General features: G+C 37.5%; 6 protein-coding genes across 11 annotated transcripts; 4 read left to right on the top strand and 2 right to left on the bottom strand.

Moving 5' to 3' along the window:
* Window positions 1-27,118: 27,118 nt before the first annotated feature.
* chn1 (chimerin 1) lies at window positions 27,119-37,139 on the top strand. Its single transcript, XM_028024403.1, has 7 exons — window positions 27,119-27,370; window positions 29,369-29,453; window positions 32,217-32,390; window positions 33,856-33,933; window positions 34,611-34,748; window positions 36,089-36,194; window positions 36,356-37,139. The coding sequence occupies exons 1-7, from the start codon at window positions 27,119-27,121 to the stop codon at window positions 36,525-36,527; spliced, it is 1,005 nt and encodes a 334-aa protein (XP_027880204.1). The 3' UTR covers window positions 36,528-37,139.
* An 11,292-nt stretch (window positions 37,140-48,431) lies between these two features.
* Window positions 48,432-63,263, top strand: gpr155a (G protein-coupled receptor 155a). Its single transcript, XM_028023055.1, has 16 exons — window positions 48,432-48,656; window positions 48,848-49,333; window positions 51,993-52,392; window positions 52,673-52,838; window positions 52,923-53,078; window positions 54,982-55,065; window positions 55,189-55,309; window positions 55,407-55,491; window positions 56,125-56,215; window positions 56,329-56,527; window positions 57,918-58,007; window positions 58,217-58,347; window positions 59,806-59,901; window positions 59,992-60,053; window positions 60,573-60,710; window positions 60,927-63,263. Exons 2-16 carry the CDS (start codon window positions 48,919-48,921, stop codon window positions 61,126-61,128), a joined length of 2,436 nt encoding a protein of 811 aa, XP_027878856.1. The 5' UTR covers window positions 48,432-48,656; window positions 48,848-48,918; the 3' UTR covers window positions 61,129-63,263.
* On the bottom strand, window positions 62,968-66,485 carry scrn3 (secernin 3). The gene is made up of 8 exons (XM_028023056.1): window positions 66,369-66,485; window positions 66,081-66,248; window positions 65,804-65,985; window positions 65,240-65,439; window positions 64,497-64,709; window positions 64,251-64,413; window positions 63,988-64,168; window positions 62,968-63,902 (listed from the first exon to the last, which is right to left on the bottom strand). Exons 2-8 carry the CDS (start codon window positions 66,234-66,236, stop codon window positions 63,741-63,743), a joined length of 1,257 nt encoding a protein of 418 aa, XP_027878857.1. The 5' UTR covers window positions 66,237-66,248; window positions 66,369-66,485; the 3' UTR covers window positions 62,968-63,740.
* A 322-nt stretch (window positions 66,486-66,807) lies between these two features.
* On the top strand, window positions 66,808-74,399 carry cirsr (corepressor of RBPJ and splicing regulator). The gene is made up of 10 exons (XM_028022980.1): window positions 66,808-67,008; window positions 67,646-67,740; window positions 67,863-67,936; window positions 68,073-68,086; window positions 68,461-68,513; window positions 68,590-68,638; window positions 70,753-70,873; window positions 71,511-71,617; window positions 72,785-72,870; window positions 73,173-74,399. The coding sequence occupies exons 1-10, from the start codon at window positions 66,937-66,939 to the stop codon at window positions 73,879-73,881; spliced, it is 1,380 nt and encodes a 459-aa protein (XP_027878781.1). The 5' UTR covers window positions 66,808-66,936; the 3' UTR covers window positions 73,882-74,399.
* Window positions 74,400-75,733: 1,334 nt separating this feature from the next.
* On the bottom strand, window positions 75,734-78,327 carry sp9 (sp9 transcription factor). The gene is made up of 2 exons (XM_028022981.1): window positions 78,171-78,327; window positions 75,734-77,649 (listed from the first exon to the last, which is right to left on the bottom strand). The coding sequence occupies exons 1-2, from the start codon at window positions 78,189-78,191 to the stop codon at window positions 76,351-76,353; spliced, it is 1,320 nt and encodes a 439-aa protein (XP_027878782.1). The 5' UTR covers window positions 78,192-78,327; the 3' UTR covers window positions 75,734-76,350.
* A 118-nt stretch (window positions 78,328-78,445) lies between these two features.
* Window positions 78,446-135,597, top strand: LOC114148061 (obg-like ATPase 1). 6 transcript variants are annotated; one of them, XM_028022974.1, is made up of 11 exons: window positions 78,446-78,639; window positions 81,567-81,658; window positions 85,542-85,685; window positions 87,119-87,246; window positions 102,606-102,781; window positions 106,943-107,023; window positions 107,316-107,413; window positions 124,093-124,233; window positions 124,790-124,886; window positions 130,865-130,987; window positions 134,091-135,597. In XM_028022974.1, the coding sequence occupies exons 1-11, from the start codon at window positions 78,544-78,546 to the stop codon at window positions 134,319-134,321; spliced, it is 1,407 nt and encodes a 468-aa protein (XP_027878775.1). In that variant the 5' UTR covers window positions 78,446-78,543; the 3' UTR covers window positions 134,322-135,597. The 6 variants fall into 6 exon arrangements, with proteins under 6 accessions (XP_027878775.1, XP_027878777.1, XP_027878780.1 ...); XM_028022976.1 differs by having other exon boundaries at window positions 134,087-134,322; XM_028022975.1 differs by lacking the exon at window positions 78,446-78,639 and adding an exon at window positions 80,761-81,466.
* Window positions 135,598-136,122: the final 525 nt, after the last annotated feature.

Here is a 136,122-nt window from a genome sequence, read left to right as displayed (position 1 = left end):
ATTGGACTAAACCTAATGATATTGATTTGTACTGATATAGAGGATAGCTTTCTAAATACTAGCAGATTTGTTTTGTTTTCTTGGCTTTCTGTGACTTTTTTCAACTTTTTCTGCTTAATGATTATTCGCTCCCACTGCACCTTATTACACATGTCTGAATTTATGTATCTATTCGTTTTGATTTCTTTCTATATTTGCATTATTTTGGTTCTCACTAACCTATGGTGTGAATTTCATGCAAATATTCCCATTTGAAAACTACTTACTGAGAAAAACGTTAAGGTGTTTAACACTTGTATTACCTGCTGTATCTTATTCTTTTTCAATTGAAGGCAGTCATTTACTCCATTAAGTTTACCAAAGTGCTTAGAGGATCATTTTGTCTTAATTGATTTATAAGCACTCTCTTTGATTAAGTTTTTTTTTTTTTGTATTTTGTATTTTTTGACCATTTTGCACATATTTAAGAGATGACGGGTTTTACTTTTCAAGAGTTTGTTGAGCACTGGCAGCTTTTTAGAAGTAGATTTTTGAATGCTGACACAAACATTACATAGCTGAATTTGGCTGAGCTCAGCCGTAGTGTTGTAGTGCAAGTCTGAATGTTTGAGCTCACCTCTGCATGTAAAATAGTCTGAGGGAGGTGAGCTGCTTAGATCTGTGTGTTTTCTCATTAACATTCCAGCTGTAGCCTGATTGTCCCTGAAGCAGTGATTGTAGGATTGCAGTACCTTTTTCTTTCTATTTTTCAGTCTGTGGTGATGTTGACCTTATTCAGTGCCATTAATGTATTTTGCATAAATACCTTCTGTAAATTTTTTTAAATGCCAATTAAGCTTGGGTTGATTGTTATTTTCCCAGATTTAAAGGGGCCCATGAACATGTTTGTTCTGCAGAGATTTTCCTGCTTCGTAAACTGTTTGCTTTGCAAGTGACTCTTTATGGCTTTAGCATATAATGCAAAACTCTTCAGAACATTAAGCTTTCCGTGAACAACAACATTTTTAGGAAACATTGTAAAAAAAGCCATCAATGTATCATATGTGGTCCTTCTTAATATTTGATTTGATAGGGCTTTAGGATCGCAGCTCCATTAGCTGTTAAACTGACTCTTCAGGATGCACCTCTTATTGATTCAATAGGGTTATCATGTAAAATGCCACCATTCAGATGTGAACTGGAATTACATCAATTACATTAGTTACACTACAGCTAAAGCTCCTGAGTCATTATGACTATTGAAGTAACCGTAAGAAACAAATTTCAACTTTAAAAGTCAGTTTGCCTTTTCCTTCTTAGTCTGTACTGGCTTACTACTGTGTAGTTTTATAAACAGCTAACACATTGTTTTCTTAAGATGTGATTTTTAAGGTTTTATTGTTATGTGCTATCTGCATGAGATAACAATTCTCTGCGAGAATTTTACTGTTTATTTATGTCTGAATCAAGAAAACAATATGAAACAAGTTATTACAACTTGACTTGTAGAAGTTTCTGTGATTTTTGATTTTTGTTTATTTCACCCTAGCTGTATGGCTACAAACGGGTTGTGATACTGTGTTGACAGTGTAATTGTAATGTGAAAGTTCTGTAAAAAAAAAAAAAATTAACTGATAAGTTGTTGTAATAAACCTTTTAATAACTCTTTAAATAGGTATCTGTCTTACATTATGATGCTGTGCGTGAAAAACATCAGATTTCTTTATTTGATTTCATAAAGAACGTAAACAGTCATTGTGGGACTGGTATTGAAACAATAACCTCCACAGCAGTTTGATTGTTGCTCAGACCAAAATCCTAATGAATATTTACTTTGGTGTAGACTGCCACCTGGTGGAGAATCATAGCCCTGATTTATTGTCTGCACTGTCAACCTATATTACGTAGATTTTGAGACGGCTTGCTTTATAAGGATTTGAGGAATACAGAAATGCAGGTTTGGTTGTCCTAATGGCAAAAAAATTCGACATAGCCGCTAGTTAAATATCTATGTTCCATTATGGACTTAAAAAAACAGGCGTTGGATCAATGAAAAAGTGGAGCCATGTGGTTCTAATTGATCAAAACAGTGTTTGAATCTTGTGTGGAATAGGAACATATTTTCTGAGTTTTGCTGTGTAACTTGTAGATATGAGGTTAAAAGTGTAGAAGAAACAACCAAACATTTGCTGAAATTATTAATTGGATCAAAATACTAAAGCTGCATCTGTAGTATTTGGCCACAAACTCGAAAAAGCTTAAGCTGTGATTATATATATATATATATTTTTAAAGACATTAAATAAATAAAACATCTGTTCATGTTAAATTCAATTTGACCTATTTTTGAATTATATTTCCAGGGCAGTTCAAAGTGCTGTACATCGTAAAGACATAATATAATAACCAATTATGAAACAGCTATAAACATTACATTTTGTCAAAAAAGATATGCCGGACTCCTAGGGACTGTTCTCAAATGTGTGAATAGTTTATATAATTCATGTGTGTACAACTGTGTTTGCAAAACTAACCTATTATATGTGATGTACGTAAATTTAGCATTCAGCAATGCACCTCTGGCTTTCAGTGCATTTTATATCTGGTTTTGTTTGCTTCTGGGCCAACTGTATTTTGTTAAAAAATACAGTTGACCCGGTTAAAATTTTAATGCAATATTTAATGCATTAAAATTTAAAATATTTATAGTACTTTCAAAGATTTGAAGTCTATTTAAGACTCTGAGATTTAGCGCCTGTGTACTTGCAACTATAGTTTATAGAATGTCATTGAATGCATCACTATGATGGCGGAATATGAGAGGAAACAGTATTTTCTGCTAATCATCTCTCGCTACGGATAAAATGAGCTGAGGGCTAATTGTATTTGCTCAAGTTGCGTTGTAGCATATTTTATGTTTCTTGCTGTAACCATTTTTAATGCTTTTATACGGTATTTTTCAGCTCTTTGGTCAGTTGTGCTGTTTTTAAAATGCTTATACAATACAATAAGCAATACAGTTGGCTTGGTATCTAAATATATTCAACGAGGTAGTTGAAAGTGTCTGTTTGTCCACAGCATTATCACAGTGATCATGAGAATTTTCTACCCATTTATCTTGTGTTTCTTGCCAAAATCTGGTAAACTCAATTTCTGTTAATCTCCCCAAGGAACAAGAATATTTTTTACTCACAATTTAAAGCTTCTCTTGCTATTTCACATGCACCAGGCTAGAGTGCCCGCCAGGTGGCATCCTTTTCTAACTCAACGGAAGTGACTTGACTGCCATGGCAGCAGTATGCTGTGACTATCCATCCATCCATCCATCTTCTGTTCACCCCTGTCCCTAATGGGGTCGGGAGGGTTGCTGGTGCCCATCTCCAGCTACGTTCCGGGCGAGAGGCGGGGTACACCCCGGACAGGTCGCCAGTCTGTCGCAGGGCAACACAGAGACATACAGGACAAACAACCATGCACACACACACTCACACCTAGGGAGAATTTAGAGAAACCAATTGACCTGACAGTCATGTTTTTGGACTGTGGGAGGAAGCCGGAGAACCCGGAGAGAACCCACGCATGCACAGGGAGAACATGCAAACTCCATGCAGAAAGACCCCGGCCGGGAATCGAACCCAGGACCTTCTTGCCGCAAGGCAACAGTGCTATGCTGTGACTAGTTACCAGTAAAACGTAGCACTTTCTCACTTTTCTCTCAAGGAAAACAAATGTTTAAATTTTACTCGAACTTCAGCCACCTTTCAGAACATGTTTTCATCCATGCACTGAAGGAGTTCAGTCCATGTGTATTTTTACAGTGACACTGTTTTATAACTTTTGTTCTACTCCCACAGTGGAACTGAAATAAAACAACTCAAATGCAGTTGAAACAAGTTGATCAAAATATAGCATAGAAATGTTAGGAACTACTGTCGGCCTTATGCATAAACAGATGTATTTGAATAAATAAAAATGACTGAAAATGAATTAACAATGTTGTATAAATGTTAAAAATAATTTGCAAGCATTACCTAAAGTCTTGAACAAAACGCAGGGTTTCATTCTGCTTTTCTTAGCATTCCTGTTTGATTGTGGGTCTTTCTTTCTGAAGTTTAGTCTTCAGTAAGGAAACCATGTTCTTTATTTGGCAGGGTGACTGACGGAACATGACTGAATCTGAGCTGACAAATGGACCAACACTTTTCTCTCCTCTGTGTAATGTCCTCCATTATAATCCACAGAATTTGTGGATTATGTCCGTGTTCCAAATGCGAAATATAATTTCTACAACTGCAGTCTGAGTATGTTTCAGTAAACAACAAAGCTTGCTGCTGTATCCAAGTACAAGATGTGCTAACTGTGTGTGTTTCCTGTGTAACCACCATGGTGTGTTTTCCCTGCCAAAGCTCCAGTTGGTGGCACTCTGACTCTGTGATGTTGCCTAACTAGGGCAGACGTGATTAGCTGCTGATCACAGAGCAGAGAATCATTAATGGTGCTATGTAGGTCACAACATTGGCCAATAACAACACGTTTTACTTCATGGATATTTAGAAAGCCTGACATCACGTGATGTCATGGTTAAAAAAAAAAAATCTGTACCTTTGATGCTGAATCAAAACACTAGACAAAGATTTACTGACTTCATTCCTGTGACATGCAAACTATTAATTCTGATTGTTTGATTAATTAAATCCCCCTGGCAAACAGCTCCTTGGTGTTAATTATTCATTCCATAATGATTTTAATGTAAATTTCATGATGGTTTTCATTAATGGATGCAAAGTGTTTAAACTTAACCCCATTTTCTTGTTGCAGCTGCACCATGAAACCCATCTTTAAGACAGATCTGTTGTCTTTGTTAAAGAGAAACTTGGTTTTGGGAATAAAAAAATGCTAGTACATTTTTACAAAGCTATAGAGAAGTCTGAGCGGTCACCAGAAGGGATTTAGAGTAGACGTATTCAACTGTATTTGGTGGTTTTGCAGTTATGGTCCTTGATAAATAAGCTGGATAATAATGTGGAGCTGATCTGCTGACAGCCGGGCTGCTCCAGCTGTTCCCATAAATCGACAGGTAGTGGAGTCCAGCCCTTAGCATTCCATGGAGGCAGACCGGCACTTAATTAGGCAAGGATTAGGGGCCAAACGGCCTCATTTACGCGAATTGTATCCTAAAGACAAACTGACTGCTCCGTCTCCTTCAGGGAGCATCTGGGGTAAATTTGAAAAACGCAGAGGTTGCTGAAATGAAGCCGCTCCAGGCCTACGAGTCCAGATTTCTCGACAATGAAGAGCCCCTTTCCCCCTGCTGGGGGGGGGGGGTGCTGTTTTTGAGCGCTCACTTTAACCCCTCAAATCTGGGGAGAGCCGAGATGAAACAGCTTGATTTACATTTAATTCAGATTATGTAAATACTCTGGTTGTGTCCCAAATCTAACAGGGGACACAATGCAAGCTGCCTGCGGAAGATGGCCTCCATTGTCATTGAAATTAGGGGCATCAAATATATATCTTTTATACATGGGGAGGATATTTAATTGAGCTCTTTGTGAGATATAGTATGTTCCATGTACAAATACTGATAACTTGTCATTATTCTCGGTCTGCAGCCTCCACACACACTACCAGGCAAACTGAGTCTGTTTGCTCTTGTTCTTGGATGAAGGGCAGCAGGGCATCTGCCTCTGCCACCAGGGATGTGCATTTATTTAATAGCATCAAGGTGGTGTATCAGCTCAGCTATCGCTCAGTCGCCGAGTGGATGCAAATCCTCAGTGGTTATGCGCACGTGCATGCAATGATTTGGACTGTGCCAATCCCTCCCCTGGGCATCAGCTCTCCACAGTGTGTTTGGAGACAGTAAGGCGCCTCTGCTGACATTAGTATGCTCTGAAGGTCTTTTCACACTGAAGGGGCTGTTACACTACCGGCAGGTCCTACTCCCCCTCTTAGCCTTGTTTCCCATGTGATTTAGCTTATTTTGTTATCAATATTTAATGTTGGTCCAGTGCACTCTGAATGATGATGATACAAGGCTGCACAGTCTGCTGGAACTAAGAGGTTGTAGTTGTTTAGTCAGCACTTCATTGTTTGCCACAAGAAATATTCAGAGCAACAAAGTAAGCATTGCTTTAGGTGTTCCCTCAAAGTAGTTCTGTTTCAGACAGAGAGGTGCCCGTCATTGTGCACCCAGTTTAGGTATCTCTGTCTTGTAGTCATTTTCATTCGCTACTCTTTATCAGAAGTATATTTCCCTTTAAAAGTAACTTTGATAAAATACCTCACCAGTGCATTTGTCATATATGTTGATTGTCCGATTTCTTTCTGGACTCTGTTCTTCCTGTCACTCTGACTGAGACTTCTCAGGTCTTTCCACAATTCAGATTCATCCGAGCCTCAAGAACTTCTTTTGGATTTGCAATTTATCACAAACATACCAACAGAAATCATGTTAACCTCTTTCTACCATCCTAACCACAGCCTTTGGCAGGATAACTCGATTTAGGAATGATGGATGACTTCCTGAGCATAACATCTCCAGACCCTTGCAGACATTTCAGAGCTGTTAATGTCTCCTCCATATCAGATCCATGTCTGCAGCTGCCCTGTAATTCCTCTGAGGTTGGTGTTTGGAGAAAATGTTTCTTTTTGGCATTTATTGAAATACATAACTGGATAACTTTAGGAATGATTATCTTGTCATGGCTTGAAATTTTTTTGTTGCATAGCAAATAGCCCAAGAAAGTATTAGAAATGTGTCAGAGAGGATATATGTAAAGTAGAAGATTTATGTAGAAATGTTTTGGGTTGATGAATATTTAATGCTTTTCACAGCTTTAATTGACTTTGCACAAGAAAGACCCCAATAAGAAACAATTATCTTATTGATTCCTGCTGTGATTATTTTCAATCAGTTGTTCTGTTTGCCTGTTTTTGCATCCAGTCAGAATATCAGTGAATCTGATATTTTCAGAGTTTTCATGCACTCAACTTTGTTGTGAATGTTAAATTTAGTTTTAATTTAATTTTGATTAATTAAATGTTTGTTTGAATTGCACTGATTATGCAATGTACAACATAAACAATAAAAAAAACAAGAATTTAGTTCACAATGTGGAATCACAAACTGGAACCTTTCAACAATATGACGACCCTAACCACTAGAGCTGTTAGTCAGCTGTAATGGAAAATCACCTAAACTGGTGGCTTGGTGGTTCCTGGATTGTTCTTGAACATCCTAAGCAGTTCCCTTTACATCACAGATGTGCTCCAACAGGATGTAAATCCTTAAGAAACTATGCAAGAACAGCCTCCAACCTCAACCCCGAAGAAAAATGTATGTTTTGATTAATAGCCAGGTTTATTGTGCATACAAATGTTACTAATTCCTGATAGGAGAGTGGTCAAGGATCTAACCAAAGTTATGCCTGAAGCTTATTGATTGACTATAAAATGTTCAGACCATTCCCTCCCCAGAGAGAAGCCAACCAAAGTCTCCTTAACCCTCCCCGGCCAGATGTAGTCTTTAGTCATTGAGTAACATTTCTGCACTGAGCTAATGCTGCAGATTCAGACAGGACAATGAGGTAGAAAAATGCCAGACCAAAATGATTTATCTGTATATTGTCTGTTTCACTTCTTCTTATATTGAACTGAATAATTATGTCTTTTATCTGTTTTTTTTCTTTTTCTTTTTTGTGTCATCTGTATAAGTGTCATCTGTTTGGTATGCCCATGTAATTAATCTGCGAGCTTTAGCAGAGGTCAGCCTGTTTTCTGATGACGACCGATGTGGGCTGGTACCTGGAAGATGTGTTTGAACCGGAGTGTTGTTTGACCTTTGGCTCCACAAAGCTTACGCAGGAGAATCCTCCCCAGGACATGCTGATCAGTGCAAAGTCTCATCGACCCTCAGAAAGGATTGATCGTACCTGCAGGGTGGTTTCAATAGAAGTCCCTATTAACAGATACAGTCGTCATTAAATTATATTCAACTTTTACCACAAAAGCTCAGATTTCCCAATGACATTGCTGTTTTAAAACCAGAAAAAGGATGATTGGTCTGACATTGACTTTCATTACAGAATCAACCCCTTTCCCTCGTCTCCTCTGTCCCCGGTTACCCTCCCCCTCCTCTGCTCCCTGAACACTGACCAGCATTACTGATTGCTCCTGTATCACTTTAGGCACCGTTGTGTTGATTTATTGGCCCTGCAGCAATCTTGATCCCCCTCATTAGCTCCTTCATTACACCGTCGATCATTTTGTGGCGGCCATATTGTACTCCCACTTTTATTCAGCTTCATTGCCTGTGGTTATTGTGCTAGACTTCGTAAAATCTTCCTTTTTGTTAAACCTGTAGCCCAAATGACTCAAAGTCATATTCCAGGCTGTAAAGAACCACCAGACTGGAAGGCAAACATAATGTTCAGCTACTAACTATATTGTGACCCAGGTATGCACACCATTTGTTCTTGCTCATCCTGCATCAAAAATCATAAACATTAAAGAAGCCCAAATTGAGCTTAATGTGTTTTATCACAGCAACACAAATACAAACAAAAGAAAAGTTTCTAAAGAAAGTAAATGTGTTAGTTATATTGGTATTGCACCATCACAACTGGTAAAAGTTCATAAATAGTTTGTATTTCAGGAATATAATGTTTTGTTTCTCATTTAGCTGTTTCTTTAAGCACCTCATGCAGTCATGTGAAATTTTGAGATGCCCTACAACAGCCTGTCTGTTTTTTTTGTTTGTTTTTTCTCCCTCCAGGGGTCTTTTGTGGGCTTTAGTGTTCTTTATGTGAAAGTAGGCTGACAGGAAAGGGGGAAGGAGAAGGAGACCCGGCGACATGCGGTAAATGTCGCCGGGTCCTGGAATCGAACCCGTGACAGCCGCGTCGAGGACTCAAGGCCTCTAAACGCGGGTTGCGCTATCCCCTAAGCCACCACAGCACGCCCAGCCTGTCTGTTTTTCTAACATATTTGGAGATAGTTATTGTCATTTGAGCAAAACTGATAAATTTAAATAATATCAAACAATAATGTCCAAAGAAAATACTTAACTTTTCTTTAAAATAATTTGTTTTTAAGAAAATACACAATTTCTGATGAGGCACAAATTAGGCTATGCACACAGTTATTATTACTTAAAATGGCAAATGGGATTTGAAAAACAAGTACACATTATGAGAACATTGGTACTCAGCATCTTGAAGGATGTTTGCCGGATATATAATTTTCTACTCTTCTGATTGGTAAAATGTGAATGAACGTCATACGGAGAATGAAAGAGCTGTCTGAGTCCTTGAGAGAGTTGATTGTTGCAGCTTATGAGTCTCATAAAAGACTCATAGAGGTTTCAAAACAAGTTGAAATGAGCCACTCCACTGTATGAACAATAGCCTTTAGGTGGAGGATTTTTGAAACAACAACATGTGCTAATCTGGCCGTGCAAGCAAGTTTACCTTAAGGACAGACCACAACATGCTAAAGCAAATCTCCAAAAACCATAAAGTCCGTTAGAATAGGATGTACAGCAGACTCTTGGTACAATACTGATTTAATAGTAACATTCTCACCCTGATGATGAGCTGATGTGGTAAAGTGAAGCCCTTTAAGAGTCACATTCCTAGTATTAATAAGATCTTTTCAAGTGAACTCAAGTTTAACTTATTGTTATTTTGAGTTTGTGCTGGAGTTGCTTATACCTCGTACATTGTGCTATGTAATCAATGTTATAGAAAGAATCATTATTATTAACATTAAATTGTAAATTTTTATTTTTTATATTGTAGACATTAATTCTAGATTATTTTCTATGTACTTTTTATAACAGTAATAAGGATGTGAAATTCTTCTTTGTGGCAAAAATAACAAATATTCTACAGTAACAGATTTTCAATACCTTTTAATTATCTTCTGTTTTACATCAAGGGGTATCATCATATTGATATAATTTTAAAGAAGGTTTTAAAGTAACTAAATTAACTTCTAATGACTACTATTCACTAAGCAAGTATTGCTAAACATTAACTATAACTTTGTGTAATCAGCTTCTGAAAATAATAATAGTAGATTTTATACACAGTGAGATGCTAACAATTTCTGTTGACTTTAAAATGTATTATTCAAAAAGACAGGGCGTTTAAATATAGAAAACTTTGAAAAACATTATAGCATTTGGTCATAATGACTCTTGACATTTTGCCATTTAATAAAAAGTGCAGCTCTAATGGAAATGCTTAAACTGTAAGATCCACCAAAATGATTTTTAAGAACTAATAAACCAAATAAATTTATGGTGTTTCATCTGTATAGGCTACCACAGCGATCTATGTTTTCTTTCCCCTCTCTTCCAACATCTTTATAATCGTCAAAATCCATAAAAAATCGTCCATCTTTGTCGGTTGTGTCTTCTTGCATCAGCTGCACCAAGTCAGTCAGTCACCCTTTAATGGGATTTCCATAAATCTTCTGAATGGTGTTAAAAACAGATTTGCCTTCACATGAATTCCCAAAAACCTCATGTGGACTTTGGAGATATTTTCCAGATGCACATGATTTGATAGAATTAGCTTTCTTTCAGTAAGCTCCTCCACCGTCTCAGCCCCATTTTTTCCAGCGACTAAGTCTGGGCTGAGCTTGATGAAGTTAATGGGATTACAGTCGAGGCTGCTAACCTAGGATCTGACTGTCAAATGTTTAAAAGCAGCACTGAGCTAATGAGGATCCTTCTCATTACACACGAGAGGGAGCGTGATTATTTTTGTTCAGCATTTCACCTCAGGGAATGCGGGGTTGCTGCTTTCATTGTCCGTATTTAAAAAATCAACAATTTTTCATTCTCATCAATACAACTTGAGGCAAAACACCAATTTAGTCGGTCTCAGAAAAAACAAAGGCAACAATACGATGCTGTCTCAGGTGGTGGCAAAAAAGTGAATCCTAAAGCAACTTAATATCTACACTGAACAATCTACATTTATTAAAAAGTAATTTTAAAGGGTACATATGATTGTTCAATAAAATCTCTGCAACCTAGAAAACAAAACATAAAAAATGCAACTTAACATCATTAAGCAGTACTTCTTCAAGTACTGTTATATAAAACTGTTGGGTGACACTGAAGTCGTGGTGTTTCTAATTTATTTAATTGCACATGTTGAACAGATTTACAACTAAATAAACTGTTGAAATATTTATCGCTATAATGTGCTTCATTGGATTTATCAAAAGAATATTGTTTGACCTGGGTATTGGTAATTTGCCATTTTTCTAACACCGATTTGTGTTTAGTGGTTCATTTGATTGTTCATGACATGTTTCATTGATATCCTGTTACCTTAAATGTACATATAATGATGAGGAATGTGAAACATGTTCAGGTTTATTTATTCAAGAAAGCTCGGTTTCACTTCACAAACAATTTCCACGTCAAACATGTTTTATACCCATATCTAGGTCATGTTGCGTGAGTGTTTGCTTTTATTTACATGCCTCCATATTCTACAGAGATATCTGCTAGTATAACAGCTTAAGAAATACATTTTACAGAAGCTTACCACATGTAAGAGAGCAGATAGGCTGAACACCAAGATCAATCCACAGATGAATTAATAACACATTTATGTGAAATGTGAAAAACTATTAGTCTTCTTTCTAATTTTTTTTTTGTTGTCATTTTTACATGTTTCAAATTGACCAAACATTTTTACAATGTTTCAAATTTATATTTTTGATAAATTATTATCAAAAATAATTTTAATGTTAGACAAAGAAAACCTGTGTGAAATCAGGTTTTCAAAATGATTTAATCCAATGGGGAAAAGGTTTACAAACATATGATATGAAGCACAATGAGAAAATCTTATTGAAAAAGTAGGAAAAACTAAAGGTCAAATTTTAATCATGTAATCTGGAATTCAACACAATTTTGTTGTTAAAAATAGCTAAACTAAAGTTTCAGTTTGAATGAAGATTTACTTCAGTTATTACACTTTTTCATATGAATTTTACAATTGTTATCTGAATTTCAGTTTTTGCTTTTTCAGTTTTAGATTTTATCATGTCATGTATTGTTTGGTTGTTTTTGTCTTTGTGCTTTTAGTTTCAGACTTTGTCACTTTCTGATATGCTTTTTTACACGTTTAAGTAATATAGTTTCAAATTTTTGACTCTGATGTGGTTAAAGGGTGGGACATCAACTAAGAGGTTGTGGGAATAACAGCCAGCATGTCTGGGTCATACAGATATCACAGTAATCTGACACTGAAATAAATAAATATATGACAGACACACAGCCCAGGGCTGGGGTCTCATATGCTTATCTTACACTCAGTAAAGGGACTGATGGATGCTCCTGTAACTGCCAGAGAATGAGGGACTCATGCAGCACTATTGCCTCACAGCGTGAAGGTTCTGCTTCTTTTTAGAGTATGGATGTTCAACTTACTGTCTTAATATTGCATGCAAAATATTCTAAAATATGTTTTAATCTATTAATTGTAGTATAACAGACAACAAAGTAAACAATAATCATGAACCTTTTTTTAAATAGGCATGAAGTTACAGAAACCCATTTTTTTAATGACTTTTTTATTCTCTGTGACAATTTTATTAAATGAATAAGAAAATGAGAAAGAATTAATATTATGAAGGTTTTCGATATGTAATGGTTTCATGAAAATGTGAGGTATTCGATAATAATTTTTATTGTTTTCAATCGATATCTTTTGATTCATTTTTTTCAGTCATTTATAGTTTGTAATGAGATATCTATTTGTAGCACTAGACTGCTATAATCTATTTATGTGGTGTCTGAAGTGGATACGGACAGGGAGGTGTATTCCTGACAGAAGCGTGACAATTACAAACACAAAAAACAAAGACATTATATTTTACTCTCAGAAAAATCTCCAGGACTGTAAGGGGTTTTGAATTTATTCATGTCCTTAAAATCATGATCGATCTCTGTGCGCTCAATATCACTCACTCACTCCAGATGGTGGCAAAGATTGCAGGGTTTTTCCTGATTGCTGCTGCTGATTACAAAACATGTGCAGCTGGTTGCTTTCATGCCAGCAAATGAATTAATCAAGGCAACAAAGAAAAGCTAATCAGTGTTTTAACATTTGCCTATTAAAATAAAGTGATGTCTAATTATTACTTGTGCTTTCAGGAGGCTTAAATCTCATTTCAAGTCATGTTGGATTTTTTTTTTTTGTAAGAATCTCTCATCTTGACTAGACACTGATATTAATCCATTTTTCTGTTCATGTAGAAAGACATACTGGATTCACGAATTGGAAAGTATGCATGTTTATGTTCATCTTAAAGAGTTACCCTGTTTAATTATTATGACAGTAAAGTTTTTTGACTTTGTTTGTTAATCTACCTCTTTTTTAAATTTTAAATTAATGAGGGAGAACTGCATCTTTCTAGGACATCAGCACTATGTAATCACTTATTTATTTCACTAAGAAATAAAAACTACTATAACTGAAATGTAGCAATTTCCTCAGCTGACATTGTAGATTGGAAAATGTTTTATCATTGCTAGCAATAGGACTCATTTAAGATATGGCATTGAAAGACACTGAATACTAATCCTATACTTCAATAAAGTTAATAAAATCAGTATAATTTCTATGGTATATTTAAATTGACAGCCAAAATATTCTGTTGAAATCATTGCTTTTGCAAGAAATTCCCATGATCTTTTTCCAACATTGGTTAACTCAGTAAAGAAAGTTGATATAATGTTCTGAAAACTCATCACCAACAGTTGCATAGATTTAAAATATATATCAACACGTATGCTTGAAACTCACAACTGTAGCCTTCAGTAAACCCACATCCTCCTTCTGCTACTGCTGCTGCTGCTGTCTTCATGCTGAGCAGTTGGCTGAGATGCTACACAAAAATTTGTATGTTTACATTGTTTGGATATGACTTTTTGATAATCAAGGTTATAACTAAATTAAATGCAGTTTTTCTTAACTGACCATTGTTAGAGGAAAAAGTGTCATAAAATGCTCTGTCTAGTGCTTTGTTTTTCCACACTAAGACACGTATTTGTGGGTATCTGAGCACAGAGCACTGCTGGTCACAAAATCACAGAGAAAGAAGAAAGAAGCAGCCAATACAGTCTTGACACTGTATAAATGCTTATACAACATGATACCTGTGATCATACTGGTGAGGTCTATGCGGTTAAAAGATGGTACTTTGACATTGGTCTCATTAAACGCTATTGATTTACTGCAGCTACTGAAGAATATTGACTAAAGCAAAATAGCAACTCAATATAGTTATGACTCGGAGGGAAGTCAGAAATCCAAATTTTGCACCAATTTTTACAACTAAATCCTGTTTAGAATGACAAAACTGTAAACTGAAAAGTGTAACTTTAAAATAAAAACTGCTTTTCATGCAGCAGATAAAATTTAAGTCTTTCTATTTGATAAGAATGGACAGTATTATTTTTTGGCTTTCTTATATTTATGCTGCATGGTAACTGTGTCGTGATTTTTATGATTATTCCTCTAGATGTTCATGTTTGACATGAATCCATAATCTTTAATAGCGTTTCAGGCTCCTGTCTCTGTAATCCTGACAAAGCAATGCAAACATGCAGCTCTGGTAAACAGAAGCCTGACATTCATTGATCAGTCCAGACACGGTGATATTTTCATGCTTTTATTACATTTATATCCCACAGCAAACAAACCTGGTGCCTCCTTCTGCTGGGTTAAATCTGAAATTACTCTCCGGCGCGATCCCCGAGTCTGAAAAGTAATAAATGGGCATTATGACGATTTAAGGTAAAATCAGTTTATCCACCTAATAAGACAGCCCTTCAGCAGACTGTCAGAAGCGTCTGCCACAGCTGACCGCACAGTCACGTAAGGTTCATACAAAAGCATAGATTTTTTTTGCCTTCCTAACACAATTGTTTGGCGTCTCCGACATGTCTGCATTTTTCATTTGATGCGGCTATAATCAGTTCAGAGCATCCTGGCAGAGCAGGTTGGTAAATAACCTGAGTGGGATTGGCATCAATTGCCTTTACTGAGATGAGAGGCGCGGAATGAGCAGAAAGAGATAGGCCTGATCATCAAAATGAAAAATGCTTTCCACATCAACGCCTCTGTGTTCTTCACCAGAGTGAGCAGAGTCATTTATATTTCAGTTCATATAATACAAAAAAGCTTTTATATTTGGTTTGTGATGCTATGATTCCACAAGAGGTGGACTTGCTGCATTTGAAACCCTCAATGCACCAATTCTCAGAACAAAGTCATTATGTAGAAAAAAGAAACATTAATACTTAAAACATTTTAATATTTCAAATGTATTGCAGAAACATATTTCATCTTAGTAAGTAAACTGAAACCTGCTTTAGTTATATATATAGTTATATTTATGTCATTTAAAGATAATTTTCCTTGAATTTTGTCTGCTTATTTCAGCTTGTAAACAACTGTACGATTTTATTTCATGTTGTAATACAAATAATTTGATTCATAGACAGGTCTGACCAATTTTAGACATTTGTAATCATGCTCAGGAAGTTAAAGACGAGCTGTCTAATACCACGTTTCTAAATTGTGTATCTTTTTGCTTCCAGGGTTAGATCAGATTTTTTTAAGCAGGATTCTTTTTAGAGGTTATGAACTACCAATATCTAATCTGATATAAATAACACTCCAGGGACTTTTATGCTTTGAAACAGATTAGTTTCACAAACATTTTTCTCCTTAATAAGATAAAAACAAATTTATGAAAATGCTTAATTTCAGTTACTGTTAAGTTTGGAAATGAGATCTTGCACAAATGTCACATATGGTGATGTCAATTATGGCGTCAGTATTATGATCAGAAAATATTTTACCTAACATATAGCCTAACATTTGTTTCTGAAGATTTCTGATTCAAACTGTAGAGCTACAGCCTTAAATATTCTCAAATCTTGCTGAGCCACATTGAAATTGGAAATTCAATTTTCCAAGTATCTGCTATGGTGATGTCAACATGATTTTATAAAGCAACGCTTTAAAAAAAAAGGCTCATTCCCTGTCAGTCTGGGGTGGGGTCTGTCATTACAGCTTTTTGTGAACACATTGAAGAGTTTTCACACAAAGTGTGAGTGGCACTCATTAAGCCAGAGCGCTTGTATGGCAGGGTACAAAATGAAAATCAATACGGAAGATTTATTTATTTATATACAGGTTTAAAAAAAGGGGGTTGAAATTAATGCTCACAAGGGAAAATTGTGTAGTTTGTGTTGAATTTGAAAAATGTGGATGTCTAGAATAGGGATGCTTAAGTCCAGTCCTCAAGGCCAACTGTCCTACAAGTTTTGGATCCATCTCTTCTCCAAAACTCCTGAATCAAAAGAACGGTTCTATGCCAGATCTCTGCAGAGGATTATCACAGCTTCATCGTAGACATTTACTTCTATGACCTTTAGGCCATTCAGAAAATTGATGTACTCTTTAAATTTGCAATCATTTTTTTTTTATAATGATGGCCTTTTTGAGACATAATTCTATTGTATAAAAATGGTAAGAGATAATCTTCTGTTTCAACTGAAAGAGTCAGTGATAAGTTTAGAACTGGGTCAAAGTTGTTCCCATGAAAGAAACTGCAGCGCTGCGTAAGCAGACATCATACCAAAGTCAGCATGTCAGCAATAAACACCACTGTCCCTCCTCAGCACCACTGAATGAGATTAACCACACCGAGTTTTTATAGTTTGGGGCAAGCTTTGCAAATAAACAACCTCCCTAGCAAATATCTTACTTGTGTTTTGTATTGCCAACGTAGAGGGAATTCACTAAGTGTTGAATAACATGGTGCTGGTAGCTCGGGGGCAGGGGCCACTTCAATGGAGAAAACAAAGAGGAACTCTGTCTGAAAATCTTGGCAGATTACACCCATTACCTCACTGCTTGTGTAATGTCCTCTACTATGTTATGTAAAGAGGAACTGGATGTTTTGTATACTATATTTTAAGTATTCAAAAAATAAAAAACAAAATCCATCCCCAAAAATATTTTTTTCCTTTGGTAAAGGGTAATTTTCTCTTTCTGCCTGTAAAAAAACACATTCCTGTCTTTGATATGCTAACAAGCAGGCAGCGCAGCAAAGACAGCAGTCGAGCAGATGTCCACCAGTCACTCCGTTCTGTGTAATTTGGAGGGATTTTTTTTTTTTTATTCATGGCCTGCTGATTTGGAAACTGCCTCCAGCCAAATGCCTTGTTTGCAACAGAAATAAATTCATATGCTTTCATTTTTATCATCTGGCGTGTTTGTGTAGCAATCACTGTCAATCACGTTGCCTTTGCTAGCTGCAATAATATCATAACAATGTAGTACAAGAACCAAAATTGCCGGTTTAGCTTTGGCACTATTGTTTCTATTATGTGCTTATTTCTAAGCTTCTTCTTATATATTTAGGGAATTAGAATAATATTGTTTTTCAAGAGTTGACCCAACATAATTAGGCAGACATGATACCTGCAGATGATTGTCATAAATATGTGCGCATGCACTGGTATTAATACTAGCATCTTACACTGGTAAGATAATAAACAACATAAAAGTAAACAATTTAAAAAATGCAGGAAGAGTTTTACAATTCTTCTCATGAAATGAAAATGATACAATTAGGTAAAAATAAAACAAAAATAGTAAATGTTAATATAAATATCTACAGGGAAACTCCCTGACAAAAATATGATACATGCTGGTGTAGCCAAATTTTTATAACTAAAGCTTATTTTTATGCTCACAAGTTGCAAAACTATATCGAATATAAAAATGTACTTTTTTAAAGGGAATTTTTGCTACATTTTCCAGTCTGCACCCACTCATATAAAAGGTTAAGATGATGATGTTGTTAATCACACATTCTGTATTCAATTTACAAGAAACAATTGGTGTTTGTCATCTGGTGTGTGATTATGCCATTGCTGGCCTGGTAAAAAAAAAAAAACAATCCCTTGCTCTACACTGTCTGGACTCTTGACTGTTGAGAAACGATTTCCTCCTGGAGGCTTGGACTCTGTTGAAGTTTTAAATTTGTTTTGTCTACAACAAAATATTAAGTCATTACTGAGAATACTTGTGTCCTTATTATGTTGACATTTCTTTTATAAAATATTTTCAGTATTAATGTTATCTCAGTTAAATTAACACATAACATTAGCCTAAAGTATCTTTGAGGGTTGAACAGCATATCACTGTTAGGAAAAAGTAATTGGACTTACAGAGTTTGACTTTCTGACCAGTGGAGGTGGTACGTCCACAGATGCCTTGCTACTGTGCTGTAAAACCTTCAGGAATAAAACTGAAGGAAGAAAGGTGAGACTTTAAGCTGCTTCCATTCACTCATGATATGTTTTACCCAACTAGTGCATGGCTTATAATGTAAGGTATTCTGATAACATTTGTATTGAAAAATTAGAATTGTAGCAGAAATTATCAAATTTGACCTAATGCTGGAATAATTTTAGTTTCTTGAATTGCAGTTTTTGTCTGAGGTTGTAATTTGTTGCTGTGGAGAAATACTGGCAGAGTGGAAAAAGCCAGAGAGCATTTTTAAATCCAAGCTGCTGCTGCTCTCAGGCAACATTTTCCATGGCCCCATTCATCATCATCATCATCATCATCATCATCATCATCATCATCATCATCATCATAAAAATCCCCATACAAATCTTCACTTTACTATCTTTTCTTTGCCATACCTCCTACAAATTATTATATATTTCCTTCAACCTAAATGAAGTACCATAATCAAGCTAACATTAAATTGACCTTTAAATGCTATTGTGTTAGTGCACAAACATCCAAACAATTGCTTTATGGGTTGCCCAATCTGTTGCACTGAAAACCATTTTCCGTGTTCAGAGCATTAATCAAGTTATTCATACACAAGCACCTATGAAATATCAATTACCACTGTCTGCTCAAGGGACTGGTCTTTGAAATTCAGATGGTGAGAAAACCAGTGGTGGGTGAAAAGGTATTGTTCTCTTGGGAACATGACACTCAAAACAGATGTTGTTTCTACACAGGAAGTGAAATCCGGTAAGACACAATATGGTCCCCTCACCACAGGTTTGTGTCCTCCAGTCAGAGCAGGCAGGGAGCAGGCTACTGATCAGCGAGTCAAAGCCTGCTGCCAAAATGTTAGTCAGGGCCACCTGGCTCCAAACACTAGAAAACAAGATTTTTTTTTTCTTTATTATTCAGTGTAAGAAGAACATGAACTGCCCTCAGAGTGTTCAGGTATGTGAGCACAAACAGCAGGTGAGAAGCAGGTAAGGATTCATGTTTTTGTCTGCTTCAGAGAGGCGACAACGGTCCCTTTCTGTAAAAAACAGTGTAAGATGGGGGTAACAAGAACAACAGAAAGCTTCTGTTTCCTGTCATGAATCTGTCTTCACTTAAACAGTTGCTTATTCTTATTTTTCTGTTTTTATCATTTACCTTTGTGTGACTGCATTCTATGGTTTGTCATTCAATTTTCTGCTCATACACCTGAATTTCCTCACTGAGGGACAATAAAGGATATTTCTTTTCCATTATATTTTAATGTTGTGGTTATTCCTACACTAGCCTGGTTAAAACCAGCTCTTGTCCTACACTATTTGCTTCGTACAGACTGTCTGGGCTATCGAGAAATTATTTCTTCCTGGAGGAGATTTCAGCAATAAAGCAGTTCAAAATACTTTACATGTTAAAAACAAGCAACATACCTTACCTTTGATCCATCATCAAATGTACAACAAGTATATTAATCAATGTTTCAGTTCTTCTTAATCAAAGGAAACTCTAAACATATGGGTTTGATTTAAAGAAACTCAGCATTTCAGATGTTTTGCAGGTTTTCAATATGTAAAATGGCTACATAGCTTCACGACCTGTTCTTTTGGTAAAGTGCGAATATTGAACAGTGTTATCTCTAGCGTTAGCTAACTAGCAGATAGAAGCTAGTGTTATCAAAAATGGTAAAATAGTAAAAACAACAAAAAAGAACTCATTCTTTAGTATGAACTAAATTAACCAACTGACCTGCATATAACATTGATAAAGTTACAATTTTTTGTCATCCTGTTCAGAAAGTCGAGTGAAATCTGGTTTGTAGATCAATATGGCGGCAATGAGACTCCTTCTGATCTCCTATCTAACCCAACAAATTAGCTCACAACTTCTCGTCCAATGTTTGATTAAAAACTAGGGATTTCTGTCCAACAGCAGAAACACATTTGGTTAAAGAATACAAATCCAGCATATTTCCTGTGAGCTTGTGTTGCCCTGTTTTCCGTTCACAGTTATCTTTATGTTCACACAATATGTTGGCACCTTAAAATATTGGTGCCAACATATTGGCACCAATATGTTGGCATGTCTGTATGTTTGACAGAATTGAGGTTGGTGTGTGTAGTAACTTTTATTTTAGATATCTTGTTAACTTACATCTTATTCTTTGGAGAACTGTCTTTAAACTAGTGCAATAAAGGTTTTGCTTTACACTTGTACATTTAGAAGGAATTTTGATTCTTAAAATTGTTTGTGTAATCTTACTGTAATGAAACGCGTTACTAATAGGATCAAAACTGACTGAGCTGATTAAAAAACCTCTTCTTGCAGGAAGCTGCAGGGCCTGTCAGGCTTTGTGTCTTCAACTATGTGGAGGAGTAAAGTATGGTTATGTAAGAGTGAAATATTTAGCCATTCTTTTCATCAGTGGTTATGAGAACACTCTGTGCGCTCAAATGTTCATCAGTGGACATTCATAAAAGTACATTTTCATGCTGACGTTCAACCCATTCAGAGACAACTGAATGAAAAACTGCTCCAAACTCCCATTGTTTTAAAATTATTGTTCTCTGAAGAGCGCAAGCAACTAGCTGTAAATTTATAAAAAGATCAAGCAGAGCTCATGGCTACAAATCTGCCGGTTTTAATTTGAAAAATATGTATCTACTCTGCACAGGTATAAAATCTTTAAATACAATGTAATACTCAATAATACAAAATGTGCTGTCCTGTGCAGCTTTTGTGGTGCAACAGTATCTCTTTATTTTCCACAAATTTGACTTTTTTTCTGCTCAGTAAATATTTAAAGGTGCCAACTAACTCTTTTGGCCCTCATATCACTTCTCCGCCGCACAGTCACCTTCAGCACACTGAGCCATTTATCTTGCTCTGAAAAGAAATTTGCATTGTTATTCAGGGAACAAGTCCTGTGCAGAGCCACACACTGAGTAAGAAAAATTATTAAGCATTTCAATTATTCTTCGCAGTTATTTGTCATTCCATCTAATCCACAGTCATCCTTCATAAATGTAGGCGATTACCTTTAATAATCTCTTGTGGTTAATGAACTGTTTCTCAGCACAGGATTAATTAAAGCATTTGCACTTTATTGATTGTAAATGTGAGGTTGCTTCTAGATATTAGACCCCAGAAAAAACAAAAGCCAAATTAATTCAACCCTATAATTTTGCAACAAACTGGATTGTTTCTGATTAAACTGTAAATTGAGTGAACCCATCACAATTGTCTTGGCAATACAACAAACTCTTATGAACTCTCTCTTGTGATGCTTCAATTAAAAATACAGCCAAAGCTTTTGTCACTCTATATTATGCACATGCATTGTGTTGACTGTGGCCTATGCCTAGATTGACCTTGGAGTGTGAATAGCGAAGTGTGATAGCAGCCTACCATAAATCACTGTCAATGCACAGACGGATCCCATCCCAGGTAATCTATTTGTTCGGGTAAAATGTGGTGTAATTTGTTCTGCGTTTTATGCAGGCGCAGCAGAAAAAGGGAGAATTTGTGCAGAATCTTATGCATATGTGGTATTTCCTGGCAGTTACGCTTTAAGAAAGCAGACTCTGTTTTACACTGTAAAGGCTTCTTTAGTTATGATACACATAGTACAATATTTGCTTCCCAAACGTGCACATATTTGACTATATTCATGGCATATCAATCCTCATGCTGGAAGGCAATAAAACATTGCATCACCACTCTAAAGTCCTCAAAATCTTCTTAGAGATTGTATTTGCATGCTTGGTTATCTCAAAGGTAGTTCTTTCAAAATGTTGCTCTCTTACACATTAGCCCAAGAACCCCCTAGTCACTGTTTTGGTAGCTACAAGACACAATAACATGACATAGTAACAGGTATTCTGGATATGCTTAATGTTGCTACATTTAAGTGTGGAAATAATTGGTCTCATAATTTTTCAGATTAAATTTGTCTCATGAATTAATTCTTCAAAAATCTTTCAAAAAAAATTGGTGAATTGAACTATTCACCAACCAGGGTTTCAAAGACATAGGGATGTTCAAAATGCTTTTCAAAACTGAAGTTTGTTTAGTCAGTTAAATAAACTACTTATCATCACAGCTTATATTAATAATCACAATAAGGTCTAATTTACAGTGACTTAATTGGGTAAAGGCAACACAAAACAAACAAGGTACAACAAACCGACTAGCACTAATTCTGCAATCTACTTTTAAAGAGAACGGGTGGCTAAGACATGAATGTTGATGATGTTATCTAAGCTGATTGAAGGTTTGACTTTTTTCAGAGATTACATGAATTCACAAGAGGTTAGAGGGGGTCATGTAGCTTCATGGCCTAGAGCTCTAAAATGTCACAAAGTTCATGAGAGAATGATTGGGGAAGAAAAAAAGGAATCAAAAACTTTGGAGCCATCTAGACAACTAACCCAATAAACTACAACATCCATAGTACACAAAGAAGAGACAGTTGCTGCTACTGTGGGTAGAAGGTTACCTTCTCTGAATCGTTTGCATTTCTGCTTCAGGTTTCTGCCGCATTAGTGTTTTCACTCTTGATACTAAAAAACACATATTTGCAAATGAGCTAACGAGTGCTCAAACTACAATCTATGTTATTGAATATTGAATATGATGCATTTAAAAGTTGCAAAGGACAGAATTAGCATCAGTCTTTGTTAACATTCAGATTTTGCTGAATGGTTTGTCTCGCATTATAACTATTAAACTACAGTTTGCAGAATTATGTAACTGAATTTCCAGCCACTTTCTGCAGCCACTTTACATTGATTTAAAGCTTTTCGTTGGCTTTACTTCATCATTTGCTCTGGAAGTGAATTAGAATGGATTAGTTTGGCTGTCCTTCTTTAATCACAAACACTGTATGAATGTCTGCACTGGAAATAGCACTCATTGATTCCATGAGAATGAATGAGTCTTTGTGGCATTTTGGGTCAGCATTGCAATCACTTCCTTATGTAACAGTTCCTGAACCCAGCAGAAATGGCCACAGCTTAATGGATTAGAAAAGATTGGAAGAAAAAAAAAAAAGGAAATAAAGTTTTTCAGGTTGTATTTTTGGGTTAAGTCAGAATTAAACTAGATTGTCAGGACTGGATTATTGTGTAAACCCTGAATGCAGAGGAGTCTGTCCAGGCCAGACACAGATGGAAAAATCCCACATCCTGTGCATCTTTCCTCAAGGGTCCCATCTCTGGGCATGTTTGGGAAAACAAGAAAATCAATCAGTGTCAATTAGAGCTGCACTCAAAGTGAGCCACATACTGGGACAGAAGCAGTCAACAGCAGGAAACACAATTACTCTCCAAAACCTGCAGAAACTGCTCCAGGTGTGAGGAGGACGGACCGATGCATATAAAAGGCCCTCACTGTGTTTTATCTTTCGCTCTCAGGTCACCCGCATGAGCGGAGCCTTCAGCTGAGAGAGCTGCTCTGGAAGGAATCTGTATTTCAACTTTCATGTTTCAAACCTGTCGCTGTCAGAAAGCCCAGTTTGGGATGCCATTCTACATAATCACTCTGATCTTCAAAGCCTCTTTTCTCCTCCTCTCTGCTGCTCATAAACTCATGCTGAAATCTCTCCAATGAAATAGGAGCAGCGTGAACTCAAACCATCGACCTCTTGTTCTCCAGTCTGCAGGCAGTCCCTTCCTCAGCTGCAGTAAAAAAAAAAGGTGAGAACTTCAGCGGCCGAGGCTGAATTAACCCTCAAACGTGGGAGTGTAATCACATTTGACTTGAAGTGTGAACAACACAGGCAGGCTGATGTTTCTTTTCTTCCACATTGCAATCACAGTGTTATATTTGAGACTTCATCTGCATGCAGAGAACACAAAGACTTGCGTCAGCATATACCTCAAGGAAATGAACATTCAGACAAAGCCTGCAAAGAAAGAGGACAGCTCAGAGCAAGCAGATTGCACGGCTGGCACAGACAAATGCCGTTTAATTCTTTATTGTATATTTTACCATAATTTAAGGGCTGGAAGGAGATTCTTAAGCTGAATATTTATGTGCAATAAAAACATTTTGGTGTGCTCTTGCAATGATTTGAGAATACATTGACTCGTTCTGGGTTTCCATTGTTATTGTTTACATAACTAGCATTCAGGCACATAGTCATTGAATAGAAAAGAGATTTAATTTAGGTGCCTAAATTAAATTAATGTTTATAAATCAATTGGCATCAAAATCGACCAAAAATCCTGTTACTTAGAACTATTTAGGATATTTCTATATCTCAGATTTAAAAAATTATTCAGAATAAATAAAAAATGAAGCAATTGAAGCCTATAAGAATCATTAACAAGAGCTACAGAATTCAACTGAATCAATAATTTAATTTACAACTAACCTATTTCATTTTCTATTTAAGCAACAAAAAAAGCACAAACAAAGCCAAAAATCACCACTTCTACTTTCCAACTACAGGTTAAATCTGGGTTTTTAAATTCCTGCCCTCAAGAGCCGAGGTCCTTCAACTTTTGTATGTATCTCTGCTTTAGTGCACTTGAATCAAATAATTAGATCATTAGCAGGTCTCTATAGAAGCTGATTGTATTCTGAAGAGCTATTCCAGCCATTTTATTCAGGTATGCAGTACCAGGGTAACGTCTAAAAGCTGCAGGACATTGGTACTCAAAGACTGCAGCCAGAGACCACTAGATTAAAAAATGTTATGACTAGAGAATGAACACTTAAAATAATAATTGAACTGGATAATAAGAGTTATCAGGATCTGATGAATTTCCCCTGAAGAAAGCAGTTTTACATCATTATTTTGTTTCTAATTTCCACTTTAACCTGAACCAGATTTTAGGAGTTTTTATCACCAGAACTTCTAAATGGAACAGGAAATAAGAACCTTACTGAGTCAAATGTGGACTGTGTGACTTTCACAGGACTAATTTTTGCTAAGGCGGTTCCCCTGCAGTTGTCTCTCTTCTGTGCCAACAGCTGCTCTGTCTGCCAAAGGTCATTCTGAAACTGGCTTGCTGTCCATTCTGGCACAGCCTTTGGATGTCTGGAGGATCCTCACTTTGGTTCACCTACTGAACTGGACTAGACACTCAAAGGCCGTTACTGAAGGGACACTGAGCATACATTGAAGTTGTGGAGGAAAAGCAAAACAGAAAATAAAGCAAGAACTTTGCACAAAAATAGATGGATGCTACATCCAGTACGATGCAAATAAAACAATTATCACAGCTGTGACTCAAAAGGTTGATGGGTCCTTTCTGACCCTAGAAAAACCTATTCTCATGTTTTCCTTCAATTTTTTCAAACACAGCACAGTGCTTCTGGGTGAGGAGGCAGCACAAGGGACTGATCAACCAATCAGAATGCACTTGGACTAATACAGTATAAGAGATTGAACTACATACCTGTCCTACATACCTATAAAGTATTAATTTTACCTCTTTTTTTCAAACAAGTTTCGAAGTATCATTACAGTAAAAAAAATTACAGGTACCCCATTACAGAAGCTGTTTTACATCACTGTCTTTCTAAAACTTGTCACTCCTTTTACTGAGTAACAGGTTCACATTCAAGGTTTTAAACATCTGCAAAAAAAAGAAAAAGAAAAATGAATTGTTCAATTAACTGAGGATTGTTTCAAAGCTTTTTAAAAATGTTAAAGTAGCAAACAAAGACCAGTCATTTGTAGATGACTTGGAGATGTATCCATAGGAAATTGGACAAAACATTTGAATCGTAACAACAAAGCAAGGTCCTCTGCCTCTCATATTTTAAAGACCTTGAGGAGTCACCTGCATGGATGAGTTCCTGTATGTGGACATTAAAATCTGGCAGGCCTTGCTACGAATGATTTCAAAAGTAATGATTGTGTAATTTAAAGAAGTTACTTTATATGGACATATACATGTGATGGTAAATTTTAATCTGTATTGTTTGAAATGCGAACTTTTGTTGCATCACTCGGCATGATGGCGCGCATCCATGTATTTCCTGTTTCTGTCTGATGCTTTGGGCTTGTGCGTCTTTGCCCTTGAAGGCTCCAGTCGTCACTGGTTTCTGTGGCAACCCGGTTTTGAAAATAGCTTCGCCTCTAACGGCCCACATGCTGTCGCAAGTTCTCCGGGCTGGAGCCCACTCTGGATGCATGACTCATTCATTGCTCATTATCGTCCCACTCTCATTTCATGTCATCCTGCTCGAACGGCGTGCGTGGTGGGGGGGGGGAGGCGGAATAGCGGCTACTACAAAGCTGGTGTAGCCACGCTGCGATTGGCTGGTAGGATCCATTTAATCTTCTGCCACTACTAGAGGGTCCACCTCCATCCTCCTCCCCCTCTCTTCCTTTCAGCCCGCCCCTGTCAGCATCCACACACAACAGTGTGCTGTCTCTGTTCCAGGGGAGAATATCAGCTCTGCGCAGGGAGGAGAGGATTAGCTCAGCCACTCATCTCATCTGCATTTACGTTCCTAGGGAAGCACATGAGCATCCAAGGCTGCACCCCTTTTGTATAAAACCTGGCACTCCAATCATAGAGGCTGCACTTGATCTGCTGTCTTGACTGTGTGAAGATTCAAAGACTACAGTTTTTGTTTTCTTATTTATAGGTGTTTTGTATACTTTTTCGTCATACTCTAAAAGGACATTTATGTTGGAGATGCACTTATTTAACTGGGAAAATGCAAGTCATATTGTTTGACAGTCACTTCTTTTGAAAAAAATCAAGGAGACTATCCTCATTTTTTGGGACTTTTTTACACTTTTATCTTTTTTCCCTTTAGGGGATTGAAGCTTCAGAATGCCATCTCGAGAGGCCTATGATGTACAAAAGAAAGACAAGCCTCTGGTGCAAAAGGCCAAGAGAGAGGCCAATCAGGAGGACATTCTGGCGGCGGCTCTTGGAATGAGGATGGGGCCACAGAAACCTTCAGCCACTTTTTGGCAACCACTTAAACTGTTAGCCTACTCACAGCTCACCTCACTGGTTCGCAGAGCCTCGCTGAAGGAGGTTGTCCAGTTGCCCAGGTCTGAAAAAGTCCACAACTTTAAGGTAAGATGCCCCCGCAAAACTCTGTCTTCATGTCCTCTTGTGTGGCCGGAGAGCTGCTGCTTGTGGGGGATGAGGGAGCTTTGGGGGTGGGGGGTGAAAAACAGAGCTGTTTTGGTCTGTCCAGAGAGATTTTATCAAAAGAAAATCTGCTGGTAGGGCTGTAGAGCGCTGTTGTCAGTTAGAGCACCAGATGGGGAGATTATGATGCTGGACGAGGGTGAAACAGTGGAGGACAGCATCCCTGTTTGCCTTCAGTTTGGTTTTTAATGGGACAGAGAGCAGCAGCAGATTTTGACAATGTTTTTTTGTGCTGGTCTCTTCCTGCTGCTTTGCCCTTTCAGTTTGCTGATTGCTGCATTTTATCCTTTTGCATGTGTGAAGTTTGTAATTATGCACAGTATTGATGGTGTTTCGCTGCCATAATGGACAAAACATAAAATTGTGCAACAAAGCTGAGTTTTTTTTTTTATTTAAACCTAATTAGGCATCTTGACAGTTAATTAAACTAAAAATCTTTTGGATTTATAGAAAAAAAAAATGTGTCACTGTTAGAAAAATAAAGTAAAATCCTTTTGATTTCATGATTTCTAACACCAACAGTTACATGTAAAACAACAATCATTGCTTAAAGTTCTTATCTTAATTCATTCTTTGTGATTATGATTTCTGCTTGAATTTTATAGGGTGTTTACACATTAGTCTGCAGTTAAATCTGGTACAATGCATCTCTAATTCATCAATTAAATCTCTGTTTGTGGAGTGGGTTTCATGCACATCGAGGGAAACACAAAGTCCTTTGCATCAGCTAGAAAAAGGAAGCAATAGTAAAGAAACAGACAATGGCAAAAAAACCAAATAAACAAACAAAGGTAAAGAATAAGTAGAAACATAATATTAACAATGGAAGAAACACATTGTTGTTGATGCAGTTGTAATGATGAGCAAACACAAGAAGCACAAGATTCCAAGAAACATATAGAGAAAAGAAAACAACAAATCTCTATAAAAGCATGAAATTATTATGTGTTTATGAACGGTATTATTACTTTTTTTTCTCAAAGCCTCTGACAAATACAAAAACACATTTCCGCCTGTGTCTTTTATTAACTTGCTGCCAGAAAACTGGCAGAGCACTGTTTTTTTCTTGTTTGGTTCAGGGAACTCTCTGATTGGCTGGACTGTTGTTACCCACTGGAGTGTGGGAGCAATCTTTGCTCCGTCTCCACTGAAAAGTCTCCCAGCAACTTATTATACGGCCATTGTGTGAACATCTCACAAAGATGCAAGATTGCTCATCCCTTGTCCACAAACGCCTTCACCTTCTTCTTTAAGACATTTACAATCATACTCGTTGTTGCAATGGAACTGAAATACTTTTACTAAATGCTGCCCTGGGAAATGCTGGGTATGCAAAAAATCTTTTTAGCATTATCATTATTAAGGCCAATTCGTGATTCTTGTGCTGGTGATAATAAAAAATGTTCCTGATTCATTGAAAAACATCTTTAAAAAAAAGTTCTAGTTTAGTCAAGTGAAAGAAAAATGCTTAAATAAAGTATGCTTAAAATAATTTCTTTTATTTTTGAATAATCCAGTTTAGGTTTGCTGTATTTACATTTTTTGAACTACAAATGATCAAATTTTATCCAAATTCCTTAAAAAATAATAAAATAGCTTTTAAATCTACAACGTTAGCATCATTATGAAGCTATTTAATTGCCTCATTCTCTTACAATTTCCTGTCCCCAATGACTTGAAATCACAAAAGCAACTGAAAACCCATTTGGACCCAAATGATAGATATAGATTTCCCCCCCCAAATTCACTCCTTCATAGATTGTCGCTCTGGGTGGTGGGCAATGTAAAAAAAAACCAAAAAAAACCCTGGTTCAGGGATGAGAAGAAGGGGAAAGAGGGGAAATAAGTCAAATGTTTTTTTGTGTAAATAAGATAGATTAAATGGCTGGACTCGTCTGACTGTCCTCCTTCCTGCTGCAGGTCCACACCTTCCGGGGGCCTCACTGGTGCGAACACTGTGCCAGATTTATGTGGGGGCTGATGGCTCAGGGGGTCAAATGTGCAGGTATGTTCAATTCATCACAATAAAGCAACATTATATAAACTGCTATGTTTCTTTACCACACTTCTTTGTTACACTGGTGTTGTTCAAAATGAGCATTACTCTATATAGGTTACTTGGTTCATAATACATCTGGAGCTGGATTATTGAATTTTAATCCCAAACTCTCAACTCTTGATTGGGGATTATTGATTGTACAACAAAGCTGTGATGCAACATATATCCAATGGGATCTAAAACCTTATTTTTGACCTACTTTTGTTTGCGCTAAGTAGTATGAGGATCAGTCATGTGGAAAATTTACTTTCTGGGATAAGAATTCACAGCTTTCTGGGGCTGAAGAAACAAAATAAGTCAAATGGAGTTGATGCATTTTACAGCTCTCCCCATCATCTCCGTTGATGGATTATGCTACCCAGGCTGAGCACATTTGAAGAACATTCACTAGAGAGGCACAGATCCGTGACCAGCCAGTTGGAAACTCAAAAATCCCATATTTTTCCTATCAGTGGAGGCACCATACTGAACACTACCAAGTCATGCTGGCAACTGCCTTTGGTGTGGAAGTTGTTGCTGAGAAATAAATATGCTAAACTATTTAATAATTTGATCTTACTTTAAAAACAATTTACAGTCAAATTTGGTTGCTCCAAATGTAAAATTATGAACTTTCAAGCTCCTAAAAAAATCTTTAAACATCCTTTCTTGAAATCTGCAATCCATATGAGCAAGTCAAAGCTTTAAAAGAAAAAAACGTGAATCAGAAAATGGCCACAAAATTCTGAACAACTCGTTTTGCATACTCACCCACTTTGTGCAGTCATTTTCTGTCTTTCTGAATTTGCTCAGTCCTTTAGTTGCGAGTAGAATTCCTTGAGTGCGTTTCATCTCCAACATGTCAAATACTCCAGGTGAGATTTCTATCTCAGCACTACAACCCAGTCTGGTGTGTGTCTTTGATGTTTTATTGATGCAACAAAGTGTGTCACATAAGTCTGCAAGAGATCTGATATTAATTATTAACAACTTGATGCTGAGTGCTGACAGCAATCTATATAAAGCCTCATATGGTGGAAGCTAATCTTTATCAGCCACTCACATACAGACACATCATTCCTTCAGACTCACCCCCAGCTTGCTGAATCTGGGGCAGCAATGTCTCCCATGATTCTCACATTTGCATACCAAAAAAAAAACCTCACTGTTCTTCCAGCCCCCCTTTTTTCTTTTTTGTATGTGTGAACTGTTTTTGGCCCAGTGCCAGAGAGCAAGGCTCTGCATGTGCTTGTTGTGGCACATTTCCTCATCAGAGTAAAACCCCCCACCCGCCGACCCACCCAGCCTCATCCCATCATGCCTGTGAAGGAAAACAAAGCTGGCATATCTCTTTAATGAGGTGCAGAGTTGGGACTGTGTGGAAAGGAGCTTTTTTTCCACTCTCTCTCTCACACACACACATTAAAATGCAGCCCCTTTCAATCATAGAGCTGGGTCAAGCCCTATTTAACCTAAACACTTGAAATAATATATATAAAAACGAGGCCTGCCTTAAACATCTTTCCAGACAGAAAGGCGTCCCATACATTTTCTAGACTGGGATGATAATGTGCTGATAAGAAAATTAACAACCCTTTCTCAAATGGGAGAATAGCAAGAGTCAGCGTCTGGACTCCCTTGGGATCAGCCTCCCCCACCTGAGACCCCGGACCACCACCGTCCTCACACGGACAAGGGTAGCTCAGCAGGCTTGCAGCCGATGACACGCACATCCCTGTTATACGGCCTGTCTCATGTCTTTAAGAGAATCATCTCTTAAGGTAATTACATTTCTGCATCAATGCATATAAAAGCAGGCGGTGCGAATTTCTCCAGGGACCCATATTAATCAAAATATCCTCAAATGCTAAAAGCTTCCAAGGCTTTCACAGCTTTTTTTCTTTACAACACAAAAAATGCAACATTTCTCTCCTGGTTCTCGAATGTATATTTCTTAATAGCTTTTTGTTTAAAGCGGCATGAAACATACCCCCCATTACAACTTGAAGACACAAGCTCATCTAAGATCTGAAGAGCTGAAGAGGTGGCCCATTTTAATCTGGGAAAGTAGGTCTTCTGTAGCCCGCAGCGCCTCGATCGCTGCTTCCACTGACAATGAGCGCAAGCTTAGATTTGGAAAAGAATAGAGCCCTGCACTGACTGGCCTTCCTCTGGGCACCAGCATTTTCACTGAGCTTCTAACTCCCTACATGTGTCCCTGTTAAAGAGCAGAGCTGCAGCCTGTCTCTCTCCCTGCTGATGCTCTGTTCTTAACACAATGAAAGGAGCTGCGCCTCAAGGCCTCTTATGCTGTGACTGAGAGAAAGACACAATATGTTCTGCTTTTCCTGATATTCTCCTCCAATACTAGTGCCAAAGAGTGTATTGTGTCTTGTAGATATTTTTGGGCAACCAGAACGTTGCACTGCACATTCCCGTCTTGTTTTTTTTTTAGCTTATCTTTCTTTAATTGGTTCATCTGAATTCATCTAAGGCCATCTGGAAGGGAATGGATCTGTTCGGTACTCAAGGTTACTCCAATGCTGTGAGGAGATGAAACAAATTCTCCAGAGGTGCTGTGACATTTTAGAAGCTAATATGAAAAAATGAACAGTCACAAATCATCCAGTGAGACTTGGATTATATTTGTTGCCAAGTGCATTCAAGCAAACAAGAACGTCATGTCAAAGCAACTGCTTATTAATGATTCGATTCCTCTTCTTTTCATAGACTGTGGTATGAATGTTCACAAAGAGTGCTCGGCTCAGGTGCCCAACGACTGCAAGCCTGACCTGAGACACGTCCGTAAGGTTTACAGCTGCGACCTCACGACCCTGGTGAAGGCCTACAACACAGCCCGACCCATGGTGGTGGACATGTGCATACGGGAAATCGAGTCCAGAGGTTAGTTTTTATGCATTTTATACACAAGCAAAAACTAGAATGACATTTCACCTTGAAGTTTCTCACAGTTCGTCACATTACATCCATAAGTCATTATTGGGATTTTATGTAATGCGCCAACACAAAGTGTTGATTTAATCATAAGACTAATCAATTAAATGGCTAAAATGATGCGACAGTTTCAACTAAAATACAATAATTGTGACTCAACATGTTTGTCTTGGAGTATCTTTACAAATAATGCTGCTGGAACAAAACAATTGAAAAGGGGTTACTCAAAGGGGCCACCAAACACATTAGGTCTTCTGGTCTAATTTAACCAGAAAATCTTCGTCCTTGTGTTTGAAATGTCCGCTAAATGGGCTCTGGCCAATTTTAAATATGATATGGCTTTCTTTTAACACCAGGTTCAAGTTCATATCTGATAACTGTTAACATTTGGTGTTTTTGTATAGACTCTAAAGGTTGGATTAGATTTTATTTGATGGTGTCAGAGTAACGGTGGCTACAAATGCAAATCAAAACTTGTCAGATTTCTATTTTAAAAAATGAAAATAATGCTTCATTTCCTTCTGTTGCAAGAGTGAGCACAATTTTTTGTGTTTCATAAAATCATAACAAAATCCTTTGAGCCTGTGGTTGCAACATGGCAAAATGTGAAAAAAAGTTAAAGTGATATGAATATCTTTGGAAAGCAGTATAAATGGGTAAAAAAATATACGGTAGTAAAAGGTGGAATAAATAGAAACGTTTAAAATTCTTTCAAACTCTGTTGTTATAACAAAAAACCTCATTTGGAAACTTAATATTTTAATTTGATGAGACTCTTTGTTTCCGTCAAACATTATTCCAAGACAATAAAAACAATTTCATGTTTGACTTGTTTAAATTGATCACTGTACTTGAATACCAATTCTCCCTTTTTGCTAATTTCTTAACAGATAAAAGTCTTTGAGTGGCTTTAAGACTTTTGTTTCTTGTATTTTTAAAACAGTTTTCCTTCAAATCATCTTCAATGTGTACCCTTTTGGTTGTAGTGCTTAAAGTCTGATTCAATTACAGACTAATTTAATGTTTTTGTTTGCCAGCGGAGGCTGAGTGGAGTGATGATATTGCTGGTAATTGTAAATGTGTAATGAGGAAAACATTACTCTGTTTCCTGCTGTCTTAGCTGATTGCATTTCAGTTAAATCATTCAGAGATCTCTCATTGTCTCCCCTCTAATGTCTGTCTGTACCTAAGTTTGATTAATGGCTTTATTATTTTGCCCAGTGATGCAGAAAACTGTTTCCACAGACCCATGTTTCCTTTATTGCATGATACTGAGGATGTTTTGACTTTAATTTCCTCTGAATATTTCAGATTTAATCCTAAATTAGATGTTGCTAAATGCAGGTGAAAATGGTCTAAATCTCTCCTAAGAACTCGTTTGATATTTGAAAGTTTGCATGTTTTTTTATTAAAGGACTGAAGTCAGAGGGCCTCTACAGAATATCCGGATTCAGCGATTCGGTGGAAGAAGTCAAGTCGGGATTTGATAAAGGTTTGTCTTCTTTGTTTTATAGATTGTTATCAAGTCAAGGATGACACTTGAAGCCTGTTTGCATATGTCCACAAGACATTCAGATCGCTTCAGATTAATGGAAAATTGAGAGGATTAGAGTCCATCTGGGAGTGCAGATTCTGACATCTCTGACTCCTGTTGAATTTCACTATGTGGACAGATAAGAAGGGCCCTCCGAGGGCTCACACTGTCTTAAACGTGGCTGTGTTGGGATTCAGTAGTCAACTTAGTGAGAATAAACCTGTCGTGGCCGAGTGCTGTATGAATTTTAACCGTAAGAAGAACCCCACAGCAGTGGACTGAATCCTGAGCCAGATCCGCATGCAGGAGATCATCCATGACAGAGTGTCATTCCAGCTCACAGCGCTGTGATGTTCAGTCTGCCAGCACAAGTAGGCCACGCTCTCCTCTGGAAAGCATGCATAAATGAGCCAAAGTCAGAATTAAACAGGCCAAAGGCATGATAGCTGATACTCCGGGAAAAAAATAAGAGAGAGATCGGAAATTGATTTTTTTTTTTCCCCCAACACCATAACGCACTGTCTTTACTCCTCAGTTCACACTGTGATGTGAAAGTGCTGATGTGAGCCATTTTCAGTACAAGCACTCTCATTTTCCCACTATTGTCTCCCTTATCCTGCCACATATCTCTGCAGATGGCGAGAAGACAGACATCTCAGTGAACGCCTATGAAGACATCAATATCATCACGAGCGCACTGAAGCTGTACCTCAGGGATTTGCCAGTTCCTGTAATCTCCTACGATTCTTACCCCAGGTTCATCGAGGCCACAAGTAGGTTTAAGAAGTCATTTAAAGCACGCAAATATTATTGATGAAGAACATTGCTTTTCATTTCACATTTATTTTGCACAAGATCTCTAGATGGAGCAATTGTTTCAGATCACATCTTTGACGAGTAAAGAAAAAAATACACCATAGAAGTAAACTGTAAACAACGGAAAACCACCTGCAGACAGTGGTAATGTGGTCCTCAGATTTATATAAATTTATGACATCGGATCGCTTTGCTGAAATACTTGATGAAGTTATTTAAAATAAAACAGAATAGAATAGACATTTATAATGCACAAAATGCAGCTGATGTGCTGTACAGAATTGTTATGGCTTTTGCCAATTTTCAGCACTGAAGCCCTGATTATACAAAAGCCCTATTTTGATTTGTACATAATCAGCACAGATGACCAACTAGTTAAAATTACTTTAAGCTACACAATAAAACTCATATGCATGCAGTCCAATAAGTTTTAAATAACAAGCCAACTGCAAAACCCTCAAATACGTAAAAATAAGCTTATGCCAAATGTGATCTGCATCCAGACACAAGGAAACCCATCTGAAGCACATTATAAAGTTCTACTTTTTCCTATTTATGTCCAATAATTTACCTATCATAACTGTATGATGATTGGTGCAGAGTGTGCATTTTACTTAATTATGTTTTCCCAAAAAAACAGTTTTGCCTTGCTTTAAAATTAAAGCACTAATTAAACCACTAATCCCCAACAATATTGTCCATTGCTCTTTGATAAAAATGGCTTTTAGCCAACAACAGGAAGTACTTTTATCCCTCACTGCTTCCTCTGAGGCTAGAGTGATGCCTGACCACTTCTAAAGGGATAAATAATTTAAAATGCCAGATACCTCTGTAGACAGCTTTATCTAGCTTTAGCTTATTTATTCATTCCAAAAGATTTAAACATTTGGAAAACAGTAAGGTATGCTGTTTGTTTTGACAATAACTACTATTATTAGCAAAATAAGCCAGTGACATGATGTTTTTTTGCACAAGACGAATATGACCATTAAATGCATATATTCGCTTTTTTAAAAGTGATATATTTTCTAGATTTGTTCTATATACTACCATTAAATGTAGACCGTGCTGTAGTACAAGTATTTTCCTTCTTTACTTTTTTGGACAGGATTTGCTTTCCCTTCTGGTTGTCTTTCTCTGGGTATTTCCTAGACTTTCCAACAAGATATCTCTTAAATAGAAACTCTTTCATGTAGATGTTTTGAGCCACTTTACCCCTCGGGCCCCCGAGCCTGTGCCCCTCTGTCCCTTTCAGTGATCTTTTCATGCTGATCACGTCATCCTCTCTGTTTGGCAGAGCTAACAGATCCTGAGAAGAAGCTGGAAGCTTTCCGGGAGGCTCTCGCTCTGCTGCCGCCATCACACAAGGAAACTCTCAAGTACCTCATGGCCCATTTAAAAAGGTGAGTAATGCAAACAAGCCCTGTAACAGCTAATGGATAGAATGACATTTAAAACAACTTAAGAGAACGGAAGAGGAATGAACACAACACCAATGTTATTTTTCATTCCTCTCACACTGGCAGGGAGTTGTGTGCATGTCTAATTGTAATAAATATTTCAGGGTAACACAGAACGAGAAATTCAATCTGATGAGTGCGGAGAACCTCGGCATTGTATTTGGGCCCACCCTCATGCGTGCGCCCAACCAGGACGCCATGACAGCACTGAACGACATCCGCTACCAGAGGCAGGTGGTGGAGGTGCTCATCAAAAACGAAGATGTGCTCTTTTAAGCTCTGATCAACACTGTTTTTCTGTTTTCCAGCTGTTCCCTTATGTGAATACTTTTTTGCATTATAATGATGGATACTTTTTTTAATGCCTTCCATATGGACTAACATCTGTTCTCGGTGCACATGATGCACCTTACACTTATTTACTGACTCCCCATTTTTGTCGGGGGGTTTTTAGAAGCTGATTGGCCTGCATGCATGGTGCAAGGCCTCTTTTGATTTGTTGTTGTACCTTAGCTCGTGTTAAGATTGTGATTTTGCATTAGTCTGTCCTGTAGGTAGTAGTTGTCATCCATATTCCTTTCTGCTGGTTCTGCAGTTACTTCTGTGAAACTTTGTACATCAAGATGGAAATAAGCTACTAAATTTTCTTAGGTGATTTTTATGACGCTGTATTTTTTTACCTCTTTGATCATTTGTAAGTGACCCACAGTTTTTGGTTGAATCGACTTTCTGTATGTAAACGCTGGTGCATTTGCCTGATGGTAACATTTTTATTGCGCTATAAAACGGCATTATTTGTGAAATTAATTTTGTACTGTATTGTTTTTTTCTATACAACCTGTGCATGATCACTTTAATTTATTAAACCCTACTTTGACAAACTCTTTATGAATTATTGCCTTAATAAAGAATCAACATCATATTGGTGATTAAAAAAGCATTTCTTGTTTATGCATTTCTGTCTTGTTAGTCCTTTGACTGGGAAACGACAGAAAAAACTGCAAGCTCAGTATTGTGTATTTGGCTTATGTTCATGCGACGACAAAGACACACTGCTTCCAGTAAATAATACTTGACTATTGTTCATACATCTGATGCTGCAGCATCCATGACACCAAACACATTATTTGTATTTTACATAAACGGTACCCAAATGTGGGGGCATTTACCGAGGGATAATGTTACTGAATCTCATTCTCCATCAAAGAGATGCTCTGTCTGTACTAATGAAGATTTGTTTATTGTAGCAAACTAAATAATTTAATTGGTTGACATGGCTAGAGGGTGGGTTCTGTTTTTCAAGCCAGTTAAGTGGATAACTATTTGACCTCTTGGGGGCACTCATAGGCAGTGTTGAAGACACTAACACTTTCGGCACAGAATGATCTGAAGTATGAGAAATACAAAAAACGAGTCTGCGGTGTCCAGGAAAATGTTGCTTGTCCTGACATGATGAAGTTGCAGACTGAACTTTACGCCTGTCTAACCAACAGGATATGTGTAAAACATGCAAGGAAGGAGCATCATAAAATAAATACCTACTCCAATCAAGTGATGGCACACATGACTGAAATATGCACCCTCCCCCCTTGCTTTCTGCTGTGCTACAGCTCCTCCCCCATAGCAGAGTCTGCTTTGAATCCGCAACTTTATGTTGATCCTTCGCCATTTGCACAGCAACAATCTTGAGTTTGTATGCTCAAGATTTTCCATCCCATTTTTTTCCTTGAGGTCATAGTGGCAGTTTTAACAAATATGTTAAAAACATATTTTTATAAACGTTATCTACTGCAGCTTTAATGGTGGTATTTTAAACATGCATACACACAGTGTAACTATAAACTAACCCACAAATCAATAAAGATTTGGCCTCTTTTTCCCTGACTCTATACTGAATCAAATTCTGCTTAGGGCCTTACACATGAATAAATCATTCAGGTGGAAAGCTACCAGTGGATTGTTAGTCCAATATAATAAGAAAATAATATTCCAAGTCTTTTGTTCTGTATCCCCCATTTGGGAAGAAATTTCTATAAAGATGTGCCTCCAGTGTTGCCATGTTTCAAAGCAGAAAGGCTGAAAGAAAATAAGGCTGCAGTCACCTGGAAAATGAGATAAGATGCATGAAAAAGTTCCTGTGTAAGACTAAGACAATAAATGATAAAAAATGTTTACATTTGTGAAAAAAGTGCATCTAAAACCCCCCACACATCAGATGACTTTCCCAAAAGACACCCTCAAAACATCAGTCGTATAGATTCCCTGTGTGATTAAAACCTGATCCTTGTTACCTGAAGCTACACTCCTGTGCTCCGCAGAGGGCTTTGATTACTGGATAAATATGTAAACACTGTCACACAGAATCAATAATGTCTATCCAAACAATTTACAAAAACTTGTCGTGTTCATAATCTGGGCGTCATTGTACAATTTCTATTCTTACTATTGAGATTCAGAACACATATGAAAACTGGTAGAGAGTAATGTTTCTAGTTTATTTGGACATGTGGATATTTAATGTAAATTTAATAACACTGTAAAATTCAAGTAATGTGTAATATGACAAAAATGTGTATGCATACAGTCATTTGAATCAAATCTTATAAACAGTTTGGAAGTCAGCTACACAAATATCAATTTGATACTAATTATAAAACGATGCACTCAGATGGAGTTTATTTAAACAAATGGGTAAAATCTGTTCTTTGAGGTAACCAGATGATTGCATAAAGTCACAAACACTGCAGCAATCTCTCTCTCCTAAGGAGCTGTCTGAAGCCTTTAGGAAGAAGATTATAGCAGCTAATGAACCTGGAAATTGGTTTGCATTGGTCTTACAAGAGTTTGAAAAAAATAACTTTGACTGTATGAGAAATGATCTATAAGTGAAGGACATTCAAAATAAATACCCCCATGCTCTAGCAGTCTAGAACATGGGACTAAAAACAAATGAAAAGTCCAGGGGGAGAGTCAAAGCAAAATCTTTTAATATGAAGATGCCTGTGTCCATTCACTGGTTAATCAGTATTCCTGGTAACCACTGGAGCATGGAGACAAAAGAACACAAATTAGAGAAGAATTTACTGAAAAGGATAACTCAGGAGATTAATACAAGAAAATCTCAAAATCAGTGAATCTGGAGTTCAGTTAAATCCATCATCAAGGAATAGAAGGAATATGTCACATGTGTAAATCTGTCTGGGTCGGATCGACCTCACACACTGAATGACCGTTTCCCAAGGAGACCCATGAGCGAGACCATCAGAACACCACTGACTATGCTGAAGAAATCGGGGAGGCTGCAGACAAAAACTGTTTCATCGATTCTTCACCAGTCAAACTTTATGGGAGTGTGTTAATTTGAAAGCCACCTTTGAACAAAACTTAAATTAAGACTTGACTAGAGTTTGTGGGAAACTGGTCACATGGAAAAAGGTTTATTGATAACAAGAACTTTCTTCAACTATCTTTCTTCCTCCATTTTGATGAGACCAAAATGAAGGTTTTTGGTCAACAAATAAGATTCTTTGTTTGGCAGACATCAAACTCTGCTCATCAACAAAATACGCCACCCCACTGTGAAGCATGGTGGTGTCAGCATCATGCTGTGGGGCGCTTCTTGGTAGCTGACCCTGGAAGACCTGTGAAGGTAGAAGATAAAATGAAAAATGAATGAAAATCCAGCTAAAGCTACACAGAAATGGTCTGAAGACAGCAAGGTGGATGTTATAGAGTGGCCTAGTCAAAGTCACTTTGACATGAAAGAGGTTTCGTTGTTGTTGGTTTTGATAAAAAATAATATGTTGATCATGACTGATTTGTGAAAACATGCATGTGAATAAATGTATGTATATATCTCTAGATAGATAGATAGATAGATAGATAGATAGATAGATAGATAGATAGATAGATAGATAGATAGATAGATAGAATACACACACAAATATCATATAATATATATATAAATATAGAAGGAATATATTCATTAATGTGTACTTTTACACAGGAAATTTGTACTGTTATATATATCCAGTATATATATATATATATATATATACTGCTCAAAAAAATAAAGGGAACACTTTAAGTGTTAAACACCTGTTTAAGTGTTCCCTTTATTTTTTTGAGCAGTGTATATATATATATATATATATATATATATATATATATATATATATATATATATATATATATATATATCTAAAGAGAAAGAGAGAGAAAGAGACGATGAATATATGATGAATATATGATCTGTCATGTCAAATTTTCCTTTTGGCAGCTGTTTCTTTAATTTAATTAAATTTTTTTCTTTTTTTTTTTCTTTTTTTTTTTTACTTCTTTTTGCAGCATTTCAGCAGCAATCAAGACTTGACATTTAATCACTTGGCTGTTGGGACCACATCACATTGAGTTAACATAAGCCAAGCCCAGGCGTGTCTCGATTGTGTGGTAAAATTGGATTTTCATCCAACCGTTTAGCCTGCCCTTTCTATTTTGAGTATATCCTACCTTCATCCATGATCTGCACTGACTGCAAAAGGAAGCAAATCGCAGCAATAAAGCTATCAGGGTCTTTATCTCCCAGGCAGATAATGCCATGCAAGAGTGGTGTCTCTTCAATGTACTGTTCATTGGATGTGCATCATTCAAGGCAACATGTCAATGAAAGTAAATTTAAAAGGCTGTGATCCATGAGAAAACTGACCTTTCTCTTCGAACTTGATGTTAATTTCTCCTCCCTGTAAAATCCTGACTTGAAAATATGCAAATGTTTTTAATTTTACAGATTGCTTTCTTATTCTGTTAAATTATTTTGCCATCATATTAAAATTTTCCATACTTATAAACGAAGCTCATTGGAAATGCATGCAGCGTCGCCTTTATGGTCTGGCAGCTGATTCCACTAGAGCCGTCATATTTTTGTCATAAGTTGTCTTATGTCCTCATCTCATCAGTCTTGAGTCAATCCATCTCTTAAAGCCAAAATTCATTTTATTTATTTATTTATTATATTTTTGTAGTGGGTTAGTAAAAATCCAGTTTCTTTACAAAATTACTTTTAAGAAAGTCATTCGCTTTCTTTAAAGGACCAGATGGCAACATATAAGTGCTCACTATTTTTTTGTGTTAATACAATAAAACAACCATCAAAACACCTACTTGGCATATTCCCTATACAAAGTATATTTCTGTTTACGACAATAGAAACAAACTACAGGTCTGAAGGAGCCTTTAGACACATCCTCATTCTGATCCATGGCAGTGCTTTTCTGTTTTAAGGAGGTGTGGCTCCAAACATGCTGTTTTTGTCAAAGTAGAAAATTTCAAATGATCTATCTGGTTTGAAAAACAATGGAAAGCCCAAGTGTTTATTATTCCTCTTTTCTACGTTGGAGATTTTTAGATTTTCTGGCTCTAAAGCACATAGTCAGTCCTCAGAGGCCAGGTTTCTGCATGTTTCAGATTTTACCCTTTTTTCACACATCTGAATTAAATGAATGGTTCATTCGTTGGACTCTTTAGAATTAAGGTAAATGTTGGTGAGGTAATTCAGTTGTTTGAATGAGCTGAATGCATCTAAACATGCAATGTGTTGACCATTGAGGGCTGGAGTTGGACACCCCTTGCTAAAATATCTATGACATAAGTAATAAAGATGCTGTTTCTTTATTTCTATAAGAACACTGTGTTCTTTACATTGTTTAACGAACATTATTATCTCTCCAACAAAAGCTCTTTAATCCTCTTAATCTCCATCCAGGCCTAAAACTCTAATGTGTGTAGTTTTCATCAACCCCCTTCAGATTGATGCTTCTATTCAGATTCAGTGAACATTTAATCACTTACAGAGCAGATGTAAACACATGAGGTACAGTCCTCCAGAGGGCGGAAACAGAGAGGGAGCTATAATCAGAGCACCAAGCATGTCAAACATCTGAACACAATAAAACGTGAGACATGAGGCGGGCTTGGATAACTGGAGCTTAAATGCTGTGAATTCAGGTGACCCGAGTGGTTGGATGGAGAGGAGGAGGGGGACCGGTTAAGCCAAGTCTTTCTAATTCAAATGTTGCCAAAATGGTCATTTGTCACTAAGTGAGATGAATGAGGCCTGTGGATGAGTGACTGGCTGATTGAACAGATCGAGGATGTGAGGAAATTGAGTTGCTTGACCCATCACAGGCCTGACGGAGCGGGCGGGGCAAAGCAGAGAAGAGACACACAAGCAAACCTCCTGGCCTCTTGGAGACACGGAGATTGATAACTAAATGTATTATATTGTTTATTATACTTATGTATAAATATTTTTAGGTGCTGTAGGAATGCTTATAGAAATAAAAGAAGGTAAACCTTCATCTGTAATTAATAGTTGCAACTTGTACCGTCTGTAGAGATTTTACCCAATATTTGATGTATTTAAAAGTAAAACCCTGCCTATATTTTATTCTAGAAGACACATAGATGAACTTGTGCTGATGTAAAGGTAAATCCTCATGTAGATGCAACGGTCGAGCTTGTCAGATAGTTAATGAAAACATGAACACTACCATGTTTGTTTAAACTACTCATGTTCTGGATGCCTATTAATCATTGACTACATACATTACCATGCAAAAAAAAAAAAGAAATCAAATTTTAAATCTGTATTTTGTTTGACCACTATTCCATTAAACCTTCATCAGTTCTTCTGGTAACGCTCAGATATCTTTTAAAACAATTAGATTTAGGTTGTTTCTACATATATTTGGAAACTAAAGTCTGATTTTCTGCAAATCAGACGTTGCAGAAAAGATTGTAATTTCCTTACAATCTTCTGTTTTTTCTTACAATCTGAGACATGAACAGTGATGCTGGTCATCGTGAGGCTGGGCAGAGGTTCATTACTGGGTATCTGCAGGCAACATCAAACTATGGAGGAGGTTCCTTGGGAATTTCAGAGTGCTTTTCTGTAAACTAAGCTCAAAATTTGGAAGAAAATAGTATTTTTTCCTCAATCGTGAAAACTACAAGGAGTTTGATTGGTCTAAATATTGGATATTGGGTCAACAACCCAAAACATTTCTGTATTTTGTTTTTTGGGGGGAGTAGGAGGGTTCAATGTCATATTTAAATATTAGATGTCATGTTTTCATTGTCTGTAAGTGAAAATGTAACGCTTTATACAGAAATGTCCACTTAAAAACATCAGTCTGTGTGTAATTAATCTACATAATGTGTTTCTCTCAGAGAATTGAGTAGCAGAAATATATTATATTTTCAATAAAATTCTAATATATTTAATATGACTGTTCCTTATACATATTTTTTCACATCAGCCTAAAATCTTTGCACAGAGCTGTGTCTCCACATGCTAAATACTCATCTTTTCTCAAAACGTTTTCACCAGAAAGCAGCTTTCTATGTTGAAGTTTTGAACCAACTACTTCCAAAACTGTGTCCAGCAGAATTCACCTCAAGTCCTTTATTGGAACAATAATAACAAACCTGCAGTGGAGGGAAGAGAATTATGAAGGCATCAAAAGGATCTCAGTCCTATCATTTGACATTTGATGACCAGATTTGGTTCTCCACAAGAAGCATGCTGTCAGGCTACATTTAATCCAGATCATGTCAACTTTTCTCTCAAAGCTTATTGTTTTCATTTTCATCAGCTTCATGTGGCCTGCAGATCGTAACCTTTATAAACAACAAGTATGTATGTGTGTATGTATGTAGCTCAGATTGTTAAATTTGTACTGTCTGTGTTGAAAACCCCCATCGTCACCAGCAACCCACCATATGCTGCCTCTGACGATTTACTGCTTTGCATCAACAACTTGTACTCTCCCTCTGGTCCTCAGGCACTGATGTCTCTTTGCATTAACATTTAGGTTATTGTTGCTCTTGTTGATGAGTTTCTGCCTGGAGTGCCAAATGTGGCTTCAAAATTGTTCTTGAGACCAAATTACTGCTTAATTGCAACCCACCTGTACTTCTGAGGACCTATTAGGAAATAATTGAGATGCTTTTCCTACGCAACTCTAGATTTATTTTTTTTTTTTTTGGTCTGGACTATATAATCTCACCAGTCCTACAAAACAACTTAATCCATATATAATCACTTTCTTGCTCTCAGTCTGAGTCATGCATGTTTGTAAACATTATGCTTAATCCAGCTTTTCATAAATAGGTTAAAACAGAAGAGTGAAAATCTAGTGGCGGTGAAGCTCTTTGGTGTAATAATTACATCTCATTTCATCAACATGAAACTTTTTTTTTACTCAGCTGTGGTCTTTCATTGTCTTTGTTGCTTCATATGAAGAGGTACACTGAACAGGTTCACAGCTCCTGCTGAAAGGAGAACTACTGGCTTGATTTGTATGTCTAATAAATCTGTATAATATGCAGGTCTCACTCATATGTTATATATATTTATAACATGCACCGTGATGTATTTTAAGGATTTCTTTTTGTGAATTTTGATGATTGTAGTTTGAAGTTGATGAAAACCCAAACTTTAGTCTGACTGAAATTTATAATCATAAGCTATAAACTGAACAAGTTAAAAGTGGGGTATGCTTATGAAAAATAGAACTTAAAATGATTTTTGTAAGGTGCTGTAGCCACCTGTGTATATCTGTGCACATCCCTGCTGGTGGTGCTGTAAGTTTTCTGCCAGATGGCAATGACTTAAACAGTGAGTGAAGAGGATGAGAAAAGTCTTTTCAGACCTGAGCATCTTTCCTCTGCATGATCCGTCATATAATTACTGAAATGAGAGCTGTTTTAACTGATTGAAAATATAGAAAACATGAGCCACTTTAAGTGTTTTCATTTATAATGCAAATCTGTCTTTTAGTGTTTTCTCTCGACTTTTGTCAGTAATCATAAAAATGTTCTCCAATGTTGAATACTGCTAGATACAATGAGAACTTACCCTTATTTTCTAGGTTTTGTTTTAATTACCAACTCTGCATTTGGCTGATCCTTGTATTTAATCCTGTTTATCAGACTAACTGCCCCTGCATCTGCTGCTGCAGTAACTTCCCAGCTTATGTGCACATCTGGCAGTGTTCCCATTGTATAAGGCCTGCCTCATTACCCAGTGTCCCTCCGCGCTGTCATGTCTGAAAGCAGGCCTTAGCTTTAATGTATAATACATCACTCGATCCCAGGCTCTGATATGGCTGCTGACAGGAACGTGTGGAGGAGAAACCAGCTCAAGAAGATGATCTCAATGGGATAACAGCAAAACAAAAAACAACATGAACAAAACATTTCTGTGTAATTTGCCAAAATAAGTCAGTCATTTATTATTTTAGAGCTTATAAATTAAAATGGACTATTTACCTTCTAATTATAATTTGCCTATGCGATAAGCAAAGCACTGATTTTGGTGTGTTAATTGTAGAGCGTTTATCTATTTATTTATTTATTTATTTATTATTGGATGCGATAAAAAGAAACAGCTCCCCCTTTTTGGCGATTCAGAGACATCGCCTGCAATATCCTCAGATCTCCACATTTTTCTTAGAAAAAGAAATATGATGTAAAATATTTACAATATTTTTTTACTTTTTAATGTAAATCTGCTATTATCTCCCCATGTGTATTTAAACATTGGAACCTTCTAAAAATTAGATAATAGTATGTCTACAACCTTTGTTTAAACATATCACAAAACGACAATAAATTACTGATAAAGACTGTTGTCAGCTAAAAGGAGGACTTTGAAATCATCTTAGCAATTCCTTTCTGCTTCCTCTTTAATATGAACCTTTCGCTTGGGAACAACCATTTATCTCCTGTTGTGTAACTGAATACAAGTGGAGCTTAATATTCTGAACGTCATAGAAATTATTTTTATTTATTTCAATAATTCAATTCAGAAAAGGGAATCTGTTTATTATATCCATGTATTGCACTTTTCAATATATACATTTAAAAAGTTATTTTATGATCATGTAATAGCCTTACACAATCATGAAATACTGCTGACATGTATACTTTCCATTTTCAAAAAAAAAAACTTGGTCAAATTTTCTATGTTCTGGACCACATGTTCAGTTTGTGACAGAAAAGATTAATGTTAGACGAAAGTAACAAGGAGATAGAAGGAAAGAAGAGGTAAAGGTACAATTTAATGCAATTTTGATTTCTTGAAGCTTTGCAGTCATATTTTCTGTGTTATTCTGCCATCTAGTGGCAGCCTACAGAACAGATGCGTTGCTTTGTTCTGTTTTTATCTTCTATTTGTTCTATAACTTTTGTTATGCTACTCTCGTCACTTGAATGAATAAACAAATAAAATATCTGCGGTTCCTGTCAATTACCCCTGCCTTGTTTTTTTTGTTTTTTTTTTTGTTGTTTTTTTGACATTTTGGTTCTTCTTATATATTGTTGATATTTAATAAGTGTTTTTTTTTTTTTTTAAAGAAAGGGTATATACAGGTATATATTCAAAGATTATAGGGAAGGTCTACACATAGCTATATGCAGCTTTGGAGTCGCAAGTTGCAGGCCCCCATCTACACTATGCATATTGACTAACTCAGCTACACAGCTTTGTAGAAGTTCTTCATTGCTTACATGTTTCTACATATTGCTTACAAGACAGATTTTTTTTCAATCTTTAAAACAGACCTCAATATTGATTGTACTTTTTTTGTTCCGTTTTTGCATGACTTTATTTTTTTTGTTGGTTTGTTTGCTTCTGGGTTAAACCCTTATATTTGACCTAGAGTCATGTAGCAGAAAAATGTTATAAACTCAATGGTGCAAGACAGTGCAGCATATAATAGACCGTTTAGCAAGTAAATAACCAGCTTTTTAAACCTCTTGCCACTTTATTAACCGAAACCTGTCATAAATGCCCTGCGACAGACTGGCGACCTGTCCAGGGTGTACCCCGCCTCTCGCCCGGAACGTAGCTGGAGATGGGCACCAGCAACCCTCCCGACCCCATTAGGGACAAGGGTGAACAGAAAATGGATGGATGGATGGAACCTGTCATAAAAACATTGATTAAGCAAGTTATCTATTAATTTATATTTGGCTTGATCAAAGACCATAAATATGTGATAAGATACTTTGACAGACTTCAAATAGTATTTTAGCATCAACAAGATGGTTCCTTAACAGCTCATAACATTTGACACAGAAGATTAAATGAAGGATGATGTAGCAGTTGCTTTGTCAAGTCGTTGCCACATTTCTTCCCTCTTGTTATGAAATTATTTTCTGACTCTCTTTCAAAATATTTTTTACAGCTTTGACACTTCTTCTTTTGTCTTCTACTTCACCACTTCCTTTTTTAGGCACTGCACCAGCTGCCGGAATTTGACTTAGACCAATGTTTTCCAACCCTGGTCTTCAAGGGTCTTCAGGGACCAGGGTTGACAGTCTGCCATCTTAGAGTTATTTCAGGATTGAGCACACACACACAAAATGGAAAAATGTTTTCCATAATTTTCAACTTTATGGAAAATTGTGGAATTTTGTGTTTCTTCTGCATAAATCACTGATAGTAATCATGATGAAAGTCAAAGAGCTCAATGTGTTTCAGGTTCTCCACATCAGAGTGTCAAAAGTGTTTGATATGCTGAACAGTGTGTGATTAAGAAGATTATTGTTTTAACAAAAGGCAGCATCAATTTTTGCTAAAGTGTTTCAATGTGAAATATAAAATGTACAAGTCTTAAGGTTAGCCAACTGTTTGATTAATGGTAGCAAATTGTTCCAAATCGGAGGCCCGTTAAATGAGAAAGATTGTTGGCCAAAATATGGCATCTGACTGCAATCTCTGTTTCCAGCTCTCCCTATCTTCCTGGTGGATACATTTAAACAGTTGAATCAAAGCTTGTGCTTTAACAAGGCAAACATAGAAAGGTTGTAAAGGCTGTAAAGGCTGCAGTACCATATCTTGTACACATGGTACTGCAAGTAATTCTCAACTAACTAACGCAGTGGTTAGTTGAGAACCTCGTTGACTGCAGGGTTGCATATTCTACTCTGTAAAGTATTTTATTACTAATAAAATGTTTGTCTGTAACTCCATGTTGTTTTTTCAGTTCAGGTTATCACTAGTTTTATAACCAAGTTTGATAACACTTGAGAGGTTGCGCTCGTTAAGCCCCGCCTCTTCTCTCTCTCTGATGAACCTGATTGGTCGGGTTGTGTGACAAATCAGAGATTAAGAAAAGCACAGGCAGTGACGTTAACCAGTGACTCCGAATGTAGCAGGGAACATAAACAAGCGAGATTAATTGTTTCTTAACCACTTTCCCGACTGTTTTTTTTTTTCGGAATTTAGCTCTATTTTATGCTTTTTGTTACTCCAGTTAAAGATCAACTCTCAACGGCTGCTTCTAGGGAACTAAAACCGACACATGGGGCAAACAGGAGGGGAAATCGGCTGTTACAACGGTAAGAGTAGATATTTTTAAAGGCATGGCAGCTTAAATTAGGTTATATATTTCATATGTCGCTTTATTTTGTTAATATTACGGTGTATATTTGAGGAATTATTTAAAATGTGTTTTTTGGTTACCAAATAGCAATCTTAAAATTAAATCAGAAGTTCAAAGTGCCCTCCTCTCTCTGTCTTCCGCCATCAGTGTCAGGTCGGTGAGCTTCTCCACTTAGCATGAAAACGGGTCACTTTTGACAGAAAACACACGGAGACAGGATGGAGACAGCAGGCGGCTACAACGTGGAGGGGAGCCCCAGCCCCCCTGCTGTGCCCTCCACCATGTCCATAGACAGGCTGCTACCTGCTCTCCTGGAGTGCTTTGGGATCATCCTGTGTGGATACATAGCAGGAAGGACCAACATCATCACCACCACTCAGGCCAAAGGTTTGGGCAACTTTGTATCAAAGTTTGCTCTCCCCGCGCTCCTTTTTAAGAACATGGTGTTACTGGACTTTGGAAACGTCATCTGGCCCTTCCTGTGGGGGATCCTCATCGCTAAAGTGGCTGTATTTTGCATCGTTTGCTTCCTCACTCTGATAGTGTCCAGTCCTGACAGCCGCTACAGTAAGGCTGGCATCTTCTCAATATTTGCAACCCAAAGCAATGACTTTGCTTTGGGCTATCCAATAGGTAAGTGTAATTTTGTGTAAACATCTGGATCATATATTATTTGGGACTTTAGATGCATTTTAAAAAAGTATACATTTTGATTCATCAAACATCTTCAGAATGGTATTAATTTCCTATTGGAACATCTAGCTGAAGAGTGCTACTGTCTGGTTGTTGATTTGAGGGGAAGTTGAAAAATATGGAAAAAATACCCTCAGCATGATTTTACCACAATTACTGTGAAAACAGTTGTTATATTTGAAAGCTTCACCATGACTGCTTCTAACATACTTCAGTGTTGCGACCAAATAGCTCAGTCTTTATCTTATATGAGCTTAAATTTCTCTACAGAAGTCCAACTGCTTTAAAGTGTTAATTTTGGAGGAGGGGATTCAAATTGATGTGGATTTCTTTAAAACAATGTTTCCCAACCCTGGTCCTCAAGGCACACTGTCCTACATGTTTTAGAGGTTTCCCTGCTTTAATGTGCCTGATTCAACTGATTGCAGTTCAACAAACGCCTGTTAATCAGTCATCAATTGAAATCAGCTGAACTGAAGTAAGGAAATACCAAAAACATGCAGAGCAGTGTGCCTCGAGGACAGGGTTGGGAAACACTGCTCTAAAACACACAAAATTTTACCTATCAGGTACTATTTGTGCATTACCAATATTTTTTCTACTCTATTTAAAATAGAGTTTAGGACTGCATTATGTCAGAAAAACTTTTAATTCCCATAATATTACGGAATATTGCAATAACAATGTTCTCTCTTTTTGTTCCTTCATCACAATCTTTATTGTGTAACTCTAGCAGCATCATGCTGGGTTTGCTTATCTGCCATTACAGGTGCATTTCGCAAAATGGTGGAACTAATGAAGATGAAAAGCTACTTTTAAAGTCTTCCCCTCAAACCAACATCTACACGTTTGCAACTTTTCAACTAGATATTAAGTAAAGAGAATCAAATAGACTAGACAAATTCTAGTCTTAACCAACATCTGTAGTTTTTTTCATTATCATGTAATCATTCCACCTAGACAAATGAATAGTTCAAATGCATCTTGAAAGCCCATTTATATGAGCCTCTCACCATTTCTACAGATGTAATTTCAACAACAACAATCAAGTACTGGTTATTTTAGTCAGCCCTTGACTGAAATAATCTAAGCAAAGAACAAACTTGGTAACACTTTATTTGACGGGGTGTGAATAAGACTGTCATGACACTGTTATAAACATGACATAACACCTGTCATGAACATGAGTAAGTCTTTATGAATATTTATGACTGTTGTTATAAAGTGTCATTTGGTAAATCATGACACTTTTAATACAAAGTTGACATTATACAAAATGTCTTTGTTATGACAACTTGACATTAACCAATAATCATCATATGTCATAAATATGTCATAAAGTCTTATTACACTGCCAAAAACGTTAACAAAACAGTAATTATTTCTCCCTACCTGAAATAAAGTGGAACAAGTAGGACCAACAATAAAGATTTAATTAAGCTTTAAAAACAGTCATTAAAAAGTGGATAAGTGGAGTCATTAAAAAGTCATCAAGTGGAACAAGTAGCACCAGTTATGACAATGTCATTAAGTGTTATTACAGTGTCAAATGCTATATTAGCAGAGTTATTAATATTAACTCTTGCCTCAAGTAAAGTGAAACAAGTAGCAACAGTTATGATGATGTCATTAAGTGTCATTAATATTATATCTTACCTTCATAATTTTTAAAGCTTAATCGGTAATACTTTTATAACAAATTTATGACAGATCATGATTTCTTGGTTCATGTCAAGTTGGCATAACGAAGACAATTTTATCTAGGTTAATGTCAAGTTATCATAACAAAGGCATTTTGAATAATGTCAACTCTGTGTTTAAAGTGTCATGATTTACCGAATGACACCTTACGACAACAGTCATAAATATTCATAAAGACTCCTTCATGTTCATGACAGGTGTTATGTCATGTTTATAACAGTGTCATGACAGTCTTATTCACACCCCGTCAAATAAAGTGTTACCACAAAGGGTAGTCTAACCTAATAGATGAAACAAGTGAATGCACATGTGATAGAACAACAGAAAATGCCTGGCCCCTTTTCTGTAGGTTGTGACTTAATTTAGCAGTTGGAGCAGGATGAACCTGTTTCAAATTAATTGTCAAAGTAGCAAGATTTTGCATACAGTATCTCTTTGTGTTGCTGCCAGTGAGTACCACTTCAATTTCATTTGCTCAAGTAATTAAATATTTTTGAAATAACTCTGGAGCTTTTGGTCTGACGAAATATTTCATAAAAAATGTATGGAAGTCATCAAATATTTATTGGGGAGATAATTGTATGCCTTTAATGCATTTGACTGGATTAGGTATCCATATCCTCCACTTTAAGAAATACTGCTTTATATATGTATATGTTATTTGCACAATATGGATGTTTTTAAGGATTTCTGTAACGATCTTTTCTTCTACCAGAATAAGTGGGTTTACATTTCTCAACCTGATTTTCATAAAAATATTTATTGTAAATGCTGCTTGCATGTGTCTGGAATAATTTCACTTAAACATTTTAGAGTCAAACTATTGACTAATTAGATCTTACATTTACCTGTCTTTATTGTTTTTCTTTGACCCTATTGCCTTCATCTCTGTCCACAGTTGAAGCCCTCTATCAAAGCACATACCCAGAGTACCTCCAGTACATCTACCTGGTTGCACCCGTGTCCCTGATGCTCCTAAATCCCGTCGGCTTTGCACTGTGCGAGATCCAAAAGTGGAAGAATCAGGGAAACCACCAGCAGAGAAAACTGTTGATTGTGGGACATGTAGTCCTGCAAGTCTTGAAGAACCCCATTGTATTCATGGTTATTGTAGGCATCATCGCCCACTTTGCCCTGCACCAGAGAATTCCTGCTTTCATGGCTGAGTTCATAGACGGCTTGGGCAACTCTTTTGGTGGAGCAGCTTTGTTCTATTTGGGTCTGACCATGGTGGGCCAGTTGAGGAAACTGACCAGATCCACTGTAGTGACACTGATTTTGCTCATTACAGCTAAACTGTGAGTGGAATTTCATTGCACCTTATGGATATTTTTACTAATAAATGCTTTGGTATTGCCATTATAGTGATACATGGTGTTAGAGGATGAGTAAAGTTAAGTGCTCCCAATGTGTTTTGTGCTAATGGTTTAGATGACTCAGATCTTCTCAGACCATAGGTCATTTCAGGATTACATGTCTGCATTTTAACCACAGTTATCTAAGTGTTTCAGTTCCTCCGGTTTGCACTTTTAACTATTTCATATCTTGTTTTTTTTGTTGTTTTTTTTGGACTTCCAGGCTGGTATTGCCGCTTCTCTGTAAGGATATGGTGGATGTTTTGGATAACAGCAGCAATACTACGAACCACTCCAGCCTCTCAGATTATGCTTTTCTTTACGGAGTTTTCCCCACTGCACCAAGCGTGGCCATCTATGCTGTTTACTATAACGCAGAACTAGAAGTTGTGAGTGAACTACAGCTCAACTTTCTTATTTGCTTGGAATGTATCTTTTTAAAACTTTCCTGAACCTGTTTTTCATTGTGACAGGTGACCGCTGGGATGGTGATCAGCACTTTTCTCTCGGCTCCAATAATGTATGTCTCAGCCTGGCTACTTACCATCCACTTAATGGATCCCCAGTGTCTGATGAATTCACTTGAGAGTGTCAGCTTTAATATAAGCATAGTGAGCTTAGTGGCTCTGGTAAGTGACTGTGTAACATGCACAGACTCGTTCATAACTGACTGTACACCAGATTGTTCCTTAGTTTCTTTGTTTAGTTTTTATTCTCCCAAGAAGTGGATTGGCAACTTCTGGAACTACCAGTCAATCGTGGCTTAATAAATCAACCCAGTTTAGTGTTTGGATTACATTTCTCTCTCTCGCCCACAGTAGCTTCTTTTAAAGGAAGTGATACATACTTATAAAATCTTATTTTTTCATGTTTTAAAATTCTAAACCATCTGTCTTTGGGAGGCTCAGCTGTTCAGAGGATGAGTTGCCTCACTGATTCGTCACTCACTCAGGCCCGCTTCCTCATTCTCACTTTCAGTGCCACTTTAAGAAACATGTAGCCCTGTCAGTAACTAACCGCTTCTGGTTCTGCATTCTCATGCCATAAATGGAAAGCAGAGTGAAACCGCTTCACTCTGAAATAGTGAAGCGGCTTCAGAAAACCGCTTCACTGTTTTCTGAAAGACAATGCATCCTTCTTTCAACCCTGTGAAAGAAGGATTGTGGCTTGAGGTTCAAGGTGGATATTTTATTTAGGGGCCCAACATAAAAAAAAATCTATACAAGTAAGAAAGGCAGCACAAGAAACAGATGCTAAAGCCAAAGGAGTGATGTATGTAACACTAAACTTGAGCAAACGTGCATAACAAAATGGCCACCCTAGAGGAACATTATAATAATAAAGCTGCCAGTTAGAATGTGACGACCATTATAATGATTTGTCCAGTGAAGAGGGGGAAGTCAGGAGAAACAGCAGAAAGCAGTAGATTAGAGATCTGATAGACCAGAACCCTACCAAGAATAAAGTACTCTTTGATGGATCCTATGTACCTGTAATTTATCACAGTGGGGAATGCCTGCTTGAAATAAAAATAAAATAATATAAAAATCTGACGGATTTCATTTAGGAAAGTTTTACCTCTGAGGATTTAATTGGACTAAAGCAATAGCTGTCAAAAATAGTGACACCATCAAGTTATCTTTGGTACAGAAGTATGGTATTTGACCCCATAAAATCATTTCCAACCATTTTTATGCATGTGGAGTGTAAATGTGCATTTGTGCTGATGAAATGAAGTCAAAACACTGCTATGTCCTTTGTTGATTTAGCTCAGGCATTGAGGGGAAGCTTAATCTAATTTTTGTAGTTAAGCATTGAAGTGCAATGTACCAAGCCAGTTCACTTTTACATATGGCCATAGGTACTTGCGTCACCTCAAGGTACGTCATCTCAAAATACTTTACAAAAAATGTTATTCATCCCAATCATGCATACATTCCAGCTGATCCAAACAGTTCAATCCATGTTTAAAATGTGCTTTAAAGTTTCTATCTAAGGAAGTATTGCAGATTGCCTTAACAGCAATCTATCATAGTGTAGCACATGCATATGTAAAAATAGTGGAAATGAAAAACTCCCCTTTAACATGAACGGTTATTTGTTTCCTTAGAGACAAAATAGAGGTGTTTCAGACAGAAATGCTGTTTATGTTGGGTGAGCAGAAATCTACCGTCTTCACATAGTAACTCAACCTCCTTCCTGCTTAAAAATCAGTGGGCAAACGGTTTTTTCTTCATTCTCTGGCGTTTACAGCCGACATGACATCATCTATTTATGGCCGTGTCTTTCCATTTTAGAGAGGCATGTCTCTAAAGGATACTGTCGAATCTGTCTTGAAAAACCAATGTCAATTGTGATTCAGCCATGTGTCATATTTTCAGGATTTTTGCTGTAAATTTTAAAATGCTGTCAAATTTTTCCACGTTTTTTTTTTTTATAAAGTGCATTGATGTTTAGTTTCAGCAAACAGAAAAGTTTAATAAGTCATTTTTTTTGTGTAACTAATTTTAAAATGTTTTTATTTCCCAACAGCTGTGGACAGTTGCTGTCATGTTTTTAAGCAAAACGTTTAGGAGACTTCCTCACATGTTTACAGTCAACCTGTTCTTGGCGCAGGTAAGCAGGCAGTCTTAGTTTCAATTGTATTTTCGTCTGGAAAAAAAGAACTGTAGCTCCAACTACCTTTTATCTTCAGCAAAACCTTTAATTGTGTGTTTGGTGATGTGGTTTGTTTTCTAGCTGTTCAGCTGCATTGGGATGATTCTGTGGAACTTTGTGGTGAAGGAAGACAACTTTGTTGCGCAAGTCCTCATTTTCACATTGCTGTCTACTTCACTCTACAGTAGTTTTATGTGGCCAGGTAAGCTGACAACACATTTATCCATATGTAGAGTTAGTGCTACTCCAGAATCTGAATTTGATTGTTATTTTTGTGAATAAAATGTCTTTTGTTTTAGGATTAATAGCACTCTCGATTGTGCTTATGAAAAAGTATGAGGATCTTAGAGGAGCACCAGGTGCGCTGGTCATCGCAGGCTGGGGGTGAGTCACCTCTGATTCACAGAACATTCACAGGTTATATCTCAAAATATAACCTGGATTGATTTAACAAGCATCTGGTTTCTCTAAGAGTATTGTATTAGTTTGTGTTTTCTCAGCCTCTAATCTATGCTTGTATATTTGTTTTAATGGACTTAAAACAAAAAGCTAAAATGCATTTATCACTTTTTGGCTGCTTCAGTGATTATTAACACCATTATCTGTGTATTGTTTTCTCTTCTTTTATTCCTCTGAAACATAGTTTCTAATTTGTATAGGTAACTATACCATACTAAAAACAAATCTAAATACATTTACAGACACACAACAGCCAAAAAAATATGTGGCAAAAATAAAAAAGTTTGAGAAAATTATCTAAGTCATCCAATAAAAAAAAAAAAAGAAATGTAAAGAAAATGCAAAAAAGCAAGATAAAGTAATTCATTTCATGGTTTTATGTATCAGTTTAATGGTGTTGCATTTCTGTGTTTAACTGTTTGTTCTGTTGTTTCAGTTATCTAATCTTCCTGCAGGTTTTTAATCCAGATCAGTGCCACAGCTCCATGTTTTATGGCAGTATTGCTGAGCTGTTTCTGTTTGACATTTTAGTTACGTGAACAAACTCATGTTTTACAGGATCCCTTCTTTGGTAACTTCTATTCTGCTCATCTTCGGCGAAAAAAGGTCTGACGCTATTGATTCTTTGTTCTTCTATGGCAAACTACAGGTATAAAACACACAAAGCAAGAATAATGCTATTGATTTTTGCTATTCATAGTAAAACTTCAAAGCTCCAAATTTTGACAAATTTTTTATTGTATTTTTTTTTTTTTTTTTTAGATCATTTGCACCACAGTAGTGGTCAGCTTCAGTATACTTCTTGGAGGAGGCTCTTTGGTGTGTCTTAGTAGAGGAAGTTGGGAGCAAGATGAAGAATATGAAGACACACAAAGTTCATTTGAACCTTACCAGGATCAGGTGACCGAGGTTGAACCAGAAACTCAGACTCTCATAGAGCCAGGAAACGGAACAGGAGGAGGTACTTTCCACTCTGAAAATGTTTTAGATTTGATTTCTTTTGTCAAATAGCATTATTTGAATGGTTGAATGAATACGTTTATTGCCATTGCACCTGCAGTGAAATTAATTGCTATGACTGGAAAGGTGTAAACAGTTCTCATGCCATAAATGGAAAGCAAATTATCTAACAACCAGGCTGGTCATTTCACCTCACTTCCATTTTATGGTTCTGCAGTCTAGTTCTCTACTTTTATGGATGTTTGCAGCATGTGTATTAATGTTACTTTCGGGTTGAGCTGCACAAGCTATCAAATTGCAGCCACTATCGACTGCTTTTGATGCAATATTTGTTAGTTTGTAACATTTCAGGAATCATGTAGAAAACCCAAGATCAGAAAGCTAAAGGAAACAGTTGAGTACATTATTATGATAGGAAAAGAAGGAGCAGACAGGAAAACATGTTAATCACAATCAATAACATTTAACAATGATGTCTCATTGTCATGTTTTTCTAATATTATGCAGCCTCACTTTTATGTATCAAAAACTATCTTGCCAAAATATCCGCAGTTGGTTATTAAAACACTTGAGTACTAGCAATAAGGGCAAGAATTAGTAATACCAATTAAGATTTATCAGTCAGCTGCAATTTGCAAACAATTACTGACAGTTTTGCATTTTTTCTTTAATATGCACATTCTGTTGCGTGTGTTTGAAACCCTTAAACAGAAAGTAAAATGTGAGTCATTTTTAGCAGAATCATAAGATTATTTCACCACTGAGTGCATGATCATGTTCAACTGCACTTACACTGCCTTGCAAAAATATTAACGTCTTAAATCTGTCACATTTTAGCATAAAACAACCACAACCTTCTATGTATTATATTATTCTTTTCATTATAGATTAGAATACTGATATGGAAGGAATGAAGAGATATTGTGTTCAGCCCTCATTACTCTGAACCTCCTAAATAAAATGTACCAGTATTCTTGTAGTATACTTGTATACGACAAATAGATTTGTCGTATACTTTACGACAAAGATACTTTAGGATACCAACAGACAATATTCTGTTGGTTGAAACGTAGATGAAGTTAAATTAAAGACAATCCTGATAGAAAACCTGCATAAAACATGAGATCAGTTCAGAGGGTCACTTTCCAGAAGGACAGCAAGCATTAACACACAGTTCAGACCTTAAACAAAGAATGTTTGGTGAGTCTTTAAAACTTATGTTCAAATGTAATTTGCAGAAAAATAGGCAGCTACTTCCACTTTATGATTACTTTCTGATATGTTGGTTAATGTAATTAATGTCATTACAAGAAACCCCACTGTAAATAATACAGACTCAAAATGTAATTATATATATTAAGAGAATCATTCTTCATTTTGGTTGCTATCAGAGTGTTTCAGATGTGCCTGTGCTCCAGCCACGCCCATGCCTGACATGATCATCAGCACAAACATGACCAACAGCCTAAGCTCCCTGCCAGGTATTTCCACTGACAGCTGACTGCCACACACTCTATCTTGCACAAATATTTTAAGCTCACTAAAGCCCCACTGCAGATGTTCCAGACCCGAATCAACTTCCTTAGTTTTTTAGCATTTTGCTTTGAGGACTGTAAAGCCACATTTGGTCCATCAGTCCTTTCGCTCATGAGCCGTTTTTTCATTTTCTGTGCGCTGCTGCCCTCTACAGTTCATTGTGAGAATGGCTGCGAGTCGACAGACTGTCTCCTTGCTCAGATGGATGAACACCAGCAGGTGAAAGACAGACAAGTGGTCCGTCATGTGCTCCTGTGTCTGCTTCTGACTGTCTTCCTTCTGGCTGTGAGTAAAAGACCGCAATCATTGGCAAACCATACAAACTAATGGTTCATTTCCAGCTCATCTCAGTGAAATACTCCTGTTTTAAAACCACAATAGAACACCTCATTTTTCTGTATTTATTTCAGCTAACGGTTTTATTAGTTCCTATATATCTGATAATAGAATAACTAAAAAAACATGTTTCAAGAAATTTAATTATGTAATTATTTATACAAGCTTGAGCTAAAGCAGGTCCGACGTATTTTTTAAATATACAGGTGTGGACAAATTTGTTGCCTCTATATTGAAAAATATGTGTAAACTGAGTGAAAAATAAATTATTCTTTTAATTCAATAGCATAATCTGAAACTGTAAATTTTAGAGAAAATCCAGTCTTTAATTCATGTGTTTATATTCAGAAAGAAAAAAGAAAATGTTTCAACCTTAACAAATGATTGTTTTTTGCACAATCTGTAGTGGCACAGTTATAGTTTCTCCCCCTGCTAATACTTTTTAAACCCCTGCCTTGCTATTAGGCCAGCACTTGATCTCGTCCTGTAATATTTCACATGGTTGGACTAGAAAGAAATACTTTTGACCTGTTTACAGGAATGAGATCATCCTAGGTTCTCTCTTACAATCTCTTCCCTTCAGCTTGCAGGTTTTCCCTAGGATTTAGGCCTGGAGAGTAAAATTCCCATTGAAAATGGTGGATTTTATGTCTTTTGTACAATTTCTTTGTCATAAAATTTGCATCATTAATTCGTTGAAACACCCAGTCATGATCCTATTTTCAGTTCAGTTATTTAAAATCTCCTGATATTTTGAAAAGCTCCTGATGCCACAAACACACACGTTAACAAGGATTTAAGTGAATTTAGAAGCTAAACGAGCCCACAATATCATAGATTCTCTACCATGACAACGGTGGCCATAAAGTGATTTTTCATGAGTGTTTGTTACTAAAAAGCACAATCCTTGACTAATTTGAGCAAAGCACACGGTTACAGTTCAAGTCCATGAAGAGTTGAGCAATTTCCACATTTACGTTTGTGACACTAGAACAGAAAAAGTTTTTCCCAGACATGCCATGCAAATGACTACATCTGGACATGGAAATATCTGTTTGTTTTTTTGTTTTGTTTTTGTTTTTTACCTTAGTTGTCATCCTTATCATTAATTAGTTCCTTGTCCAGCCTTGTAGCCACTGGTCCAAAGACATAGATCTCTGTGTCATGACATATTTATGAGTGAAAGACAAAGTAGTGGATTATTAGTTGGAAGTTTTTTTCATCAGTTTAAAAAAAGTAAAATCTAAATTAAGTCAAATGAAAAAATGTTTTCAAATTTAAGGCTTTTGTTTCTAGTCTTCAGCGATACCATGCAACTGAAATTACTTTAAGATTTGATACACATCTTTACCAGAGCCACCAATGAATCAGCAGAGTATAACCTATCTCATGTTCTTCTAACCACAGAACCTTTCCAGTGGTCTGTGGTTGCTTTACAACCACCTCCATGGGAGACTCTACTTGGAGCTTCAGTTCTTCTGTGCTATAGCAAACTACGGACAGGTCAGTCTAATGAATAAAGAAGTCCCAAAATCACGTAAATTTACTCCCACACAGAAGCACCGCAATAATACCCCTTCTTCCTGTTGGCAGGGATTTATCTCCTTTGCTCTTTTCGGGTTGGACAAGCATATTATTTTACTGCCATTGAAGAGGTAATGTAATAAATACACAAATAAATGCAAATTTTTAAAGAAATGTATCTACATTTCCCTGGGGCGATGGTGGTGGCCAACCTGCCGGTAAAGTGCTTCTGCCCTAGAGCAGCTGTGGCTACTATCTAGTAGCTTGCCACCATCAGTGTGTGAATGTGTGCTTGGATGAGTGAATGACTGCTTCTTTTAGCCGTCCACAGTGTACTGGAATCAGTCCAGTTGTTGTTTTGTATCAGAAATGCTAGAACTTATTTAAATATGTTAGTTTAAAATTTTCAGACATCTCTAATGAGGTTCACATCTTGGCCTGTTTTATCTACTCTAAAAGCAGCTCTGATGGATGTTTGAAACCTCAGCATAGCTTAATGTTTGTCTCATTTAACCAAAAACACTTAAGTAATATGACATTCTTCCCAATGATGAATGTATGTAAACTTCTGATCAGAACTGTATTGTACCACATATCTTGTATTAAGAACTTAGATTTATTTATTTTTTATCCTTTCACCTGTTTTTCAGGTTATACAGTCGCTGTTTTGGAAAGAAGAAAAAAGAAGAACCGGATCTGGATTTACCAGATGACATCAGGATGACCTGCCTTCAGTTTACCAAATACCACAAACAGCAGTGTTGTCATGACATTGTTAAAAAGAGAAGGTGAGAGCTGCCCTGGTCTGAAGTTGATTAGAATCCATCTTGAATAAATGTGCTCCTTGGTTTATGTGTGTAAGACATTCTTGGAGGTTATCTAAAAATACCTGTGAAAATATTCCCTAAATATTGACTCTCACACTGTGCCTCGAATGTGTTTGTGTCGCGCAGCTCCTTTTGTGTCTGTTAAAAGCAGCAGCTAAAAGCTTCATTGCCTTACAGGTGTGGTGTGAGGACCATGCTGGACTGTTTCCGCGGCTGTGAGCTGGTGGATTGGCTTCAGCAGGTGGGCTTGGCGCAGGACCGCGGCGAGGCGGTCCTCTACGGGACGCGGCTGCAGCAGGGCGGCGTGCTTCAGCACATCAAGCAGGAGTACAGCTTCGAAGACAGTCAGCTTCATTACTACTTTACTGCACCAAACTAAGGCATCAAAGTTAACCGTTATTTTCTTCTCAAAGGGACACATTTCAGTTTAGACATGAACGACACAGTCGACACACTGTACAGAGCAGCTCTCTGTGAAGGTTTATGCTACGTGACATTAAAGTCTAGTAGAGTAACAGCAAACTCTTACTCTGCAGTTTATTCCTATTAAAAAAGGGAAAACAATATACATATTAGAGTATTTTTAGAACCACCTCAGGCATTTTATCTAACATTTATAAAATATGACATTTTAGCTGCTTTGCTAAACTGTGACTTGGTTCAGATGCATATTCTTTCAGATGATCAGGCATGTTCAGTAAGTCCTTATTAAGCCACACAACCAGAGCCACTTACTTGGAGCTAAAACTGAATGTTTTACACAACCAATTATCCTTGATTGTGTGGGGAAAAATGGCATAAGAGTTTTTACATTACTGAAAGGGATTATTGATTCTGTGAGATTAAAAAAAAAGATTTTTATGCAGTAATTGCTTAAGTTGTATCACTGTATGATTGGTGAAGCACAGAGGCCAAGTTGATATTGCAGGGAAAAAATGCTACCCATCTACTGAATGTATTAGTTTTTTAAATCTGTACAAACATAATTCATCGAGGAGCTGAAGCCAGCCCCCTAAAACAGGGGTCTGCAACCTGCAGCTCTACACTAGAGGGTCATCAGACCCTTTAAAGTGGCTCTTTATGACTTAAAATGCATGAAGTGACATAGAAACAAGCAAAAATGTTGTACATAAATAAAAACCAATAGAAAATGCAAATTTTTTAGCATTTCAAACATTTCCTTTGACTTTATAAAGAATGACACAATATGAAAGCTTATTTTTTCTTCTTCTTAGTCCTGTTATGTCATTCAGCTGCAAAGTGTGATTTATTTTATTTTTAAGGGACCTATCATTTCCAAATATAGTAAAAAAAAAAAAAGCTTTCTTGCAAAAAATCTAATGTTTTTGTTCTAAGACCTAAAATTAGAATTGAATATATGGTGGTTATTTAGTTTAAAAATATTTTTAACAAAATCAATTATTTAAATGTTTATTTCACTTAACACACATTTTGTAAAGGTGAGGTAGGTTTTAAATCTGTTGGAACTAAATATTTAGAAGGAAGAAGGTTGAAAATGTCTGGATTGTAAAGGCTAATAAATCCTGTCCTAAAGTGATAAAGGGAAGACAGGATTATATGTCCAGCATTTATTAAATTAAGCATGGGTATTGTTACTTAAAAGTTTGCATTTTCTGAGCATTGTGAGTGGAAGGGTTAAATTTTACAGGTAAGGCTACCAGTATCTTAAAAAAGCCACAGCAAATGTTTCTCAGGTCATGTTAGCAGTGTTTATAGATAGTGTTTTAATTAAAATAGTAAACTATTAGATGGAGTTAAAAATGGTCATAAACTGGGTCTGCCTGCTTTACTCAATGCACTGAATATCTCTCATGTTGCACAGTTTAGATCAGTGGAACAATATTAAGCGCTTGCTGTGAATTTCACTTTACTCAAATCAATGTTTATAGAACTGCTGTCCCATATTCTATTAACTAAAATGATTTAATTAATAGAGATATTGGAACATATTTTTTATTTACACATTCATGTGTACTATTAGGGCCGTCCGAGGAGTATATTTCTGTCAAAAAATCTCAGAAATTTCAAGATTAATTTCACATATTTACAAGAAAAAAAAGATATTTTCTGATGTTGAATAGGTTTAAATTCATTTAAAAAATGTACTGTTTTCTGTAATTAAAGGCATAAAAGTTTGCCTTTAATCATGGAATCTTTTTTTTTTAAATCTACAACTGTTTGACCTCAGAATATCTACTTTTTTTCTTGTACTTATGCAAAATTAATCTAAAAATTGCTGTTTTTTGGGTAGAAATATACTCCTCCAAGGAGCATAGCTAGATAGACATAATTAAGCTACAATCACCCTAATGCACCGGTACTACTGTATTTCTTTCAGCACATAATCCTGAAATCTTCATATTTGTTCTTGAAGGGAAATGTTCAGCTTCTTGTCCATGTTTGTGGAAGATGCATTTAAAAGACAAATGAAAACCTTGATTGATTTGCAGCTGAAGACCAAGACGATCAATATGTCCAACTAGCCAATCTGATGATTGAATTGTAGAAAATGTTCCGCTGTTGACTTGAAAATGTTCATCTTGACTAACTTCTAACACATAAATCTTGTTAAATAAAGTTTAATGCTGCTATTTTAATTATTTTTAAATAAAGAGATGAATTGTCTGTTTTTTGAGATTGTTTTATTAATTTTGTTGCAAGTTTTTAATAAATCCTTCTTTAATAAACTTCCAATGAAATTTGTAGTGTGTTCTGCCAAATGCTGCACATTTAACTATAATATAAATTAAATATACATAAAGGTTTTTTTCTGTACTTTTACAATCAATGGTTCACTTAATAAAAGTAACAAGTTTATGATGGATTCATGTGTAGTTCTGTGCATTGATTTTATTAAGTTCGGTTATGTTTGTTTACTGGTTCATCCAATATCCATGTGGGTAATTAAATCTGGCTCCAAGCAGCACATTAGGAAACACACTGCTGCACTTTTTTAATCTCACACAGCTCTTAACCTTTGCTGTAAACACTCAGCTCCGTCTGGACACACTCAGAGAACAGGTTCACATAGTCATCAGGCTGTTGCACACCCACTGCGAGAATATTCTCCATCTTTTTCATTGTCTCTTTCTCAAGCTGCCTCAGATTTTCTGTGATTTTCTGTCCTTTTTCCTGAAAATAAAAGAATATATTAACACTAAACCTCTCTACAGTAAATGATCAGGCAAGAGCATTTTGTGACTTTAGAATGACAAACCTTGTAAGATTCAATGATGGCGGCGATAACCTCATGCTTCACAAACAATGGATGTTTGCGGTCTGGTTTGCTCTGGAAGCGGGGTTTCTTCTTTGCGGGATCATCTGGACCAAAACTGGGGGAGGACGTCTCCTTCCACTCACGTGCGTTTTTCACAAACACAAATGGTTTGAAAACAGACCTGTTGAACAAAGAAAGAACGTTATTAATCTTCGGTAGCTGCATTTGTTGCTCGTGAACTGAAAGGCTTGCAATCGACGAACCTCTCTGGATCTGGAGTTGCCGTGAAGTAGTGAACTCCTGGCAGAGTTGGATTCGTGGGTACCACAGACACCATGCTTCCTGTTGTCATGAACATGCCCTCCATATTGATGCCACTGTCTTTATCTCGCAGAATATCCATCATTGCCTCTGCAGTAATGTGGCCTTGAGAAAAAAAAATACAACCATGAAGCCTCTGTCAACGTTTCTAAAATTCTTTCTGCAGAGACTCGTTGGAGAAAACCAACCGTTTCTCTTTTCCAACAAGCTCTTCCCCTCGCAGTACCGAGTCCCAGCAGACTCTATTCTGGCTGTCGTCAGAAAGGAGTAGACCGTGGCAAAGTTGAACTCTGACTTCCCGTCCCACCATCCTTTGCTCAGAGCGTATTCCCTCATTCCTGGATGCTCCTTGTCTATCTTTGTTGTTATTCCATACTGGTTAGAGATGTTCCGATATCCCTCTGGAAACAAGGCGTGAAATTATGAGATTCGTCAGTAACTGAAGCAGCATGTTAAAGCTGGACATAGATAAGGACTCAAGACATTTGAAAGGCTGAAAATACATTTAATATATTACTGGCTTTGGTCAAGTAACAACACTGTACTCCTAGAAAAAATAGTGATTTTTCAGATAAATTCAGGTGTTTTTAAAATTTTTTGCAACACTTTTTATTTAGCTTTCATATAACCTTAACATAATGACTAGCAGGTTTTGTGTTTTCCATTAGGGGTGTACCTTTTTAAACATTTTTCATGTCTCAATCACAAACTTTATTCTAACAAGATTTTATTGAATAAACCAACCCAATAATAAAAAATCTTAACAAAACTACATTGGAATTTGTGATTGTAACATAAAAAATTAGAACATTTTTAAGGGGTCTGTTGACCTTTGCCAGATTTTGCAAATGATTATGACTAGACGTGTGGCACATCCGTTGGGATGCAAATTAAACATTTTCTTTATTTCCAAATGCAGTTTTCTGATTACCTTGCACTCTCTCTGCTGCCCAGTACTTCCCGGATGTTTCCAGTACCCACGCTTCCTTTCGGTCTGAGATGAGGAAGCTGTTGTGGTAGGTGAACTCACTCTGATCTTCCATGCATGAGCCTCCTTGACCGTACATCTCCAACAACGCAGCGATAACATCAACAGCTTTCTCAGCCGTGTCAGCTCGCTCAAGACCAAGTCTGTAAAATTGAAGAATCACATTTTCCTATTATTTCACAAACTTGATCAGAAATAATTAGAAAGCCTGGACTAAGATGCAAATGTTATTGTAGTAGTTGTCAATTTTATTTTCTAGATTTGTCAGATAGCTGTAAATGCCACTACGGATCAATTCATAAAATACTTTATTTATAGGCTAGTACAGTATAAATAGTAGGCTGAATACAAATGGACACCACAGATTTTCTTTTGTAAAAAAAGGAAAAACTAAACTTATAATTCATTTTTCCTTCAACTGCACTATTATGAACAATTATTTCCATAAAATCCATGACAAAAGTGAAAAGGTTCAAGGATTATTAACACGTCTGCGTGGCATATTACCTGACAAGGTCCATTCCAAGCAGAGCCTCCTCTCCATCAGCGCTCTCTCTGCCCCATACTGCCTCATTCCCAATGCACACTTGATGCTCATTTGCACCCATCTCAGCCCCCCACAGCCATGCCGGCTTGCTCAGCACAACTGCATAGGTGTGGGCAGCCTGCTCGATCTGTATGTATGTGCACTTTTTCACAAAAAGAAAGGGAGATTTAAAAAAGTTATGAAGTTTCATACTTAGCAAGGAGCAGTCATGAGCAACTAAATGAATGTGACACCTACCTCAACCTTCTCCTCTGGACCATAGTCTCTGGCGGGAAAATACACGACCTCTTGGACTTCATCGCAGGGTCTGTCCGAGTTTTTCCCAAAAATGATGCGCTGTCCCTCAGAGGAAGGAGGCAGAGCCACAAAGGTGTCACAGGAGGATGGAAACATTTCAAACACAGACTAGTAGGTGGGAGAAAGTAGTAAAGTTGGTCAACCCCTTACTTTGTGACAATCCCAACAAATGCAGCACGACAAAGCAACGATGTACTTTTAAAAGGGTATGTAAGAAAACCATACTACCTGAGGAGTCGTCTGGCAGCTGTCAGTATCGGTTTCTATTCTTGCTTGCCTGCAGGATTTCAGCAGTCAATCCAGCTCTCAGCACTGATACGGAAGCAGGACTGTCACGTGACAAAAAGATGAAGTTAGGCTTAGATTCGTAGTAAAACGAAACTTATCTCCTACCGAAGTAAAATGAAATATTAGAATAAGAATATATAATGATAATATATTAGAATACAATCATAATCATGGTTTTATAATCATCCCTAATAATTATTCACTCAAAAATTGACTCAATAATATTTGACTAAAACAAACGAGAAGGAAAAGTTCCATTAAATAGCAATTATTATGTGAATAATATAATACATTAATATAATATAATATAATATAATATAACATAAAACTTGTAGTGCGTGTTTGATGACGAGTTTTACACGTGACCTTATTAATATCAACATGAAACCAACTTCATCTCTCTCATTGGGTTTTATTTACAAGCGAAGTGAAGCTAAGCTACTAGTGGCTACTTTAGCTCAACGTAACGCAACAACTTACTGTCTCTTGAAAGTGCTTAACAGCCGCCATGGGGAAGTCGTTTGCTAATTTTATGTGTAAAAAGGATTTTCATCCTGCTTCGAAATCGAATATTAAAAAGGTAAGAGTTTATTCGCCGTAAACGTTAGCACAGTTGAGGCTAAAGAGCGTTAGCTTAGCTATTTAGCTGTAGACGTGCTACTTACGATCAGAAACAAAAGCCAACATTTCACTAATCACAAAATATCAGGAAATACACGTCAGCTGTTGAGGTGTGTTTATTGTGGTCTTGGTTTTAGGACTGGTTTAGCAGATTAAATTGAATGTTTTAACTGACGAGTCAATTTTAAGTGATTTGCATCATAATAGCAGTTTGTTCTATTAAAGTGAAAATTGTTCAACCCTAAATGATATAAAGATGTTATCTATTTAAGTTTAATACCTTCAGTTGAACATTTAGATATTTTTTTAAAAAATGTCCAAATGTACACTTTCTGGAATATGAAAAATCTATTCTTTAAAGACTTTACACATTTAATAAATAACAAATATCAGTACCAACAAAACACATTTCATGCTTTAAATGCTTTTCTTAATGCCATGAACTTGTTTATTTTCTTCTTAAAACGTAGTAATTGTAATAACAGATTACTGATGAGTGCATCTTCAATATTTTTAGCACTATTTTGGTCTTGAGAGTAATTTATGTTTTTGAGTTTTTAATCTGCTATGATTACTCTTGTCTTTTTTTCTCGTAGGTATGGATTGCCGAACAGAAACTGACATTCGAGAAGAGGAAGCAGGAAGACCTTATGCAGGCATATTTGAAAGAACAGGACACATACAATAACAGGTTAGTGTTGGCCTTTTGAAACAAATCTTTCTTAAGGACTCCTCCAACTTCATACAGTGTGCACCTTAATTATAAGTTTTAAAAAGAAGTGAAATAAAAAAAAAATTTCTTTTAACCTGCAGGCTGTTGATGGGAGATGATCGTGTTAAAAATGGACTCAATTTTATGTACGAAGCGCCTCCTGGAGCATCCAAAGGTAAATTATCTCTTGCTCAGAGCAGATCTTCAAAATATTATCACTGCATTTCAACTTCTTGTTAAGGTGAAAACTTGGAGGGTTTAATATTTGTTTTTCTTTCTTTAATTCTCCAAAATGTGCTTCTGACCTGAAGAGGAAAAGAAAGAGGTAAATTAAATACAATTTAATTCAAAATTAAGGCTTCAACTTTATATGTTTCTCAAAAAGAAAGTAAATCATTGTTTTTGTATTTTAGTAAATACCCATGTTTTGATACATCTCTTATCTCAATGTTCTTATGACTTACAAACAAGTATTATAAACATGGTGTCACATTTTTGAACAGGATGTAGCTTAAAACGAGCCATGTGCTAAAATTGCTTTATCCCATGTCCTCTGGAATTATAATTGTCTTCTTTGCAGTTTTAGAAAATTCAAATGTCTTGCAGATTAAAATGTTATTTTATAGATTAGGTTATAAAATCATCTGAGTAGTAGCAACTACTGAAGACAAATTAATACTGAAAGAGTTTGCTTCCTAGGAAGGAGAAGAAGAGTGCAAATTTGAATGGCAGAAGCTGGCTCCTCGAGAGAAGTAAGTGGTGGTTTGTAATGTTTGTAGTCAGAATTTCAATCTGTTGTTTTCATCTTGTCTTATTTTTTTCTCGTAGGTATGCGAAAGATGACATGAATATTAGAGATCAGCCATTTGGTATCCAGGTAAGAGATGACTTTTATTTTAAGCAGATTTTCTCATGTCAGAATTAACTAAAAACTTCTGTCATCGGCGAACCGATTATGTCACAACAGAGGTTTGCCAAACACAGCCCACCTAAACATGTGTACACTAAAAGTCCAAGGCCTTGCATCACTGTCTCACTGTGTTTACATCGCTGTCTCCCGACAATGATGTTAGAAATGTTTACACATTAGACTCACGGAGAGCTTAAACTGAAGTCATACCAGCTGCATTTCCATTAGAAATGTGCGCAAAACGTATTTGATATTTTGATAATGTTGAAAACGCACAATTTCGCAATTGTGTTTTTTTTTCCATTAAATAAGAAATGCCATTAAAATCACACATGAAAATCCAGATAATAAGTTCCTTCTTTAACTAGCATGGATGCACTGACACATGATTTCCACTTGCACAAGCAACATGCAAAACCACTTTATAGTATTCAGCAGTTAAAAGTAACAAACCTTGACTTTAAAAGAAAAAAATGTACCTCAGCTTCCTTGATAGAGAGAAAAGTTTTGTCTATACAAGTAAAAACTGCCTAGTAGAAAATTAAAGGATTACACCATTAGCAGACAACAAAAACCTATATCTAATTTCTACTAAACTCAACTGAATATTGTGTTTTGTTATCAATGTACAGATAAAAAAGTAGAAGTTTTCAGTTTGGATATTTTATTTTTGAGTATTTTGTTTTACATCGATAGTCCAAGGCAAACATGGAGAACTCTGGAGCTTTAAAATGTTGCCAGATTGATTTGATCGTCACTGAAATAAACGTAACAGCACAAAGACGCAACTGTTCTAAAGTTGAGAAACTATATATAAATATATCTATAGAAGAGGAGAAAATTCCTGTCAGAACTAAAGCCAAGAAAGACCTGAAGGTAATGAAGTCTAGAAGTTCAGTAGAATTAGAGAGTGGAGAATAAATATTCAAGCTAAAAGGAATGAAGTTCCAAGAATGCTGAAACGGCAATTTATTTTTACAGCCTTTTAGTATAACTAGATATCGGCTAATCCAGTTTTATTTATACATGTAAAACCAGGCTTTTCACCACAGCACTTTGCTTATTTGATAATACTAATAATACAATTTACCCAACACTTAACTTATATTTTTCCAGGAAAAAAAAAATCATTAAGTTTAGTACCAACACTGGACAGGTTACGACACATACACATAATCAGTGTTTTCCTCAAAGTCATGGAAACATCCTTAGAATGTATTCTAAGGAAACCACTGTAAACATTGAATTTGGTCTTTCTTTTCTTTTGTCCATTTACATTTGAGTTTGATTGAGCATTTAAATGCAACATTTCCTTTTATAAGGTTACCCTGGTGACACAGAGTGTTGGAAAAACGCTGAGAGCAAATTTGTTTTTTTTGGTGATGCACCGGTTAACAGGGCAGAGATTGGATTTAGCCAGTTTTCCATTGACTGCTTCTGATCCATGGTGAACATGTCTAATACACAAAAACAAAACATTAAATGCCTCAGAACTCTCCCCAGTCGAAAAACAATGCTTAGTTTCATGCATTTTCTGACTTTAGTAAATATCATGGACTTGTGCTTCAATGCATAAGTTCACAAATTCTTTCATTGTGAGTTGGATTAAAAGATACTACACATCATTAGGGAACCTGCAGCATGTTTTTCTTGTTCAGTATTTTATAGTCCCACAAAAAAAAATAAAATCAGTTAAAGCTGAAATCTGGGAATCAGTATTGGACTGGGAAAGCCTGGTTGTGCATCTCTGCTTGTCTTATTGGAGAGAGTTAAGTAATTTCAACAAACCCTCTGGTTTTAAGAGCATGATTTGAAACAACTGTTGAGCTTGTTCTTGTTTTTAGAGTACATTACCTAAATCTTAAGTATTCAGATAGCTATATTAAACTTCAACAATTTATTTTTGTGCTAAAATTAGAAACTAATTGTATGTACATAATTCTAGCTGTAAGATTTGTCTGTATTTTGATTCAAATTTAGACATTTTTCATATAAGTTGCAAATGTTTGTCTTGTAAAGGGTATTGAAATGATGTTTGTTGCTATGTAAATAAACTAAATAGGATTGCTCTGTTTCTCAAGGTGCGCAACGTGAGATGCATCAAGTGTCACAAGTGGGGCCATGTGAACACGGACAGAGAGTGCCCGCTGTTCGGACTGTCAGGGATCAACGCTAGCTCAGTGGCCACAGATGAAACAGCAGGTAATGCAGTTTTAAATGTCCTTCTACAATATTGTTGTCATTTTTGTCATAATTCTGCCCAGTGCAAGCTTTATTTGGACATCAAACAAGTATAGGTTGGTAGGTTTGAGTTTATGTTGCCGTACAGGTGAGTTATGAATGATGAAACATAATTTCTTCTAACATATTTCTGCAGCATGCCTTGTGTTGGTGAGATTGAGACGCCTGCACATGGCCCTAGCTCTTTCATTCTGCAGGAGCTTTTATCTGTCTGGCTTCTTGCTGCACTTTCCTCCTCAGCTTCAGCTCCAGCTTCCCTGCCTTGAGCTGATTCTGAGTTCTGCAATCAGCGAATTGAGTTGTAAAGTAATAATGTTTACCCTGGGAGAGTCCAGTCAGTGGGGCTGATGGTGGAGTGCCATAATGGTCCCCCTCCTGTGCCAGGAGAAAAAAATGTAATTATTGTGTATTCTGATTCCCTTAACTGCTGCTTTGGCAGAGAATGATATTGTATGATTTGCTCAGCCGGAAGTGGAGTGAGTTGATTTGATGTCCCATTTTGTTAACAAAGCCGCCTCTGAAATTCCCACTGTGGAGATAGCGGACTGTATGCGTTCCCACATCAATGCGACTCTGAGGCTGTGATTTGTGCCAACAGGCCCGTCGATGCACCCCTCCGAGTTAATGGCTGAGATGCGGAACAGTGGCTTTGCCCTGAAGAAATGTGTCCTTGATAGGAGTTCTACTGTTTGTGATCCAGCACAGGTAATTGTCTCACTGTCATCTTGGTGAGCACAAGACAATATACAAACACACACATATATACAGCTCTGGAAAAAGAAATTAAGAGACCACTGCAAAATGATCAGTTTCTCTGATTTTGCTTTTTATAGGTATATGTTTGAGCAAAATTAACATTGTTCTTTTATTCTATGAACTACTGACAACATGTCTCTAAAATTCCAAGCAAAAATTCTGTACTTGTTTGCAGAAAATGAGAAATAGCCAAAATAACAAAAAAACGATGTAGTGCTTTCAGACCTCAAATAATGCAGAAATAGAACAATTTTGCATTCATTTAGAAACAACAATACTAATGTTTTAACTCAGGAAGAGTTTGGAAATCAATATTTGGAGAAATAACCATGAGATTTTCAATGGGGTTCAGTACAGTGGTCTCTTAATTTTTTTTCCAGAGCTGTATAGCTGTATAACACACCCTAAAGATAGTGACCTGCTCAGCTGTTCTGTGAAGCCCTGAGGTGTGTTAGAGAACATTAGTGAACAAACGGCATTATGAAAACCAAGGAACACAGCAGACGGGTCAGGGAGGAAGATGTGAAGAAGTTCAAAGCGTAGTTTTGGTCTAAAACAATTACAGAGTACTGCTCAGTTGTCATTTGAAACCGTATCGACTGGTCATCCTGAACTGATTGGCCGAGTGAAAACAGTGTTAATCAAAGAGGCAGTCTAGAAGTTGATGCTAACACTGGAGGAGCTGCGTGGATCCACAGCTCAGGTGGGGAACTGGGTGCCTCTTAGAGACCAGAAAACATTCATTATTAAAATAAAATAAAACCATAAGTGATACTGTCTCTGCATTGCCACAAACCATATGGAGAGCAGTCTTTCTATATATACACCCAGTAGGAAGATATCTGGACATTTTTTTCTCAACTTAACAATTGTTCACTTAGCGTGTGTTGCTCTAACATTTAAAATACCTACAAATGCATGAAGGTTTGTGGTTTTATCATAAAGTGCAAGATCTGATGATGCCTTCACTTGTTGGTTATTAGTCTCAAATAAAACTGCTAAAATATCTATTTTAAAAAAAATTAATTTAGTCCCTACAGAACATTTTATATACATCTGAATGTGCAAACTAATATTCTCACTGCGGCAATAATTTCAATGTTTATGCTTCATAAGGAATATGTTGCCAGTGACGAAGAAGATGATCCAGAGGTGGAGTTTCTGAAATCATTAACGACCAAGCAGAAACAGAAACTGCTCAGGTAACAACCAATTCAACATTTTCTTTTTTTTTTTGTTAACCTCTTCATTTTAAAGATATTTGAGAAAGTATATCAGAAACTCTCATATTGATAAAATACCCAATCACGTTTTTGCATCACAAAAAATCCAATCATTAATAAGTTTGTGTAATAAAATCTTATTGTTTTTTTTGTAAATAGATTCTGACTTTATTGTGTTTTTCATCTACTGTAAACATTTAGGAAAATGTTGCTGTTATTCATTAAAAGTAGAAAATTTAAAATGAGTGTTCTTTGGGGTTTTTCCCCCCTGCATTTTACAGAAAACTTGACCGGTTGGAAAAAAAGAAGGCCAAGAAGAAGAAGAGCAAAAAACAAAAGAAGAAAAGCAAAAGAAAGCACAAGAAAAAGCAGGATAGCAGCGACAGCTCAAGCGACTCCTCCAACAGCAGCAGCAGTGACAGCGACTCCGATTCAGACGACCACGGCAAGTCCAAGGGCCAAAAGAAGAAGAAGAACAAGAGAGAAGATTCCCGTCGGGATAACAGCTCAGAGAGCGAGCGAAGAGTCAAGAGTCAAAGAAAGGCCTCCTCTCACAGAAGCAGGTCACAGAGCCCCCATGCTGGACAGAGGAGGGCTAAAGAGGACTCTGGAGATTATAGACAAAGAAGGACAGAAAGGGGAAGGAGCAGGAGTCGCAATCGCAGCCCAGAGAACAAGATCAAGCTGGAGGGAGGTCAAGAGAGAAGGAGGCACAACAGCAGGGCCAGGCAGGAAGTCAGCAGCTCTACGGCTGGATTGGACAGAAGTAGAAGCCGAGAGAGAGGCAGGGAGGACCGGGATAAAGACAGACGTCACAGTGGAGACGGTGAGAGGAGCAAAAGATGCACAGACGGAAACAAAGGCAGAACAGCTGATAGGAGGAGCAGAAGCAGAGAGAGGAGAGAAGAAAGAGAAGTTCGAGGAAGAACTAGGAGCAGGAGTAAGGATAGGAGGGAGAGAAGCAGGGAGAGGATAAAAAGAAAATATTAACTTTTTTTTTTTTATCTAAAATTTTCTCTTCATACTTTTAATGCAAGAAAGTGCAAGCATGTTTTTGTTTTAGTTTTTGTGTTGTTTTACATGATTGATAAGATTTGGAAATCCTGTAGGATCTTGGTTGTAATTTGTTGTGCACAAGCTGTGTGTTAGTCTAGTTTATCTCCACTAGGGGGAAGCAGTGAACAGAAAATTTCAACAAGCGCCTCGGTGCGCTCTCAGCCGTGATTTTATTAGAGATGTATAAACTATTTATCATTGGAAACAACTTTGTTCGTAGAATTTAATTGAATTTTTATCAACAGTCTTCATGAAAACAACTTTCTGTGATAGTTTTTTTTCTCTTTTACTCCACAATGCAGTATAGAAGCCTATTAATTCCTTTCAAATAAATACTATACATTTAATGTGGAATGATTCTTATTGTTCTCTTATTTGTGTACAAAGATGTGTGTGTGTGTATGTATATACACGGAAAAGATTAATAAAACAATTTGATAAAAATAGCAAAACAATGCAATATTATTTAATGTAAAACCATTTTTTTATATATATTAAAAAGTCTTTCTTTAGCTACTGAATAGAGGTGAAATTAATCCATGTGACGCTTCTTTGTTTGTTTAAAATTAAATGGACCAATTATTTTTCCTCTCAAACCAAAAGTCAAATTTAGCATTAAAAAAATACATTAAGAAAACCGCTGGTTTTATATATTTTCTGCAGGTCACAAAGTAATTTTATACAGACACTGTGTGCATTATTTTATTTTTTTGCTCCATTTTTTAAATATGTTAAATAATCGAGCTATTAACAAAAAAAATGTTTTTGTGCCAATTGTAAAATAATTTTGATATTTTGCTAAGTCGGCCAATTGAATCAACAAAATCATACAGTTTTCTTTTGTGTTTTTTCTTTTGTTTTTTAATGTATTTTTTGCTAAGAACAAATTGAATGCCTAATGTCATAGTTTTACAATCTGGCCGCTTCCTTTTAAAAAAAAACGCAGTTGCACAAAAGGAAATGAAAATAATTTCCCTCCCTATTGCCTTCTGCTCAATTTAACATCCTACTTATGGGGGGTAAAAATGGAGGCTTGTCTGGGTGAGATGCTCTTCCATGATGTATTCCCAGTCCTGGATTCATGCTGTAATTATTCCCCGTCTCTCTCCCTCTCTCTCTTTTTCTTTGGGAGTCGGACGCTGCACTGAGTAAGCACAAAGAAGTCAGAGAGCATCCTTGAACCTTTTCAGTGCGGGGCCACTGATATTCAAATAACACACAGGGACCATTTGACTGCGGCGCGCAGGAAGCATTTAAAATTCAACATTTGCATTTGACTTTTTGCCCCCTTCTTTCCCTCGCCAGTAAAAGAAATAACGCTCTTCCCGTTATATCCATGTTTTCCTGCGAAAAAAAAAAAAAAAAAAAGATGTCCATAATGTTTTAGTAATATTTGCTATGCAAATTAAAGCAGTTAATTTGGACAATTAGAATAAAAATCCGGGGACTTTTGTCAGCGGAGCCCCCGATAAAGTGAATGTGAACAATAGATGTCTCGGAGATTAATTAGATATTTGATAAGACACGAATCCCCTAACCGCAAATACAAGACACATGGGGCTGCGACGTGCTCCAAGTCATAATTAATACCATTTAACAAGATTTTCATTTGGGCATGAAATGTCTTTTCCGGGGGATTAAACATTAATTTATTCCATAGGGGAAACCATGGAAGCAAAAAGTATTTTAGGGGTTAAATTTAAAAAAAAAATATATATATATATATAACATTTTTTCTTCTACATTAAGTCCTGACAAATAAATATAAACTCTACATCACACGGCATGTTTTAAACATGTTTTAATTACGATAAATGAAGGTTTTATACGTGTGACTTTATACAGGTAAACATTTATATATAGATAATTATTTTTTTAGCAAAGAAATAAAAAAAAAATGATAAACAGAAGTTTTGAAAAGCTGTGTTACATACATATCCACAAAAGTGCGTCGAAAAGCAAAACTCCCTGATTTTCAGGATACCAACACGAAGAAAACAATCAGAGTCTATAACATTTACATAAAAAATAACACACTTGATTTTTTTTTTGTTTGTTTGTTTCCTTTTTTTTTTTTTTTTAAGTCGTCAATATACAACACTGTCCAAGCAAAGTTCAACAGGGTTTGGCGCAGCATTTTCTCAACATCCTTTTCATTTTTTCCCCCCTCCCAAATATTCCTACAGTAAATTAAAGTTTTCTTTAGGATGAATTTACGAATGACATACTCATCACGCCAGAGAAGAATATATATATTTTTAAAATTTTGCAGTTGCTTTTGGAAATATTTCCCCCCCCCTCCCCCCCCCTCTTTTTTTTTTAAGTCTGTAAAATTGGACCCGTTTTCATTGTGCAGTTTGTTTAATAAGCTGCTGTCTGTTGTTTGTTTTGGAGAATTAAACCTCACGGTTCGTCATGAGGAGACGGATCCTTAACTGTAATTCTGGGGTTCACCCCCTCTAAAATAAGTTCTGGGGATTCGGACCTCGGGGTCTCCAGGTTACTGGTGTCGGTGTCACTGTCGCTGCCCTTTTTGCCCCCTCCGCCCGCCGTGTGCGTTTTGATGTGCTTGCTCAAATGGTCACTGCGCATGAAGCGCTTGTTGCACACCGGACAGGCGAACCTTTTTTCGCCGGTGTGGGTGCGCAGGTGTCTCTGAAGCTCGTCGGACCGAGTGAACCTTTTGCCGCAGAAAAGCCAGTTGCACACAAAAGGCCGCTCGCCGGTGTGCCACCTCAAGTGCGCCTTCAGGTGGGATGTTTTCCCATAGACTTTACCGCAGCCCGGGATGTGGCAGCTGTGCAGTCCCTTCCTCCGTAGGCTGGCCCCCGCGGGCCCCAGCCGCTCGGCCTCCTGGCAGTTCGGACAGTCACACGTCGCTCTGCCGGAGTACCGCCTGGAGGACCGGGATGAGCTACTTATTCCTGAAGTGCCGCCTGAAATCATGGCGTTGGCGGCGGAAGCGTCCGTGTAAGTGGGAATGACTGTCTTGAAGCCGTCCTGCGTTAACAGGTGCTGACTGGTGGACAGCAGGTGAGACGCGGACGGGCTGATCCCGGTGGAGCTGAACGCCGAGTGCGTCAGCGAGGAGAAGTCCGGGTTGTAGCCGCTGAGCTGTGAGTGGATGGCCTGGGGCGTCCCGGAGTGCAGCGAGGTCTGGAGTGTGCCGGCGGGGTTCTGCACGTCCAGCCACGACCCGGGGTTGCTATGGACGTCCCACCACGAGGATGCGCCGTTGGCGACGTCGCCAGAGATGGTGGAGTGGAAGCCGGACTTGTACCACGACTCGTATGGGTGCGCCATCCCCACCCGCGGGTACAGAGTCTCCGCCGACGTGTGCACTTTGGAGATGAAGGCGGACTGGCCGGAGTCCTGCGTCGTGACGCCGGCAGAGTTGGAGAACAGACCGCTGTATTCGGTGGAAAACGCGGAGGAAGTCGGCGAGGTGGAGGCTAAGCAGAAGGCGCTGTTGCCCGCGCCGCTGGTCGGCGTCAGTCCAGTTGAGGTTCGGCTCGTCGCCACCGTGAAACCGGGAAGGCTGGAGCCCAGGTTGCAGCTGGAGGAGGATCTTTTCCAAGGGTGAAATCCGCCTTTGGAAAAAGCACTGGAGTCTGGCAAAGTTGTCAGAGGACTGGTGTTGCCGATTTTGTTGCAGGTTGCAGCCAGCATTGCTAGGGGTGTAGTTCCAAACCGTGGCTCTTCCTGAGGGCACACAGAGCAAAGTTTCTCTTTAAAAACAAGCAGCAGCAAATACTGTGAGAAGTTAAATATGGAGTATTTATGAAGTAATTATATTTATAAGACATGCCACTGATAATTTATTGACACAGAAATATATGTTCCAGTCATCTGAGCACAGAGCAGTTTTAATACGTTTTCTAAACACAAGTAAAATATCAAAACCGCCGCACACTTTTCATACTGATGGTTGAGAAACTTTCATTATAAGAACCTGCAGAAAATGGTCAAATAAAAGGTTGATATATCTGCAATCTGTCCAAGTGTGTTTTAAAGTGCTACAATGTGAACACTTTTCTTCATTTACAAACTTTTAATTTGTGATTCTCTACAAAAAAAACTGAAACCAAGCAAAAAAATATTTACAAATGACAACAAACGCAAACATGCACGAAAAAGAAAAAGAAGAAGAAACCAACAACAACAAAGTTTCTCAGCTTTTGCGAAGGAAAATAACTTTTTTAGGCGACTGAAGTCAGACTCACCCCCAGTATAGACGTAGCCATATCCGGGCTCTGTGCAGCGCCGAGAATGTCCGCGGTGTCGAGGCTGTATGACTCCAATGTGATTGAGATTTCACCGCGTTGTGACTCGGGTCACACGGGTTTGTTTCTCTCTCTTGGCTCGCTGCTACCCCGACACTACCTAGTTGTAGCGAGCGTGTTCTTTGAAGTACAGCTGGAGAGGACGCGCAGCCAATCTCGTGGCCGCATCCTTGGTCGGGGGTTCGTTGTCAGCCAATGAGAAGCACGACCGCAGAGAGAAACACCAAAAACCCCGCCGTCAATCATGTGCCGTGCAGCCTCTTGCCTCCGACTGTCACCCAAAGGCGCGATTTGATCTAATTTTTTTTTTTAAATGCACGCAGTTTATTTTTACGCATTCTCACGCGAAGGGCGCAATGTTCCCTCTCTTTTTGATGGCAGAATAGTTCGCGCCTCAGATCTCCAGGAGGTAAGCGTTTCGCTCATTTTATTTAAAGCATTTGGCGGCACTGCTCTGAGCTTCCATCCTTATTTTCGATATTCAGATTATGAGCAATACAGCATTTAAAATTGGTTTTGGTTTAACTTGGAGATTACTTTATGCAAACAGGCTGATTGCTGCCAGTGATATGTGTCATGCATGCCATGCCGCTGGTTGGGGGAAAAATCAGCTGCTCTCAGAGGATATTATTTATTCTATTAATTTGATAAGTCGTAGTTGAAGAATTTATAAGTGGGGTGGGGGGGTGGATGAAGTTTGGAGTGGGCCTGAAGCTGAGCGCTCCCGCGAGAGCGGAAGGCGTAAAACCGCATGTCAATCCAAATCAGATTTGGAGACACACATCTTAATGGATTAACTTTACATATTTTTTTTTATTACCTTCCAGGTTGCATACGTGTTGATCTTTTTTTTTTTTTTTTTTTTTTTTTGCTTTGGTGCACGCGTTTCCTCCTGCGCACTTGTCGGGGAGTGCAGGTGAGAGGTTAATTAACAACGACAGCATGTCTTATCAGCGCCTGTTGCAGAATTCTTCAAAAGCAGGAATTTAAATTCTGCATCCTGCAAAAGGGCCACGCACTGCATGCACTTAACATGCATTTCCAGCCTAATTGCACATCCAATTAAACGAGCACAACGAAGAGGACGCCGTGTTATTTTTATTTTTTTTTAATATTTTTTTCAAACTATAGATGCTTGCAATTGACTCGTCAACAAGCACGCATTTAGAAGCTTGTTAAAGCGCTCGGAGATAATGACACAATGTAAAAGTGACCTGCTCTGATGCGATTCGTCTTTTTTTCATTTTTTTTTTTTTAAGTTATAGCAATTTTCCAGCGAAGAAAAAAAAAAACCCAGCTTGACCAAAGGATGTGAATCACCGTATTCAAAAACGGGCAGATAATGCTCTATTATGTGGTGTGAATGCTGCCAGCAAACACAGGCGCAATTTGTTCAAATGCTCTTCCTTTTCTCCTGCTCCAGAGCCTCCCATGCACCTTTGGAGGGGGTGAATAAAAATCGTCCTCATCAGGAAGTGAACGCTGCCAAGAAAGAAATTAAATCGTTTTATTTTGCAACCGTGACAAATTATTGTTTGGATGCTGGCAACTTTTGCAACATGCAGAGCTGATGGTCAATTTTGATGTGTTTTAGAAATAAAGTTAGATTCATTTGGATTCAGGAAATACATAATTAAATCAAATACAACAATAGTAATAAAAAAAAGAAACTTTTAAAATAATTTACAACAATAATTGTTATTTTAAGGATATCTGTGATCAGATTAATTTGGTTTATATGCAATGATTAAATAAATTAATTAATAAATAAGCAACTTAATTAATTATTAATTCAAAAATAAATCCATTTGTTTGGAGGATAAAAACATTTTTTTTTCCCCTTAATGGAACTAGAAGACTGAACACACTCTTTCCTCGTCACTCGAGTGAAAACTCAGAGTTGAATCTGTAATACCGCGCTGCATTCGTGAGCACTGCTCTGTGGCAATTAGGAGCCCATTACAAGCCATTAGATTGATCAATGTACCTTAAACAATGGGAATGATTTATTTGGTCGAACAAAACGCTCTGCATCTATTGTGACGAGTCTAAGTGGGGGTGCATCCATCAACAAAAGATAAATGATTAATTCAGATCTATTCATTTCTGAGTTTTTCCCCGCAAACGCACTTTGCCTCAAATCCAGATTATTAGGAGCTCATTTTCTGCATGCTAAACCCAGGCAAGCTCTCCTGGATTGGGCCAGGGCTCGCTGGTTGCGCACGCCTCAATTTATACGTCTGTGGAAGGAAGTTTATTTGAGGATGTTTAACTAATTGTTGTAATTTCGTGCGCCCATGTGGCTACACCTGTTCCTCTCTAAGGGGGTCCGGGTAAACTGTGTGTGGAGGGATGTTGCGCTGTGAATCTGTGCTGTTTCCTGTCTGACAGCTCCATCTACTCCAATGAAAAATGTATGTTGTTGATTTTCCCTTGAAATTTGTTCTTTTTTGTTGTTGTTGTCTAGAAACGGTTTCTACACTTTAATTTTGTTTTGTCTACAATCAGGCAATGTTTTTATTCATTTTCTATTTTCCTTAGGATTTTCACAGAACTTGCAGAAAGTTTTCCAGCATATTCACTCTGTAATTTGGAAAACTACACAAGGCCCACAATAAGAAAACACATCAGCAACATTGTTCATCCTGACAAAAATGCCAGTATCTCTTCCTAGGCACCACTCAAGATTGATTAATAAATCTGTGTTTTTTTCAGCTCAGGCAAACAGTATGGGCCTGGTTGCCTGCAGGGGCAGATCTGCAAATTTGTCTCCATTGAATGAAAGCAGGATATATTTCATCTGACTGAGGCAAAACCCATTACAAAAAGACAAAGACGACAAGGCAGAAAGTTGATCCATAACTGTGTTACATAAATGTGTTGCCTTTAATGCTGCCAAGCCTCTAACCAGGCCTAAATGGCCTTTTCCAAATACATTGCACAGGGTGGGTTTTATGGCTGCTCATTAACCCACAGTGATACTATCGACAGCTAAATATGGAGGTGCAGGTCAGCTCGCCAGCTTACAGTGTCAACTTACATTTCCACATGCTGCATGTTTCTATTTTGAGTGCATGCAGACAGCGTTGGAGCAGAAGCGCTTGCAGTCAGGCTGGTTATGTTTAAGGACTGAGCTCGCCCCCTCCACCCTGTGAATGAATGTGCTTTTCTGAGTGTGTCATCTGCTGTGGAAGTCAATTCAGAGTTTAAGAGTGAGAGACATGGCTCCGAAAAAGGTGTGTTTTGTGAAAGAAGAAAGGTTTCATTCAAAGAACGTTTATGTATAATGGCAAGTGCTGACTTTGACTGCAGACATGTCCACTCTGTCTTCGTTAGGCCAAAGGAGATGATGCACCAAAGCCACCGCCACTGATTGGAAGGTTTGGGACTTCTCTGAAGATAGGGATTGTTGGATTGCCCAATGTTGGGTAAGTATGGCTATAATGGCCTTCGTTGTACATCGCTGTTACATTCTTTCTTTTCTTTAATCATACAAACAGTAATATGTGCAGAGCAGAACATTGTTGCAAGTCGTGTGTCACTGTAAAAGCAGAACTTTAAAAGTATGAAGAGGTTTTGTAAAAAGTTTTTTCTCCAAAACGTATGCATGCCCCAATGCAAACAAAACTTTGAAAAAATGATCTTCATTTCAGTGGGGAAGACGTACCAGTCGTCTTACACTGCAACAGCTGGTAAATGTCTGAAGCCATGTGCTCTCCTTTCTCTTATCTTTCCTTTCATTCCTATCAGAATCCTTGAACTGCTCCAAGCTACTTGTCCTGTCTTTTTTTATATGTTTTTTTTTTAGGAAAGAAAGATAGCAGAGAGTTGACGTTTACAAGAATTCATTATTTATGAGTTAGGATTATTGCCGCCATTTGTCTTGATTACAAAAAGATTACGCGAATGCCATGAGACATTTTCCGGAGGTCCTACAGTTGTTCTACAAAATGCAAATCTTTTTCTATAAAAAATCTATGATTAGACGATAGCAAGCAAAACGTTTCATACTTTCTCTTTGATTCAAAAGTGCACCAGTCAACTGACCAGAAACATAAACTTTCCTTGGATCTGAAAACAAAACTTTATAGATTTTTTTTTCCTAATCCATGCATGTATCAGAACTGAGAACTCTCACCATTTCTATTCAATGAACACATCAACATTAAAGGCCCATCCCAAGTTTAATATAAAAAGATAAAGAGCAGTATATGTTTTGTTGCATGAACAGGATTTATCTTGGAATTTCTTAATTTTCTGTTAGATTCAAAACTGCTAACTTTATCACATGTCCTGGGTCTAAATGAGAGGAAAGGGAGGGAACAGTGTTCCATGCGCAATCCAGTAATCTCTTTTTAAGGTATTTTTCTTTGAAGAGTGCATGTGTATTGGGATCAGGGGTGTGGAATTCATTGAGTTCTGTTGAGTCTGGAGGGATACATAACTTTTATCATGCTGTCAGTGTCTAATTTTGATTATTACTAATCAGAAAGAATTCTCATTTCCCTCATTTCCCTTCAGTGCTCCTTCTGGGATTTCTGTCATTGAGTTAAATTTTTCCCGTTGAATTTCAACCAGGGAAACCAATAAACATGGGACTAGTTTCTAATGACTGATGTTGATTTTCTGTATTGAGGAATGTATAAGTTGTTTTACTGCTGGGAAAGATGTTGTGACCCTACACCCCGCGAGGTTGTTCACATCACATGCAATTTCCGGTATGCTTCATTGAGGAGGCACATTGTATACGACAGCTAAACATTAGCAATTGGGTAAAATCAGACCCGATCGTTTAAAGCTTCAACAGAGCCCACGCCTCTAGTCAGCAATCATTTCTCAATAGTCGATGGTCCAGACCCTCTCTATGAAGCAAAGCGTAGAACAAGAGGCTGGATTTTACCAGGCTTTTAGTTTCAGTCTGAAGTGAGTGAATCTGGATCAGTGCAGAAAGAGCATCTGCACAGTGTAGCATGGCATTAGTTTGTGAAGCTCATATGATAGAATTATGTTATGTGCCAAATATTAAACAGTTTGTCTGACCTGGTGATCAGATTGTGTGTGCTACAGTGCATGCTTATAACCTCTCTATAACTTGGAAAATCAGACATGCAATAGTGTGATGGGGCAGAAGGTCAGAGGTGGAGCTATAACTTTGTTTTTAAATGGTTGTGAAGGGGTCATCTACACAAAACTCTAACAAATGAAAACAACTCAGTATGAAATTATCTCATCTTTAAAGACCTTTAAAATGAAATGTTTTTTTTTATGTAAAACATTTGCTTATTTAAAAAAAATTTCTCCAATATTTGGGGGCCCATGCTACTGTGTCAGGGTTTACCCTCTGTGAGATCGTGTTTGCAGGTCAGGACATATTAAACCAAGACACATTCCCTGTTGCTTTATTTTTCAGGTACAACTTTGGGCTTATGTCATCATCTAATCAGCTGATGGGTTAAAACATTTTAATATACTCATAAAGAAGCTTAAAGAAAACAAAAGGTTCTAATGTAAAGCTGTTGTCTAATTAATTTATTATAGTCTTTTTTTACTAATGAAGTCATGAGGATTGTTTTAATTAAAGTTTTGACAGGTCAAGGGTTTGTTTCAGGAGTTATTTAACTCCAGTTTGGATAGTGGTTTCCAGTGGTGGAAAGTATTACATACAGCTCCAGTTTCCTGCAGATGTCTGTTCATATGCAGGAAAAAGTTGGTAGCATGCAAGGTTCTGAAGGCTTCTGCAACCAGATCCCTTTGCACTGTCCAGTGTTTTCATTTCTCATTCTGGCAAAACCACAGTTCTTCCTCATGTAGAAGTAGAAGTTGTGAGGTTGTGGTCTGCCACTACATATTTATGTCAAAGTAGAAACCGTCCACCCTCCAACTTTCTCTTCGTGAATGAACTGTGTTCAGATCCAAACCATCTGTTATTTGGGTGTAATTTAAAATGATTTGCACTTGGGAAACTGTCTGACTTTATCTGTCATGAACTGGAAAAATTTCATTCCTGTCTATTTAGCTCTTATAAAACCAACTTCCTCAAGCCACTCCACTGGATGAGTTCAGATAGATTATGATAGATTATGATAAGATAGACAAAATAAGAGTAACTGATAAATTCACAGATAACACACTTTGCCATATAGTTTGACTTCAATGTTCACTTCAAATTCAATTTAATGTTTAGTTTAACTAAATGAAATGAATCAGAGTGCATAGAAAAGTTTAGATCTGAATAATTAGGGATATATCTGCATTAGCATCATTATCAACCAGTAATTTTTTAAAGCATATCAGTATTGGTCCAATAAGACAAATAGGACGATATTAGTAACCAATATCTATTTCCATCTTGTTGCTGTTTATCTATGTTGTTCCAGAGAGCTGAGGGAGCTTGTAAATCAACAACACAGAAACATTCTTTATGCTGAAAGGAAAGAAAACAATAAAGGCATATAAGACAGAACATCATATAAGCATCACTACTAGGATAAATGAAACAACAAATATTTGATAATATATATATACATTTCACCTAACACCTGGTCATGTGATGTTTGATGCAGTGCAGGACTCTGAGGTGTTTAACTGAACCAGAGAAACAATGTCAATGTCAAATGTGGTCATTTTTTCATGGATAACAGCAATATCGATATTGGATATTGTCGATATCAGCCTAAATTTTCATATCACTGAATCTGTAATCGTAATTAAATCCTGATTAAATCTTTTTGACATTTCACGTGTACTCTTATGTGAAAGTAGGTAAATGAATGGACACAAAAGAGAATAATAACTAATGTAAATATTAATAATTATTTCACTTTAAGTATTTGGCCCAGTTATGTTTTTTTAAGTGACTATTTTAAGTAATAATTATGAACACATCACTCACAGATTACCTTAATTCTATCACTAAAAATAAATTAGGTTTATATCCTGCTTTTCTTTTTATCAACAGAGGCATGCGCATCAATTATATTTGAGTTGAATGAAGTTTTAAGTCTTGCGCTCTAAATGTGAGATTTTTGTGTAATTTAAAACAGCTTGTACAAAGTAAAGAAGTACCCATGTGATCACAGCATGACATTTCATGTTCACTCGATCTACCTGAAGATTATCTGGAATGTTTAATTAGCTTTAGAAGTAAAATCACTGGATTATTTTGAGTTGCTTTCTGTTTTGTGTCCCGAAGGAGAAGTCAGTTTACCTCAGCATTTACCTCAGTGTTTCAGGTTCATCCTATTAAACCATCAAGGATCTACACAGCAGCATTTTCAGCTGTCCTGACCTCAGTGCTGTTGTTGTTTTCAGGAAGTCAACCTTTTTCAACGTGCTGACAAAGAGTCAGGCTCCAGCAGAAAATTTCCCCTTCTGCACCATTGACCCAAATGAAAGCAGAGTGCCCATTCCAGATGAACGCTATGATTTCCTCTGCCAATTCCACAAACCTGCCAGGTATGGGGTCTCATCCTTCACGCATTATTCACACCTCGCATCTGTAGCCTCTGATGGCCCCCGTGCTATAGGTGTGAGAAATCACACAACAATGTTGTTGATATGTGGCTATAAGATGTGTGCTGTGGTGTACTATTCTCCTTCTTTCAAAGAAAGGAAAAAAATCAAACAGCCGGTGATAATGCACATCTATTGAGGCTGTTTAAGCAGACAGAATTCAGTTGTTCAGGCTACAATATGATCTAAAGTATTCATCAAATGCATGAAAAATGAGCCCCACTTCTTTTTTTTCATCTGCAGCAATACAAATAATCCCACAAGCTTCTTTCAAGAGAATATTTTACATGTTTTATATACAGTAATAAATCTCATGTGAGATTTATTACATCTCACATGACTTTATTTGTTTATTTAAAGATAACCCACTAGTCTCTACTGAATCCTTTACAAACATTACAAAAAAGACATAGTGGTATTACCTAAAACATAAACAAAATTAAATTAAGCACAAAATTCAAATCAACCGCTTCAGCACCTTACAAACATTACGGAAAGACATAAAATACCACACAAAGTATTTTTACTTAGTTTAAACATATCTGACCTGCAAACTTCACTTTTAGTAAGATATTTTTGGTGTGATCTGCAGAACTGTTCTTACTCCAAACTACTGTGGGCAATAATATCCAGAGAGTTTAACTCTGGACTCATCTAACACAAATATATTCACCCAGTATTTCACTGGTGGGCCAAAATCTTATGAATTTAATGTTAAACTTTTTAACATGCTTTCTCTTCAGCAGTGGAGTCTTATGCAGTGAGTGAGCACAGACACATTTGTAGCTGAGTTAATTGATTTTTATTATTATTACTATTATTATTATTACTATTATTATTATTATTATTGGAAAAACAGTACTTCCTATACTCAGGTCATTCTGAAATGTTTCATGGCTCTTGATTATGTTTTTGACTAGGCACCTGGCTATGACTGTTTCATGGTGAAATGACGCTCTTTCCACTTCTGGATTATTGTTCCAACAATGTCAGCTGTAATATTTGAAATCTAGACAAGCAGCTGTTAACATTAGTGTCAGTATATTTTGCAAGGGTAAGATTTTTTTGTAAAGATGTCTTTATTTGCACCCATTGGATCATCCTGAGCAGTATTTTGGCAATGAAAATCCTCTTTTCAGGCCATCAGATGTCATTCCAGTTTTTTACCTGTCTCATCCCTGATTTGCATGGATTTTATATATTTGTGAGTTACTTGATTGTTGCCAATATTTTTTGAGAAATTTAGAACAGTGCTAACATATGCTGAAAAATCTCAACCTGTAAGAAATCTGCTTTCAAATGATCTTGAAAGTATGTAAAGAAAATAAGACAGAGCTGAAGAGGTTTCTGTTTCATCCATTTTTTTCCCCTTGTAGTAAAATCCCAGCATTCCTTAATGTTGTGGACATTGCTGGCCTGGTGAAAGGTGCTCATGTCGGCCAAGGCCTGGGAAACGCCTTCCTCTCCCACATTAACGCGTGCGATGGCATCTTCCACCTGACACGTGAGTCGTAACTTACTTCCTTATATGGAACTACTGTACATATAATCAGGAATGACATACATATATTAATATTGTCTCAACAGGACATCAAACAGTGTTTTTTGAAAACAGAGTTGTAGTTTCTCTTAGTTTTGCTCCAAGAACATCTGAAACTTAGATCAACTTTATAGTTAGAATAAATGAAGGTAAATCAACCATTAGGTTCCTACAGGAAAGCCTCTTGGACAAAAATCAGTCTTTTATCACTTCTTTAAAACTGCTTGATTTAAATGGGAGCAAAGGAGGTAAGTGTCTTGTTTCTTATCAGATTGTTTTTTTTTATTATTTCCATTTATCTTCATAACCTTTTTAACATTGTTCTTTATTTACCTTGTTTGCAAATATTGCTTTCTGCTGTGACAGACTTTAAATCATTTTCACTGTTTGTTTTACACCCCTGGTTCTTTTTTATTCTCATGGTCTTTGTCTTGGCCAATTAAAGTGTTACGCGCTAGAATAATTCACATCACAGTGAGTAAAATGAAGAAGAAGAAGAAGAAGGTCCTTTTAGAAAGAAATTGCAGACTTTGTTTGCTGATTGTATTGACTTTCCTCCTGTGTGAAAAGAGCTCTGATTGGAGCAGGTGAGAGAGCGAACAGATGGAAAAACGTTTAAAATGCAGTCATTCTTTTATCTTGTTCTTAAGTTATCACAGACACATTACGTCTCTGGCAGGGAAATTTTCTCCTTTGTTTGGTTCATCTTCACATTTTAAGACGTTTAAATTAGAAAAACCCCACACTGCAAAATGTAATAATGATTTAAAGGACCTGTCAGGTGAGATTAACTGTTTCCACTTGAGTTGGCAATGAGTTTTCGTGTAATAAAAGTCACATAACAAGATTTATGTTATTCCATTATTTTTAATCATAAGCAGATACCAAAAATATGATTAACTTAGAAACTTTATAACTTAGTTATTATGTCTGTGGCTTTTCAGTCAATTTTAGGTCCCTTTGTTCCCCCATAAAAGGCAGTAACCAACAATGAATGGGCACTTTTAAACAGTACAGCCAGTGTTTCTGAAACAAGATTTATTGTACTGTTCTGCCACAAAACGGAAGCGTTATTATCTAATTTAAAAAGAGGAAAAAATCAGAGATGCCAAAGACGTTTAGGTTATGCACAGCCACCAGGCAAAGAGAGTACACAGTTTTATGGTTTTATATGCAGTTGCATCCCAAAATCATCCAACACCCCCACCAACACTCTGCCCTCCACCCACTGCAAATCAGGATTATTGACATAATACAGAATGTTTTTAATTGGCAAAATTGAATTACACAAGAACAGATTAAATAGTTAAATAAAACTGAAACAAGTTTATTCAAATTCAATGTAAATACATATATTATTGACTTACATTAATGACTGCCTCACAGTTAATCAGTCCTCTGAACCACCCAGTAGCCTGAGGCACACCTGTTGCGTCATGTTAGGGATGGCTTTGCACAAGCAAGGAAAATGTTTTTTAAAAAAGATACCAAAGGCTCTGAATCTCTCTAGAAATACAGTTGGTGGCATAATTTGCCAGGTTAAAGTTAAAGGAAGAGCAGCCACACACCTTAGTGGCAGAAACATTAAGTTATCAACGACTGCCAGCAAATTACTGAGGGGACAGGAGGTCCAAAAACCTTGACTGACAGAGGAAGACCTGCAGCTGAAGAAAGGCTGCTTTCTCTAAGAAATATAAAGCCAAACACTGTAGTTTTAAAAACAATGTCCTGTGGAAATTGAACAAAGACAGAATAACATTTTAGTTGAGATTATTTCAACACGACTGTAAATTAAGTGGATATTCTTCTGAAATCACGTAACTTTGTTTTTTGAGGTTGGTGAACTGATTAATCATGTCTACTGTGCAGGTTGGTGTACTCATAATCGCAAAATGTAAAAGTCTTATGGTAAGCTCAGTGTCTCACTTTTTATGGTCTGACTCCCAACAAGAAACAAAGGCAATATACTGATTCAAGTTTTAATCGCAAAACAAATTGTTTGCAATGGTAGAGTCTATTAGTGGTCTGTTTCAGGCAGCCCAGTGAAAACTAGGAGAGTTTGACAGTCCTGAGGTACTGAAGGAAAGAGTTTTATCAGAACCTTTTGGGGCCAAGACTGGGAGGAATCTGGGATTGTGGAGTACAAAGATAAAGGACATAAAAAGGCTGAAGTTCTGAGTCGCATTGTTATAAAAAAGGCCATTGGAGGGCAAAAAGCTACATTAGTGTCAGGCATTGCTAACAAGAAGAAATAGAATTTCACTGGCGAATATCAGTAACAGAGAAAAAGAATAGAAATGCACTAACAACTTACTAAATAAAGAAAGAAATATAAAAATAAATTAAAAACTGTTCAAATTTTAACATCTTGGATGGAGTAGCTTGTCAGCTAATAAGCAATTTCCTCTTGGGATCAATAAAAGCTGATTTTGACCAAATATAAAATGATAGTTTCCTTTATTAGGAGCTACCTACTGTTGTTACACATTTGTCACATTTCTCCAAGTATGTTTTTTTTTAGTAGGAAATGTTCCTGTTTGAAATGGTTGCCAGATATTTTCTTGTTTGCATTCAAGTTTGTCATTCTTGCATTGTGATGGGTATAATGGTGTTTAGTGCAGTATATGCAGCAGCATTACTCATGTTGAGTTATGGATATTTCATATACTCTATTGTAAATGTGGTCAAAAGAACCCACTGTTCCTTTTGTTTTTGACTGAGGACCAAATGTATATATGCCAGATCCTCACCCCAAAACCAACTCTTTTGTTTCCTCTCAGTCAGAGATGGCAAACATGGCGATCGGAAATAGAAATCGAAAGCTTCTTCTGTGCAGCTATCTGCTCTGGCATGCTATTGTTTCCACACTTGTCAAGTCTTTAGAAACAATGTGGTTTGTTTCACAAGTTAAACATTCAACATAGCAGCTTTGGTTTTGTAATTATATCTATCTGAGCAGAGTGCAGCACAGAAGCCTCTTCTTTTATATAGCTTGATTATATGCTTGAGAAAATCTCACTTCTTCTGTTCAGAGTGGGATTTTTTTGTTAGTTTTCTTTTTGTTGTTTGATTTTTGCAGAAGCATTCATAGCTCAAAGTTTCATTCAAAGTTCACAGTTATTTTATTGTTGCTATTGAAACTCAACTTTATTCGCCTGAATCTGATGTGATTAAAACATGAATCAAATCAAATTATTTCATTTTACATATGTTTTTTACTGAAATATAAGCAAAAAGTCTAAAAATGACAGTATATAGATGGCCCCCAAAAGGTACAAATGCTTTGATTTTTTGTGTTGCACATACATGTTATCTTTGTCTTCAAATTAAAAAATGACAAAAAATTTACCTTTATGTTTTAGTACCTAAATGTAACAATTCATAGAAGAATAGAGACAAAAAAATCAATGTGCAAACTTTACTTTGAAGGAAAGGCCAGCAAAGGTTCAATCAAAGTGCAAATTACTAGAGCATTATGTCTTTCAGAAGTTTCAACAGTCTTTTAGCCTAAACCACAAAGTTATTATTTGCACAATTATGTATCCTTACTTGTCCAAAATAGGTTTTTATTGTTAATCAAGAATCCACATTGACTTTATGGACCATTTTTGTAGTTTTATGTAACAACTTTTCTCATAGTTTAGTGTTTTCCAACCCTGGTCCTCAAGGCACACTGCCCTGCATGTTTTAAGTATTTTCTTGCTTCAGTCCAGCTGATTTCAATTGATGACTGATTAGTTTGTCAAACTGTAATCAGTTGAATCAGGCACATTAAAGCAGGGAAACCTCTAAAACATGTCGGACAGTGTGCCTTGAGGACCAGGGTTGTTCTGATCCTTAGGTAAAAAATAAATAAGTAACTTTGATACTCTTGCATCTTATTATTCTTGTAGAAATGAAGATGGATCTCTTACCTTCTCCTGTTGTATGCAGACTAGCTCTCACTTTCCTCCACCTTTTGACAGGAGCTGTCAGTCAGCTGCGTAAGAAGGTTTAATTGAGAGGATATATCCAAAAGTTTTTTCTTACTCTCAGATAGATGGGAAAGATTTTTAGAAAAAGTTTGATTGGTGAAAGTCACAGAAAGTTGTGGCTAGGCTAATACCTAGCATGCTTTGAGGTAACGCTGTCAAGCTTTAAGAGCTAATGTTGTGGCCATTTATGCTAAATTTTTGTAGTTTGTAATTTCTACCAATTTCGTTTTGTTCTTTGGGCAGTTAAAATATATTTAAGTTAATTTAGGACCAAAATTTGTAATTAATTTTTATCTTTGGAATTGTTTAGATTACGTTGTTAATTGTTAGACCCGCCCATTAATTTGAGTAATTAAGAACACACTGAGTGCTTGGTGGAGGTGGATTGTTTGGTAAATGTCTGGTGTGGACGGGAGGTTTTGTAAAATGATTTTTTGAACACTTGTTTACACTTTTATACACTTTTTTATACCTTCAAACATTAAATTGAGATTATTTTTCGTTGCGACTAAGTTGCAAGATGTTTTTAGTAATTATTTTGTCTCTACTTTTACAATAAATAAATCAATTTGGAAGTGCGTACAAATCCAAAACCACCTGTTACCACCCACAGCCTTTATTGGAATTTTTGGCTTTTTTGGAATGGAAGGCTGCGACATTTAAGTCAAAAAATCTTTTTTTTTTTTTGCATATGGTTAAAATAAAGACCCTGATAGTGCAGGTACCCCAACTGGTCATGGTCTCAATGTAACCTTAGAAAGAGTAGAACAATAAAGACATGAAAATCAACATAAAATGATTTAAAACCACAACAAATTTGAAGTTCAGTCTTTTATGTCAGGTTATTCACTTTGTAGTGTTTTAGCTGATTCCTTTTTAAGTTTAATCTATCTCAGGAATTGGGATTCAATTGAGAATTTGAACCTGATCCCTAAACTATCTATGATATATTATAAATCCCATGAAATCATTATTATATTATATTTCATGATTATATAATAATCAGAGTGACTGTCTGCAATTCAGCTTTGATAATAGCATAGCTGTTATGAAAACTGTGGTAATAATCAGTCATATAACAATGTGGAATGTTATTTTAGTAACAGTAAATGCCTTTAAAGAAAATTATAATATATATTTATTTTACCATTTTATCATTTTACTATTACTATAGTTCACTGAAAACATGGTGTTTTTCCTTAAGCAGCCCATGTCGACTGCTTTCTTTGTGGGAGCTATGAAACACTTAAGCCTTAGTGGGAAGTAAGTTAAAATGAATTTTCTCTTGAAGTTTGCCCTCTTCAAAATACATATTTAAAAAAAAAATCCCCAATAGCTTTGAAAAGGCTGTATGAACTCTCCTTTGAGATGACAGCTTTATAGCTTATTCTACTAAACTCACAAGGCTTCTGTTCCCATCGTAAAATAGTTAGCGGTATAGATGTTACTAGTCTCTCTGCAGTGACTGGAAAGCAATTGGAACCCAACAGTCTGAGACAAGACACAGACATGTTCTACTTCATCTCCTCTTCTGTTTCAAACTCATGACTCTGCCAGTTTACCTGGCCTTATTCCCAGATGTTTTCTTTCCAGCAATTAGATGTTTGAACGCTCACTCAGGGCTCTACCCCTCCTCCCTACCATCACTGCTGGAAGCATTGAGTTCAGCGCTAACGAGGACTTATTTATAGCTGCATGATACTCAGTAAGTATCTAGCCTTAAGATACCAATAGTAAAGCAGGGACCTTCTCTTAATCTTAAGGGACCTTCTGTGGCTTTGGGGCGGCCAAGTATAAAATAGCTGTTACATTTGGCAAAGACGTTTCTGTTACTGTGATCTTCATGCTGTCGGCGCCCAAAATGCCCAGCTAAGTTAAAGCTTACCAAATGTTGTACAATTTCCCTCAGAGTTGTTGTAGATGCTGATTACTGTCAGTATTACAGCAAATCTGAGCATGCCTCTGATTGAAGACACTCAGCTGTTGTATAACAACCTAATGAAGAAGATATTATGGGTTGTCCATAATTTTATTGACTTTATGAAGAATCCTTCTTTGCACTGTCATCTCCAGTGTTTCCACAGCAGCCTCTAGAACAGAACCAGGCTTCTTTATCAGCTCGTTATTATTAAACTTTAGCTTTAATAACATAAATCTACATAATTTTTAAAGCTTAATCGGTAATACTTTTATAACAAATTTATGTCAGATCATGATTTCTTGGTTAATGTCAAGTTGTCATAACGAAGACAATTTTGAATAATGTCAACTTTGTATTAAAAGTGTCATGATTTACCGAATGACACTTTATGACAACAGTCATAAATATTCATGGAGACTTACTCATGTTCATGACAGGTGTTATGTCATGTTTATGACGGTGTCATGACAGTCTTATTCACAACCCGTCAAATAAAGTATTACCATAATTTCAATTTCTATTAGAATTTCTATGTTGAGCAGATGGTTGAGAAACTTTTGTTTAGTGATCCCATTATCTTTTGTCTATGTGCTGACTGAATATCATGTGACACAGAGGTCGTTTTCCCTTACACTCTCTTCAAAATAAGAAAGACAAGAGAAAATATCATTCAATCAAGGAAGGTATGTACTGAGCAGGGATTGTGTTAAACAGATATTTTCTGTATTTTTAAAATTTTTATAATAATAAAATGTATTTTCTCTCTCGCTGAGTTTAGTTTTCTTAGAGGTATATTAGAGGTGTATTAATTTTCTGTGACTTTATGTTGTATGAGTGACTCACTGGAAAAAAAAAAGTACCTGATTATCCCAGCCACAGGCGTTACAAGCAAACTAGACTGACTATTCAGGCTGAGGTGATTTATAGCTGGCCTTCCTCCCGTCTGACGCCAGTAATGGCTGCTCTCCGGGCATTCAGCCCTATCACTCATCAACTCACGGATTCTCAAACTTGACAAACGTCCAGGATGCCTCCGTCAGCCCAGTGGGCTTAGCAGTGAGTAAATATGTCATCTGCTTCCACAGCTTAAACAGTCAATATTGGCCTTTGCTGTTGTTAGTGGTTCATTAGACGTTTGTAATATTAACTTAGGTAAGTCAATAAAAGCTAACTGTGATTGCACATAGAACATTTTTTCAGTCTCATGCTCATTGCTGTTGTAATGATTAGATTTGACAAATTAGACTTGGGTTTAAGATCACAAAGCTTAGGTTTTCCTTGAGGATTTTCAGGTAGGAAGGAGAATTCATGATTTGGTACAAATACAGCATCAAAGCAACCTAAGATCGTCACTCCACCCTATGTAATTAAGGTACACCTTCCAAAGATTTCTATGTTTTTCTCCCCATGTACTAAAGTGTTATATTTCTTTCATATGTGACCAGGTTAACCGGATAACAAGGACTTCTCAGGCTATAAATACCTTACAATGGATAATCTCAGTTGCCTTCTTATTCTTTATCTTGTGAAAATTCTTGAGCAAAAACAGCAACACTGTATTATAAACAGGTCAGGAAAAAAAATCCTCCTCCCTGAGCGTCATGTAGTTCTTTGTTTATGTTGGTTTCTGTTTTAAGCAATATTCTGACTGTAAAGTCTCAATCATGTGTCTGTGGTGGGATCGTCCTCCCTTTGTGTGTGTGTTTCCAGGCTGTGTTGAGGTGCTGTCACAGCATTTAAATGAGCATTTTGCTTCGGCGAGAATGAAGAGTTTTTGTCAGCCTCCACTCATTGAGGATGATTAGAGAAAAATGTCTACCCATCTTGACTGGAGATCGCCACAGCTCCAGATAACATGCCCAGTGATTGAAGGTCGCAATATTTTGAATTCTAATGGGCCCGCAAGATGAATTGCCTGAAATAGACTGTAGAATCTTCCTGCTTCCTCTTCACACCCCCCTCCGCCTGTCCGCTGTGAAAAGAACCACTGGGAATGGCGAGGCCCGATGATCATAGAATTATTGGACGGTGATTCTACACCCTTCAAAAGGGAGTTGCTATGGAGATCTCGTTCCAAACTGTGAAATGATTCACCTTTGAAAGACTGGAGGACCTGAAAGCCGAACACATCATTGTTCAGGTGGCAGTTGGTTAGGAAATTGCCGGTGTCTGTGCAATCAGCAGCCCTGTAGTAGTTAGGGATCTGAAAAGGTTTGTTCTCTGGATGATGTGGGACAACAGTTCCCTGCATATGACTGATCCTTTCAATCAAGACGCCCTCATGTTTAGAGGTTTAACAAAATAAATGGGATGACAGAGGTTAAGCTAATGGAAAGGGAATTAATACAGCTGCTTTCCTTGTTTTTAGTTCAAAATCACAGACTTCCTTGGACTTTCAGCTGCACTTAGGTCAGACATGTCTGTACAAGTTACCATAAGCAGCACTTTTTCTCTTTGCCTTTCTAGGGTTAATATCATGATGACCATACACACGTTTAAAATTCAACTTTTATGGTAAACCTTCCATGCACAATTAAGGACAGCCAAACACACAAACCACACTAGAAAAGATCAGATCATTAAGAAATTACACATTTATAGAGGATGAGGAACTGAGAAACAACAATTATGTAGTCAATACACACCAGAATTTATATTTTAAAAAAATCATTAAAAGCTAAACAGAAATATATCGATACATAAATATTTGTAGAAAAAGCTAAAGTTTGTTGTGTCTAAGCTTTAGAAAATTCACTGTCATCAATGCTTTTACCATTAATTAGTACATCGGTACAAATGTCAATGTAGAGTTGCGTGTCATCAGCATGACTACGTAAATTAATTAAATGTGTTCTGATGTAATCCTTATATGCTAATGCATAAAATGGGCCTGCTATTGAACCTTGAGGTTCTCTATGGTCATACTAAAATAGTGCGATATAAGCTGAGCCTCTTAAGGGGTTTTTAAAGAGTGATTTAAGTTTGTCTCCCTAACTGTGAAAGTTATTGTGAGTTTAAAAACTGTGGTATGTAAAATTGAACCTTGGGGTATTCCAAAATTTAACCTCTTACATCCCTTTGAATAATTTTCTTAAATTAGAAATAATTTACTATGAGTGAGACATTAGCTGGAGCACTTAAAACAGATCCAGAGATTTTTCTGAGATGTGTAGTGAATGATATGGTCAACAGTATGAGAAACCTTGATCGTTCATAATCTTTGGAAGTGCAGTCTCTGTACCAAAATTAGATCTTATACCTGACTGGTATTTTTCTGTTATATTTTGATTGTTTCTGAAATGTTTAGGTGTTCTACAATTTTACATTAAAAAGGAAAATTAGAAGTAGACATTCATATTTTTTTAGGAAAACATCTGAAGATAATAGTTTACAATATTAATAGCATAATTTTCAAAAAAGTGAAGACATGTTTATAAAAGGAATTAGGCATTGGGTCTAATATCCCACTTTTTTTGCCTGAAATATGAAATAAGATTACATTTCCAAGTATATTATCCTTACAAAAGGAAGAATCTATATTCTGGTAATGTTTCACAGTGATCAGTTTTGATAAATGGGGTGCTTAAAACATCAGTAATCTTTGATGGATTAACACCATCTTTTGGTGTCAAACAGTTTTTTAGTACGTAGTTGCCATAATTAACATTCGCTGTAACACAAGACTAAATCTTCCATGAATTTAGTTCTGGAAGCCAAATTTCTATCAAATTCATGGATCTAAATAAAACTGACTGAGTACAGGAGGTTTCCTGAATGAACGTAAATACCCTCATGTATATTGCTTGTGTTTTCTATGCTTGGAAGTCGTCCATAATGTGCTTTCCCCCGACAGACTCATAAAATAGCTTTTACTGCCCTGAATGCCAGGAGGATTGCGGCGCTGAGTTTGCATGAACATTTTTAAAAGGAGCGTCAGGAATGCAAGTTCTTTAGATGTGCTCTCACCCATGCTGCATGTGAAAACACGCACAGGAAGTAAGAAGTCAATGAATACTGTAATTTACCTGAATTATGTTGACCACATATCCTCCCAATCCAAGTAGGAGCTTCAGAGGAGGCACCTCAATCAGTATTGATCTTCCCTTTGCACGGATAACTGCCTGGTCTGTGTGCCTTGCAGAAGAGCAATGATTTAGGATAACTTAAGATTACTTGATGTTTTTTGTTGTTAAACTCACACACACTCTAAATGAGGAGACGTTTTCCAGAAGCCGGGTTGCAGAAAACATAATGGAGTTAATGTAAAATCATGAGCCTTCTTTGTTGTTTTGTTTTTCCTTTTAAAATCACTCTCATTTGTAAATGTCAGAATAAGTTATTTCTTCTCGGGCTACATCTGCCTGGGGTGCTGCTGTAATTTTGAGCAGCTTAGCCTGATCCCTAATCAGGCCATTGAACGCAACTCGCTCTCCAGAGAATAATCCCATTGTTCCGTTAGCAGAGGAGCACCTGTTAATAGTGTCTTTATGCATGTCTACATACACTGCTTGAACCGAGGCAGTAAGAATTGAATCACGGGACGACGCTGACTCCTGAAAAAGGCCCCCTTTCAACGTCTTCCCTTGTTCTCTCGTGTTTTTATTGTCTTACACGCGGCTTTGTGTGGCGGCACCGTTTCATAAAGCCTGTCTTCACTGCCCTGACCCAGTTGTTGAAAGGACTAATTGTGGAGATTGGCCCATCAGATTTTTCTTCTCCTTCATGCATTTGTTGTCCAGCTCTAAGCCCTGAATGGGAAGGTGGTTAAAGTGGATGTGAATGTTAAATTAGGCGAAATGAATTGAGGAAAATTACTCTGGAATGAGAGGACTAAATATTGAGTGGTCAGCTGCGCTTGCTCTTTCAAAGCTTGCTTGAATTTTTGATTTGGAAATTTTCTTTATCAAAATGTTCATGAATTGTTGATTATCTTGGGATTTGCTGCAAATAATAATTTTGTTATCACTCTTAAAAAGCTGTATTTTTAAAAGCTTCATATTTTCATGAAGCTTTTTAACACTGATTAAGAATCAGTGAACATATACCTTTACTGTCTGAAAGACAGTGCCTCAAAACTGTACATCCTAATTCTTCATAATGTATGCATATTCTTGCAGCTAACAAAATGATTACTTTGCATTATATTCCCAGAGTTCATGCAGACACAATGGCAAATTTTTATTCCAATCAGTGCTAAACAGCGAGCTGCTAAATTGGAGCGGCAAAACAATAATTCCACTGATTAGCCCCTTTCTGTGTGGCGTAAGTGAACTGTTTATACTGTGGAGTACCTCTGCAAGAGGAGAGGAACCAAAACAGCCTGATTAGGCAAAGAGTAATTGAATAAGTTCATTTCACCATGAGGACAAGGCACAGGATGACAGCTTGCACCAAAGTCTGCAGCTTCTGTTGACTCGCATGAGTAATAAGGTGTTGGATGTTGGGATGTGTCGGGTTTTGACGTTGATTGTAAAAGCTGTCTGGAGGGCTTTTATGAAAAAATCAGGTGTTTATCACTGCTTCAACCAGTAAAAGGGATCATTTTGGTATCTGCATATTTGAAAAAGATATAAAGATTCAATGTTGCCGAGCCCTTGTTATCAAATAAGGCAAATGAAGCCAAAGTGCAGCAATTCGCTAATTATTTTAACTGTATGTGTCCTTGAAAGACAAATCCAACTTGTGACTTTTGAAACAATTTTTTTGATATGCAAACATTGGAGTCAGCATTGCTGGTTGCCCTTTTTGTGAAATACTTTCACTCCTCCCTCTAAAGCGCCCGTTTACTTTACTTTTTACTAACTGCAAATGTTGAACATAAAATAACCAAAAGCCTCGTTATTATATTTTTAAACAATCATTGAGATCCAGCTATGGCTCAACATAAAATAAAGGAAATGGTGAAAGTATAAGTTATTCAGAAATGATTCAAATTCATTCTTAACATCTGAATATTATTAATCAACATAAAAAGAAACTACAGTAAAAGAGAAACATAAAACTCTGATTTATGTTGTCCATGTAGTGTTGACAGATGCTGTTTTGATCATGAATAATAATGCTGAAACTGAATAGCTGTAAATGATTTTGCCAACAAAAGTTTTAGCTAAAGTATTTTTATTTCTTCTATGCTTAACTTATGTTTTGTATGCAAGTAAAGAACTAAAATTGTGTTAACAATATTTATCTAGTTTTATGTTTCCTTATTCTGAGTCATTAACATTCAAAGTGGCAATTTTCCAGACGGATTTGTCATACAAACATCATAGTTGTAATAATTTTTTATTTGTGCATTAAGAAACTGAGTACGTATCTTAGATTAATATTTACGTCATGCCACAATGTATGCCAAAGTTAGCAAAGAGAAAAGTTAATACCTCATAATTTATAGTCTTCAATATGTACATGGCTCAATCGTTTGCGTCATATTTAATGGCAGACGCATATAAGTTTTTGCTAGAAGCCACATATGAAATTGTGTTGATAACCTGTAGCGTGCTGCTACATGCCTGGCCATGAACGTCACTAATAACTCCATGACACAATCTTCTGTTCTTTACAATTAGCTTTTAGCTCATTTTTTCCAGCTTCCACGTAACCATGCAGTACTCTTTACTACATGCTTACGTGCCACTCATGCGTCAATATGCATAAAACCTTCAATGCTGAGGTCACACCTAGTCAATGAGTTAGACCTGAGTCAATGCTAATTCTAGGTGTTGCTATGATTTAGGCCAATGAATTTTGTTTAGGTTTAGACTAATCAATAACCACCTGGTCTAAAAAGTGGTTTAAACTTAGAATTTAAAATGTATAAGGTTGGCAAAAGACTTTTAAGTGAAAAATAAAATAGCACAATAAATCTTTAATGGTTCCTATACATTTCCACAGAATGTAATTTTATTTTTTAGAAAAGTGGCACTGTTAATAAAAATGGAAATAAATATAAAAACTTGCAGAAGAACTCAGTCTAGTTAATGCTTTCATTTGGACTCTCTTGTATTTGAAATGATACTGATTATTGATACTGGTCTTTTTTAAAGCTAGGAAACGTCGTTTCCCGTCACTTCTTTACTATTTTCTGCATGTGTCACTGCTAAATCTTGCTTAGATGCAATCTCACAGGGCCTCACCTGTCAACACCTTTGCACAAACTCAGGTGTCAACACATGAATATGGATTCAGTGACTCCCCCATACGCATTCCAAACATCATGTCTCTCAATGCTGCAGCAGCTAAAGGCAAGCCATCATTCAACCTGACATCCACTCCTTTGTCTGAGACAGCAGACACATTACGCTGTACTGTAAAACTTAACAAGCTGCTGTTGTTTTCTGTTTGTATGTGCATGTCAAGTATGTGCATTTCAAATCCAGCTCCACTGTAGGCCTTACCAGCCAGCATCAACTGTTAGAGAAGAAAATAGTTTGTTTTTGTCATATTATTTGATGATATCAAGAAGCTTCCATCAATTATCTACTTGTACGGTCATTTCTTACTTCTCAAACATTGTTGGTTTTTGAGACAGGCACTATGGAAGGCAGCTTGCAATTGGGAGTGGAAAGAAAAAAGTGACTGATCAGTGTCAAATAGGCTTTGCATATACTGTTCATATATTCGTTCATTGGGGAGTGGATGTCCGCTAATGCCGCGTAATAAAACAATGTGACTGTCCACGACAACACTGGAAACAAGTTTCAGTAGGGAAGTGTGAGCTATTTACAGATTCTGAACGTGCTGATCCCAGGATTTCTAATGGTGTGACACACATGCAATTTAGAAATAAAATTAATAAAATATGGCTATTTGAATGTTGGCACTCTGGAAACCAGATCAGGAAGATCTGGTTTCCAGAGTGCAGCCCTCAAACGTTCAGGAGAATTGTCCCCAAACCTGATCTGTAGCCCGGGGGTGGGACTCAGGGTTCTTTGAAGGCAGCCAAATCTTCAGAATCCGTTTGAAGAGCCATTCAAAAGATCCATTTCTGAAAACGAACATTTAAGCCATTTTGTTCCTAATATAGTTTTTGTGTAGAATAATAGGTATTAAGTAAGATTAATATTTATTCAAAGTTGCAAAACAAGACCACGGTATGTTCTTGCAGAAGAAAAATGGTTATGTATTTTCAGAAAATGTAATGTTTTAAAATGTAAATGTCTTATGCTTTAGTTTAAAACTGTGTTTTAATGAGTCATTAACTGAAGATGATCACATGTTGCTCAGAAGCATTAAAAATAAAAATAAAAGAAATAAAAACAGTTGATTCAGAGCCACAGCAGCAGATGCTAACTTCAGCATCATTAGTATCTAATCTAGTTGCTCTAGTTTACAAACATTTTCTACTTTGTGTGCAACTCTGTCACCGTTTTTCTCTACTAAGTTCCAAAAAATGCTGCTGAAGGATTAAAATGTGATGACAACTTTTTCCAGGTAAATGAGCGTTGTCAGGCAGCCTGATGAACAGATTTTATTAGAAACAGAGGAACAACTCAAGAACCTTTCATAATTTAAAACATAGATCTGGCAGAGTGGAAAATATGACACATTCAGCTTCATATCTTCATAGGAAAAAAAAGGTATTTTTTAAAACAGGCCGCAGTTGAGATGATGGTGGGTTCTGACCTGTTGCTTTCTATTTTATGAAGTAAATAAAATCATGTTTTTGAATTAAATGTATCACAATCCTCAGGTTTAACAAATGAATTAGACTTTTTTACTGCCTGACGCACAGTTAATGGTAAAGGCTGGCGCTCTCATGTGGCAGATGCTCTCGCTAACCCCTCTGATCACCTGCTCCCACCCTGCCACAGAATCAGAAGGAGTCCTGAGAGCCCGCTGCTGGCTAAATGGCCTGCTTCAGAGCCTCATTACCAAATCACCAGCAATGCCACCATTAAGATGCACATGATTAGGAGATTAGGACTCTTTTTCTTTATTTATGAATGATGACATGCTTTTTCTTAAAGTAAGCTAAATTTTGTAATTTCAGACTGCATTTTCTGTTTCTTATAATAACTTTCTTGTTTTGCTCCACTTAAAGCCAGTTTTAGATGAGCTTTCTATACTGTAGCACTTGAAGTTGGTTTCTAACATTTCTGGCTGAAAAAAAAAGTATCGGCTGTATTTCTAAACTCCTGATTGTGTTTGTTATGACTTCCCTAAAGCTCCCACCGGGCTTTATATGTGGATATCTATTTTTCCCACATTCTCTGCATCAACTAATGATTTTTTTCTTTCTTTCTGAGCTGAATCACATCACTGTTTCACATTTGATCCCAGAAAGTCAATGTCATTGATTTTGCTGTTGTGATTTGCTGCCCTGTATTACACGTTATTCACATAAATCAGAACAATTGTTGTTGAGATAAAGGAATTCTTTTTCCCCATTTGTGTGTGTGTGTGTGTGTGTTTGTGTCCTGTCCCTGCAGGTGCTTTTGAGGATGAGGATATCATCCATGTCGAGGGGACGGTGGACCCTGTTCGAGACATCGAGATCATCCACGAGGAGCTGAGGCTGAAAGATGTGGAGATGATCGTCCCCATTATCGACAAGCTGGAGAAGACGGCCGTTAGAGGCGGTGACAAGAAACTCAAACCAGAATATGTGAGTCAATGTCCCAGCAGGCCCTTTGCTCCCCCTCACAGCAAGGCACAAATAATAACCCTCCCACACACATGGCCGTGGAGAAAAAAGTATGTTTTTTTTTTTTTTTTATCTCCTTCCAATAGGCCTTACCCCTCCCCCTGGCCCATTTTTTCCCTCTCTGAGATTGAAAGTGATCAGGGGTCAGGGGTTTTCTGCTGTAGAAATCATTAATAGAGTGTTACTTATTCAGCTGCCGACCCCGGGTCACAGCACTGGGCTAATGAAAGTGTTTCCACACAGCTCTTTTCATCTAAAGTAATACTCAAATCATGGCACAGCTCTTGCTCGTGCTTATCCTCCTACAGCAGCTTGGGAAATTGTTTAAGGCCATACAGTGGCTGACACATATGCCTATACCGGGTTACGGATACTGTAAATGTTTAGAATAATCCATGACAGTTTGTCGAAGGTGTGAGGTTAAAAAAAGAAAGAAAAAAAAACGCAGGTTAGGACGAGAAAATAAAATCCGCATCCTGGATGTCGGATCGAGCTGAATGAGGATTGTTATATTGTTGCAGTAATGAGGGCGGGAGGGCAAACTCAGTGATGATTTGATGCTGACCTATCATTGGACCAGGAAGGAACAGACTGGTACGCAAGGAATATATTTGGCCTTTCACTCGCAGTGGAGCAGCCCAATTCCAGATCTGACCACTCATTACACTAACGAGGGGGGCTATTTCACCTGCTGCAGTCACCCCAGTCACTGGTTGGTTTGCATCAGACATCCTACCCTCATCCCCCCACCCCTCTTGCCCACAGCCACCATCCTTTCCCTTTCAGCCTGCAGCCCTCCCCAACGCCCCACAGACAGGAGCCATTCAGGCTAGGCAGGTGGCCGCTTACTGCCATAATTGCTAACAATTTTAGGCAATGAATAAAAATAATCTACATTACTTGTCAAAGGTTGCGCACACGTCGGCAAGTGAGAATCTATAGAAGAACCTCTCTAGACGTTCTGAAGAATGGCGACCATCAAAAGGCTGCAGCGAGCTCTCAGGCGGGAGGGGGATTGTGTGATTGCCTCGCAGGCTGAGCCCGGGGTTCGACGTGCTCAGCTGCTTGCAGGCGTACATGCGTGTCTTTATATCGCCGTCCAAACAGAGTGTCAAGACACAAGAGGAAAGAGGAAAACGAGGACTGTACAGTTACTTCAATCCTGCTCCTTGCACTGTAATTTTCAAAACATTTGAAATAGAGTTTCATTCTTGTGCCATGAGATTTTATAAGAAAAAAAATCACTTATTTTATCAAAGTACATTTGGTAAAATGTACTTTGGTGCCAAGCAAGGCTACTTGTGTTCCTTGAACTTTTATTTATTGGGATTGTGGTTAGCAGACCAACAAAAAATAGAAGATAAATGTGAAGTGAAAGAAAAAAGGTTTTTCACCATTTTTAACATTAGAAACCCAAACAATATGTTACACCATATAAATATAAATTATTCTAATAAAGCTCTGGCTGTGTTTTTTTTTTGTTTGTTTTTGTTTTTTGCCATTGCACTACTTGATCCCCTGTCACAGTATCACATCTTCTGCAGCCTTCATCAGGTTTTCTTGCAGGATCGTCCTGCATTTAGCTCCAATCGTCATCCCACAGCATCATGGCACCACCACCTTTCACTTTTTTGGATGGTCTGTTCAGGGTAAATTGTAGTGCTAGTTTTTTTTAAAAACACATGCTGCTTTGGATGTAGGTCAAGAAATACAACTCGGGCCTGAGTAGAGCACCTTCTTCCACACGATTCTTCTTCCAGTGATGTTCACAACTATTAAGTGTATCAACAGATTTTTCCACTGGCTGTGAATCTCTGTGTCTCCTCCAGAGTTACAATGAACTGCTTAGCTCACGCTCTTATTAATTCTCTCCTTGCCCAGCCTCTCAGTTTTGGCAGACTGCCATGTCTTGGTAGGTTTGTAGTAATGCCAAATTGTTTTTTTAAAATTATTATTATTTTAGGATAAGAGGCAGAAAAATACTCTTTGAGATTTCCAGCACTTGGTATTGGAACCCAAATCTGCTTTTAACCTCCCCTAAACAGCCTCCCTGACCTGCCTGCTGCCTTTCTTGGTCTTGATGATGCTGTTGGTTCATTGATGTTCTCTAACAAACCTCTGAGGCCTTCATAGCAGCATTTGTACACAAAGATTAACAGGCAGAAACAAATCACTGATTTCTAGAGGCACATGATTTTTTAGGAGTATGCATGTGAATCGAGTACACATTTATACCACATATATTTTCTTCCACTTCACATTTATGTGTTACTTTGCATTGATCTATCCCATGAAATACAAATAAAATGATCTAAAGTTTGCTGTTGTAACCTGATGAAATGTGAAAAAGCTCAGTGGGTTTGAAGACTTTTGTAACTGTATTTTACTACTTGTGCGTGTATTTTCCAAGACGGTGACATAAAACAATAAAATATTTCATTATTTGACACTATAAATATTTACAAAACTAGAAGATGCTTTGTGAGAACATATCTCATCTCTTCCTGTTTATTGTTTAAAAACGGGCAAAGTAGTATAGTGGAGAAAAGACAATTTACAGTATAAAACCATGAAAAGCTTGTAAAATTGGACACCAACACATATGATATGCAAGAAAATGCTAATTTAAATTAAAAGCATTTTAATGAACAAAACAGATTTCAAGGATTTCAAGTATAAAAGTCAGAAAAGCATGATTGAAAAAAACCTGTAGATATTCTTTAATAGTCTTCATACATTTATTTCTGGACTAGAAAAGGAAAAATATTTGCTATCATGATAAAAAAAAAAAAAGTACATTAAATATTCTGCTGAGAATCCATGATGAATGTACGTGCACGCAGAAGCACAGTGCTCATATGTATGCATCGTTGTAAATCCATTCTTGCCGGCGCTGTGTTTACAAAAACAACGTTCCATCATTTTCAGTCCGCACGGATCCTCAAAAATCCCTCTCCTCTGCAAAACAATAATAAGAAACCGGCCCACCAGCGGCGCTCCATGGTGGCAAGCGTATGTGTTTGACCCCTGTGGGACCTATATGCCTTTTATTAACACCTGCCTGTTAGAGGAGCGCTGCAAGGCGGCTGCGAGCTGATGAGGGAAACCTGGAGCGGGTTCAGCCCGTGTCACCGGCCGTTTGCTGTTTCCATTTCACAGATGATTAATCTCTCTGTGAAGACTTGGGCCGGCGCGGGCGGAGTGTATGCAGCTCTTCCTACGCTCTCTCCCGCTGGCTGCACTCTGGCTGCCTGACTAAAAGGCCTTTAGAATTCCTGCAGAGAGAGATGTGCAGAGAGTGAATGCAGCTGGCTGGGGGTCAGTGTGTGGAGCTTTTTCTGCCATTGTGTAATTGAGGCTCTGGCAGGATTTTTTTCCTCAGTTCTTTCAAAAGAGAGTATGATTGTGAAGTGCTGCAAGGGTTCGGGGAGGGAAGGAGGAGGCAGGGAGAGTGGTGCAGGGGGTGGGGGAGTTTTTATATGAAGGGGGAGGTCAAGTTGACAGGAACAAAAAGAGTGTGTTCCGCTAATTTCTGCGGGGCTGGATCAACAATAATAGGCTCAATTTCTTTATTACAAATTTTATAACTACCCCCCTCCCATTTTCCCACCCTTTTCCGCTTCCAGATCCTGTCAAGACCCAGTCTCGCCTGTGGTCTCAGCCCACAAGTGCGTCAGTAATGAATGCGGCGTACGTCGCGGTAAATGCTCAATATTTTCAGAAACAGTGAATAATTAGCGCCGCACCTCACAAGTGCTTATTCAGTATGACTGCGCTCCGTAAAGTGCCTGAGGAAGGACCAATAATTTACACCTTTACTAACCAACTTCCAATTAGTTCCCCTGCTCTTTCCAATTTTGTCTATCCTTTTCATTAAACAGTCCTGGTGGAGCTGAGAGACACCCCAGAAGGCATTTTGTAGGGGCTTAAAGGAAGGGGTCTTGTTCTTGCCTTCCCCTGTCGAAGCAGGGCCACTCCTGCCTGAAAGCGAGCTCAAGCCATTGTTCCCTTTGGCATCAGGATGCCATGCATTTAGGAAATAATTACCCCATACCCTGCTGGGTTTATTCTGTTTCATCTCCTTTAATGGCTTCTTGTTCATTCTGTTTCAACCCCAAACAGGACGTTATGTGCAAAATAAAGAGCTGGGTCATGGATGAAAAGAAGCACGTCCGCTACTATCATGACTGGAATGACAAGGAGGTAAGACTTTGATGTGAATGAAATTTATTAAAGTGATTTATCTTGACAATCTTTTTATGTGACCTGAAAGTAAATCTTCCACATTCATGTTCATATTCTTTTTCGGTTAAATCTAACTTTTGTGCAAGTTAATGACATCTGGCCAGTCTGATCTTGATTTAGGCTCTTCCTCGCTGACCCCCTGCAGAGCTTATAATTTCATTTGGCTTCGTTTGTCGCTGTCTGTGCTCTCCTCAAAGGCCACTTTTGGAAAGTTTCAGATTCTCAGAACTCGTCTCTCTTTCCTCCACAGATCGATGTGCTGAACAAATACTTGTTTCTGACATCTAAACCAAAAAACTACCTCGTTAATCTTTCTGAGAAAGACTACATAAGGAGGAAGAACAAATGGTAAGTGCTCAGAAGAAGGGCGGGGGCAGACTCGCCGCATTCACTAATCACCACTAAAGAGCTTTTGTGCTTTCCTATAGAAGGAGTTGCGTTCATTTCAACTAACTTTTCACTGATGCTGCAATCAGCTACAGAACATTCATGTGCCTCCCTCTGTGTGCATCCGTTTGCCGGCACATGAGGCCAACTGTAGTCTCCTGCTGGTGCAAGCGGTCACATCTTTGAGATAGACTCTGCCTGGAGGTGGCAACGAGTAAAACTCCCAACACAACATCCAGATCTGCAAACCGTAACCGCAGCCCCCAGACTGTGCAATTCATTAAGCGCACACAAGCACATGGTCCTCATTTTGCATCAAAATTTCTCATTTCCAATACAATATCAAAGCAAGAGGAGGTGCTTCCAGTGACAAAAACAAGCATGTGTACATTTAAAGCCAAAACAAGTGATTAATATCATCTGGAGGCGAGGCAATGAATCATAGTGACACAAGCTAACTGAAGGCTTTTTTTTGGTGCTCCAAATAGTTGGGTTTGTCTTCACATGTTGTCGCTCTTGCTTTACAAGCATTTTGTTTTTACTGCTAGGAAACTCCCACGCCTCAACACAATGACCTAGGCGGCTGTGATGAACCGATGCACACGTGTTTTATTCCTAATAAATTATTATGAAACTTTTGGGAAGCAGAACTTTGTTCAAATAGCTTTCCAGGAGCCTCGTATTGTTGATGGATTGAAGATAAGGTTTAACACTGTGAGCTACTTATCGGTCAAAAACACATTTTTTTCACCTGTGGCTGGAGAACAGGTGAGAAGAGGTTCTCAATTGGGGATACGTCTTGTTGTGTATCGTTGCACATAAGCGTGGATTGGTTAAAAGTTTGTTTTAAGACCGACAGGATTTTTTATCACCCAGTTTCTTTGGCCTCAAGACTTTTCATTGAGGAGCAGAGAAACATGAGATTCATTTTCCCAGCTTTGTGGAGCATAACGGTGTTTCTACCCCACAGGTTGCTGCTCGCTGCCAGTGAGATGACTGAATAAAGACTCCTATATTTTTCCCTTTCTTTCGAAAAAGAATAATTACACAGATATTTGTAACTCTGCTCGACCCCAGTTCACTCGGCCGAGCTCTACTGTACTCCAAAGTTGTTTCCACAGACCCAGGACTACCTGTAGGACGGGAACTCCTCCTGGAGGTGGAGACTTTAGGCCACACCTACAGATGTCCTACACTTTGTGTTGTTCCTCATAACTGTATAATAGCAATGCATGTCATCATTTTTTCGAGACAACTGAAGAAGAGTGAACTATCAAGGTCATGGAGTCTGTGCTGTTGCTATTTTTTTAACATGATTTGCGGTTATTTCCCTGGATTGCCGTTCTTTCTGCTACTTCGACAAACATCTTGTCATTTGTCCAGAAAGGTGGATGGAAATGATGCAGACTTTTCTCATCATTGCACCAATGGTTACATTTGCTGGTAGCTCCAGACAATTTTGTTCTGCTGTTGCAATTTCTGAAAAAATGGCGGCGGCTGTGTTTCTGCTTGCTCTACTCACACGTCTGACCATCCCCATGGGCCATTAATGAACTGCAGTCTGTTCATGTAACATGGAGCACCTAGCACTTAGCTCTGACTGTACAAAATAATCCAGTACAAGTACAGAAAAAAAACAGTAATAGAAATGCTTGCAAAGCACACTGAGTAAGGGAGCTGCCCTAAGAAGAGCCTGAGAAAATTGGCATAATTTGTTTATATGGAAATATATTTAGTCAATTAAACATGCACAGTCATGTAGTGGTTACTAAAGGAGCATCAGCCATCACTTTTTATAGGGTAATTGTTTTAAAACTTAAGTTGGAAAGCTTTGAGAGAGAAGCCCAACAAATACCCATCTTGATTAATCAGCTGCTATCAATTTATTTTACCTCTAATAGTACTTTAGATAGCAAAAATCCTAAACATTTTTTGCAACCAGCACTTAAAACTAGAACCAAGTTTAGCTGGTGTTAATTCCATATTAGTGACATATTTGTGACATCATTACTTGACAATCTAAAATCAGCCCATGTATTGGTGATTTGTTTCATTTTAATTCAAAATAGAACCAAGTTTACAAAATAGAGCTTTGGTTGTATCCAGGTTTGCTGTAGTTGCTACAATCAAGAGCAAAGCGTTTAAGAAAAAAAAAAGCAAACAAACTGAAGTAGAAATAAAAATGGGACGTCTTTAAATAATTCACAACAGTAAAGTACAATAAACTGAACAGTGTACAATTATGTGGTTTTTGTTTCACTTAAATTAATCTGTAGTGTGCAACTCACTCTTAGATGTAAAACTATTTTTATCACTGTGCTTTTTATGCAGAAGAAATAACGAGCATTTAGATTGCATACGTTGGGAAAAATGCACAGTATTCTTTTGTATTTAATCATTTGTTCATGTTTTAGTTATTTACACACCCTTTAAATAACAATAGCTGTTGAAACTAAAAAGAAATGATGACAATTGCTCTTTCTTTGTTCTTTGGTAGAGTTTCTTGAGTATGTTTGAGAATCTTGCAAAGATTTTGTTTAATATCACACAATTAATGTTTATGAGCTCTCAAAAAGTAATTTGGACTCTTGTAAAACTTTTGTGGTATGCTACAAAAGCAATAATCTTCAGTTTGTGTCTTCTTATGGCTCAGAGAGGGTTACCTTTCAAGCATCTATAGTATTGACATGTGGATTGTTATCACGCTTTTCCAACTGGAACAAAACAAGCTTGTGCTGTAAAGATTTGGGAGTTTGGTGGAGATTCTCCTCATGCAGGAACTCTCAAAAGCATTAAGGAGTTTTGAAAACATATCTACAGATCTATAGGAAGCCTTTCTTGATATTGACAAAAGTAGAATGGAATCTTGAAAACACTTTCATCAGATTTCTCCAAAGGGTTTTGAAGCATTTTGGATATGCAAAGAGCAATCCTGTAAAACTTCTGCAATGTCACAAAAACAAACTCAAGAACTTGTACATTATTTCACCAAATGTGATCTGTCATCTTGCTAGACTTATATAGGACATTGCAAAAGTAATAATCCTAAATGTTTAGTGTGAGTTTGGATGGTTACCTTCCTACACAACAGCTGTTTTGTCCACAGAACCAACCATGTGGATTGTTATTACACCTTTTCAACAGGCCTCCAGGCTTGTTGTGTCAGGTTTACAAATGGATGAAAAATGTATTTTGCGAGTTTTGCTTGACAGCATTGTAAAACGAGAGAAGTTGTTTATCTATGACTGTTTGTTAAAATGTTCCTGTCACAAACGTAAAACTGTCAGAAAGAGGGAGGAAGAAGAGCTCATAAATCAAATGATTCATGACAAGACGAACGTCCATCATCAGAGCGAAAATAGTTTGTTTTTTTTATTATTATTTTGCATGTGTGTGTGTGTGTGTTTTTTTTTTTAAGGTGTGAAACGCCATAAATCTTTCACCGCTTTAAACAGGCAAACAGTAGCACTTCCCCGAGGGCTATGCGATGAACAATGCTGACATCAAAGTGTTGATGTTTGACAAGTGATGAGTCACTTCCCTTGTCCAGAGAGGAGCTCACACCTGTATGGAGATGATTACAGGTAGATCTCGCTGGCCCTAATTGTACAATAAATGCTGCTCTCAGCCCTAATGGCAGCTAGTCTGCTGCAGAGACGCCAGACTGCCATTTGGCTGTCGCCATGCTCCCGTGTTTTTCCACCGCCGCAGTTGAGATGATGATACGGTTAAGGACTATTCAAAGCAAACAGCAAGACAAATTGCAATCTCAGCTTCAATGTGCCGAGGAAAAGACGGTAGATCGTAGAATTAGGCAAATTTTATCGGTGACTTTTTGGGACGCCCATACAGGCCATTCCACAGGTTCCCGTCTTTCTCCAAGAGCTGTTTTCATTTGAAGTGTGTCTTTGAGTGCATGCTTCCCAGAGAGATTTGGGTCAATTTTAGCAGCATACCCTAGAAAACATCGGTTTTGCCCATGTTGTCACGTCCACTGACCATTTAACCATGTTTTAGTGCACACATTTGCCTATTTAACAACTTGCGCCGCAAGAACCAAGTTAGATCATCTCGTTTGGACTATGGGAACCACAGACCAAGCTGCCCTTGTTTAGACAAGAATACACAGTATTAGCTTTAGCAAGCCATCATTAATGGAGGGATCAGACGAGGAGCAAGGCCTCCTTTCATCCTCAGGTTCTCTGCTGGAGACAGAACATCATTTACTATCGAGAGGAGCACATGGCTCCAATCCTATACAGTTCATGTGTATGAGAATGCGTACATGCGCATGTTTGAAGTCTGTTTCAGAGGCGACTCCACGCTCATTTGGATGCTGGTGTAATTGCGGTGCGGAGATCAAAGGCGCGCTGGCCGAGTGATGTTCCAGAGGAGACTTTACCACACAGCCCTCTCCTCTGTGCAGAGGGGGCCGCCTGCTGATCACCGCTCCCTTCTCCCCTCCAGCCTTGGCTGCCCCCTGCACATCCCCGCTCGTAAAAAATGATTAAGGCTGTATTTGTCATGTGTTTATGACTGAGAGGCATTGCGTGATAGGGAATGGCATCTACAAGAGACTCTGTCAAGAGGCCTTCTCCTCTTTCCCCCACTGTTGGTAAGCTGTCTAGAAGACTATTTCTCTGCTGCGCTTAGTGAAGTTTGTTTTGTAGAGAAGGTCATTAGAGCACTGCTGATGATGTGGTGGCTGCACTCTGGCCCATCATCTAAGACATTGTTTATTTTACAACCATACGAACATTTTTATCAGTCCTCATTTCTTTTGAAATCAGATATTTATCCAATCATCCTCTGAGAACAAAGAGCAGCCGTAGTTGGGAGAGAAAAGGACACGCTTGAGAATATTCCAGCTATATGCTGTGATGTTTTTCTTTCTTGTCATTTCCTTTTCTTTCTGCTTTTATTTTTTTCGTCTTTTGGACAATGTGCATTAAAGTAAATTGGAGCCTCTTAAGTAGATGAGTTGACCTTTAAGGAAACCAGCAAGCGTGACCTGTCTGTGAGTGCCTCTGCCGAGTGGTTTCTCCCGGTGAGTGGAAGAACTGCAGGGTACCATCACAAGGAGCTTTTATTAACTCTGTTAGTCCAGCTCTGTTTTTTTCCCTCAATGTCTACATGCCACTCTTTATGTGTGTGTAGCAGAAAAAAGCATATGTAATTCTTTCTTTAGTTTACCACTTCTTACTTTGCTCCAAACTTATGTGTTAATGTATTTTGTGAATAGTATTTGCCACTCAGTCTGTGTTGAATTAAATATGAATCTTATTGTGCCACAAAGCCACAAGAGTCACATACCACAGCTTCCCATCCGCTCTGTCATTCTTTAATCAAACACAAATATTTTTATGTTTATTTCCCCATGATTATTCAGTCATGGTGTAACTCATCTAGTGACTGAATTATATTCATCTTTAAATCAAGATGTTTAAAAAGATGGAAAATGAGTAGACAGAGGTGTGGACTCCAGTCTCATGACTTGGACTTGACTCATTATTTTAATTTAATTTTAATTTTAATTAGATTTAACTTGGTGAAAGACTCAGAAGCACACTTTCACACCAATCACTCAGGACTTCTCTTGTACTCAAACTTTTTGACCTGGAAATGCTTGATGATGTACTCCAAACAGAAAGTTTATTTAAAAAAATCTGCGGTTTAAGCATTTCCTGACTTAACCATATTAATACAGCCAGAGTTAAACACAGCATGCTGTCAGGTTACAGAAGAGAAGGATGAAGAAGCATGGTGACACTAATCGCCACTCAAGAAAAAAATAATAGGCAGGTATTTTATTTCTTTACAGAAATGTGCAAATGTCCAACAACAAACAAACTGCAGCATGTGAAATATGTGGATCAAACTCTACAGACTGAGAGGATCTGATTATTGTTTAGACACACTGTTGTAGAAAAGCATTAATCCTCCAAATGATTTCATTCTTTTTGCTTTTTAGTCACATTAAATGTTATTGATTAAAAAAAACGGACATCTATGACCGCAGTAAATACATGAATTTAAAATTATTCATAAGAGGGGAAATCTAACATATAGCAACATTTCCTTATGTGTAAGTGTAATTAACCTCTAAGCCTACTAACTGGTTGAACTCAGTGTGGAGGGATTTTGGTCGAATTGCTGTAATTCAGCAACAATTGAGAGCTTTGAGCATGAACATCCTGTTTGAGATCACGCTACACTGTCTCTACCAATTTATCCAGCCTTTGACTAGGCCACTCAGGAACCTAACTTGCTGCAGCTCCCAAGTTCACTTGAACTTAAGGTCAAGAACTGATGGCTGGATATCTTCCTTTTCACAACAGCAGAATTTATGGTTCCATCGCTGCAGACAATTTTTCAGGTTCTCAAAAAGTGAAGTAGCTCCAGTCATCACACCACTACCATGTTATTTTTCTGAACTGCTGTTAGTTTTACTCCAGATGAAATGAAATCTCACATAATGTTTTGTCTCGCAGTTCAAAGAACATTTCACTAAAAGGCTTGAGGATCATCAATGTGTTTTTCTATAACTGAGTCAGATGTTCATGTTATTTTTGGTCGACAGGGTTTTTTCCATGGGAACTTTCTCATGGATGCCATTTTTTTCTAGTACTTTCATATTGTTGAATCCTGAATAATGACCTAAACTGAAGCAGGCAAGGTCTGCAGTGCTTTAGATGCTGTTGTGGGAACCTTTTGTAACTCTTGGATTAGTGTTTGATTCACTTTTTGAGTATTTTTCATAGATTGGACACTCCAAGATTCCCCGCTGATCCATATTTTACTGTTTTTGAATAACTCGTCTCCATGTGGTTCACTGGAGTGACAAAGCCTTAAAAACTTTTAGAAATGTCAGCGTCTTAATTTCTCATCTTGATTTTTTTGGATTGAAACATGATGTTTTGGTTTTTTAATTTATTATGTGCCGCTAGAAAAGTTCTGTTTAAGTACTTTCTGGCTGGTTAAGTATGTCAGCAAGCAGGCTGGTCCGTGGCAAGTGAAACTGAGTGTAAAGAAACGTGATTCATCACAGTCATTTCATGATTTAACAAGGAGGGACAAGCATAATTTTTTCCACATAAAGCCAGGTTGGCTTGGATAGATTGTTTTTTATTTTCATTAAATTCAATCACGATTAGGAGACTGTATTGCTCCGGGTTATCTTTGTCTGGTATTAAAGTTAGTTTAATAATCTGAAATATTTAAGTGTGACAAAAAACAAACAAAGAAAAAAATAACGGAAGAAATACATGAGGTCAAACTGTTTTTCTAAAAAGCAGTTGTCAAGCAATTACGGGATACTGTTCATACACTGATGCAGACTCACTATTTGGTGAGGGAGTTGCTCGTTTGAACCTCTCTCACTCACTAAATAATGCATTATAACTTTCTATTAATTATTATAATGTGTTTACAGCTTCATTAATAGGTACTTATTAGTCATTTGAAAGGTAAAATCTTTCCACACATAAAAATGCAAATTACCTAACAGCGCTCTTTGCCATCCTGCTGGTGAAAATACTCTTTGGACACTATTGCATAGTTGAAAATAATTCACAAAAATGCCCTTTTATACACCACTGAATAGCTTGTCAATACAATATAACTAATTTCTTACAAAGCCTCTTTCTAATCTTTAAATATAAAATGTTTTCAAAAAATGACATTAAAAACAATTTGACTTTGATTTAAAGTCGCAGTAGAGACAAAGGATGGAGGCACTTTCTTTTTCTAAATGACTGGATTATGTTTGCTAGCAGTTAGCATAATATAATTAACCTTAAACACCAGTACAGTGAAAATATGTAGTAATAACTCTGCTTTGCTTGGATCTGATACTCAGGTCGGCCTGTAGGAGGAGCTTGAACAATTAAAGTGAAGGAAGCACTGACTGCAGCAGCAGCCTGCCAGAAGAGATGATCTGTTTAAAACAACAGATTTAAGTCTGTATTTTGTTGCTTTCGCATTTATTTAAAGAAATATTTTTCATAAGATAAATCCTTTTCACATTTATTTCATGATTTGTTCTTTGAAGCGCTGAAGAAATAAAATAAGATGTGCAATTTTGGAATAGGAAGTATAAAGAGAACCCCCTAAACCTTCTTAAAGCTTAATTAAATGCTGTAGAATTAGCTAAATCTGAGTCATTTGACATTCACTCTGTAAGTAAATTGTCTCATAATGTACTGTGCAATGGTCTCGACTCTTAATACTGACTTATAAATCATTCAAACATGAAACAGCTCCAGGGATAAACTATTGTTGTGTCAATGCATAACAGACAACTTGACAGGGAACTAATTTTTCAGCCCTTCACCAATATATTCCCCATTCATTTTATTCTTAACTTCTTATATCAGTGTTGGTAATTTGGTTAAGGCCCTTAGATAGAATAAAAACTGAAATCACATTTTAAGGTATGTTTCTTCAGACGTTCTTATTTTGCAAATTCTACATTTTATTTAACCTTCTGTAAAATATGACATATTACAATCAAAAATAATTTTAAAAAACTAAGCAGAGATTTTAGAACTCCTCAATCTCATAATAGATATAAACTGATGCATGAATTTTAGGAGCAGCAGCAAAAATGACATAGATAAACTTGAAAGGACCAGAAAGCAAATCTTTGTTTGAGTGGTTTTTAAGGAAAAGCTTGGCCTTTGGAAGTAAAGACGACATACATGAGGGGAGGCTGAACATTTTCATGCACACTGTAAATGATCTATCCTTTTCAATGGACAGTTTTGTGGCTTGCCACCCTGGGTGGCAGATCCTAAGGGGCAACACTATATGGCTCATAAAGAGTGTAGAGAACATGACGATGAGGTTAATCTGTTGCCATGAGGTATGAGTGTGTTTTTCCATGGTTGGATGTCTCTGTGATAAAATGGCAAATTCTCCAGGGTGTAAACAACCTCAGTACTTCATCTTTGAAGCAGCTGGCAAATCAGCTGTAGATGGATCAGCGCCAACTACTGCACTGGAGTGGGTGCATCAGAGGTACAACTGTGTCAGAAATATGAAACTGATAAAGCTTGATTTTTTCAACAGACAGTTTAATCTGTAAATGATTAATTAATCACCTGAATATTTAATATATCCGTAAGTTCTTTAGTTCTGACAGCTTTTGAGAGGTTACATGATGAAACATTTATGATTTTTTTTTTTTAATAAGCAGCTCTGTTTTAGTAAGAGCTTAAATGTGACATTCAGATTTCTGTATTTGCTTTTTCTGACTGTGAAAGAAATCAGTTTGTTAAAAAAAATTAAAAAAGTCAACAGACAATGTGACTCCTTCCCATTTAATCAGACCCAAACGTTAAGGGAGACGGAGCGGGTCCCCTGCAGTTCATAATGCATTTAGACACCGGTTGCAGCAGGATGGCATCCTGAAACTCTTTTGAAGGCACCCTGGGAATTGCTCACCTGTAAAGCCTAAGCTTTGACATTTTACAGACAAAAGAAATGTCTGCGAGAGTCAACTTTGCCTAATGATAGATTCCCATTGCTCCTGCTTTGTTGCACGGTGCTTCACATTTGATTTTTTTTCTGATAAAGTTAAGAGCAAACTGGCCTGCCACAGAGAGTCTCCTGCAGCCTCGGTCGCCTTAATGAGACAAATAAATGAATTTAGTGTTGCCACATAGAGCTCCTGAAAGCTTATTATCAGGATTATTATTGAACTGTTATGAATGGTGGAGGGAAAAAAAATAAGATGTTGGACTGTAAGGAGGGGGGCATGATGGGCTGATGCTACATATGTCCTTGATTACCTTCCTTCGGCTTTTATTCTAATAAGTGGCATTCTTTGTACTCCCTGGGACAGCTAGACAGTCTGACACACGATGAGAATAAATATTGCATGTGGTAGACATTAAGCTGTCATCCTGAAGAAGAAAAAAAAAGGAGACGAGATGGAGAAATCTGTGTGGTGTTCGTCGGCGCTACACTTTGCCTGCTCTTGTCACAATTGTCACATCTTGATGACTCCCCCCTCTCTACCCCCAGCCCCCTTATTTTCTCTCGCCCAGTCAACCGCCATAAATGACAGCATGGATACCCCATATAGAGAAAAATTTTGGTGATGCAGATTGTACTCTTTCGGGTCTGAATTCATAATGTTTGCCTTCTCCTTATCCTTGTTCACTCGTAAATACCCCTAAACACTGATCCAGCTCTAAAACCGTCGCCTCGACAACCATTTTGAGGACCGAAAACTGAGACCGGTTGGTTTGTTAAGCGTTCACAGTGTGTGTAGATTTCTAAAGTTGGGAGATTTAATGGGTGCAAATATCAAAGAAAATAAAGTTACTTTAAAAAGCTTGTTACCAGCACACCCTCATGGTTTGTTAGCGATACGATGCTCTTAATTAAAGCTGCTCCCATTGTGCGTCCACTGCGTTTTGTTTCCTCCTGTCGGCGATTGCTTTGAAGGCCATAAGAAGTTGATAATATTGGGAATAAAGTGTGTGTGGGGGGGGGCATGGGTGTGTGTGTGTGTGTGGCTCAGAGGCTGATGTGTAATTTTTTTTTCTGTGCAGCTATGGCCACAGGGAGTAGAGAGCGTCTGCACTCTTGTCGCTCAGGAGCTCACCACTGGGAGGATGAAAAGCATCCCACAGAGATTCTGACTTCCTAGCCTCAAAAGCCACCATGAGCTCATATCTCTCATTTCTGTCTTCCTAAACAGAAGAAGAAGAGGAGGGGATCGTGTGCTGCAGCATCCTAACATCTTAAATGACTCATCTTTGCCAAACTGTGACCAGCAGAACGTAGAGGACTTTTGGTTTATGTGTGAAACAGCTCAGTTTCAGGTGCTGGAGCCTTTACCTGTAGGCGTGGAGCAGATTAATCTTTCAGCTTTTCACCATTCAGTTGCATCTGAAAGGAGAACCCGAACTGGAGGAGATGACCCACCTCCCACTGGCTTAAGCGGTGCGTCTCGTTAATAAAGTCTACCTGCGTCCAGACGCAGGTCATTGTCTCAGGTAGAGCTGTCCCTGTGCTTTAAAAAGAGGAGGCCATTGTTTTCCCCCTCCCACGCCGTTTAAGCAGATCAAAGCTGGGACAAAGCCTAGGAAAGCCCCGGGCATACAGAAAGACAGGAATTATCCCCCCTCAGGATTCTCACACAAAAAAGGACAAATAAGCTCCAGAGGGTGGCCCCCTGTGGGACATCACTATTCAGAGGCAATCTGTTGTGGATGGTTCAATTGTTTTTTGTTTTTTTTTTTCCCTCATTATTTGCAATGTGATGTTTTAAAACGGGAGAACTGTAAATGAAACAGGCATTGAATCAAAAGCCGTTTGTGTTGATGGACAAAGCCTCACAAAAATATTAGTTTCCCTTGAACTTTTACATGTTGTGGTTGTAACCTTTTCCCACATTACAACCACAAATGTATGTTTGTTCTGGGGGGATTTTATGTGACAAACTGCCAAAAGTTTAAAGAAAATTACAACTAGTTTTCTTACAGATGAAAATCTCAAAAGTGTGGCGGGCATTTGTATTCAGCTTCCTCAGGGCTTTTGTGGGTTATGTCAGTCATATTACATGCACAGTGTATCAGATACACTGTATCTGAACACAGTAGTCCAGACTTTGACTGGACCATTCGATTTTACCACTGTAGCTCTGACTGTTTTTGTCCTGCATGAAAAGTCTCAAGTTCTTCGCAGGTTGCAACAGGTTTACTTCCAGCATCATCCTGTTCTTAGCTCTCTTCATTTTACTATTAACTCTGAGAATCATTTCTGTCCCACCTGAAGGAAAACCTCCCCTCAGCATGATGCTGCCACCACCACGCTTCACAGTGGAGATGTGCAGAGTTAGCTTTTCACATAGTGGTTTTCATGTTTGACAAGTACTACTTCTTCCACGTTTGCAGTTCCAGCTACATGACTTGGGCATGCATATGGGACTTCTTGTGTATTTTTTTCAACAACAGCGTTCTTCTTGCCACTCTATTTCTTAAACAATAAATTGCACAACTAATACTTCTCCTTCCACCTGAGCTGTGAATGTCTGCAGCTCCTCCAGAGTTACATCAGTCCTCCATGATGTTTGCTGTGTGAATCAATCTTCATGATGCTCTTTGTTCCCAATAAACCTTTAAGATCTTCACAGAACAGCTCCATTTATTATTAAGATTACTAGATTATATTTAGGGGTATCAGACTATTGGGAGATGAAAACAAATAGTTATTTTCTTCTCCTTTGTAATAATATGCTGTAGTTTGTTGGTCTTTCAGAAAAAGTAGGTGCGAAAGCTTTTAGGTGTATGAATGTTTGTGCAAAGCACTGCAAGATAAACACAATGTTTTCATGTTGACCTGTTTTATTTATTTAAAGAAAAACTATGCAATCTGGAAAAGTTTGATCAAACTGTAAGTGATAGCAATTTCTCTGTGGACTGTGAGTAAAAAGCAGCAAACATGGCCCGCGCCTTTGCCTTGTTTGAAGCGTTCATGCTGCTGAATGATTAGCAGAAATAATGTCCCTGTCACCCTTAATCACATTAAAACGTGGTTAACATTTAATTTTTCCCACTTGATATGCAAAAATTTCCACTTGATTTGCAGCCAAGGCCATTGAAGTTCCATTATAAAGAGAATAAAAATTTCAGGCATCATTTGTTCAGAGGGGGATATCAGGACCAGAAAGTGCTGAATCTGTCTATTAGCAGAGCAGTGAGAGATGGCACTCTGCATTGGGACATAATGGGAGACTGACAAGAGACACTTACACTCAAACAGTCTTTCTTCAGAGTTGTAAAAGCTTTCAAAAGTGAATCTTACTAAGGGAACTAGTTATTCAAATCTATTTTTTGTTGGGTTTGATCAAATCTAACTAAAAGGGATGAAATTGGATTGTAAATCTGCTCAAAAAACACATGAAAGATGAACTGAAGCAAAGTTTACATAAATATTTCATCACATTTGAACATCCACATAAGTAATTGGAAGCCACATAAATACATGGAGGAAAGTAAGACCAGGGCATAGTGGAGATGCTGACAGAATTGGTTTCGGGCTCCGTGTTGACGGTGCATCAAAGCTCTTAATTGACAGCACTTTGTTTCTGGAGTTGAGGCAAGGGGGTGTTTCATGTTCCCTCATGGCGAGGTGTTTGTCTGCTCCTATGTCAGTCAGTGCAAGGACCCAGAGACCCCCGGTGCTCATTTGCGGCTCACATTCTCCGTCTCGGCTTCACATTATTAAAATCATCCCTCAGCCCTCCACCAATAGCCTCTTTGTTACCCGGCCGGCTCGGCTCGGCTCTGTCAAAGTCTTCACCAATTACAGTCCCAGGTACAATGGTCTATTCAAAGGATCACAGCCCTTGACTGGTGTGGAGAGAGTGATTTGTGAATCATTATTCAAGCCGCCTGTAGAGAACGCAATACCTGAGGAATGCAAATAACGTGCCACCAAATAGACAGCTGTGTCGCTAAAAGTGACAAACTACAGCTGTTATTATCTCAGATTGGATTTTTCCCCCCTCATGGAGCTCCCCTCCGTCTCCTATGTTTTGAGGCTTTTTGGCTTTTTCTTATTTTCCTGTGAGACTCTGGTTGCCACCTTTATTCAAAATGCAGAAAGAAAAGGGAAATATTAGGTTATGGCTCTTAATAGCTGTGCATGTAAACTGAGAAACAAACTGACACTTAAACAGCATTCAGTCAAAGCAAATGGTGCCGTTCTGGTGTGTGTTACCCTGTCATAAGTCGTATATTGATAATCATTAGGTAGAAGCGGTGATCTGGTGCTGCGGCCGATAACGCCGGGGACATTGTTATTGGTACAGATCTGATATTGAGGCGCTCCGGGTTCCTCCCAATCTTTGATTCCTTATGGGGCCCTTAAACAGGAAACCAGGATTACACATAATGACAGGGCCCCCCTCAGAATCAATCCGGGGCCGACGTGTGAAAATGGATTTGTGCAATGCTGCTCTTTGCCATCCGTCCAATCCCAGCCTCGGAGCTTGTGGAGCTAATCTCATAATTGCCCTAACCCCCTTGTATTGTTCTGACTGAGGGTTGCCATTAAGTGTGAGGATATCTTTGTCCTGCAATGTCAGGTGTCCCGCTGGAAGAGGGAGACAAAAAGAAAAGAAAAGAAGTGACAAAGACATTTAAAAGTAAGGAAATACTTAGTGGTTATTTGTTCTTTTCTCTCCAGGCTCTAGGCAAAATGTTTATTTAACACTCAGCAGGTAAATTAAATGTCCCCCATAATAAAACATTGGCAAAACAACTGAAGGTTTGGGTTTTATGTTATCTGTGGAAATGTTCTTCTTTTAAACTCCTTTTTGGCTTAATTTCAAGTTTTTTTTACCTGCCATTTGTTTGGTTACATTGGCTTTTCTGATAGGCATACAGCACCCTCAACCATTAAATTGCACCCCTTATGTATGCTTGCCAATTTTTTTTTCTCCCATCCCATCATCTTCTCTGTGCATATCAGGAAGATCAACTTTATTTCTTGCCAAGTCTTGCTTGTCACAGTTCCAGCTGTGTTAAGCTGTTTAGTTATTGCTCTGACTGTTTTAAGAGCAGGTTTAGTTCAGTAACTGTTTTCTTGTAGCAATTTCCAGACTTATTAAGATCAACATACATTTATCTACTAGAACAACATGTGGCTAAGACCACATCCACACTGCATGTCCAGTCAAAGCTGAGATTTTGCACAGTTGTTGCATAAATTAAATGTGAATCAAATTCCAGTGTGAACCTCTGACGGTCCTGAAGTAATGAAAAAGTTTTGACATCATACATGGCAAAGAAATGACGATGCAACAAGGTCCAGAGTGTAGTAGACACAATTCTGACAACCTCCATCTACGTGGTGCCTGCCATGCTTGTTCGGTTCATTATTTGTACTCAATGGGAACGCTCCCCACTTCTACGATCACAAAATTGTGATGTGTGTCTCATTTCAGCAATGAAATGGGACACACGTCACAGAGAACTGATGTAAGACAACATGAATGCACAGACTGAGATCCTTTGTGTCTGCAGTGTGAATGTAGATTGTCTCTTTATTAGGTCACATTTATGGTGCTTTCAGTTTTGACTCCAAATTTGGAGATGGGACCTGGGAACGATGTGACACTTGAGCGTCTTCTCTTGGCAACTCGGACAACATTACCATTAGTGATAAATGATAAAACTGTAATTATCCCTATTTTAAGAAACATGTTTACAAGCTGTGCCAGTAGTTTAAGGAGATTTAAAACTTTCAAAGAGCAAATAAATAGTTTAGGTTTGCTACATTACCTGCTGCGTGTTCCCTATGCACAAAATCCATAGTCACAATACTGAGCAAGAATTCCCACTTAGGCAATTTATTTTATTATTTCAACTCAGAGTGAAATTCAGATAGATTTGTTAAATGGCAAAATAATTCAATATTATTTTTCTCTTGCTTATTTTTTTGCTTACAATTATTTCTAAGAAAAACCCCAAATTCAGTTATTCAGAAAATTATAATATACCATAATTTCTTTTTAAATATTTGTCCTCGGTATGGCCTACATAATCATCAGGAAGACAGAGTTGTGTCCAAGTATTGCATTAGAAAACGTAATCTAAGGAAAACATTAAGTTCCCTGTGATTTTATAGATCATGAAAAGGGCAAAACAACATTTTTCAGTGTCTTTCTATTGATCTTATGGACAGTTTTAATTTTGTATGAGACCGATGTTTGTGTCGTACTGTAAGCATAACATGAACACAAATATTACATAAATATGTATGAGTTTCACCTTTTTTTAAATCGAATTACTAAAATAAATTCACTTTTTTATGGTTTAGTAATTTATTGTGATGCACCTGTACTTCCAGCCAAGATTGACTAAAGCCCAGCCTATATTTGCATATATGCACCATTATGGTACAGGTCAGCTAGTCATAGAAAACTAATTAACTATTTTCTTTTTTAGGAAAAAAAATACAAAACACCTTATTTACAAGCAGAAAAAGGATAATGGAAAAAAATCTAATACTAAATTTATTAAAATTAAAGGTTAAGTTTTTTTTTTTCATTGTGAGTTGTTCCCAATGTTATTAAAACTAATTTATTGTTTCAGAATCAATATGTTTTAAAACCAAATGAAGACATTTTTTAGTTCTCTGTATGAATCAGAAATATTTAGAAGTGAATAGCGAATATTTTTCACTTCCCCATAAGATAAATTTTTGAGCTTAAGTATAAATTACAACCTTGTAGCAATGATTCAGTAATGCTGACAAAAAAATCCAGGTGTAGATCTAAGAAATAGGGGCATGTAACAAAGCCAATATTACATGCCATTTTATATCTACAGGTACAGAAAATTTATCAAATAAATTTTAAAGCATTTTTTTTTGTACAAAATGTATTAGTTAATATGAACACTAATAATAAGTTTATTCACTTCTGGTATGCTAACCATAGGCCTTTAAAAAAATCTTACTGCTTCGTTTAAGTCACTGTCTCCATTCAAACGAATCCATTTTAAACTCTCCTAAAAAAGATATTCATATTCTCTGCTGCTCTCATGAATATGGATTTCCAAGGCCACAACAAATACCCCCTTCTCAATCAAATCTTCTTTGGTTTGCTGTTTCTCCATCAGGTTGGTGAAAATCAAGGAGTGGGTGGACAGTCACGACCCCGGAGCCTTGGTCATCCCCTTCAGCGGCAACCTGGAGAGTCGACTGCAGGACATGAGCGAAGAGGAGAGACAGAAGTGCTGCAAAGAGCACAAGACGCAGAGGTTAATTAGCATTCAGTCTCCTCACACTTTATTATCAGCTGTGTCCTCCATGCACTCCTTTAATTGCATGTGCTGATAGAATAATAAATGGCAGAGTAATTACCATTATAAAGCAAAGGATCCCTCTTCTTACTGAACAACTCAGTCAAAGGGTTTTCCTCCAAATTAAGTTTTTAACTGTCATCTGTCATCTGTAGGTATAATTATAACTTGGTGCATTTTGGGTTTATTGTTCTCATCTGAAAACCTCTATGGAGAGAAAAATTGTGACAGCAGAGACTTTTTTTTTTTCTTTTTTTTTTTCTCAGCAAAGACCGAGGCGTCGAGTTGAATTCTTAAAAATGTTAAATGGGACTACAAGCATTCTAATTAATCATGCAAACCATTGGAGAGTTGAACGTCTCATGTGAAATGAAGTGACCCATCTTGCTCACTTAATGAGTTTGTATTGGAATAAACGGCGCCTTGCTGCTGAAGGGAACTTTTCCCAGGCGTCAGCGAAGTATAACAAAACGATTCAGACCCTTTGATTCATGCTGAAATTTCTCCCCACCAGTGCCCTGAGCAAGATCATCAAGGCGGGCTATGCAGCCCTGCAGCTGGAGTACTTCTTCACCACTGGCCCAGACGAGGTCCGTGCCTGGACCATCCGGGTGAGAGCCGGCCGCAGCGTCGCGTGAACACACACCGCATCCTACGTTCCACCCTGCTGGCACCTTCGCTGATATCACACACTTCCAACTTTGTCATGGTCGTGCTTTAGCTAGTCATTACAGGCTGAGGATAACTTCAATTACTGGTGAGCTGCTGAACGGTGAAAGTGGGGGCCTACATTGATTGAGGAGGACAACAATTGATTTTGCCCATTACGTCCGTGAGAATGTTTCCATCCTGTGCAGATCTGCCTGCCCTCCTCCTGCCGCTGGAGATAAGGAGGCCGTCCATTGTGCCTGCCTAATCTGTGTGACGGAGGGTGTCTGTGCCAAAATTGATGTCGCTTTTCATCCGACTGTTTGTGGGCCTTGCTGGGGGCTCCTCCTCCATGTGTGTCTCAGTTTACAGAGCCCTGCCCACCAAGAGCTCCGTGCAATGGGATCATAGGATTTACATCAATACAGATGTCGGCTTTGCATGTTGGTATTGTGCGTTTTCTTTCTCTTTTTTTTTTCTTTAAGTGGATGGAAGTGCAGATTTAAAAAGGTCGTATTTTAAAATTTAAATAGAAAACAAAATGGATTATGTGTCATATATTATTCAAGCTGTTTTGAATCACGATTTTGCAGTGCAGAATGCATTTAATCCATTTAGGAAGAATGCACACTGAAATATTTCTTGCATTATTCCACAAAGAAATTGTCACAAGAAGATCAGAAGAGGTTTGTTTTCTGAATTTCAGTTTTTCTTATGCTGCCATTTTTACTATCTCCAAATGGCTCACAGCAAATTCCTTGTTTTAGTATTTGTAGATTACAAAGTCCTTATTGAATTTTAATTTTAAACTTGAGCAATGTTTGTGTTGTTTATTCACATTTTCAACTACAAGTTTAAAGAAACTGTTTCATACATTTGCACTTTTTCCCTGTCTCAGGCCATTAATAACCTTTCATCACTATAGTAACCATGAAGCAAAGTGCCACTTAAAATCCCTGTGAAAACAGACTAAAGAACAAGAAAAAACTGTTTTATGAAATATTAAAAAAAAACATCTCTTGAAATTTTACAATAAAAATGTTGAGCTACAACCACAAACCTCAATGAATCAATGAATTGAATTTTATTGAGATTTCATAGATAGACAGAAGCAACGTAGTGCATAATTGGTGCATGAGGTGAACCTTGGGACCGATCTCAAGTCTTTTGCTGCCTCTAACATTATTTCTTCAGGGTTCCCCAATATTTTTCTTCATCCACCTTCCAATCAGCCCTGTCCTGCTTCCCTGTCCCTGCTGAAGATAAGCACCTCCTCAGAATAAAGCTGCCACCACCGTGTTTCACTGGAGAGATTGTGTGTTCACGTTGATGCACTGTTAGTTTTTCTCAACTGAGTGCCAGAGAACTGTCTTTTATGCTCTCTACATCCCCCAAAACTGGCTTTAAAGATAAGCTCTTGTTATTTATGAAGGCATTTAGTTATGCAGTATTTTACTTAGTGGTAAAATACAAAGGCAAAATACTTGACTTAATCAGATTTTTACTATTTCATTTTTCTTTCAATGTCAAAATCCCAACAGAATACTTGGAAGTTTCTGGTTGCGACACGACAAAATGTGAAAGATGAAGTTCTTTGAATATTTTGGCAGTGCATTTGTCAGTAATTTTCTCCAAAATAAGGAAAAATGTGGGACTTTCAAGTCTTAAAAAGTGAATAGTGATTCTTCAGATTTCAACAAAGCAGATCCAGAACAGTGGCTCATTCTCATCATTTAAAATTTACAAACAACCAATTTACTAAGATGCTACAAACCCCATGAATCCATAAATATTGTTTAGTTCAGTTTATGTTAAGGTTTTGATTTTGAAAATAAAGTTTAGAGTAAATCAAATTAAATCCCTCTGAACAGCTTGGAGTACAAAATCCTTTAAAATAATTTACTACGGGATCCTTTTAATAGTTTGTGTTTCATTAGATTTTGAATTTGAACAGTCTGCTTATAAAAAAACACAGCAAACTGTTTTCCATGTTTCATTAAATTCCTCTGGTTGAACAGGTCAGTCTTTCCGTCTCGTCTCAGGATGCTTTCTCTCTTATGGATGTTATTTACTGAAGAATCTAAAACTGTGCACAGGCCTGGGGTGAAAGTGAGCTCACTTCCTGTTTTCTCACGAAGAACTTGTTATGTCTCAGTCGGATGACATCACCGGATTTATATCATGATGACTGATGTCCTTGCTATTTACAATAAAAGCACCTGAATGCTTCAAAGGTATCCTTAAAAAACAGGCTTGTGTCTCCTCTGTGTAAGTGATTACAGCCAGCCTCGATTTGTGTGTGAGGGGCAGTTAGTCAGGTAAGCATCAGTGAGTAACTACATTAAGCCAATACATCTTGCATTGTAAAAACTACGCTCAGTAATGTCATGTTCCTAAGTTCTTTAACATGCTTTATTAGGCAGCCTGGAGGTGACCATTATCTATCAGCCTGCTCTGCATAGCTCTTAACTAGGACAATGTGGCTCTCCTGTAAAGCACCAGATGAAAAAAAAAAAATTCAAACCCTTAATCTATTTTTTTTCTCCACATAGACAAACCTTGATGCTGATTAATGGTAGTTAAACACACAAGTACTCTGTCAGTGAGATTGCAAATAGATGGTAATGTATTAGAGTCATTAAATACGCATCAGTCTTGTGGCATGAAATATGTTGACCCCAACCTGATTATATACATAATTAAAACAGCTCAACAACCCCTGAGCACGGCGCTGTGGCGCGGCTCGACAGACAGGAGTCACGATGATGCACGGTGGCCACGTCACTTATTTGCCTCATTTGTCATTTCCGCACATCATTTCTGTGCATACAAATTGCGCATTTCATCATTCAGCACTTTTATCTTAAAGTGGTTCAGAGGATTTTTACAAAACAATTCAACCTATACAAAAAATGTCTCGAAATGGGCTCTGACGCATGAAGCGACCTTTTGTTTCTTAGTTTTTAGCTTAGGAGAGTTTCTGCTCTTTTACTCTCTCAGCCAACTAGCTGAAGTTATTTAGTCAGAATTACCCTGTCAAAATAATATTCTGGTTTCTCAAAAATAATTTGCCTTTATGACCATCAAATTGTTATGCTACTGTTTCTGAAGTTAGCAATTTAATTTATTTTTTATTAAAATAATCTATAATTAATTATCATAAAATTAAATACGAAATGTCCGAAATTGAGAAATATGTGACTGTGTTATCCTGAGAACTGAATAAATGAACATGAAAAACACCTTGAAGGTGCAGAACAGCGCTAAGTAAACAGTTTGTTTTTGCTACAAACAAAAAAGTATTTGCATAAAGTTGCACATCTGTGAAATTGTCTGGTGCCACAGAGGAATTTTAATTGAGTAACTTTAAGGCTCCCTTTTACTCATAGGTTGTATGATGTGATAAAGCCCACATTTTCTAAAGATTATGTCCTGATAGTTAAGATTGTGATTGTAGCTAGACAATAAAACACGGGTATCAATTCTAAAAATAAAAAAAAAATCCCTTATTTTCTCTGTCTATTTATCTTTGATAATGGGCTCCAAGTCTTGACCCTAATCTGGATCTTTATCCACATATCCTCTATCAAATCTGAGACAGATACCTGCCTGGTCATTTCAAAATGTTTGTTCAATTTACATCATTCAAAAATATTTTATTTATCCCAAAGGAAAACAACATTTTATTGTAACTCTTATCCTCCAAGTATTTTAAATCATTGTAGATGATGATGAGTCAGTCAGTCTTGCAACAAATCTGAAGATACCTCTGACAGTAGAAACTGTTGTCATGTTATGACCATCTCATGGCTGTCATAACATGCTGACAGCTCTATATTTGGGCAGCAGAGACAATATTTCCCAGTAACATGTCCTGGCTGACATCAGTTTTTGAAAAGCACTCTCTAATCCACCTCATTTGCTTTTGCCTTTCCTCTTTAAATTTCCATGAAGCTTCCTTTTCAACTCCTCTGGGATATGGGGTTGTGGTTCAGGTATTATTTGAGCTTTTGAGGTGCTTGTTGCCACAGTTACACATCATAACAACTACCAGAAAGTAAAACATAGCATCTTGCTACATGGCATCCAAAATCATGGGAAATAATTATCATAACCTTCACTGCCTCAACCAAGAAAATTATGAATAATATGGAATAATTGTGAACCAAATCATAAATTAGTTTTTATGTATGAGAACCTCAGAACCAAGCATCCATCCAAGCAAGAAACTGGACCAGATTGTTTCGAGTCGTACTCCACATGAAGTCCTCCTACAGTTTGTTGTGTACTTCCCAGAAAGACGTTTGACCAGAGGTTCACTCTGTGATTTTCCTCCAAGTGCTTCATTTGGTTCTGAGTCTAAAATGAGGAGCCATTGGACACCAGAGCAGGAACACACATAAACAGCCTCTTCTGAACATATAGTAGGTTTTAGGTTACATTTATGTTAATGATGATGAATATTGCCCATCATACCCATACCCACTACAAAAGAGAACATCCCACATCTTGACTTTTTAAAACTGTAACTAAAGCAACAGTTTTAGCTTAACTTAGTTTGCAGCAGATTTGTGGTAAACTAATCTGCAGAACCACACAGCAAGGCAAGGCAACTTTATTTATATAGCACCTTTCAGCCAAAGACAATTCAAAGTGCTTGTACAAGAAAGTTAAAAACAACATACAAGAAGATAATAATAATAATAATAATAATAATAATAATAATAATAATAATAATAAAATCAAGCGAGTCCACTGACAATACTAATACAGGTATGCACTCAAAGAGACACTGACACTTTAATCCATCCATATGGTCCCAAAAGCCTCCCTGTGAATATTGTTATTTTCAGCCCTGAAACTCTGGCTTGTTTGCCTAGAAAGTTTAGTTTGTTTGGGGAGGTGTAAATGTACAATCAAACTCTGATTTAGAGCAAAGAAATCAAGGTCTGGAAAACCTAAAACCTAGGCCTTGATTTTATTGAAGTGAATTCTGAAGTGCTTTGAAGGTTCATGTGAATGCCAAGCAGACCAGAGAGCTCTCCAAAAGCAGGACGCAGACTATAGTGTAGGGCATTCTGGGTAAATACGACCAAAATAAATACAAGAGTATAGCGCTAGTTGGAGAAATGGCTTTTGTCTTTTAACAAAATCAAAAGAGAAATCCTGCAATCACTAAAATTTGATGCCACTCCGTTTTTGTTTATATTTTGTGGAAAAGGAAGCTGTGCTCATTTATTCTTCTGAGATCTTTCTGTCATTTCCTTTAGTGGTTCTTGGTGCACCGCCACCATAGGCGAGGCGGTGGATAGGTTTATCAATGTGTCTGGTTGACTTGACACAGTGCAGTGTGAAAGCAAACTCCACCAGCTGAAAATGTAACATATGTCGCCATTTTGGTCCCCAATCAAACCGAGTCTACCAGACACCCTCAAGTACAGGATATTTGAAGATTTCTGAAGTCAAACAGCAGTTCGTAGAAACCTATCTAACATGCTGTGATATCTTTCAAGGCTAAACGTGAATTTGAATTTCCAAACGCTGGTGTGTCACAATAGTCTGACCTGATAGAGTAAGGTCTACACCACCTTAGCCTCTCACTGCAACACTGAGTCCCATTGCTGTCATGACCAGAGAGCTGAGCAGCGACCCACAATGAGACAAGATTGCTTGGAGAGAAATCAATACAGCTAAGGAATGAGAGTCAGAAGGCATTGATAGCAGCGCCAGGTTCTTATCGGTGTCCAGGCTGCCCTAGCAGGCCACAGTCGAGTGGAAAGTTATCCAGAAATCTGGACAGGCAAGAATACCCAGCGACTGAAAAACACCCCTGGAGTCATTGCGCTGCTATCACCCTATCAAACACCATGTCGCTCGCATGCTGTAATCCATCTTCTCCAAAACAATTCATTTGTCCTCTCCCCTTCTTCTTCTGTGACAGAAAGGAACTAAGGCTCCACAGGCTGCGGGGAAGATCCACACGGACTTCGAGAGGGGCTTCATTATGGCAGAAGTAATGAAATTCCAGGATTTTAAAGAAGAAGGCAGTGAGAGCGCTGTCAAGGTGAGCAGTTAGTGTGCCGGAGGAGATGAGGGGAAAGTCTCCTGTGATCAGTGGAGCTGACAGTCGCCACGCAGCTCCGACTGAAAACTCCTCTTCACCTTTACTCGGGGGAAGAAATTACTGCACACACTCAGGCACCACCAGTGACAAGCCAGCTGATTCTGGGTCTAAACACTGCCATTGTGCTCCAGCTGTGCATATCTTTATCACAATGTGTTCTAACTGGCTGATGGCAGCTCTTGCTTTTGACTTGGCACAGATGCTCAGAGGAAGCACTTCTTCAGCTCGCCAGGCGTTTATCAGATCTGTACGGTGTGCCGTTAGAGCTCTCCCGCGCCAAGTCCCCAACTGTAGGCATGTGACAGTGATATAAAGTGGCAAGTTAAATAAAGTGTAAAATTCCTCAAATAAGGACTGCTTCATGGACGGGTAGCGCAGAATATGACTTGCATGTCTTAGTTATGTCTAACTGCCTTTGTTTTGACCTTTTAGCTGTTTGTGTGCAGCCTTATTAAATGCAATAAGATACAGTGCATTACTAAATTTTCACACCTACTGAATTATTACATTTTTTTTGTCACATTTCAACCACAATAACCAACAAAATAAACTGGGATTTCATTTGATAGACCAGTGCATACTTGTGGTGTGGAAGGACGTTGCATCTGGTAATTGTTTTTTTTTTATTAAAATCTGGTGTCTCTCACAGCACTAAGCAAAATTCAATGCGACCACCTGAAAATCAGCTTTTAAGTCTCAAACTCTCAATTAGATTTAGGTCTGGGTTTTAACTAGACCATTCTAACGCTTGAATTTGCTTTGAGCTGAATCATTCTACCATGTTTCACCATGAGAATAATGTGTACAGAGTCGAGGTGTAGGGTTCGTTTTCAAATGTAAACGCATTAAGCGGTTCAGTTTCAGTTTCATCTGGCCAGATTTCTGTAATGTTTTCTATGGTTTGGGCCAAACTACGGATGTTTAGACAGGTTTGCAGTGATGCCAAGCTGGGAATTATAAACTAACCCTGCTTTAAACTTGTCCACAACTTTATTCTTGACCTGTCTGCTGTGACCTTTTTGATTTATTTATTTCAAACATGTTTTTAAAAACAAAAAAACAAGCAATCAGAGGAGAGAGAAAACATGTGCATACATAACCAAGAATAAAATTATGTTTGATCTGTATTCTTCTCTAACAAACTTCTGAGGCCATCGTAGATAATCGGGATTTAAATGCAGCTTAAATGTCTTTATTTATTAATCCGGTGAAGGCAGTTGGTAGCCCTGGATTTTCTTAAGGAGTAAAGAAAATCGAGATTAAATACAAAAACAGGGAATTAAATACACGTTTTATTCCTTTATTGGGTATAAACATTAAAAATCCTCTTTTCTTCCACTGATACATAAAATCCTGGCTAAATACAATGAAGATCCTGGTTGTGGTGTAATTAAGTCTTAATAGGGTTAGTAATCATTTTACAAGACATGGGATTTTTTAAATTAAATTCAATTTCTTCAAAACAAAATTACAAATGTTTCTAATGTTTAGGTTGAGCATGAATTTCTAATCTGCAAGCTGAAAGTATAGAATATGAAATTAACACATTAATGCAGCAGAATGTTTTTTTTTTCTTTTTTTTCTGATTAAACAAACCTCCGTTAAATTGTGGCTTCATTAAATGAAAGCAGAAGTGACTAACTTTGCTCAGCATAAACCTCGTCATCCGCAGCCGTAAGCCACGCTGGCGTGATCTCTTTATCAGCAGCATCGAATCCTTGCGCCCACTTACAGACTCAGCTAATGTAATTATGGTGGCACAAAAGGCCCGTGGAGACCAGTGAGGAAGGGAGCACTAAAAAACATTTTAAACCTCTTTAGTATTCAAGCCCTCTTTTTTTAAATAATTTTTTTTTGTATTTAATGCAGTGGCAGTGTATTGTCCACACCCCCAATAAGCTGCTAACTGAGAGTGAATCGTGTTGGTCTCTGGGGGGGTTTCACCATTGTTATCCAGGGTTGAGATCTGAGTGTCAGGTCCTCACTGCTTGCTCTCACTTTAATCCCTTTTTGAGCCTCAGAAGAACATGGAGCGTCTCTGACTGCGGCATTAAGGTCCATGCTATTTAATGCCAGTTGTGGGAATAGGCTGCATGAATAGCGCCAGAGTACAGGGATATCACATTATTAGTAATCATATCTGCTTAAGCCAAGCTTGCCGCTCCAGATGGCTGCTTTCAAGTGCAAATGAACCAGTTAGATGTGTCGGGTTTAATACATACTCAGGAATCACAAATAGCCATTGATTTTTTTTTTTTTCCTGTCTGCCTCTCCATCCTGTGTTTCTGGTGGTATTGAGCTTGGATTAAATGGTCTCCTGAGCCTTTTAAAGGGACATTGATTCCTCTAATTAATTGTGCACCGTGCAGAACCAGAATGGATAAACCTGTCTGTGTTAGCACTTCAAGTCAATTATTTTTGAGTTTGCAGGGAAGGAGAACAAACACTTACAGTACACAAAAGAAATGTTAGAACTTATTTAGTTTCCTTGAGAAGTTTCACATCGCTGTAATCAAAGACTTATTAACATTTTGTGCCTGTGCACATGAAGCTCAAATGGGCAGACGAGAGGATTACTCGCTCAGTGGGAATTCAGGCACCCCCACGCGCAAAACATGCATGCATTTCTGTGTGTGTGATTCAGTGGGGGTGTGTGTTTGCATGTTTGATATACATGAATGACAGTGGCGCTACCCAGGGGTGTGCTTGGGGGCAATGGCCACCCCTACAAATTTTTCCTGCCCACCCAACTGTCCTCTCCCTGGCCAGACAGTCATTTATTTGTTATTTGTTCGATCATTTTTTTAATGCCCATGTACTTTTTTGTTTTCCACTGTGTGTTGATTGTGATTTTTTAAAATGTTTTTTGGTGTGCCTCTTCACCGCTTTAAAAGCTTTCTGGAAGCACCTCTGGCAAACACAGTTTAATACCACAATGCATCATGTATTAGGCTAAATAGTTAATGTAGTCAGTGTAATAGACTTACAGTAGCTGTGCTTGTTGTTATCTTATTTAATCTTTCTTTGAATTTCTTTCAGGCAGCTGGGAAATACAGACAGCAGGGAAGAAACTACACGGTTGAGGATGGAGACATCATTTTTTTCAAATTCAACGCACCGAATGCACCAAAGAAAAAGTGACTTAGGAAGAATATTATTATTGTTTACACAACTGATTTTATGCTTGATTTCCTTTTGGGCCCCGTACATGCAGTGCCACCAGAAAGTATTCACACCCCTTCACTTTTTCCACGTGTCCTTAAACTTATTCTGAAAATGGTGTGTGTAAAGTTTTCTTTTTAAATAAATCTACTCAGAATGCCCTGTTAAGACAAATAAAATACATTGTCAGACATTTTTGTACATTTTCTAAAAATTGTCATATTTAAGCTTAATAGGAAAGTAAGGATTCACACCCTTTGAAGTCACAGTCAAAATGGAGATCTGCATCTAATTTCCACTGATTTTGTTTGAGATGTTTCTTCAACTTGACAAGCCTGTGGTAAAATTCAGTCGACTGAACAGAATTTGAAAAGTAACCCATTTGTCTGTAAGAGCTCTCACAGATGACAGTGGATATTGGAGCAGAAACCAAGCAAGGCACAAATCTGGAGAAGGAAATGAAGACATTTCATCACCACTGTACATAAAGAAAAATGCTGTTTGAAGATCTGGCTGCCTGAACAAACTGATAAATGGGGGAACTTTTTTCGGCAGCAGTAACTGGGAGACAAATACACAGAGGTTCTTCAAGAAAGCCTTCTCCAGAAAGTCCTGAAGCTCAGACTTTGTCAACGATTCATCTGCCAACACAAGAATCCACCAACGGACACTGCCAAGATAACAAAGGAATGGTTTCAGACCATACTGTGAATGTCCTTGAGTGGCCCAGTCAGAGCTGGACTTAAATCTAAGTGAACTTCTTAGATAAATGATCTAAAAATGGTTTTAAAAATTGATCCAAACGTGTCTGAGCTTAAAAGGATCTGCCAATAATAATGATAGATACTCAAAGCAGGTGTACCAAGCTTATAGAGACAGTCCAGTAAAGACTTGAGTCTCACTAAAGATGCTTTGAACAAATACTCAGCAATGGGCAAGAAACACTTGATTAATTTTTACATCTATCTTAATGGCTGATTTTTCCAATATTCATTGGGTAATGTGTGTAGATGTGCGGGGAAAATTAAAAACCCTAATCTATTTTAGAACCAAAGCGAAGGGGTGTTAAAACTGTCTGTTGGCACTGAAGTGCCTCTTCTTAAGTTTTGGTTCCCCATGTTGAGAGCCAAAACAGAGGTTCTGTAAACTGTGACAGACTCTCTATTTAAGATCAGCATCAGGGATCCCCCAGCCCCCTCCAAATTGTAGCAGCATTTTAAGGAGCATATTACTCTCCAGATACTTCATTAATCTCCATCACGGGTGCCAGCTCTGACACAGCTGACAGTGGAGACAATACCACCTGCTCTGCTCCCCCTCCTGCAGATAATGCATGTTTTACAGTAGGCCAGATGTCTACACTCAATAAAACATTTGACAAAAACCAGCCTGTGTGTGTTTAGGGATGTCTGTATTGAGCGGAGAGCTGCATGGGGATGGCGATAGCGGTCCTGCCGACCACTGATTAGAGAACTAAAAGACACAGCTGACATTGACTGTAGTGTAGAGGGGACAATTATAATTAAGTCTGTTAAGTGATGCTGATTTTGGAAGGGCACATGGAGGATGCAGGTGCTTTTTGCCAAAAGGAAGTGGTCATTTTGAATTAGTATTTCCAAACAGATTGAACTAACCTTTCACTGAATGTGTGCGCTCTATCTTTTCCCTGAAACCAGAGCTGGCCCAAAGGATACGAAAACTAAGTCACTCATAGTTTGAGCTCCAAGGCCAGCAGGGCATAATTTTTTGGGCGGAGTTTTGTGGCAGCTTTCCAAAAAACCATTTAAGGCTGTTTTGAAACTTCAAGGGGATCAAATATCTTACAATACAAAAAAAAATGCACCCTGCACATAATTGTTTGTAAGTGAGGTAGAACCCAGTTGTAATGCTATTCCCAATAAAGTAAAACCAAA

Source organism: Xiphophorus couchianus, chromosome 7, assembly GCF_001444195.1.
Source record: "Xiphophorus couchianus chromosome 7, X_couchianus-1.0, whole genome shotgun sequence".
NCBI classification, from domain to species: Eukaryota; Metazoa; Chordata; class Actinopteri; order Cyprinodontiformes; family Poeciliidae; genus Xiphophorus; species Xiphophorus couchianus.
The sequence above is the reverse complement of the archived record's forward strand: the minus strand, read 5'-3'. Positions and strand labels throughout refer to the sequence as shown.

Bases quoted from the DNA above. Each gene is read 5' to 3' on its own strand.
- chn1 (XM_028024403.1), top strand. From the start codon at position 27,119: ATGCCATCTCGAGAGGCCTATGATGTACAAAAGAAAGACAAGCCTCTG. The intron at 34,749-36,088 runs GTAGGTTTAAGA...TCTGTTTGGCAG, and splicing joins CAGGTTCATCGAGGCCACAA to AGCTAACAGATCCTGAGAAG. The intron at 36,195-36,355 runs GTGAGTAATGCA...TAAATATTTCAG, and splicing joins CTCATGGCCCATTTAAAAAG to GGTAACACAGAACGAGAAAT.
- gpr155a (XM_028023055.1), top strand. From the start codon at position 48,919: ATGGAGACAGCAGGCGGCTACAACGTGGAGGGGAGCCCCAGCCCCCCT. The intron at 55,310-55,406 runs GTAAGCTGACAA...CTTTTGTTTTAG, and splicing joins CAGTAGTTTTATGTGGCCAG to GATTAATAGCACTCTCGATT. The intron at 55,492-56,124 runs GTGAGTCACCTC...CATGTTTTACAG, and splicing joins CTGGTCATCGCAGGCTGGGG to GATCCCTTCTTTGGTAACTT.
- scrn3 (XM_028023056.1), bottom strand. From the start codon at position 66,236: ATGTTTCCATCCTCCTGTGACACCTTTGTGGCTCTGCCTCCTTCCTCT. The intron at 64,169-64,250 runs GTTCGTCGATTG...TTTGTTCAACAG, and splicing joins GCAACTCCAGATCCAGAGAG to GTCTGTTTTCAAACCATTTG. The intron at 63,903-63,987 runs GTTTGTCATTCT...TTTTATTTTCAG, and splicing joins CCATCATTGAATCTTACAAG to GAAAAAGGACAGAAAATCAC.
- cirsr (XM_028022980.1), top strand. From the start codon at position 66,937: ATGGGGAAGTCGTTTGCTAATTTTATGTGTAAAAAGGATTTTCATCCT. The intron at 70,874-71,510 runs GTAATGCAGTTT...TTGTGCCAACAG, and splicing joins GGCCACAGATGAAACAGCAG to GCCCGTCGATGCACCCCTCC. The intron at 71,618-72,784 runs GTAATTGTCTCA...ATGCTTCATAAG, and splicing joins CTGTTTGTGATCCAGCACAG to GAATATGTTGCCAGTGACGA.
- sp9 (XM_028022981.1), bottom strand. From the start codon at position 78,191: ATGGCTACGTCTATACTGGGG. The intron at 77,650-78,170 runs GTGAGTCTGACT...GTGTGCCCTCAG, and splicing joins TGGCTACGTCTATACTGGGG to GAAGAGCCACGGTTTGGAAC.
- LOC114148061 (XM_028022974.1), top strand. From the start codon at position 78,544: ATGCACGCAGTTTATTTTTACGCATTCTCACGCGAAGGGCGCAATGTT. The intron at 87,247-102,605 runs GTGAGTCGTAAC...CTGTCCCTGCAG, and splicing joins TGGCATCTTCCACCTGACAC to GTGCTTTTGAGGATGAGGAT. The intron at 107,024-107,315 runs GTAAGACTTTGA...TTTCCTCCACAG, and splicing joins ATGACTGGAATGACAAGGAG to ATCGATGTGCTGAACAAATA.